The 144179-nt window shown below is 35.3% G+C and overlaps 1 protein-coding gene across 1 annotated transcript; it reads left to right on the top strand.

Moving 5' to 3' along the window:
* Nucleotides 1-23321: 23321 nt before the first annotated feature.
* LOC149795405 (uncharacterized) lies at nucleotides 23322-120615 on the top strand. Its single transcript, XM_089965183.1, has 16 exons — nucleotides 23322-23588; nucleotides 31936-32021; nucleotides 35233-35349; nucleotides 39508-39741; nucleotides 41264-41378; nucleotides 44958-45068; nucleotides 55859-57247; nucleotides 58234-58937; nucleotides 70497-70677; nucleotides 76176-76362; nucleotides 88969-89132; nucleotides 90595-91543; nucleotides 97130-97320; nucleotides 99400-99525; nucleotides 109119-109189; nucleotides 116017-120615. Exons 1-16 carry the CDS (start codon nucleotides 23474-23476, stop codon nucleotides 116704-116706), a joined length of 5430 nt encoding a protein of 1809 aa, XP_089821309.1. The 5' UTR covers nucleotides 23322-23473; the 3' UTR covers nucleotides 116707-120615.
* Nucleotides 120616-144179: the final 23564 nt, after the last annotated feature.

Genomic DNA, 144179 nt, shown 5'->3' with positions numbered 1-144179 from the left:
TAGTATAATAGGCCTACACATGTATAGTACACTGCTGACGTCAACTTACTTCAGCAGCCGCATGGCATTAGTATTGCATTGCATCAGAAAATGATGCAATCAACTGTGGATGATGTGAGCATGATGGTATTATGCAATGTTACATCATTATTCCGGATGTTGCTGCAGTCCTACTGGAGAAATTTACACAGTGAAACATAGAAAATGAGGTATATGAATATCTTCAAAACGAGAGCCAATACAAATTTTTCACGGTTATATTCGTGTTCGGCACACCAAAATACTACAGATTAGGGCCTTTTCAAGTCAGTAATGATTTCACTGTTGACCAGTGTAATCGACAAATAATTTCCCTTAAGAAGAGAATTCAAGGTGTAAGTGGATTAGGAAGGACAAACTTCTTACCTAGGGGGAAACCCATCTTCAAACTAGCGGTGCTAACTTATACATTATTAGTCCATCAACAATTGTATCACTTAAGCTTTAACACCACATTATAACTGGATAAACTATCAGTATTCGAACTTATTTTCGGCTGCCTTATAGTGTGGACTGAAGACTTTTAACTTTTACAAAATCTATTTACAACGACTTCACAAACACAGAAATTAAGTTGTGTAATAAAAGTACATGTAGATTTAAGACAGTTCAGGGACTTATATATACCAAGTTGTTTCCATAGAACGTTAAAAAGAATCAAGTTTCATTTAAACATGAAGTCATTCGTCATTCTTTAAGTCTAATAAAGTAAGCTATTCGATTTTAAAGCTCTCGCTGTACGAATTTGAATCTATTGGAGGCCCTAGGGTCGATGAAAAGAAAGTTGAGAATAGCAATGCAACGTTTGATCACAGCAGAGCAAAGCTCTCGTTACAGGAATTGCGATGAACAAGTAATTTCACGTAACTTGCAATCTGCGGCAATCTCCACTGTAGTCCTTTGCCACCAATAACATTTTATACTAGCTAATAATTCAAACTTGCTAAATGGTTATAAAAAGGAGAAATCGAGGAAAGCAAACAGGTGGGCTTAGTTAAATAAATAAATTTTTGGCAAGTCTCATAAAGTCGAACTTATGCAATCAGAGTATTTGGATCTACAATCGAAGTGACTTACTATAATACTACAGTCGAAGCGACTTACCATTATACTACAGTCGAAGCGACTGAAGATTATACTACAGTCGAAGTGACTCACCATTATACTACAGTCGAAGTGACTCACAATTATACTACAGTGGAAGTGACTTACCATTATACTGCAGTGGAAGCGACTTACCATTATACTACAGTGGAAGCGACTGAAGATTATACTACAGTCGAAGTGACTCACAATTATACTACAGTGGAAGTGACTTACCATTATATTACAGTGGAAGCGACTGAAGATTATACTACAGTCGAAGTGACTCACAATTATACTACAGTGGAAGTGACTCACCATTATACTACAGTCGATGTGACTCACAATTATACTACAGTCGAAGTGACTCACAAGTATACTACAATGGAAGTGACTAACCATTATACTACAGTGGAAGCGACTTACCATTATACTACATAAGCAGTTGAAATTCAACCATGAACAGGAAGAACTATCGATTGGTGGCTTATGAACATATTAATTGTTTTAGCTCATGAAGTTATTTAATATATTAATTTCTGTTTCGTTTTCAAGTATTTTAGTAAAACAAACAAAACGAGAAAAGACTGCTTAGTAAATATAATGTACCATGATTTTAATGACTGATTCACTAACACATTCAACCTAAAGAGTACTTGAATGGATCACTGATTTCCTGCTAAAACAATTCAATCATATAATTAGGATCTCCTTTCATAAATTATTAATATGTAATTATGCATAAATTTATTTAAAGTTCGATATTGATATTCTTGATCAAGTGTCCCTGCGACACACACACACACACACACACACACCAGCTGTCTCGTAATGCAAAAGACGCTTCTTGAAAATGCATTTTTACTTTCATAATGGCCGAAGCAGTGAAAGACTAACAAACGTATCTCACCAAAATAATAAAAATTCACACAAACAATTTCAGTTTTATGATTAATCTTAAAAAATCAAAAACAAAGTTTAATCAAATTCAGCATCCTCTGCCTTTTCAGTGAAAATAATATCATGTGTCGCAAAGGCAGTCATACTAAAATATAGTCATGAATGTATCACATGAAAGGAACGCTTGATGAAATATTACGTCACTATGTGGATAAAAACTAAAGTATTAATTCATTAATACAAGGATTGAAAGTAAAGTACATAATTTATTTCTCTGGTTGAATATGTTTAATTGATTTGATATTCAGTCACATACGTTCAATAAACGGATTCTAGGAAATATACTACTTTGTTGCGCAATAATTTGTGCTGTTTGGTTAAGAGTTTTTCCTCAAATTCTACAGATTAATTCGACATATGCATATCGGAGTTGTTTTTTCAGCTTTACAGAAAACTTAAATTAGTGGTTTCGTCTCTTTTTATTATCTCGCTCTGCAGAATATTTATATTTTGCCTTATAAAACTTTTTCTTTAATCCTTGCCTAGAACAAACATTGCCCGGATCATAACATTTTTCTACATGCTTAAATCAGAGTATATTTATAATTTAAAGAAGATAAAGACTATAGTATGAAAGTTTTCCATTCGTTTATCATACTAGGACAGAGAGTAGTAAGCTGGAGGATGAGTCTAACCGGAGCACGTTTAGTTACTTTGGATTTTTTGTCTTGAATCATAAATAATATTCTAATAGATGAATTAGTTTGCTTGGGGACACTATTGATCTTACAGCAGCAGCAGCAACAACAACAACAACAACAACAACTACTACTACTACTATGTAGTTCATAATATAGATTCACGTTTTCAGTTGAGACTATTATAGCGAACAATATTTATAGAGATATTTGATTGCATTATGCTGTCAATATACTTATATATCATATTGTCTTCCATAATACATTTTCTTGGTTTATATTATCTCTTGACTTCATTTATTTTCCATTTGATATATTCCGTATTTTTTATTGAATATTAAAAGATTGCTTAAAATTGTTATGTTCTACGTGCAGCTATAAGAATAAACTCATACTGAAGTTTTCTTTAGAGCTAACGACTCTGATGATCACAAAACCCAAACTGCGCACCTTTCCATGTCGCTCTACATTATTATACTATCTTTTTCTTTATCGTATAATGTTGTCTTAGATCATGTACAATTCATCTGAAACAACAATACATACACATGCAGTTTAATACTTAAATCATAATGTATGCATATCTTTATTAGCACGGTGTAATAACACGTGTTTGGGAAGCTATTTTCCTCTCTTTTCTATAACCTCTCATCTAGAGCAGGGTTGGGTGGGGTGGTGATATATGCCGTTAACCTACCCTTTTTTCCCTGTCCATCACACAATCTTGTTAATGGAACTAGCTCCGCGTATTTTGACATAATGAAATGAAACTTGGCAATGACCATCACCTGAAGATGCATATATCGACAAATAATTTTCCTCCTCATTTTTCGAGAGTAATTGATTTTATTTTTCAATTTGCAGCTCAATTCAGTGTATGGCAAAATCCTGGTAAAGCAATTAATAAAAAAGTATTCAGTGGGCCGCCATGAAACTTGGTAAATGTTATAGTCATCATCATCAATTTGCACATCAAGAAATCCTTTTGTACCGTAATAAATAAATAAATAAATAAATAAATAAATAAATAAATAAATAACTCCAAATAACTTTAACATAGGATTATCGAAGCGTCGAAAGCTAAATAAGATAATTTTGTTTTTGACTAAATTGTCAGGTCTTTTCATTAACATTACTCAAACGTGTTTACTTTTTTATGCAAGCCGTTTTAAAGAAAATACACGTGTTGAAACATTTCCAATCTGAGAAAATAATCGTTTTATCAGTACCATAAAACTATTTTGCCGCCTATCGTATGCTGGTAGAGTTCAGCTCTTTCTTAGCATGACATAAAGTCGCTGGATTTTAACTGGACCAGACTTAGATCAGCAATTGGAACAAATTTTCAAACTTAACAATCAATTTTTCTTTACTGATTTTCAAATATAATGGAAGTGAAAATTTCTGAGGATAAACAAAGTTATTTTTTTCTAGTAATTTTACATTTTTAAATTACAGACTTATTTCACTACTATGTTTCCTAAAACATTTGTGTTGGTATCTTTCTGACTGCAACCTAATTAGTTATCTTCAATCTGGTTTCACTCAAAAGATTCGGCTTCTTTGCAAATTTGATATCAGTAAAGCCTTCGACAAAGTCTGGCAAAACTGTTTAATTTATGAACAAAGAACTACAGAAATTGGTGATGGACATCTGAAATGGTTTAAAAATTATATCGCCAACAGAACGCAAAAAGTTGTTATTGAAGTTTGTACTTTAGACCAACAACATGTCAAGGCTATCGTGTCCCAGGGATCTATACGTAGACCGCTGTTATTTTTAATAGCATTAATGCTATTATCAGTGTTATTCAGTCCACTATAAGAATCTCTACTGATGATAGAGCGTTGTCAATATTTGTTGAGGACATAACTTTGACTATTTGCATTTTAAGAAAGACCAGTTAAAATCAATTTGCAGGCTGATCAATAATTAGTTGACTTCAATTCAGACAAAATCAGATCACTGTCCATATGAAGGAAATCTCAAATGGAATATCGCCCACAACTTTTAAGGACTGAAAACGGTTATGCCACTTATAATAAGAACCTGTGCCCTAACTCTGAAAGAAAACATTACAATGGCATACACATATACAGTAACTGCGGGTCACCCAATAGTAGTGAATGGGGATAGGATAGCGACAATGGAAATCCCAGTCAAAAAGGTCGAGGGATCGATTAGCGACAAGACGTTTCAGATCACCCTGGGAACGTTTAGCGACAAGGGTAATTGAACATGGAATATTGGGACTGTATATTGTATAGGGATATTAGGAATGGAGGTGGCGTCACGGTACTGGAGATTGGTAACAATGTTGCAAGGGGCTGATCTCAATCGGATCAAACAGCAGGAAAAAACCTAGAACACTTGGCGGGATGGGACTGGAGGGACATATACATATATAACACATACAACATACATAGATTGATGAACATCTTTCTATAACACCTAAACTATAAAATCGACTAAAATATTTTTTAAGGCAAGGAAGCAAATCTTTTCGAGGCATATGAGTGGCCCTGAAAGGGACCTTTGGGTTTCTTCTATCTTCTAGTTCCTTCTTTTTCTCCACCAGTATATTATTTTTGCATCACATTTTGTCTCTTCTCATTCTTTTCCTCCTCACGTTCCTCCTATATCTTCTTCTTCTCATTCTTCTCTCCTTTTTAATTTTTTCGTTCCAGGCTCTCATTCTTATTTTACCTTCTTCGTCCTCCTTCTCCTCCTTTTCTTGTTTCATCAGCTCCATTAGTCTGTCCTATACATACACACACTGTCACATCAGTAAAGGAGTGAGTGTTCATACTCACACTACTCCACACTCATGCAAATTGGCAACTTGAATAGTCTCTTATCTAGAGATTTCGCTAGGCCCAAGAAAGGCTGTTTTTCCAAAATCTCCATAAACACCTGGCTAATGGTTACATCTCCAAGGCCTGGCACCATAAGCACATCTCCGGATCCAGTACTGCTCCCAATTTAAGGTTGTGGCTGATAACGCAGAGGGGGTTGACTTGCAAAACTCTTCCAGTCTTCACTTTCAGGGATAGTAATGACTTTCCTGTCTTCTCTTATTCCACACGCGTGGATGCTGTGGCCTCTTTATTTACTCTTCCCAGTTTTCAGTCTGGCGAACCACTAGTCTTTCTACTAGTGGCAGAGGCTGTGGCTGTGGTGCTGCTACTGGCTGTGGAGGCGTCCTCACCTCAGGCTTGACCTCATACGGAGGTCTTAGCATGAGGTGAGGCAGGATCCCCCTCTTCTTTTCCCCATCTTCTTTTTCTTTTTTCCTCTTCCTCTTCCTCTATCATGCCTTGTTCGGCCATGGCCTCCTTAGCCATCTCATCCAATAAACGTCTGGCATACTCCAGGTGCATATGGAGTTCAAGCAATTTAGCAATTCTGTTATTCAAGTTCTCTCGTTGAAGATGGGTAGCCAGACTGACGAACACTACCTTTTATATTTGTGAAGCACGAACGTGAAGGAAAATATCCTCACTGACACCAAAATTCATAAGACCCATATTATCAAAAAAATATGAAACGCGAGGATCTAAAAGAAACACGTACTCATTTTTTACTTACAATCACTAACTACAAACAAAAACACACAGACTGCTTGACAAGACTCGGAAACCAAGTGCTTATAAACACACTCCTATTTTTTTTTATACATAAACCAAAGAAACGAAGTACTTATATACACACTTCTACTTTTTAACGTGCAGACAAACACAAATACACATATTGTTGGCAATTAAACTAGTAAGTATTTTTTAAAGCCTGAAAAGGGCTGTTTTTGTGGACGGGGATTATGGCCATCTTTTATCGTCTAAGATTGCGTCTTCGTATGGTGGCAGGCTTTCCCACAGGAAAGGGTCTGCATCTTCGGAAAGAGGAGAACTTTTTCGTGTATGCACGACAGTCAACAAAACCTCTCTCTGGTTCCTGCTGCTGTTGTTGCTCTCTCTGGTCTCTTTGCTTCTGGAGTCTCCACTTCTCCGTCCAGTCTTCTTTCTCTTTCTTGATTTCCTCTGTGAAACACTCTTCTATCAGGTGTGTGTGTGATTTGTATTTTAGCGTAGCTTTAACAATTATTCAGTGATATCGCACCGATGTCTGCAGTGTGGCAGTTTATAGTGATGTGTAGCACTTGGGGCATCAATCCGCAGACATGTAGCATGATGTCCCACCCAGGCACATTATTCTGACACCAGGCCGACCAGTCCTAACACTAACCTCTTAAAGCTGAGCGCCAAGCGAGGCAGCTGCTAGTACCATTTTTGTAAGTCTTTGGTATGACTCGACCGAGGATCGAACCCTAGACCTCCCGCATCCGAGGCGGACTCTCTAACCACTAGGCCACCGGAGCGGCCTTCTGTCTGGTCTTCGGTCACTTTCAATATTCTGATTTTCTCTATTTCTTCAGGCTTGGATATCAGGTTTTGCCTGACACGATGTAAATTCACGTAGGCCTAAGCTTCGTTCAGCTTCAGCTTGGCTAGTCTTGAACACATCTTCATAGGAGGACATGTCAACAATGGATGGTCAGACTACTTACTTATTTATATCGCCGAACAAGGGCATGTAGGTCGGTTTTATTTCTGCACAGCAGGATGTTTAATTACTCCTTGGGGAAGGAATAAGTATCTCATCCCCAGGCATTTATGTGTTCACAGAACACTGTTGAATTCAGCCGTCAGGTCGTACGACTATTTAAGTCCCTAACGACCTGAATGAAGGGCTATCCATGAGTGGGAATGAACCCAATACGCACTCATGTTAAGTAATGAATTTCAGTCTGCGCATAGGTGTCAACCAAAGCAGTATGTGACGCCAGTAGCGATTGGTCGCCGCTATGACGTCACATCGGGACACCCATGCTAGAGGGGTGAAAATGGTTTCACATCTCCGTCAATGTACGAATGTCCGGGAGAGGCAAGGAACGAAAGGAACCCGGCGAAAAAGGCACGAACGCACAAGAGCCTTCAAACGCCAGTCCGTACTTGATGAAATAGAGTCCAGTTATTTTAATGGACAATAAAAAATGACAATAATGTGTAAGCCACCTGTGCGATTGTTCAAATCAACTAAGACAGCAATTTTGAAAATGATTCATTATGAAGTTGGAATTTAGTGTACAGAGTGTACATTCGATATACTAATTAAATACGAATCGGTAAAGTCAAAATGACTTATGAATAGTTTGTATCACGCATAATAAAAGTTAGAGAATAAATATTTTATCGCTGTAACCAAACGAATCAAATTAGGATACTGAAAATAGAGATATTATCAAAAGTAGTTTCCAGCCACAATGGAAACAGCATAATTCATTTTAGCAGGTAGCTCGACCTTTTCCATATCGAGATTCCGGGGGTCATCAGGAGGTAAGACTGTACCTGATTTACAGCGCTGATATCGTCAGTCCACATGAATCAGCCAGTAACACTCTTTAGCCCGAGGGTCTACCCGTCCATTGGATTGCTAACATCTCAGCTGGTAATTTGTTTGTAAAATGAAGTGTAAAGTCTCCTTTTAACAACAGCAGTACCCTTCTCTATTATTCAATACCAAGAGACTCGTTGATATGCAGGTATTACCGAACTTCTGTCTTCTTCCACAATTATGTGGGTCCCTGTGTCCGCACGTGCAGCATGGTTCCCATGCACCAACATAACACTCCGCCAAGATACCAGCCAGGGCTCTGGTGTTACTCCTTCAATGTCGCCAAAGTGAATGATTTTGGCAAAGGCAGCTTTCCAGCGAAGTAATTCTGCACTACACTTAGTCGTCCCGGGCAAACATATCGGTCCTTGTTTGGCTGGTGGCTCATCATTTAATCAATATTCGTGGTTTAATTCATAGCCGCCACGCGGACGCTAAGATGTAGTTCTCCATGATGTTAGCTGGTCGACGTCCTCTTGCTGAATGGAATGGAATGATGGTCAAACTGGAGACTGCCTCGAGTTATATGGTTCATGCGCGGACGCGATGGAAAACATCAAACATCCCTAAGAGATTTTGTTGGGTCGGAACGTTATGATTGTTGATTTTAGGGGAGGGACAGAGAGAACTCATAGAGCATGTATAATGATAAACAATTGAAAACAAACGACAGATACAATTTTTTCAAAACGTAACCTTTTATTCAAACAACAAACAACCAACAATTGACCATAAAACATTTTTTTTCTTCAAACAAACAAACAGGCAAGTTTTCGAATAACAAACTATTTTTTGACAAGGTTGACAACGTAGTGAATTCAAACTTTACTTCCACTGATGGAAGTCATCGGGCTATTGATGTACACTACGTTTCCTAGCTAAGGACAAGAGATAGCCATAATGGTCACAAAACCATTGATGTACTTTGTCATCGTTTCTAGAAGAGTTACGATCAAAACAAGTCACTAAATGTTCTAAAGAATATCTAAGACTGCGTTGATGTAGAAAATAAACACAATATTGTCCACACACCATGGAATATGTGCCTTGTAATTTAACATTATTGAATCGTGTCGTCTGGACATTTCTTATAAAGTCGATGATGTCGTCTTCAAAAGGTGGTAATCTATACAAATCAAAATACTCTAAACAACCCTCTTTAGGGAAGCAGACGGCTACCCATTTTTTCCTGTGAGATAACTGTTGTCCGAGTTGATGACAAAAGCTTGATGGTCTTGAGGTTTGCGATGAGGCAGTTCATCTTTAGCACACACCACTGGATTCCAAGAAGAAATATTCGAACTGTTATTCAAAAGGTAATAAAGTTCCCAGGTATCCATTTTTGAGTTTTTGTTTTGTCTTGTTTATTTTTCACAGGTAATGGTAAGTCATCAATTCAACCCGAGTTTTTGCTTAAAAATCTCTGACAAGTAACCGTTTCTTCGATTCGTCTCCACCCTCTGAGGCAAGATAGCATCGATGTGATGGATCACTTGAGGAGAGAAATGATCACCAATGATTTATCGCTTGGGTATCTGTCCCTGGAACAGATGATTTTCGATCTTGGATCGGAGTCTAGTGACAATGGTGAAGGTTTTAACTTTCACGAGTCGTATGTGTCAGGTTTCCATACCACGCAAACATCCAGATGTGTGTTTTTGGCTTCTTTTCCGTACGACAGTGTCGAAATAGTGAAGATGTACAAATTCGCGGTGAACGTGATAGGTGTTTCTACATTCCTCGTCACTGACCGTGCTAGAATTCACTTTGAAAGGAATGAAGCGCAGTAGCGGTACGGTGGTATGTCCCACCGTATTGTACTCCACCACATCGGAGTACACAAAGATCAAATTGAGTCCTTCCTTCAGTTATGCAGGGGATCTAAAAGCCCTGTAAAATCCATATTATTGTTGATCTTCGTGCTCATTTTTTGTGCTACCAACTGTGGATGTCTACCGTAAATTTCAAAAGAACTACCATTAAATCCGATGGACAACATTTCGGTGTCCTGACATTTCATCCATAGGCGACGATCCACTTTATTGTACTCTATCTCAACACATTTTTTGGCTCTGTCCAGGGCTTTGCTAAACACCGCCTCGAACCTGTCAGCAATGCCTATTAATGGATGGCTTGCTGGCTTTGTGTCACCTGAAAACCCGATTTTATTAATCTCTACTCTTGCAATTACACGTTTAGGATCTCGACCTGGAAAGTATTTTGAGTTTCAGTTATGTTTTTGATTTGTGTAGGGTAAGTCATTTCTATTAAAGCCACTTCCCAATGGGCTTTGTGATCTAATTGGATGGCCTGATGTAATTTGGCCGTGTAACAGCACAAATTATTGCTGGGAAACACCTCCATGGAACTGTCAGTGGATAACGTTAAGTAAAATTGGTTAATGATGTTAATAATTCCAGAGATCTGCTGCTGTCCGAGGGGTCACTCAAAGTCAGAGGAGTGTCTAAAAGAGGATTGTTGTTGGAGCGGATATTGTTGGAGTGGTGACTGATGTTGGTCATAAGACTCACTTCGTTCCCGCTTGAGGAATATTTCAGGAGAGGATTGGGAAGAAAGTAACAAATACAGCTGCTCAATACAATGGTCCACAATTGTTTGTCTCCTTGTTGCAAACTCTTATTGGCAATTACAGCACCTATGACACAATATACCACAAAGATTTGGCAGAAAAAAGCAGATTTGCGTTTTAGGCACACGTTCTTCACTCCACAGCCACAAGGGTTGCTTTCGTAGATCTTGCAGAGAAAAAGTGATTGAAGGAGTGGTCACGGGTGTAGTGGCAGCTGAGGCTGTGTTGAAGAGCATGATGTTCACTTTTTTATAGTTGGTGACTTGCGAAAAGTCGATCCAAGAATCAAAACTGGGTTTTCGTTCGAGAATATTTTCGACGTCGTATTCTTCGTCTTCTTTTTTGGTCACACGTTGTAACTCGGGCACGTAGAACGTTCCTTTTAACACTTCTTCATTCATATTGTCCAATTTATTGACGGCAGGATGACGGCCACGCACTCGTCCTGTGACACGAAACAAATCGGTGGTCCAGTTGTGTAAATAACCTTAGTCGAAAGTGCGTTTGCTTTTGCCAATGCGCACCCAAGCTCCTGCTGACAAAACTCCATCTTTCTTAGGGACAGTCACCGTCGGGGACGTACAAAACAAGCGCTCAAAGACAGCCACTTCGTTGTTGGGAGTCACCTCTTGGGAGATACACCCGATGGTGAGATTGATCGTACGTTTTGACCAGCTGCGGTAATTCGTCGATATACTTGAGAGTGTGTTGATGCGTAAAATCTTTCTACGTGCGTTCTTTCATTCTTTGAGATTCTCGGTATTGAAAAAATAAATGTTACGTTTCTGTAATTCCTTTTGGAAAGCATGGTTCAGAAATTTGATGCCGTTGTCGGTTTGCCATCGAAGAGGATGACGACCATTTTGTTTTAACACACAAGTTTTAAGGATCGCACTAACTCACTGCTCGATTTGAAAGCCAATGGCACGACCCAGAGAAATGTGGAAAAGATGTCGATGACACAAAACAAATATTTGTAGCCACGATCGTCTAAATCGGCTTGCCATTGATGGTCGATGCCCTCCACGCGGGTGCGACTTCTGGAAAATGTTGGTCGAATGGGTTTGTGTAATGTGTACGTGGCTTGTTCTTGTAACCATCGTTGCACTTGAGGTAAAAAGAGACTTTTCAGACGGGTTTTGTCAGCACGATACAATTTCTGAACGCCTCCGTATTCCGCAGGACAGGATGGACCTTAGTAAATGCTGGATTGTAATGCTTTGCGTGGTCGGTGGGCGCTAGGTGTCGAGGAGAAGGAGGATGTCTGAACAGGGGTAATCGGTTCTTGTTTCACTTCTGTCTTCACCTTCCGTTTCCCTTCTGTGGTAGATCCATCCAATTATGGATGTACGTGGTTTTGTTAACTTCGAACTTTCTCTGGTTGTGTTGTTAACTTGCGTAATTCTTCCGGTGAAATTTGAAACTTTTCTTCTTTTTCTTTTTCTGTCTTGGTCACTGGAGGTAGTGTGATGGTAGACTTTTCATCAGGGTCTTAAATTCTTTCCGTGTCGGCTGAGCTGTTTCGTCTACTGAGTTCTGGTGAAAGAGTTTCAGTCGTTGCAATAGCTGATCGTACCTTTACGATTCTTCCGTTTTGGACAAATCTCGGTCAAGTGATATTGGGTGGCAAATGCGGGATCCGTTGTTCTTGCCAACGATGGTATTCTATCCATCGTTCGTAAGGCACTAAAGCAAGTTTTTGTTCTTCCTTTAGGTTCCAAAGGTCACGTCTGAGATCTTTTGACTCTAGAGGTCCCTTTTATCTTCTTGGTTCTTGTTTCATGAACCCGTTGGTAAAACACCTCCCAACAAACAGTCCTCCCAACTTGGCTCCCGCTATTCCTTTGACAAGAGGTCATACAAAATTCCTCCGCGTTGCACCGTCATATATTTCTTTTGTCGGAGGAAGATTTTGTCTTGGACTATTTGGCGAAGAACATGTCTATGTTTGGCTAAGCATTTTTCCGGCGTTTAGAGAAAGGTATTGTTCCTTTCAAGACTTTCAGACAACATTTGCTCACGGTATCGATGACATCTTTGACGGCTGTTTGAATGAGTTGTTTTCGCATGGGTTAAAGAGCTCTGGACAGGACAGACAACATGTCGCAATGTGTGGCTAAACGAAGAGGAATTCCTTTCCTTTTCTTTCCTTTTCTTAGCCAGACAGTGGTGTGCACTTCTTTTAGGGGACATCATTTTGGTTCAGGAACACAAAAATTATACCGAAGTCGATCGCTTGACATGCGTCCTTTTATCTTATTTGTCTGAGAAGTTTTGAAACAAAATCATCCCTTTTGTTTGCTCTTCTGTTTCTTTGGATCACTGCGTCTTTTCATGGGTAGACGTTGATGCTCGGCTAAGTGTTTTTTTTTTTTTTTGATGACTTGACTGTCTTTTTCTTTTTCCTTTCGGTTTTTTGGAGAGAAGAACAACGATGATGGTAACGGTGTGCGCTCGTTTTAGGGACATCTTTGGGCGTTCAGGAGCACAAAAACACTGATCCCCATCCTTGATCGCAGGTCTTCTTTTTACACTATAATGTGTCGCCACTGATGATCTTTACGTAGTATCAACTTGATGAGAGACATAACACGTTTTGGAGGGGTCCGCAATGGACTAAATCGGGACACTTTTTGCCTTTACAAATCCAGTAAATGAGGAAGAACGGGTGTCAAATTAGATTTGGCTGTTATCACTAGCAACGGAGAAGTGGAAGTACCTAAGGCTACTGGAGACGCGGTCACTGTAGCTGTAGGTCGTGGCCTCTTGCGTGAAGAAGTTGTTTTCTGGGGTTTGTTCTTCGGGCTTTTGTTTTCTTTTTCTGTAGGCTTTTCTTTTTCAGTCTTTACACCACTGCTCTTTTTCGTTTGGAACCGTTTAGCTTTTTGGGGAGTGGATTTGTCTTGGGGATAACTTTGCGGGCATTTTGATCCCATTTTAAGAGGGAGCGAATGATGGCACCTCTTAAAAAATCACTACCTCCAGGTTTCAAAATGATTTGCTTTTTGGTTTGAATGTTGATGCGAGGTTCGGCCAGTTTGCGTCAAGGGTACTTTGTTTCTATCGAAAAAGCATTTGGTTTGATGTGGAATGTGAATGATGCCTTGCAGTAATTCACGTGCTGTCACCGTAAATCATTGTAAGACTTCTTTGAGACTGGCTTCTAAGACACGATCACGTATTTGTGGAATTTTTTTCGCGACTGATGCCGTACAAGGCACGAATCAATTTGACGGAAATATGAGACTGAATAAACGTAATGTTGACGCTGTATGAGACAGACCCAAAGTGTCCGAGTCTTTTTATGATAGATTTTTGTTGTTAAGTCGATGAGGGGAACGTGTACACGTCTTGGTACCATTTGTGAAACAAAAGGGTACAAAATCGCAAATAATTGGAGGTGGTGGGTTTAAAACCCACGAGTAAATAGGCGTGTGGGGTTTAAGTGGCATCATCGTACGCATGATTCAGCCAAGGCGTTTCTAACTGCTTGGCTAAGACTTGCACTTGCTATTTATCTCTAGGGCTTTTAAACAAGACCACGTAATGAGCATTGAGACTGATGGTGTGATGGTCTTTACTTTGTTGAAACAAATTTTGAATGATGTAAATGACACTGGCATTACCATGATTCCCTTTGCGCGTAAACCGCAGCTTAATTTCTTGTTCGTCTTCTCCTAACACAGTCGAAAATGACCAGATGGGTTCGACTGGGGTCAGACACGATCCCGCCGTCATAGCAAGGAATGCCTTCCACAAACACAATAGAATCGCCTTGACTTTCTCGCAAGAGACTTACGCCGATCGCCACTCTTTGTAATACCACACGATTCGATGAGGTGGACGATCGATCAAATGATTTTTATGTTCGATCAAACATTTGACAAATTCGGTTTTGCTTGAACCTCTGGGTGCGGTAATTAATTTGTTAAAGGGATGGCGAAGATACAAGGCCTCCCAACTGGCACGATCTAAATGTTTGTCGATGACTTTGAAAGTAGAGGAAAAGAGAGCGGAGACAGTAGAGGTAGGTATAATGCAGGGAAAATCACTTTTGACATGAAGACAGACAAGACAAGAGTTTTTATACTATTTCAAGACACGTTTTTTCAACACATTTTTAAAATGGAACAACACGAAAGAAAAAAATACATAATAGCCAAATGGTTAAATATAGCGGAAAATTACACATCACAACGATCAAAGTGGAATATAAACAAGTCACTGTACAACATATGTTTGGTAACAAAAATGTTCTATGGACAGTGTGTAATGTTCTTACAGTCTCTACATTGAATACAGTCACAAAGGTGTCCTTCTGGAACGGTCCTTCCGGAATGTCCATGACACGAATCAATTTGACGGGAAGATGAGACTGAAGGGAAGTCATGTTTATGCTGTGTGAGACAGGTCAATATTGTCCGAGGATTTTATAGAATTTTTTGTTAAGTCGACGACGGAGACGTTTACACGACAGGCCCTCCGTCTTGGCACCAGTGGTGAAACAGATGGGTACGAAATCGCAAATAATCGGGGGAGGGAGTTGGTTTTAAATCGACGAGTAAATAAGCGTGTGGGGAATGAGTGGCATCGTCGAACGCATGAGCCAGCCAAGGCGTTCCTAACTGTTTGGCTAAGGCTTGCACTTGCTATTTATCTCTAGGGCTTTTAAACAAGACAACGTAATGAACATTGAGAATGATGGTGCGATGGGCTTTACTTTGTTGAAACAAATTTTGAGTAATGTAAAGGACACTGGCATTACGATGATGTCCTTTGAGCGTAAACCACATTTTAATTTCTTATTCGTCTTTTCCTAACATGTCGTCGAAAATGACCAGATGGGTTTGACTAGGGTCAGACACGACCCAGTCGACTTCGCTAGGAATGCCTCCCACAAAAACAGTGGAATCGACATGACATTCTCGCAGGAGACTGTACGCCGATTGCCACTCTTTATAACACCACACGATCCGTTTAGGTGGACGATCGATCAAATGATGTTTATGTTCGATCAAATGTTTGACAAATTCGGTTTTGCCTGAACCACTAGGGATTGCGAAGATACAAGGCCTTCCAACTGGCACGATCTAAGTGTTCGTCGATGACTTTGAAAGTAGAAGAGGGAGCAGAGACAGCAGAGGTAACAATAGTGTAGGGAATGTCACTTTTGACACGAAAACAGACAAGACAGGAGTTTTTATACTTTTTCAGGACACATGTATTGCAAGTTAAAATGGAACAACAGAAAGACAAAACTACGTAAAAGCCACAAGGTTAAGTACAGCAATAAGAAGCGCACCAAAACGATCAAAGCAGAATATAAACAAGTAACTGTACAACATGTGTTTGGTAACCAATGTGTCCTAGGGACAGTCTGTAATGTTCTTACAGTCTCTACATTTGGTACAGTCACACAGGGGTCCACCCGGAATGACCTTTTGGGAATGTCCATGACAGTCCTGTCCTGAAGGGAGTGGGTTTCCTCGGTATCGCGTTCTTCTGGCACTGTCACTAACACAGGTTTAATATGTACTACTTTCAAAGGATGTTTGAATTTAGGATCACAGCTCTTGGGTATAATGGGCCACTTCTTCGGTGCAAGCCTCGAAACCCCAACTTGTTTACATCTGCCCAGAGAGGGTGTAAGTCACAATCTACACACACATCGTCGTACACATTTTCAGTACATAAAAGTTGACGAATCTTTTTTCCTGTAGAGGATGAGACGTATCGACATGAAAGCGCAAGGCCTTTAACAGAATGAGTCTCTCGTGGACATTTAAAGGGACAACTTTCATGTTTTATTTGGTGGTAAGTACTATTCAAAAAGAGCCCACAAGGAATCGGCTGGTAAATGAAATCCCAGAAAGGAAGTCACTAAGACACACACCACACGACGACCCCAATTCAATGGACACAGCTCATGCAATAGGTGTTGGTAATCCTCCACCGTCTGAATACTCACTGATTTCCTTCCACGAGATTTGTTGTATCACCACTGATAAAGGCAGTGGCATGGTAGCCCGTTTTTGTACCTCTTTTTGTCGGAGGCAATAGGTGTACTTTCTGCACAGAGACGATCTTACTAAAGTGCCGAATCTAAATGGTTTAGTTACTAACTTGAACATCACACTCCGTTCAAAAGTTTCCTCTTGAACTAAGTTTACATTGTCGCTAACCTATCCCCATTCACTACTCACTACTTAGAGGTAAATTGTGTTAAAAGTACCCATAAGATTTTTTTTTTTTTACATTTTATATCTTTGGTAATTCAGTCATTGCTTTTTCAGAAACTGGTATTGTCTAGTATATCAAAATTCTTTTTCCTATTTTAATAACTGCTAAAAGATAGAGTTCTTTAGACTAATTCAAGCTCATATTTCAGCACAAGGAAGTCAAGTTGCCCGAGTGGTTAATCATGCACAATTCCCACAAGTACAAATATGCAAATAAATTTCAGCCACAGTACACGAAAGTAGCAAAGAGATATATAAAGATTCTCTCCATTGTACGTGTCGCAAATGTAAGAACTTCACCTTGCACCAATCATTCTCTCAGAAATTCATAATATATATATAGAACGCCCCCATAATCATTACTTACATCTTCACACTCTAATGCATATTTAATTTGTACTATTTATTGGCTTTTTCACCAACTATAAGTTATGCATATATGTGTCATGTAAATCAAGTTAGTGGTCTACCTGAACAGTATATTTATTTATTGAAATTATTATTCACTGGAATTACAAAGTCCTCAACAATATTCTTGGACTAAACACCAATTTTGGAAATATAGCGAATTCAGTCAAAGACATTTTGGACTATATTACTGTGGTACATGAAAAGTCTATTTACACATCGCCACATTCTAGGCCATTGACACATTAGAGACTATAGGCACATCAACACATTTAATATTGAAATTTATTTAGGACACCATTGGAATTAAATTGGGGAACTTCGTACATTTGGACATGTGATAGAATGTTTAGGACTATTCGGGATTTAATTCAAAATACTGTAAGTTCTTTTTTTACATTTATACTTTGTATTCTGGGGAAATAAATTATTTGTTGAATTTTACAAAACTTGTTGGTTTGGGCTCTTTTCTGTTCCTTAGTTTATTTATGCTTGTTCTAGTCAGATAGACAACCTTCACAAGTGACACTGTTGGTGAAAAATAAATAATCAAGTTTTAAATTTAGCATAAAGTTTCATATACTTTGAAACGCAAACATAATGTATGCAGTTGCTTTCTTTCGATGCTTCGGTTGTTTCTGCACGATGCTGTTGGGAAATGCAATAGCGACATACTTTCTGTGAAAAACATGCCCCATATTTTTCATTTCCATGTAAAGTGTCGCCTATTTTAAACAGCAAACATACATTATGTTTGTTATTATTACTGTGAGTCTTTGCAGCGATATTGGAACACAGCAACAAGCATTACTAAGCTGCTGCAATATAAAGAATATTATGAGTGACTTTTTTATTCATAGAACTGATTGCTACCAAGATTGGAACTTTGTCAAAAATAATCTCACAAGTTCTTAATTCGACGAAGAGGGCATTTTGTGATGCCCAATAACACACATTATTGCAATCCAAAACCATCGTCTACATCCAACATCCATTCTTACAACCTATGACATACCCATACACACAAAACAAATAGGAAGGGGAGTAAAGACTGACCTGAGAGTATGTTTCCAATGGAACATAAACCCTAATGAATGTATAACACAAACTAGCTGTTGGTGTGCATCAGTTCTAATCCTGTGTGGAATATCTGATTACCTTTACTGTCAAGTGATATTAAAAAACTAATTAGATTAAGGCTTACACTACATCTCCCTTTCTGAGAAAGTAAAAATTAAAACGAAATCTGATGACCGCATTTCTAAACAAGCTACATGAGCTTCATCTTTACAAGCTTAGTCTCTCAGGTGGTTTTGACAATCTTCCCGAACGTGTGAAATATCCATTTGGACTGTTTCGCACTGCTTTTCTTTCATCTGAGTTAGACAAAGTATCAGTGTTTGAAACACTCTGGAGGCTCCGATACTGTTGTAGGCATGGAAATTAAATTCTCCTATTACGCCGTATCTCTCCCTCATTAGTTACTACCATGTGTGACCGAGGTGTAGATGCCTCAAATTTAATACTTCCTGAAGAAAAATGATCTTTAATCCTTACTTTATTCCCTATGTGAAGTCTTTTCATATTTCGGGCGCGATGTCGACGATTATAATTTCTCTTTTGAGTTTGCTTTTGATAGTTTTCCGATTTCTTCAGTTTCATTAAATCTGACCATTTCGGCTCTAAGTCGTTATTTGCCATTGGCAAAGTAGTTTGTAATTTTCTTTCCGTCAATGATTCGACATGGCTGTATCCATCTGGTAATGGTGTTCCGCGATATGTCAAAATAGCTAGGTAATGATCGTTTTTTAAAGCATTCTTTTAATTGGTTGAACAGCTCTTTCGGCGAGACCATAGCTATGTGGATATTTTGGACTACTTGTAATATGCCTGAATCCATAATTTGTCGCAAATTCTTTGAGTATTGCGGATGTGTATTGCGGACCATTATCTGAAACTAATACTTCTGGTATACCATGTCGCGCAAAGACTGATTTGAGATTGTTGCTTTTGAACCAGTGCCTTGCAATTTTGTTATTTCGATACATCGTGAGAAATAATCAATCACCAAGAAATATGTTTGACCATTGAGTTCAAATAAGTCTGAAGAGACTCTTTGCCATGGTCGACATGGAAATTCAGTTGGTATCATTGGTTTAGCTTGATCTCTTGAGTTTTCGATGCAATTTTGGCAAGACTTTACCAAGTGTTCGTTTGTGACGTTTTGGCGCGTTATCGGCATTTAACTATGCCTTGGTGACCATCGTGGATTCTATCTAGAATTTCTTTTTGAAGTGATTCTGGTACATCCAGGCGTGTATCTTTCAATACTAGACCATTCTAAATTGTAAATTCAACTCTATCTGCCCAGTACGATTGATTTTCCGTCAATAGCATATATTTCAGGCCACCCATTTTCACAGAATCATACAAGTTGTTTGCAAATCGAATCATTTCGATATTCAGCCTCTATTTGTTCAAGTCGAGTATTTGATGCTGGCAAATTACTAACTACGAAATCGACATAGGCGTCAGTTTCAGACTGGAATTCTCTGTTTATCTCAGAGTGATAAGTTAAAGGTGCTCTGGATAGAGCATCAACAGTTAATAGATTTTTGCCTGCAACATGAACTTTACAAAAGTTGAATCTCATAAAACGCAATCTAAAGCATTGAATCATATGGGGTAAATCTCTCAAGATTTGTGTGCTTGTTAGTGGTACTAACGGCTTATGGTCAGTTTCAAGTTTGAATTGTGACCCATTTAAATAGCTACTGAAGCGTTCACAAGCCCAGGTAATTGCAAGGGCACTTTTTCTATTTGAGCATAGTGTTGCTAGTGAAGATATCATTTCTTGCTTGATATCTCTAAAATCTTGTTCTTGATCTGGACCCCAAGTCCACGAGTTTTACTTTTCAAAAGCTCCCGTAATGGTTTTGATTTTGCTGCAGAAATTGGACTAAATTTGCCAAGCTGATTTGCCATAACGAGAAATCGTCATATCTCTGTTACACATTTCGGAGTTTCCATTTCAGTTATAGGTTTGACATTTTCCGGATCAGGTCGGCAACCATTTTCCTCAACAACATGCCCAAGAAAACTAATGGATGGTCTCGAAAATTCACACTTTTCAGCGTTCAAAGTGACGCCGGCCTTTTGAATTGATTTCATGACCATTTCTAGTCTTTCGTCATGTTGTTTCTGAGCCCCCCCCCCCCCCAAAAAAAGAAAACAACAAAAGAACATCGTCCATGTGACAAAGTGTTCTCCCATGTCTCTCCAGATTTTCTGATATCCTTTTCTGAAAAAATTCAGGCGCGGAACTGATTCCGAATGGAAGGCGATTAAAATATAGCCTACCAAAAGGAGTAGTGAAAGTTGTAAGGTGGCGTGAATATTCTGACAGGTTTATCTGCCAAAAGCCTAAGTTTGCATCAAGTTTGGTGAAAAACTTTGCACCTGTTAGTTTTGCAAGGGATTCTTCAATTTATGGTAGTGGGTGGTTCTCTCTTTTAACTGATTTATTTAGTTTAGTTAGATCCACGCAAATTATTACCCAACCTTTTGGTTTCGGAACAACAACCATTGCTGCGCACCACTCAGTGGGCTCATTTCCTTTCGAAATAACACCCCTTTTTTCCATTCAATCCAACTCTTCTTGAACTTTGTTCAGTAAAGGGAAAGTAATCTTTCGTGTGGTAGATAAGGCATAAGATTAGCGTTTTTGTTTAGAGTTATGTTATAGAACCATTTTGTTTTCCCTAGACCTTTAAACAAATTTGGGATTTTCTCGCAATAATCCGTATCTAAATTTATGGATTTATCGTGAATTTTGCTTGCATTTTGTAAGTTTTTATCTGAGGTATTTACTGAGGATATATTTACCTGTTCAATAATCTTGAGAGAGCCTGAATCGCGGGCCTGCAAAAGAGAGCCTGATTTAGTCCCTTTACAACAAATGTATTGTTTACTGAACGCATTGATCGATTCCAGTCAACAGGTAAATTTCACAGCACTTTAAATTTAGAGTTTCCCGGTCCATACAGTTTTCGATCGGACTTGGATAGGTTTTGATCTCCAATTTTTCGTAAATCCCTTATCGGCGTTCTTAATCTCACACGCGTTATCCACGGCTGACCCTTCTTTGAGCTAACTGTCCCTAGTAATCCAGGCTCCGCTCTCTATTATATTATACGAACGGCTGATTCCGACAGACAACATTTTGTAGTTTCCACTTTTCTTAGACTTGTAATATTCTGGTTCTCTTGCCGGACATTGGTCTCGAGAATGATTAAATTTCTTTCCACATCTCATGCATCCTCTCCTGTTGACACTATTCTGTTGAACTTTTGAGATTTTATGTTTCTGTTTCCCATATTTCAGTGAAGACGATTTTACTACATTCATTTAAGTCATTCATTCTCCAGTTGCTCGTATATTTGATTGTTGCTTTTCACATCCTCATTTTGTCGAGCTTGACAAACGGCAGACTTTAGAGTTAGATTTGCATCTAACTGCAATTTTTGTTCTGACAGTTTTGAATCTCGCAGTCCACCTCTAAGACGATCTCTGATCATTTCATCATGTAGTGCCCCGAAATTACAATTATCTGGTAACACATAGATAGCTGTAACAAAACTGTCCACTGTTTCTCTCTCTTCTTGTTTTCTTTGATAAAATTTTGCCTTTTCAAAAGTTACATTCCTCTTTGGAATGAAATATCGCACGAATCTGTCTGTCACGGGCTTCCACTTCTTTTGATCTTCCTCTCTCAGGATGAACGAAGACAAAATGTCATCAGCCTCACTTCCCATGGAACAAATCAAGGTATTTACTTGAATTTCTTCCTCTTTTTCATTAAGTCCAGACGCTTGACTAAAGTATTCAAAGCGCCCAAACCACTTTTCCCAAGTTTCAGGTCTCGAAAAGTCAAATTTGTCCTGATTTGTAAATTGAGATGAAGCCATTTTCAGCTCTGATAATTTTAATCCTGTGCTTTTACCGCTGCCACCATGTAATGCTATTTGTTATTGAAGAATAACTACAGAAGGCGTTCTACACTATTTATTAAATACAAGACATGTATAACATAAACTAGCAGTTGGTGTGTATCAGTTCTAATCCACTGTGGAATATCTGACTACCTTTACTGTGAAGTGGTATTACAAAGCTAATTAGATTAAGGCTTACGATTGAGTGTACTTCTATACTAAATTGGAGAAGGTGTTACAGTTACATATTTTGATTTTGTAAAACAGAAAAAAATCCCAAAGTACATTGTTGATGTATGCAACAATATATATATATATATATATATATATATATATATATATATATATATATATATATATATATATATATATATATATATTCTCATTAGATTGAACAAGTTTCAATATTACTATTTATATTTTCCACATTTTAAATATTTACATATGCAATTTGTTGTGTCTTGCTCTCAATCCAATGATGCAAGCGAGTTACCTTACATCACTCGGGAGTGTAAAGTTAAATGTGATTGCAATTTTATATTCCTTTTGGCATTTGGAATGGACATTTCAACTTTCCAAATTGATTTGGGTAACTTTAGATTTCCATGACTAACTATGTTCTTGACGAAGCTATTTTGCTGGAAAAGTTGGGACAAACATTGACGTAGTTTTCTATGAACAGATTTGTTCTTTGAAGACACTATTGACCATTGAGAGTTGCATGGATGAATGAAGAAATGAATGGATTTATTAATACTAGCTTAGAAATCATTTCTGGACAGAAGAACCAATTAGCTAAGTTTATAAAGATTCTTTACTTTCAAAAAAGAAGTTCAACACTCTCAATAACTTGTAACTTATTTCAGTATCAACCCTTCGCAGAACAACCGGGTACCCCTCACAAACCATCCGGGTATCCCGGGTTCCGGGTTTACGGTTAAAACAAGGCGTTTTGTTGATACAGTTGCTAGGGTTTAATCAATGTCATTTGGACGCTTAGATGAGCTTAACAACGGTCAGTAAAAGAACGAAGAAGTGAGTAAAAGTAACAAAAAAAAAAAAAAAGAAGAGTCATGGCATTGTCATCACTCGAAAGGAGATACCGGCGTGTTTTGGAGGGTTGCATTGATAACTTGCCGGATAAAGAGTGCCGGTCAGTTAGAGTCTTTATCAGCTCCACATTCACAGGTACAGTACTCAAGTTCAAAACCAACTGTTATTGACTGTTCTACCTGTCAACTAAATTACGAAAGTTGTGTCCCTTGTGATGTCTGCTACTGAAATGCATATTGTAGATTTAAATTAATCTTTTTCATGAAGCTGCTACACGTTAATGTGATAATTCCCAAACATAGTTTAAACTTCAGCAGTGTTTTGTAAGAAAGTGTTTCAAAAATGACCGAAACATTTTTTTCTTTCTTCAGTGTATAAACTATGTATTAAGTGAGCGGTTTTGTATACATTTATTTAATAGTTCTACATTTCTTCACGCACTTTTATAATAATGTGAGGTGCATATTGCAGTAAACATAGTTCAGATAGCTGCCATTATACATCAGTTGAACTTTGATTTAATAGGTGAAGAATACTGAGTGCAAAAATGAGGTAATAGATTATCTAATACATTGTTTTGACTGGGCTATAAAACAATTTCCCAAATCTCCTTTGAGTGGAGAAACGTCAAGTCAGCATTTCTTCGGAGGTGATCATCAAATAATCTATGGATAAATGTAAATCAAATAAATAGGCAGAGAGAGGTTTGCATAGATAAATCAGTAGTTTTAGTTTTCGAGTTTACTTGAGCTCTGAGACTGGCTCAGTAATAGGACACAATAGCCTTGCAGATTGTGTAAAACATTTGTGACACAAAGTGCTCATTATTTGAAGCCTAAAAAGAAGAATTTTTGCAGAAAACATCACGCTGAATAATGATTATAACCCGGGACACTACGTGGAAATCAGAAATTATTACATACATTGCTATAAGCTAATAAAAAGTACAAAATGGAGACAGTTTTTCCACAAGAATTTTACTCTTGGGCATTAACTTGTTGAAAACTATATAAAATGCAGCATTATTGCATAAATATATAGCAAACATTAAGAAATGGCTATAAAGCCTGTTTTAGGAAAGAAGTTTTTTTATGTATATTTGATTAATTTTTGTATCTGATTTAATTGTTTGTAAGTTATAAAATCTTTCAATTTTTTTTTATTTGATTATATGTCAAAATAATGAAGTTCTGTTTATTAGGAACTTGACTGTTCATTTTAATAAATACATAAGGCTGACCTAGTTCCCAACCTTAATGAAAAATTAGTAACAGCCACGTGAACAAGTTCTTTTTTAATTTTTTTTTATTGTGAGAATAAAAAGTGTAAGATTGAGACTGTATTGAATACGAGACCCTAGGCTTGTAAATACAATGTAGTTTTAGTGAAGTAAACAACTTTTTTTCTCAGAGAAAATGATCGGTTTTTACCATGGTCAATCTGGGGCTACATGATTTTTTATATGTAAACATGATCACGGTATCCTCTATTTCACAATTCATCCATTTCCGAAATTGTGCATTAGTTAGTTTTAATAAGTGATGCTTAGAGCGAATGTACTCAGTTTGGGCTTAAAACATTTGATGTCAAGTCGTTTCCTTCTGTTGAAGCCAGTTTTCGAGATATATGTTAATTTTTCTGCAGATTATTTGGATTCAAAAGGATTAATTCTTTTTTCCTGGAATATGTGCTCATACAGAATTCTTGGACAAAGACATTTCTTAAAATTTTATTTGGATTTCCAAAACCAGAGGATTATTTAGTGTGTGTTACAAGGAACTGTAGACAACCACACTATACAGAATACAGCGTATGTCATCTCCTTCCATCTTGGATTCTTCGTCGGGAGTAAAACTTGAAATCATTAGAACATTTAAATATTAGGACTTCTAAAATTTTATTCATGGATTATTCTTGGATTATTTTTGGATTTGATTCTTAAAACCATAAGTTCATATTTTTTCATTTTTACAGTAATTTTCGAGGGAAATAAATAAATTATTATATTTTTCAAAGCTTGTTATTTTCCCTCTTTCTTGTGTAACTGTTTATTTGAGCCTAAACATGTAACAAATTATGTTTTTCGTAACTCAGTTGGGGCCCTGATTGGCTGAGTGGTCTAAAGCACTTACCATTACGGATCACTGCCATCTCACCTCTGTCTGCTTGGGTTCAAGTCTCGGAATTGGCCAATGTGGATATCTGAGAAAGTTTGTCAGTAGCTTCTTGTGGGTTGGTGGTTCTTTCCCGGGTTTTCCCGGGTTCTTCCTCCACCATGTATACTGACCGTCATATATAGCCTATTTCTTCCTTGTGTTTTTAGAGCCTTGTATGTCTTGGTTTGGAACAGTTAGGATTTAATTAATTTTTACAAAGAAACTTGAAGCAAAACATATAGTATTAGCTTATTCAATATATGAGTCAATAAATTTAATGTTAAGTAGGCTAAGATGCTTTAACTATAGTACAAGTTACATAGGTATGCGCATTTACTCATTTTAAATTAAATATAAAATCTTCTTTTAAAATTTTGCACTAATTTTCTTTAACCAACATCTATTAAATCATGATTATTGAATGCTCTGAACCTTAACTGTCACCAAGAAACTTCCAGACAAAAATTATTTATCAATATGGACTTTAAGAATGGTGTCCATGTGCTAAACTTTGGTCAGATTAAGAGCAAATCAAGTGAAAACGTCACAGTTAAGGGTAGTAAAAGTTTGTTTAAAAATATGTGTAGCTTCCATTGTGAAATTATGGCGCTCAACATCCGATCTGGATTGTACTGGATCACATCTTTAGGTTCATTTTGTCCAATATTGTAAATGTACTTTAACGTTGATTTTGCCGTTTGCACCTCTCGGGTCATCTAAATAATGATCTTCCAAAGGAATATAGATGTATACAAATCCAAACGAAGTGAATACATGCCACTTAAAGGTATGTGGAATCAAATTAAAATAATGGCACCCATTTCTGAAATAGGTGGTGTTGAATGCCTACATGATCCATGTGACTTGTACTGTAAGTGCTTCCATTAAATTAACAATTTTTGTGTATGATAGAAGTGAAATAAACAAAACAGTGAAGAAATATTTTCAATATTAGCAGTTACATTTTCCTCCCAAAAGTTTTCAATAACGGTTGATTTTTAAGTCCAGCAGTTATTTTTTAAGAAATAGTTCCGTTATCTTCCATATTTTTTTGTTTGCAATAGTTTTATGGTTTTGCTGTTTGGGAAATTGCGGCTTAAGAAAAATGGTTTCATCAGAATCCAGTTGTGCTAGACCTAATATTTAAATTCATATGTCATAGAGGTGATAGCTAATTTTAATGCAACATTGGCTTCAAAGAAGAATCGCCAACTCTTATGTCACTTGTTTAGGTTCGAAATATCAGTAACACAAAAAAGAGTGAAAACAACAAGTTTTAAAAAATACAATAATTTATTTCCCTGTAAAAATTCTGTAAAAATGAAAAAAATATGAACTTACAGTTTTATAGAATCAAATCCAAAAAGGATCCAAAAATAATCTGAGAATACAATTTTAGTAGTCATAATAACAAAATGTTCAGCTGATTTCACGTTCGAATCTCGATGAAGAATCCAAGATGGAAGACGATGACGTATGCTATAATCTGTAGTGTTGAAGTCTACATTTCCATGTAGAAATACAAATAATTACACTCTGGTGTTGGAAATCAAATTAAATTTGTAAACAATGTCTTTCCAAAATTTCTGTGTGAGCACTCCTCAAAATATTTCCAGAGAAAAAAGAATTAATCCTTTTGAAATCCAACTGATCTGAAGAAAATTATAACTCAAAATCTGGCTACAACAAAATAACTTGACATCATTTTAAAAAGCCCAAAACTGAGAAATCTCTCTCCGAGTCTACACATCTCTATTAAAACTAACAGATGCACAGTAATGGAAAAACTGGAATTGCAAAACTCAGGGTCACGTGACCGTGTTTACATATAAAAAAATCATGTCTACAGAATATGGCCTTGATTAGACCAATGATTTTACTCCGAGAATAAAAAATATAAAATTGTTTACATCTTAAATCATGACCTCGACAACAAGCAATCATTTTAAAATAAAAATAGAACTTATTTAAATGGTTGCTACTAATTTTGAATCAAGGTCAGGATCTAGGTCAACACCTGGTGTTTACGAAAGAATTATTCAGATCAACTGATTTTCTGGAAAAAGATCATCTTCAGTGAATAAATTTACATTAAAATAGCATATACATGTAATATAATAAAAAATTAAAAACTGACAAACAATTAAAATAAATATGAATTAAATCAGATATACGTGACACTAACCATAATATGCTTTCTGTCATTAATAATAATAATAATAATAATAATCAGGACTTTGTATAGCACCTAATCTTTAAAAGCTCTAAGCGCTTTACAACATTAGACAACACCTGTAAGATAAGAAACATAATAATATTATTACAAAAACAAACAACGTGAAATCAGAAAAACATTAAAAAATAAAAAACATGCTGAGAATATTTCAGGGAGGAAACATTATTAGGTCTTTAAGTTTGTTCTTGCAGTTGAAATAAGTGAGTTTTGAGAGCCCTCTTGAATGTGATCCCTGTGTCTTTGTGTCTAAGTTCAGTGGGCAATTTATTCCACGTTGCTGGGCCCTGGTATAAAAAAGAACGCCATCCATATGACTTTGTTTTCATAGTGGGAATAATGAGTATATGATTGTCAGAAGAGGAGCGTAAGTTTCTTGCTGGTGTGTACACATGGGTGAGGTCAGATAGGTATGTTGGACTGGAATCCGACAGTGAAATGTAGCACAGAGAACAAATTTTGTGTTTGATTCTGGATTGAATGGATAGCCAGTGTAGGGTACAGAGCAGCGGGGAGGTGTGCTCTGATCATGGTACTCAAAGTATGATCCGAGCAGCTGTGTTTTGAACTTTTTGAAGTTTCTGGAGTAGATATTGAGATGAACCAGACAGAATTGAGTTACAATAGTCCAGTCTTGAAAGTACTAATGAACACACAAGTGTTTTAGTGGCATCAACTGAAAGATATTTGCAAATTGAGCTGATGTGTCTCAGCTCAAGATATGCAGCCTTGCATATGTTCATGACATGTTGGTACAATGTGAGAGCAACACCTAGGTTTCGTACTGATTGTGTGAATTTAATGTTGGCGTTGCTGATATTTATTGTTTGAGGTAAAGGATGTGAATGAGAAAGTCTTTGTGTTGTGATCAGAATGGCCTCAGTTTTATCATCATTTATCTGCAGCTTGTTACAAGTCATCCATGATTTCGCATCAGAAATGCACCTCTCTACACCTTGGATGGTAGCATCAACTTCAGTTGGGTGGCTAGATTTGTATATTTGGGTGTCATCAGCGTACAATTGGTGAGATACTGGATGATGATCTATGACACTTGAGAGCGAGTGAGTGTACAGAATGAAGAGAACAGGTCCAAGAACAGACCCCTGTGGAACACCACAACATAGATTGACTGGGCTGGAGTGTATTCCATTTGCAGATACAATTTGTGTCCTGTTGACCAAGTAGGTCTTGAACCACAGTAAGGCTGTATTGTGAATGCCAAATACATGTTGGAGATGGTAAAGTAATATATCATGGTCTATTGTGTCAAATGCTGCAGACAAATCAAGGAGGGTGATGCCTGTAATATTTCCGCTATCCAACGCAGAAAGAATGTCATTAACTACTTTTAGAAGAGTAGTTTCAGTACTGTGGCAAGGGCGATATGCAGATTGTACATTGCTGAAAAGACTGTTTGAACGTAGATGAGATACAAGCTGGGATAGAACAACCTTTTCTAAGACTTTTGATATGAATGGGAGATTAGAAACTGGGCGGTAGTTCTTTAAATCGTTATGGTCTAGTGTTGGTTTCTTCAGCAGAGTCTTTACAGTGGCAGATTTAAAAAATGATGGGAATTACCCCGATGAGAGAGAGGTATTAATAACATCAGTTAGTGAAGGCAATACTGGATCTAAGCACTCAAGCAGCAGTGATGTTGGAATTGGATCAAGTTCACATGACTTTGGTGCACTGTTCATCACGATTGTACGTACGAAATCCATAGAGACAGATTCAAATGCTGCTAATGGTTGCCGCTCAAATTCTGTATCCCAACTGTATGGTGAAGACGAGACAATTGAAATTGTGGTATCAAGCTTATTTTTAATGGTTTGTACTTTGTCACGGAAGAAATTTGCAAACATGTCCGGAAGGTCGACTGGAGAGAAGGTATTTGGAAGTGGTGTTGATTTGTTCCTTGACATTAGCTTGTTAGTAATCTCGAAGAGCTCTTTGGAGCTGGAACTTTCCATGATCTTAGTAGTGTAGTGGGCTGATTTCACTGCATGGAGTATATTTGTGACATTCTTCTTAGCAACTTCATAGATTTGCTTATGAATAGTGAGTCTGGTGGAAAGCCAGAGCCTCTCAGCTTTACGGCAGTCTCTTTTAGCAGTTCAAAGCTGGTCCCTAACACTGCTATACCATGGAGAACACTTTTGAATTGATACTCTGCACTTGGTAGCTGGGGCATGTTTGTCAAGTAATGAATGCAGACAGTTATCGAGTTGTTCTGCGGTAGGAGGTAAGCAAGTTGTTAGGTTAGCTTGGATGTCATGCATTAGTTTGGTTCTATTTATCATACGAAGGTTTCTCTTAGTAGCAGATAAAGGTGGAGGGTTAAGGACTGATACGTCAAGATGGCATATAATGCAGAGGTGATCTGATGCAAGGTCATGGGATACCAGGGAGGACCGTAGAATGTTATCATCAGGTCTATGAAGAATCCAGTCTAAAAGGTGACCATGTTTATGGGTGGGTTGGTTAACTAACTGTTTGAGGTTGAAAACATTAATGGAATCTACGAGTTTTGATGTATTTGAGTTTCTGGGACAGTCAAAGTGAAAGTTGAAATCCCCAAGAATAATCAGGTTGCCACCTATCGAATTTCCATAGTCCAGGAGATTCGGAAACTGCTCCAAATAGCCAATAAATAACAATGTTTTCACACACAAAGAACCAAATTAAAACATTTTAGATTAATGTTCAGTTTTGTTGTTGCATTTGTCCTATACTCTTCAAACACCTTTTATATTTATGCCTTTGCTGCCAGAAAAAAATCTTCACCAAATCACTTACCATACTGTGTACTATTCTGACCAACCTCTTGCATCCACTTTGATTGAGTTACCTAAATTACCATTACTTAAGAAGAATTCTGTATCTGGTAAGAGTGGATGAACATCAGGTATTTTAGCAAATTTATCTGCTGGTCAGTATCATCTCTCTCCTCAGAATTTTATTGGACTACAGGGTTCTCAATAGACATGTACCCTCATGTTTTGATACTTTGAATTTCAATTTGACCCATTTTGGAAGCATGAAAGTTCCAACCTGCATTATTTTTGCCCATAAGTTGATCTGGATCAGATAATAAGCCTTAGTTGCCCTTGACAGATCTCCTGGTAATTTTCTACTGAATATGCACTGTCCCTAACAAATTTACTCTATAAGCCAGTTATTAACATTTGCTAGACTAATATTTACACTGTATCTACCAATTATTATAGCCCTTATGTAAAATCAATATGAATTGGGCAGAAATAATAGACTACTGATACCACACTTAGGTGTGCATAATTTAATTAAGGTTTCCAGTAAATTGTTTTAAGATAATCTTTGACTTTTAGGATAGTTATATCAAGAAGGAATCAGTTTGGCAAAACTGTGGAAAATATGGCACCTTGTGAATCCAGTTGTCCTAAGTAAGTGGACAAACTTAAATTGTGTTTTATTGGTGATTAATTTGCTTCACTCTATGAAATGTTTACAAAATTTGGGTGTTTTAATTCATGTTTTATTATGTTAGAATTTACCAGACATTATGCTCAGTGGTTTATTTGATGGTTTGGAATTATTTCAGACTGATTAATGAGATGAAATAATTTGGTTTTATACTGATATATTTGTGAACTGTTATATCATAATGGCTCAGTGAAGTATATTGTCTTTTCTGTCTCAGTCTCAAAATGACCTGCCAGTCAGTTATAATTAGAAAGAGAAATAATTACAAATCAGTAATGACTGTGTCTGTCTCACTGTATGTTTGTTATAAACTACTGTACTAGTGTTTTTCTTTATTCAGCACGAGACAAGAATACTTAAATATCACTTTGATTCATGAATAATGAGTTCATGACTAAAAAACAAATGTATCTTGAGATTTCAGTTTAACTCGAGATTTTCATTTTGACTCTGGAGATGTTGATGTCAGTGGTCAAATGATTCTTAAGTTTAAATCTGTTGAGAACCCTGGCCAGCTGTGTTGGATCAAAATTCAAGTTCTCTAATAAAAATGCACAAAGTCAGTTTCTAAAACTAAAATTCATATAAAGTTATGTAGGTAACTATACATTTTTTTTTATTACAGACACTACTGTAGAAAGAAATTTCCTGATGAAGAACTCCATTCCTCGACTTAGGACCTTTTGTCAGGAGGCAGGGTTGGATTTTGAGGTAGTTAAGAGATTTATTGTACTATAATTCATGTTATATAAAGCCCCAGATATCTTTGTATGCATGACATTCATTCTCCTGAAATTTGGGGCATCTGATAGAAAAATTATGGATCCAGATGAAAAAATGGGAGTCCATTAGTTGGTATAAGATCATTACATTAAAGAAAGATCAATAATACCTTAGAGTAAATCCTCTTTACTAAACTTATTACCACCTTTTCATTTAACTATATTGAGTACAGTATTTTGCTGTGTACAGTATATATTTTTTATGAGAGCCATACTTGCCACATAACTCAGAATAAGGATGTGTACAGTATACCTCCTTAATGACAACCTTGCTTGCCACACTCAGCATCAGGATATGTATAGTATACCTCCTTAATGACAACCTTGCTTGCCACGTAACTCAGCATCAAGATGTGTATAATATACCTCCTTAATGACAACCTTGCTTGCTGCATAAATCAGCATCAGGATATGTATAGTATACCTCCTTAATGACAACCTTGCTTGCCACATAACTCAGCATCAAGCTGTGTATAATATACCTCCTTAATGACAGCCTTTCTTGCCGCATAACTCAGCATCAGGATATGTATAGTATACCTCCTTAATGAGAACCTTGCTTGCCACATAACTCAGCATCAGGATATGTATAGTATACCTCCTTAATGACAACCTTGCTTGCCACATAACTCAGCATCAGGATATGTATAGTATACCTCCTTAATGAGAACCTTGCTTGCTGCATAACTCAGCATCAGGATATGTATAGTATTCCTCCTTAATGACAACCTTGCTTGCCACATAACTCAGCATCAGGATATGTATAGTATACCTCCTTAATGAGAACCTTGCTTGCCACATAACTCAGCATCAGGATATGTATAGTATACCTCCTTAATGAGAACCTTGCTTGCCACATAACTCAGCATCAGGATGTGTATAGTATACCTCCTTAATGACAACCTTGCTTGCCACATAACTCAGCATCAGGATGTGTATAGTATACCTCCTTAATGACAACCTTGCTTGCCACATAACTCAGCGTAAGGATGTGTATAGTGTACCTCCATAATTTCAGCCATGATGGCCACATAACGCAGCATAAGGTTGTTTGCATTATACCTCCTTAATGCCAGCCTTGCTTGCAACATAATTCAACATGAGGTTGTTCGCAGTATACCTCCTTAATGTCAGTCTTGCTTGCCACATAACTCATTATAAGGATGTGTACAGTATATCTCCTTAATGTCAGCTTTTCTTGCCACATAATTCATCATAAGGTTGTATACAGTATATCGCCTATATGGCAGCCTTGCTTGCCACATAATTCATCATAAGGTTGTATACAGCATATCACCTTAATGGCAGCCATGGTTGCCCCATAATTCAGTATAAGGTTGCCTCACATGTCTTGTTTTGCTCTTATGAATCATAGTATAATGGGGATTTAAAAAAAATCAAGGGCTTACTGATTGTTACTGAAGCCTCATAGTATATTAGTATAATTTTAAATTTCCTTCTGTCATTCCATCAGTCATTCCTTTCCAAGATTTGCTTCTTTGGTGCAGGTTGATGTAGATGCATGAATGAAATTTTGACTTGCTGGATAGACTTTAGATTTTATTTTGAGAAAGAAAAATACACTTCAGATAGTAAAAGATCAATATCACAATGCACATTATTTCAAAAGAACACTCCTTATCTGGATGCCAGGGACACGATCTATTCTAGGATATGAGATTGCAGGATCCATGTCTCATACATTGTACAGTAGGCAAAATCATATTTGCCAGTCCTACCTTTATTTCTTTGTGATGAATATCTCCAGTAGAAAAAAGTCTACCCTTTACATGGTGTAAATTGGTGTGTGTATGTGTGTGTGCATGTGTCTGAGGGTGGGGCGCTCCTAAAGGTTCATTTCTAGAATAGACCCTGACATTGTCAGGATTAAAGAAACCATTTTATTATAAATTATTCAAATTTGAATTTGTGTCATTTCTATTGGCTTACATGAGAAGATAATTTCTTATCATTTGTATGATGTAATGTTCCTTTTTGGGGTCTCACAAACTAATCTCCCTTGAGACCACAAAACACATATTATGAGTCCCCAAAACTATGTTGAAATGTAGCAGGTATGACAATCCCACCTGCCTAACACTCCAGTTTAAGAAACAATAAAAGTAAATTTTTGCTCAGTGTTTTTTTAATGTTGTTTTTTTATTCAGTAGAAGAAACACCCTATTATTTGCATATACTAAATACATGAATCCTGAACAATTCAGTCATAGCAATGTAAACCAGTGATAAGAATGCTTAGTCCTTGCTGTATTTTGAGTTCTCCACACTCGTGATACTAATATAAAGGTTGTATTACAATATAATATGAATATACTCCATTTATCTACAACATACTCAATCTGTCTAAAGAGGACAAGGCTGTATCAACCCTTGAAACAAGACTGCCAGATATCCGTGAGCAGACTTAAGCTTACTTGAGATAACATGGGAACCACTAATAGTATGGAAAATAAACGGATATACCTTTAGAATGCAACTTAAAAAACAGAATCAGTTAGAGATTGCCATTGCTACAGTCAGATAGAAAGACATACAGATCTATTAAACAAAAATTCAGACCTAACTTGTTAAGAATCATAAATGTACTGGTGAGACAAGGCAGACCTCTGAGTAATAGAACCAGTCTGTTTGCTTTAGCAACCATTCTTGTTATCAATTGTTTGCTGTCATTTTGGTTGGTAAACCCATATCATATTTTTGTCATTGCACACATATAAAAGACTTCATGATGTCATCAATGAAGTCATATCATTTAAGGTAAAGAAATAATGTCCAAGGCATTCCAAATGTACTTCAAAGTCATATCACCACACTTTCTTTGTAGTTCTACAGAATGAAAGTAGTACTGGTATATTCCATCTTATGCTAAATAGAGTTCTATGATGGGGCTTACTTTATATCAAATGTTTGAAACTTTTGTTAAATCTTTTGCTGACCACAAAATATAGGACAGAAACTAATTCATTTGAAATGAGTCTTAGTGTAAGATCCTCTGTACGTATATATGATTGTTTTCTGAATTGTAGCATCTTGTTAGGTTTATAATTTTCCACATAACCACTAATCTATGTAATGCACAGTTCAATGCTATGTAAAACCAAGAGCGGGCATACTTTTAGGCGGTGGACCTGAGGTGGGGTGTGCGTGATGAAGCACAGGATGATCATTCTACCGTGGAAACCGTTCTGAAGGAAGTTATCAAATGCCAGAAAATCTCAGTTGGCCCAAACTTTGTTGTGAGTATTAAACATCACTGGAAAATAATACAATTTTTTTAAAATGGTATCTTTTGTTTTGCCTATAAATCATATGCAAGACTAAGGTATCATTTCTTAAGATGTGAGATGTCATAAAAATCATAATACATTAATATAAAGTATTTTTCTGAAACTGTCAGTGGATATTCTATATTATACTATACTCAAGACAATTATGACATTTTTTCATCATTTAGATTTAGTGGTATGCGTTGAGAAAGGTAGTTACAATGATGAATATTTAAATATCACCAAGGGTGTTCCACAGGATTGTATACTTGTTCCAACTATATTTCACATATTTATTAATTACATCTTTTATTTATAACAAGAAAACTGCACTCTGTTCTCATGAGGATGATAATACTTTGACTTACATGAGAATCTTGAAATTCTTTGTTCAGCTTTTGAAATTAAAAGTATATATTTAATGAAATGGTTTTTAGTAACCAGATGATGGATAATGCAGATAAATTCCAGAGCTTAACAATAGGAATCTGCTAGAAAGCCTCCAGTAAGCAAAAAAAAGTACTGTAAAGGATTGGTCATTATCTAACACTAGAGGGTAGAAAAGCTATATACATGCATTTATCATGTCACATTTAAATGTCTGTCCCTTGGTTTGGCATTCCTGCTTCTTATAATGATTGGAATACCTTAGTTATATTCTAGTTTTCACCCTGTGGGACTGTGATAGGGATATCTTACCACAGAAAAAAGATATTTATTTAAATTTTTAACTCTAGAAGGCAAAGAGGGCCTCAAAATAATTTTTATCCATTATTTAAATGGCATCTTATTCTAGTTAGTTATGTATTTGTTTTAATCACCATCTAAGACAAAGGGTACTATTTGCCATATATGGACATCTGTTCACTGTTCACCATATGGCACAGATTCTGATGCCATAAAATAAGTGTTATGTCTGTAAAACATGGAAGAATTTCTGGAAAAAGTTAATGCTTATTAACATTCAGATTACTAGACCCTGGAAGCATAACTATACAAAAAAATTCAGTATCATGCAGAGATCATTAGAATGAAATAAATAATAAATTATCAAATTATTTTCAACATGCCTGGAAAATAGCATTGCTGTCATAAGTATTGTATCACAAACTCCAAAAAATTGTATGCCAATCTCATCACTTCCTAACTTTGTGAGGAAAGCACATTTGTTGACCCACTAGTAATTCACGACGCATATTGTAAAATGATAGAAAGAGTGTCATTTTTTCTAATTTTATAAACCAGTTTTTTTGTCAGACTCTTATGACCTACTGGCAGCAACTGGACAATTAGCAAGCAGTATTTATTACATCTATGTGCTGCCCAATGTCAACACAGAGCATATGTTTCTGTTGGTTGTTGATTATAGCAGATGTAAGGGAATTGTGCCTATTTTCACTGCATATTTGCATCTGTGTAAACAACCATTTGTGTACAGAACCTTTGCTAAATAAAGATGGATGGTCGTATTAACAGGTATAGATTGGTAAATGATTTTAATGTAAATGGTATTTTGCTTTAAATTCATGCAGACACAGTTCAAGTGTTTTAACTGATTTTCAAGAACTTGAGATTTCCATCCTCTGTTAAGTGGATAACTAGTTTCCTTTCATGTCATTTGTTATGTATTCATTAGATTTTGGGTGTAAATAACATTTTCTGATATCAAATTAACGATGATTTAATAACAATAACTCTTGTAGGAAAGAAAAGAGTATTGTCAAATGCAATTTATGTGAGTAACAACATGCTGTTAAGGTCGTATTATATAGCCAAGATGTAACATGTACACTACTGCCCCAGTCTATGGAAGATAAAGTGTAATGTGGTTTGAGATCACATTTCTTCTACAAAATAAACCATGTGAATGGTAATAAGTTGCCAATATGAATGTAAAAAATAGATAAAAAAATGACTCAGCTTAAATTACCTGTATTAGATTCCAAAAACATAAAATGTGAAGAAAAAAATCCTTCTATTATCCATAAGAAAGGACATGAAAATTGTAATTAATGAAATTAATGAACCCAATAAAATTCAAATTAAGGATGCAAAACAGTTTATTCTAGATAAATCATTCAATTTGATGATTATTCAAGTGGAATCCTGTAGTGTGTTTCATAGTTTTTAGTGACAAGACAAATATACATCCTGTTACATCTCCTACAAAATGGCATTCTGCTACATCTCCAACAAATTAATAATAATAAATGAGAAGATTATAGGCCAGTAATCTCATTGTGCCTTGCATTATATCTTTTTCTGAACCAAAGAAAATGTAATTTTATTTACATTATCTATGATGAACTATCTCAGTTCATATGGAAATAAAATATTGAACCTAATGTGGTAATTTCAAAATTAAGTAATATGGCAACATATAATTACTATGAAATGTTGGGGTGAAAACATCGACTGAGATGTAACATGAATTTTGTGACATCAGATTCTGGTACTGTATATAACTACCATGTTTAGATTAAGTATCTCCTGATGTTCCATTTCATAGCATTACTGTTTCTTATTGTGTACCTTTCCTCATTATAGAAACTTGTTTATTCATGTGTAATTGTGTAGACTTGTTATCGGAAGGAGTTAAATGTCTAATTTTCCTTGTGTGAGTTAATATGAACATAAAAGGAAGTATTATTAAAATGTCAGGTTTCTAGGCAGCATTATTTTTTAGTTGACCATATTTTTAGATATAACTTTTTTGATGGCATTTTTCTGCATTTTCTGACACTGTTGTATGTACAGTCATGAAACTTGATGGATTCATCTCGGAGGTAACTGCTCATAACAGGTAAAAGAAGTCACTATGGTGTATTTTTCACACTCAAGTGATTTCACTAAGTTGTTGTATTTATCTAAGTTTCTGTAACTTGATCAGACTTTTTATTTTGAGTAATATTTCTTACATATGGGCAAAAACTGATAAAAAGTTGAGCACAATGTCTCACTTTTCTTGTTCTAGTGACTTTGTAGGGTTGATGGATTATGACATGAAAAAGCAGGCGTTTCACAGCATTCTGCAGAATTCTTGTTCAGATATACCATGACTGGAAAATAATCAAGAAATTTAATATTTTATTGTTACAGTATCAGATGTATGGACTCAATTGCTAGAAAGGCATAAATTATGTTCTTCTGAAATTGAGAACCTCAGGTTTGGTTTTGAGAGTCTGCCAGCCCATACTTTGTGTCCCAATGCCTTCCTAAGTGTGTATTGATCATAGCTGTACACAGTTTAGTGAAATTCCACTCTTGTAAACTGAATATTTTATAATCCCTAAAAATAATCATAACCTTCTGATGGCTAAAAAGAGAGATATGCTCATGTTTACTTGTTAAATTTATTTAAATTTATGATTTTGGGTCTAAAGTTATTGTGCCATTTTAACAAAAGTTGAATCTGAATTTTAAAACAAATTGCTATGTTTTCTTTATGGTTTCATAAAAAGTAAATAAACCAGTATGTCTGTTTTTTCAAATGACTTATTTCTGCTGCAGACTTCTTTTTTCATTTTGTTAGATAGTTGATGCCACATTAACCAAAATGCATACATATTTACACCTTGAACCATCTTGAATTTCAGTCATTTTGTTAGATAGTTGTTAACACATTAACCAAAACGCATACATATGTACACCTTGAACCATTCTGAATTTCAGTCATTTTGTTAGATAGTTGCTGCCACATGAACCAAAATGCATACATACTTACACCTTGAACCATCCTGAATTTCAGTAATTTTGTTAGATAGTTGATAACACATTAACCAAAACGCATACATATTTACACCTTGAACCATTCTGAATTTCAGTAATTTTGTTAGATAGTTGATAACACATTAACCAAAATGCATACATATGTACACCTTGAACCATTCTGAATTTCAGTCATTTTGTTAGATAGTTGATAACACATTAACCAAAATGCATACATATTTACACCTTGAATCATTCTGAATTTCAGTCATTTTGTTAGATAGTTGATAACACATTAACCAAAATGCATACATATGTACACCTTGAACCATTCTGAATTTCAGTCATTTTGTTAGATAGTTGATGCCACATTAAGCAAAATGCAAACATATGTACACCTTGAACCATCCTGAATTTCAGTCATTTCTTGGTGACAAGTATGGTTACAGACCTGTTGTCTCCAAGATTGAGGCCAAGGAATTCAAAATTCTTAGGAATGCAGCTGTTAGCCTTGGCCTTGATGTGTCACTGTTGGATACGTGGTATTGCCGTGACAACAATGCTAACCCTCCAGAATATGCTCTCTTGCCAATCTCGACTGTTATTTCACATAATATGGATACTGACCCCAGTCAGAAGATTGCCAAACAGAATGTAAGTATAAAAGGTATCATAAAATAATAGTAGTACGTTAAAGAATTGAGAAATATGTAATGCATTTAATGCTTGCAGTGTTTAATAATGACTTATGATCGACTTTTGCTTACAACCATTACATCCATTTTTCAAATTTTTTATGGTTTTGATCTAGTATAATCAAGTTTGTTGTTCAAGAAATTTTATTGTTTATGAGCATTGTTTGTTTTTTGTTTTATTTTCTTATGTAGTGGCACTTTAAACCCATTATTATATATATATATATATATATATATATATATATATATATATATATATATATATATATATATATATATATATATATAGTTATAGTTATTAAGTTACTTAGTTACTTGAATGTTGAATGTTTTACAGGCAGTGTAGTGGGTAGTGATTGAGTTGATTCTTTGTTTGACAGGCAATATGGTGGGTTGTGAGTGAACTGAATATTTTACAACCAGCATGGTGAGTTGTGAGTGAGTTGATTATTTGTTTTACAAACAGAGTGTTGCATTGTTTATTTTTGAGGCAGAGTGAAAGGTTGTTTGTTCTTGAGGCAGAATGGTGGATTGTTTACTTTTGAGGCAGAGTGTTGGATTATTTGTTGTACAGGCATATTGTTGGATTGTTTGTTTTACAGGCAGAGTGGTGGCTTGTTTGTTGTACAGGCAGTGTTAGATTGTTTGTTTTGCAGGCAGTGTGTTGGCTTGTTTGTTGTACAGGCAGTGTTAGATTGTTTGTTTTGCAGGCAGTGTGTTGGCTTGTTTGTTGTACAAGCATAATGTTCGATTGTTTGATTTAGAGGCAGATTGTTGGATTGTTTGATTTAGAGGCAGAGTGTTGGATTGTTTGATTTTGAGGTAGAGTGTTGGATTGTTTGTTTACAGTCAGAGCATTGGAATGTTTGTTTTACAGGCAGAGTGATTTACAGGCAGAGCTGGTTTGTTTGCTTTGCAAGAAGAGTGCTGAATTGTTTGTTTTAAAGGCAGTGTGCTGGAGGTTTTTTTTACAGGCGGAGTGTTGGATTGCGATTGAGTTGATGGTTTGTTGTACAGGCAGTGTTGGATTGTTTGTTGTACAGGCAGTGTTGGATTGTTTGTTTTGCAGGTAGAGTGTTGAATTGTTTGATTTACAGGCAGAGTGTTGGATTGTTTGTTTTGCAGGCATAGTGTTGGATTGTTTGTTTTTCAGGCAGAGGTTTGGATTGTTTGTTGTAAATGGACAGTGTTGGATTGTTTGTTTTACAGACAGATTGTTGGATTTTGTTTTACATACAGAGTGTTGTATTGTTTGTTTTACATGCAAAATGTTGAATTGTTTGTTTTACAGGCAGAGTGTTTGATTGTTTGTTGTACAGGTAGTGTTGGTTGTTGCTTGTAGAGGCAGAATGTTGAATTGTTTGTTTTACAGGCAGAATGTTGGATTGTTCATTTTACAGGCAGAATTTTTTATATTTTTTTACAGGCAGGGTGTTGGATTGTTTTTTTAACAGAAGAGTGTTGTACTGTTTTTTTTACAGGCAGAGTGGTGGATTGTGAATGACAAATTAACAGAGATCCTTCATTGTTCTGCAGACAAAGCCTTCCAGGAGAGAAAACTTAATGAGGAGGAAAGACACAAGTACTACCAATCAGGTCTGTGTACATCAGTTTAATTACTACAACTCAGGGTAATGTACAGTAATTCTGTGAGGAGACCAGGTGTAAAATAATACAAAGTAGGTTAATGTACAGTAAATTCTGTGGATAGACCTGAGGTATAAGTACTACAGATCAGGCTGATGTACAGTAAATTATGTGAGGAGACCAGGCATAAGTACTACAAATTAGTTAAATGTACAGTAGTTCTGTGAGGAGACCAGGCATAAATGCTACAGATCAGATTAATGTACATTAGTTCCAGGAGGAGACCAGGCATTAGTGCTACAAATCAGGTTAATGTACAGTAGTTCTGTGAGGAGACCAGGCATAAATGCTACAGATCAGATTAATGTACATTAGTTCCAGGAGGAGACCAGGCATTAGTGCTACAAATCAGGTTAATGTACAGTAGTTCTGTGAGGAGACCAGGCATAAATGCTACAGATCAGATTAATGTACATTAGTTCCAGGAGGAGACCAGTCATTAGTGCTACAAATCAGGTTAATGTACAGTAGTTCTGTGAGGAGACCAGGCATAAGTGCTACAGGTCAGGTTAATGTAAAGTAATTCTAGGAGGAGACCAGGTGTAAGTACTACAGATCAGGTTAATGTAGAGTATATTCTGTGATTTGACCAGGTATGAATACTACAAATCAGATTAACGTACAGTAAATTCTGTGAGCCCAAGTATTATTACTGCAAATCAGGTTAATGTATAATAAAATCTGTGATTGGAAATTTACTTATTCAGATTATTAAACCAAGTTCTCTTCAAAACATAACATTCTTGGAAATATAGATGAGAAATTATAGTGAATATTTAAATAAGCATAATTCTTGGATTGTATTATTGTGATCCAGCAAAAGTCTGTTGGTACATCACCACAACAACATGGGCCACTACAGGCACATCAACACTTTCATTGTTGAATTTAATTTTGATTTCCCCATAAGTTTATTCAAAGTTTATTGGTGTCATTAGGACTTGTGCCTATCGTTATAGAATTATTTGTAATTGAATTCACAATGCCATAAGTTCCTTTTTTATTTTTTCACTTTGTATTCTAGGGAAATAAATTATCTGTTGAATTTTAGAAAGATTGTTGCTTCTCACTTTTTCTGTTACTTATTTTAAGACCATAGAGTCATAATAATAACAAACAATTTTGATTTATCAAATGTAAGTATTGTGTCAGACAGTGTAATCTTAGGAGACCAGGTATAAGTAATTACTATATATCAGGTCAGTGTATTAACACTAATATGAGAGAAGACCAGACTACACACCCTTTCTAAAGTAATAGAAAAGCATGTAGCAAATTCTGTATATTATTATTCAAATCAGAATATGTTTATACATAAAGAACAGTCAGGATATAAACATTCACACTTCTGTAAAACAACTCTAACTAAAATTACTGAGTGAAATGAACAAAGGAAACGTAACTGGAATCGTTAACTAGGATTTTAAAAGGCATCTGAACCTGTTAATCATTTCACCATACTGTTAAATTGAAGTTTCATGACAACACTATCCAGTAGTTAGCTTTATATCAGCAACACAGAACAAAGCAAGTGTGCATAGAAAGTATAATATCACAACCAAAAAGTAAAAACTGGTGTTCTCCAAGGATTAGTTCTCAGACCTTTGTTATCTCTTTTGTTTATAAATGATCCAGCCTTACAATTTTGGCCCTTTTGATGATGATTCTATACTTCATCCATCTTGATCCTCCATACATGTTGCACAATCAAACTTATGCAGTGACTTGAACAAAATGAACATTGGTGTCACCAGTATGATATGCATATAAAATGGAAACAAAACAACATGCTGATAACTTCACAATGACAGGTGCAATTAGGCCAAACACATTGAAATTTTACCTGGATTATCAGAATAGCATTTTAGTTTACAGGTTGTTATGTATATTTGATTTATATTATTTGCTTGACCTTTGTCGTTGATTGAGGGTAAGAGTTTTGGGCCTACCTGACAATTGTCATGGCTGAGGGTTGTGTCTACCTGACTTTAATAATTTTTTTAAAAAAGATGTTTCTCTAAATTTAAGTTCATGGCCTGTTCTTGTTTACAAATTAAGGAATTTTTTTTCCATTTGAAATTACCCTCATTCTTGGCATTCCATTGTGTCTTACGTCAACTGCAATTAGTATATACAGGATATGGCAAACAAAGTTACTCATTCTTATTTTAAGTTCAGTCTGTGGAATCATTTACTTTTGTGTTCAGATATAATTTGAGATAATTCATTTGTTTAAATTATTCATTGGAAATACAAAGTGCTCATTGACATTTTGGACTAAAACTAATTTGGGATTATTGTGAATTCATTCAAAGACATTCTGGATTATATCATTGTTATACATCAAGACTATTAGTAAATCAGCACATTCAGGATTATTGGAATTCATTTGTGTGTGTGTGTGATTTAGATTTTTTAAAAATTCAGTCATATCGCTAAGATGTCTGCAGTGTGACAGTTTATAGTGATGTCTAGCACTGGGGCATCATGCCGCAGACAATTAGAGTGATGTCCCACCCAGTCACATTATCCTGACACCAGCCAACCAGTCCTAACACTAACCTTTTAATGCTGAGCACCAAGCAAGGCAGCTGTTAGTATCATTAGTGTTTGATATGACTCAGTCAGGGTTTAAACCTGCGACCTCCTGCATCTGAGGTGGACGCTCTAACCACTAGGCAACCGGAGCGGTCCAGAATTCATTTGGAGCATTCTATATTTTTGGACTTGTGATAGAACTTTTAGGATTATTTGTGATTTAATTCACAGTACTTTAAGTTCCTCTTAAATTTACACTTTGTAATTGTTAATTTTGCTGAGTTGGTTTCACTTCGATCTGTTACTTAGTTTAAGACCATAGAGTCATAAGAAAGCCTTTTCAAGGAATGACTCCACAATATCTTCAATAATTATTTGCAACAAGCTCATATGAATATGGATTAAGATCTGTTTTTGAAGGGAACTTTTATCTTCCCATGCCAAATTCAGGAAACATAAACAAAGTGTCTGCAATATTCAGGTCCTTTCATGTGGACCAGTATTCCTCAAAACATCAAAAAGAATGATAATCTGTTATTAACAAACAAGTGTTTTAGTTAAGTGTTTAACATATTACTGCCGAGTGGTCTAAAGCGTTCTCCGTTACGGATCACTGCCATCTCACCGCTGTCTGCGTGGGTTCGAGTCTTGGATTCGGCTAATGTGGGTATGTGAGAAAGCTTGCCAGTAGCTTCTCGTGGGTCGGTGGTTCTTTCCCGGGTTTTCCCGGGTTCTTCCTCCACCATTAATACTGGCCGCCATGTATAGCCAATCGCGTGCTGAAAAATGACGTTAAACCCAACAACAACAACAACAACAACAACAACATATTACTGTCATACTCCATTGACACTTTTTATTATGTTGTAAATATTGTATATAATGTTTTGCACATTTTCCTCAAGGGAAAGCAGTATTGTCCTAATTGAATTACCCTTTATAAATAAAGTATTATTATTATTATTATTATTATTATTATTATTATTTCAGTGACAGAAGCAGAGGTGAGACTTGGTATTTTAAATGCAAAGAAGGTAGATAACAAGGTTTTGGTATACCTGCGCTATCTTCAGAACATCGACCTCAAGTCAAAGATTGCAGGTAAACATACACATTATTCATGTTTTAATGTAACTATTACTAGTGGAGCAGCAGGAGCATTTGGATTGGCTCTGTCCCAATCTTATTTATGTCTGCACTTTATTACAGTACAAAATTTTAGAAAAATACTGAACCATAGTAGACCCTTATATAATCCTAACAGAGCAAAGTTTAGACATACGTTAGAATGTATGAGACATGCAGCTAAAATTGCAAAGTGGATTGATCTTTTTGAGTGATAAGTAGAACAGTACATTTTAAATGTATGTGAAATATTTTAAAATGTCTGGACATGACTTTTGGATAGCAGTTCTTTTTTATGGTGGCAATCACATGCCATAACTCATTAACCCCTGTAGGTTTTTGTCATTTTTGCCTGATATGCGAGTAGGAAAAACATTTTGGGGGCTATTTCTGAATACATCCTAATATGTTGATTTCCAAGAGATTTCCAGTTAACCTAATGCCTAGTTGTGTTAGAAACATTGTTTTCCATTGGCTATTTTGCTCATGCCTGAGCAGAAGGGTAAAAGTTGGAGTTCTTGTTTCTTTTTATTTCTTTTCACTTAATGGACCCATCAGTTTTGTATCCAGACCTTTCTTTATTCCAAATGCTCATCTTATCCTACTTTTTATAAAGGTTTGCCTGTCTGTGTGCAGTTCAGACTGGTCTGTTTTAGATCTGAAGCCAAAAAGTCTAAAACACAAAATCAGATTCCGACCACAGCAAATATTTGGTGAAAAAAAATTTGGGTCCAAAAATTATGTTTTTCCCTCTAAGTTTTGTAGTCCAACTAGAACATTCAGATTGTTTGGTATCATTGTAGAGCTACATCTGTCTTCCTTTTTATAATGCCATCCATTTTAGTGTATCTTAAATGATTTTGACACTACAGAGCTCGGAAGTAGGCTACTGCCTCCTGATGCATAAATGAAGTGCCAGGGGTTAATGAGTTAAACATCAAATGTATTGATCTTGAAAATCAGCCTGTCTTTCTGTATGTCCTGTCCATCTGTATGTTACTTAATTCTGGTTTGCTTCACAGCCTTTTAAGGAATTTATTAAAAACAATTTTTGTATGAAAAGGACTTAGGTTATACATGTATTCAATTTTTGTCTTGTCCTCTCCAAGTTTAACTGTCATGGTCCCTTTTTGAACAAAATGTTTGCCTTTGCATAATTAAAATTTGTTTCTCCATTAAAGAACATTCCATAGATTAAAACCAGATTTAATATGAGACTTAATATGAAAAGAATTCATTTTATGTTAGATGTTCTTCCCTTTCCTGTTGAATTTGATTAAGTTATGGCCCCTTGTGTAACGTGAACATTTTATTAAACATGCATGATGAATTTTGTTTCCACTCAGAAGTTTACGAAGAAATGAATTGAATGAAAATAATTTTTATATGGGTCTTAATGTTAGAAAGTCTGTCTCAGTTGTGAATTGTTTTAGTGGGAGGTAATAATTTAAAATAGAACAACCTGTTTTTGACATTGAAGTTTGCCCTGCATCTTGAACCTGAGTTTATTCAAATTTACATAGTTGGCTGGGACAGTCATGCATTATAGACACATTTTTAGTTTTTAGTTTATTGGTTAACGACTAGAAGAGTTTATGTGATGGCCTGTTCAATGTCCTTCTTACCCGTCATCTGTCTGTTATCACAAATTTCTTATCACTACTTGGAGGATTGCAATAATCCTTTACACACACATTTACCCCTTGATCTAGTTGATCATAAATGAAATGGTGCAGCTCATACATTCAGTATGGCCACCACTGTAGCCATCTTGAAAATCTTGTTATTGCTACTTCTGATGACTGGATTGTCATATCAACATATGACTTCTAGATGGTTCTGTATGAAAGTGGTGCTGATCTGATATCCAGTATGATCACCATGGCAACCATATTAAAGGTCTTGGTGTAGCTACACCTGAATGGAAAGTCATATTGAGATGGGTTTTCACCAGACACCTTAACAATCTTGTATTGCTATTTCTCTTGAATGGATGGTCATATCAAATTGAGATCTTCACAAAAACACTTTTTATGATGTACAGTTGTTCAGTATGGCCTCCACCACAGCCATCTTTAAAATCTTATCTCTACTCCTCTTGAACAGACAGAAAGTTATATTAGTGTGGCATTTTCACCAGAAAAAACCTTATGATATTTAGTTGATCCCAATTAAAAATGGTGCTGATCTAACATCCAATATGGCCACCTTGACAGCCATTTTGAAAATCTTGTTATTGCTGCTATTCCTGAACAAAACATCACCAGTTATTATGTACTTTTGAGAGAGTGACGTATGTAAGGTAAAGTTGTTTGCATTTGAAAAATGCACATTAGATATAATGTTGGCATATCTCGATGCTATTTTGATGTAATGTGGCTGACATTTCTTTGGAAATTGTACTTATAGAAATTGTACATGATCTAAGCACACTGCTAACTAAAATGACTGCTCCCTTATGCTAAAAAGATCAGCTTGAATTAGTCTAAAGTACACTATCTTTAGCACCTATTAAAATAGGGAAAATTAATTTTGCACAACTAGACAATACCAGTTTCTGAAAGTGCGATGCATGAATTATGTATAAAATGTAAAAAACATTTTTGGCTCTTTTTTACAATTTACCTCTGAAGTACAGGAAGTGAAAATGGCCAAGTGGAGCTAGAAGGTTTTGAAAGGTGCACATCAGAAGCAAGACTAAGCTGTATACTCTATAACCCATATTACACCCATCAATCATACACCAAAATAGAGGGAATTAAAGCTTCTTTGAACAATACCTAAGATATACATGGTCTTTTTTAAATAGCCAGTACAACCAGTGAGGAAATTCAGGGAAAATCTTTTTCTTTAAAATTCTAACCCTATGCAAAATATGAAACTGTAGAGTGCCACCATTTTGACATAGAGTTTTCACCTAAAGACTTCTAATGGTGACATGTTGGTCCCATATAAAAATAATGCTGATCTATACTCCATTGAAAATCTTGTTTTCATTACTCTTAGATGAATGGTTAGATCATCATAAGATTTTCACCAAAAACTTCTTGTGGTATCTAGTTTGTCCTGAATCAAAATGGTGCCTATTTGATCTCCAGTATGACTGCCAAGGTGGCCATTATTGTAGCTATGGATTTGGTAGGATACATGAGGTATTAGATGTAGAACAAACAAACTAGTTTCTGGCTGCATGCTTAATTGCTACCTTTCACTTAATCCATCCCTTTGATAACCAATGCTGCCCTCTTATAAGTTATCAAGCTAGCAGACTTCACAGAAAACATTCTGAATTGAAATAATGCTGATATAATGGGAGTAGAGACAGAGTCTGACTGTCATGGTCAGGAATGTGACCAGTTTTATCTGTTTTGCAGTTAAGCACACATACAATTATAGTCTGACTATACCAACCCGTTTGTTTGTACCCCCTACCGATTTCAATAAACGAAACTTTTAATGTGATAAAAAGTGCGAGGAACTTAGTCAGTTCATTCACTGATTTATTATTTCTAACCTGACTGTGATTAGAGTGGCCCTAACACGTCATCATCTGTGGGTTTCATGCTTAACAGAAGTTTTCAGTATAATGGACAGACATGCTCGAGATCCATTTCCAGTTTGTAGACAAGTCTATTTTCAGCAAAGGGGTGTGTGCACGACTACAGATGTACATATGTATATTGTCTGCTTCTGATATTTACAATGTCGAATCAAGCAAAGGGAAAGAATGACAACAACAAATTTGCCTTTCACGTGGATTTAACAAGTGGTTTAATTTCTTTGTTCATATGTGCAAAGGGATATAATTCCAAGCTCTCAGTGTTATGGAATTTGTGGAATCATCTGGCAGTTACCAAATAGGATTAACTACGTCATTATTTTGTCTGATGGAAATAAACTAGCCCATAGTGTAAACAGTATGGCGCTGTATTAGTATGGAAAGTCCGTTAAGAATGAAAGATGCAGGGGATGTCAGTATTAGTTCCATTCTGGTCACAGTCAGGTTAAAAAGTATAAATAAATTATTCAGTTCACTTTGTTCTGTGTACTTTTTATCACAATAAATGCTTTTGTTATTGAAATCAATACAAGGGTACAAACAAACGGGGATGTATAGTCAGACTATAGACAAAAGGTTAGGACCAACTATAGTAGTAGTAAGTGACATGTGTATCTAGACCAGTGCACTTCTCCTCCCCGTATGTTGACATTTGTCCATGAATGTCACCCTGACTAACTTCTCTGAGATTGGTTGAAGTCCATTCTCAATACAGCCACCAGTCACTGAGAGTTGGATGAGTCCCCAGATGTAATGGAGGGGAGACAATGTCATTCTGTGGTTGGGAATTGAACCTGATTCGTCTTTCTTGCGGTCAAGTGCACATACCACTGGGCAAAAAGGTTAGAATGAGCTAAAATGGTTAGTAAGTGGCCTTGTCTTTCTAGACTGTTACACTGATCAGACCACCAAAATAGCTGCCACAGTGGACGTCTTGAAAATCTTATCACAACTTCTGAATGTGTAATCATCTTAATATGGGTTTTTGTCTAAGGTACATCTAATGATGTACAGTTTGTTCTGAATAAAAATGGTGCCGATTAGAACTCCAATATGGCCATCATGGTGGCCATGATGAAAAATATTTTCATAGCTATTTCTCCTGAATGGATGGTCATGTGACAGAACCAGGATATCAAACCAGTAGATTTACAAATCTTGTTCAGTACATTGGCATCTAAACTATTCCAATTTTTAATCAACATACATTTTACATTTACCACGGGGATTGAAAGATAACAGTTGATTTTTGACATAATGTGTTTTCTTTTCATATTATAATAAAATAGCAGGTTTTGAACATTAATGAGATTCACCTCCACAAACGGCTGAATTTTTTTAAAGATTTGATGGAACAATTTGCTTACAATACAACTGCTCATACCAAAGACTTATGAAAATGGTACTAACAGCTGCCTCACTTGGCACTAAGCATTAAGAGGTGAGTGTTAGGACTGGTCGGCCTGGTGTCAGGATAATATGTGTAAACCACTGATTCTTATTATTTGTGTACATTTAGTTTTTGGTGTTACAGATTCAGTACAGTGATGTCCAGGGCCCATATACATGTTGTTCTGTGGTACGTGTAGTGAGTGAGCAGCATGTGAGTTGCTTGCATTGTTTGTGCCTAACATGCAATCACTGATTTCATTAACAAGTTCTCTGTTCCATTGTTCACTCCTCCAACATCTCTCAGGACCAGAAGAAGAAGAAGAAGATGAAGAAGTCCTTTAAGTTGTACACATAAAATATATACAAAATTAAAAGTAAATGAATCTATCACACATGGACAATTCATAAAATGATAAGGCACGGAATTATTATAAAACTATCACAATGTATTACTAAAAACATAATTGCACCATGTAGTATTCTTATGTACAATAGTTATTTTCTTCAGTATCATTTACAAGATATTGAGTAACATATTGCACCAGAAATTTTGAAGTTGACTCGTGGAGAGACATTGGAGGAGTCACCTTAAACTTTTCTGGGTGGGACATGATGCTACATGTCTGCAGCATGACGCCCCAGTGCTAAACATCACTATAGGCTGCCACACTGCATTGTTAAAGCTACATTAAAAATCAACAAAACACAAATCATACTTATAATACCTCCTAAAACATTCAGCATTTGGCCTTAATCTCTTCCGATTACAGCAGTTAGGTAATCATTTAACAGTTTGTTGTGTACACATGTTGACCTTATTAATCAGTTAACAGTTTATTAGTGTACACATGTTGACCTTATTAATCAGTTAACAGTTTGTTACAGTGTACACATGTTGACCTTATTAATCAGTTAACAGTTTGTTACAGTGTACACATGTTGACCTTATTAATCAGTTAACAGTTTATTAGTGTACACATGTTGACCTTATTAATCAGTTAACAGTTTGTTACAGTGTACACATGTTGACCTTATTAATCAGTTAACAGTTTATTACAGTGTACACATGTTGACCTTATTAATCAGTTAACAGTTTGTTACAGTGTACACATGTTGACCTTATTAATCAGTTAACAGTTTGTTACAGTGTACACATGTTGACCTTATTAATCAGTTAACAGTTTGTTACAGTGTACACATGTTGACCGTATTAAGATGATTAAACTCAGCAACACATCACTGCACTGGTATAACATTCTGGTCCCAGCGGACTGGTTCCTACTGGTCTCTGTAGTTTGGGAATAGAATGTGTAAATTCCATTTGTTAAACATTTTAAAAAGACAAATCTTTATGTTTCAAAAGCAGTAGATTTAAGATATAAAATGATATATGTGGTAGATGGCCTTTAAACAGTATTTTGGTCCATCTGTTGATATAATTACATGTGTGATCTTGACATGAAGTTTTCATTAAGACTTCTTATGATATGTAGTTGTTTTCAGTTGAAAACATGACTGCACTGGTGGCCTAGTGGTTAGAGCATCCGCCTCAGATGCGGGAGGTTGTGGGTTTGATTCCAGCTGAGTCATAACAAAGACTTTAAAAAATGGTAGTTACAGCTGCCTCGCTTGGTGTTCAGCATTAGGAAGTTAGCATTAGGACTGGTCGGCCTGGTGTCAGGATAATGGGACTGGGTGGGACATCATGCTACATATCATGTGGCATGATGCTCCAGTGCTAGACATCACTATAAACTGGCACATTGCAGACATCATAGTGATATGACTGAAAAATTGTTAAAGCTATATTAAAAATCCAAATCACATCACATCACATCACATAAATTGAAAATGGTGCCAGTCAAACTGGCAACATAGCCACTCTATTGGCCATTTTAAAGATCTTAAAGTTGTTATCACTACTTTCCTTAGATATATTGACAAGGAATTTTTAAAAAAAATTACTTCATATGATATTTAGTTTGTCCTAAATGAAAATGAAGCTGATTAGATTTACAATATAGATATCATGCCTTCTTGAAAATCTTATTATTACTACTTCTGTTGAATGCATGGTTGTAGTGACATGGGGATTTTGCTATTTTACGACTTATATATATGATGTATAGTTGTTCTCAATTGAAATTGGTGCAGCTCAGACTGCCAACATGGCTACCATGGTGGCCATCTTGAAAATCTTGTTTTTTTTATAGCATCAAAGTGTTTTCTCAAAAAGAATTCCTGTGTGATTATCTAGTTAGTCAGAAATTGCAGTCTTGAAATTTTGTTATCACTACTGTCAGATTTACATTGGTAATTTCACTAAAATATTCACTTTATGTAATAATTTCTAAATGAAATGATGTCAGTATGACCTCCCAAATGACTTTAACAACAGCAGCTGAATAAATCTAATTAAGACAAACAATAAAATGTTTCTGGTGCCATCCCTGTTTTTATTGCCAATGCCAGTACTTCCTTCCATAAAAATAATCAAATAAATATAATGTTTAAAAAAAATAAAAAAGTTTAAAACATAAACCTGCCTACTCTAGTTTTAAAACCAATGCAACTGGAAACACATACTTTTTTGAGCCTTTTTGTTGTTGTTGAGTTTAATTATAGTGGCGTGCGCACAATTGTGCATGTGCCACTTTTTTCTGACTGCACCGCAGCCTGCTAGTTGTTCCTGGGGAAGGGAATGGTGCCACCTCCCCCAGGCTTTTATGGGTTCAAGGAACCCTGATAGTTTGGTCTCAATCTGTGGGTCCATAAAGGTCCCTTACAGTTGAATGGTTGGCTGTCATTAGTGGGAAGGAGAGCTCGGGAACGGTTCTGGTTGCTTCACATCGCTGGTTTCTTGTTTCATTTGCCTGGTGTTTTTTTTTTAATTTGTTTTTATTTTTTTATTTTTATTTTTTTCTTGCAAATATTTGAATAGAAACCTTGTTTTTGAATATGCCTTTCTTTGCCTAGTGAATTTGGTAGCATTTCATAACAAACAAGCAAGATGAAATGTAAACTTTGCAAATGAAGTTTTCTGGGAAAAAATTCAAACCTGCTAAATTACCACAGATTCAAAATCTGACTCACAAGATTTATCATAATGTCACAATACATATCACTATTTCTTTATACATAGTCATTCAGCTAGCACTCTTTGAAAATATAATGTAATATGGCTAGTTGTTGAAGAGCATTGAATAAAGCTAATGCTAGAGTCAGCAAAGCCACTGCGTATCAGTCAACCAGAGTTTAGAAAAATAGAACTGTCTCCAGGCATTCACTCCATCTGTGAGGAGTTATTGTAGTCATTCCTGCTTGCTTTTACCACCCCCAACCCCTGATCATCTTACCTCAGAAAGTTAACTCCAGATAATTTCCTCTTTTGGTCATTTTAAGTCATCACACAGGTATGGAATTTCCAGTACACTTAAAATATAACTTTCTTTTTCTTTATTTTCTGAAACATCAGTAATACAGATGTCAGCCTCTTATTGCCAAGATATACATGAGTTTGTGTACATGATTTTGGAACAGAACTGTTTCATTTGTTACAAAAGTCGAGAAGTTTGCAATTACAAAAGTGGTTTGCTACTTTCAGTTTGTGTGGGGATCATTTTTTTTTTATATACTGAACATGACTATTTGTTCGTATTCTGCTTTAAACCAAATGGTTAATTGTTCCTAAATTTGGTTGAGACAGGGAATAAGTTCCATGCACCTAGCCATGATAGAGGATACACTGTGCTGCTTATAGAAGTCCCAAAGCCACTTCACAGCTATGGCAATGTGAATCTTAATATAAGATGTGTGGTTTTGATATAAAACAGTTATTTAAAAAAATATGGTTATGAATTTTTTATGGCATAGTAGAAACTCCCAATGTCCAGTTTGGGTATTTTATAGTTGCTCAAAAAGCCATTCCAGCATATATAACAAATTCTAGAGGCCTGTGGAATCAGCATATCCAAATTTAATTAAATTAAATTGATCACATAATGTGGTGAAGTTTTTATTGTGAACTTATTTGATAGTCAACAAGTTGATAGTCAGTATTCTAATACTTATTGTAAGGTAAAATGGCTTGGATTTCAAAATACAGGTTTATCTACCATATTCCAAGACAGCGTTGGATGTTTGAGGGGGTTGGGTCCTCAAAAAAGTACATTTTGAGTTCAAGTTGAGGGGTGGTTAGTGTGTTATTTAAGAAAGCGACACTGCCAAGTTGAGAAAAGGTGTCTTTTAAAAGTTACTGACCTTTCATTGAATGTAGTCAGATAAGATTTGAAAAAAGAAAATGGTAGCAAAGCTTTCAAATCCATCTTCTTGCTTTGTTTACTTTGATATTCATTTAGACCCCTCAAATCTGATAAAAAAAGAGAAAAATCCTGTTTTCATTGAAGAATTTAATATACTGGTCGACCAAAAATCGTAGGTAGACTTGACTCACTTAGCATTGTCCAATATCATCAGACACATCCACACATGTGCCCTGACACACATAAACACAACCACACTGCAGGTATTAAATTTAAAAAAAGCAAACAAACCAAATTTCTCACATTAAAATCCATTGAATAGTGGAATATTTTCTTAATAAGATGCAGTCATTGCTACTCTCAGTAGTCTTGGGTGGGTTGGAGTTGAAGCATTCATCTTGGAGATAATTTGAGACTGGTGTTGTTGAAACCTATTCCAGAAGATTTTATTGAATTTTTCCAAACATAGAAAATGATCTTTCTATATTTGCATTGCTGTGAGGGTATGGCAAACATGTTGCTTTGTGCTGCTATGTTGTACACTACAGAATGACTAATGTTAGGTGGTCATAGTGTGTGCAAAATGAAAATGACCCCCCCCCTTTTCTGTGTGTCACAAAGTCTAACTCCATCATAGCAGTTCTGAAGTTTACTTTTGCTGAGTTTTACTCATCTTGCTAATGGCTTTTCTGTGCCAAAATCATAGCTGCATTTAAAAGATTTGCCTTAAAAAGGATTCCACTTAAACACTATTCTAATTTTTAAAATAATCATGTTTTGCATTTTATATTTGGAGTAAAATTTGACTTCAAATAAATGTTGTCACTGATAACAACTTGCCAATAATCTTTAGTATTAATGGATTAAATATGCTCTTTTATAGCACTGATGTGTAATAATGGATTAAATATGCTCTTTTACAGCACTGATGTGTAATAATGGATTAAATATGCTCTTTTACAGCACTGATGTGTAATAATGGATTAAATATGCTCTTTTACAGCACTGATGTGTAATAATGGATTAAATATGCTCTTTTACAGCACTGATGTGTAATAATGGATTAAATATGCTCTTTTACAGCACTGATGTGTAATAATGGATTAAATATGCTCTTTTACAGCACTGATGTGTAATAACTTCTATTCCTAAACAGTCATATCTAACACACCTTACTCAAGCTAATTGGGTTATTCCTCTTAGTCTACTTTACCTAAGCAAATTTGTCTAATAGGCTGTCTTACATCATTGTCCAAAGACTTCACATGGCATTTTCATAGCTATTCTCAGCCGAATCTAATAAATTAGTTGCACACCTGTAGTGATACAAAAATATTTGTTCACTTACTGCTGACATTTTATTATAATTCATGACAAAGGAAGAGTCCATTTTGTACCCACAAATTTTCATTATGTGGAGGAACACCCCCCATCAAACAGCATAAGTCTGGCTTCAGTTTATTTGATTGTTGCTATATACATATGATAGAAATAATAATATTTATATCAGAGTCATGCACCTGCATCATATTTCTCTTTCTCATCAACCTTAGATCGCTACATTGATCAGAAGAATGGGAAAGTTGACTTTGAAGCAGAGGACTTGAGGGAAAAGTTACGGTCACATGTTGGAACTCTTGTACCAGAAGACCAGCAGAAGACCTTCAGAGTAGACTTTCTGCCAGAGGGTATACAGCCTGAGAAGGAGGACCATGGAAAATATCTGTGTGAACTTGACCAGCACTTTGAGTCTACGCTGAAGAAGATGATTAAAACTGAGCTGCAAGATTCAGCGATCAGGCTGGATGTGAGGGAGGTGTACACAGAGGTTCTGCATCACCTGCACTTCTGTGAGAAGAAGAATAGAACATTTTGTGGACGGGAAGAGGTCCTGGGGAAAGTGAGGGCCTTATTGTTTAGGGTACATTCAAAAGAGGAGGCAATAAAGGTAAATAAGAAAGATGATGATGATGATCAGCAGATGGAGGATACAGAGTCAGAAGAAAGTGAAGGTGAGGGTCAAGGAAGAGGGGGTGTAGGAAGAGGAATTATTCAACAAGAAGCATTAGAAGCAATTAAGGAGCAATTTGGAATTTCATTTCACCATGGAGACCTAGATGACATGGAATCAGATCCCAGCTTTGACATGAAGAAGCGATTAATCCAGATTAAAAAATTTGACAATTATAGCAAACCCATTGTGCTGTATGGAGAATCTGGAATTGGTAAAACAGCTTTGATGGCCAAGATTATGGAGTTGGCCAAACAGTGGCTTCCAGATTCATTCAGAATTATCAGATTTTTGGGAACCTCACCAAAGTCAACAGCCATTCATCAAGTGTTGTTCAGCATATGCTCCCAGATCTGGCAGATTTATGGAATACCCAAGCCTGCAGAAGTTGAGTTAGAGGTGGATTTTCAGTATCTGGTGAGTTACTTTGCAGCTTTGCTCTGGAAAGTTGGTGCATCTGAAAAACATCTTTTCATTCTCTTGGACTCAGTAGATCAGCTGAATCCCTCTGACCATTCCTACATGTTGGGTTGGGTCCCTATGCAACTTCCTGTCAGTGTTCACTTAATCATCTCAACTCTTCCTGATGTGAATGGCTGCCTCACAAACATGAGGAACAAGTTGGCAGATGAAGAGCAGTATGTGCAGATTAATAGATTGGAGGAAAATGTAGCAGATGACATTATCTCACTTCTGTGTCAGGAAAGTGGCAGGCAGCTGATGCGAAATCAGCGAAATTTTTTGCTGGAGAAGTACCAGAAATGTGGGCAGCCTCTTTACCTTAAGCTTCTGGTGAGTCAGGCCTTGCAATGGAAGTCATACACAAAGATCTCTGATGACATGTTGGGGGCCACTGTACAGGCAGCCATTCACAATATATTTGATAACCTGGAGAGAAAACATGGGTCCATAGTTATACAGAAAGCACTAGGTAAAAGCAACATTTAAACTTTTGTTTTTTTGTTTTTAGTCAAGAGTGACTTACATTTTTTAAAATATCTTTTTCTTCCTGATTATAGAAGAGGCAACATTTTCTAACAGATTTACTTAGAAATGCATTGAAATATTTGGATGCTTTTAATTCGTTGAAGGAATCATGGACCCACAATTGCACAGAAGACACTAGGCGATGACAACATCAAATTATACCTAATGCTTTTGAAAAAAATCTTGCTCCTACATTTATTTGTTGACACTAATAATAAATATGCAAGCTATAGTGGAAGCTTTTTCATCCAAGTGAGTCATTAGGTGTCAAAGGAAATTGATATTGCTCTTTTATTGGAAATTGTAAAAGCAGTTAACCAATCAAAGCAGTGTTTAGTTAGATATCTTAATTTAGCATTTTTTGATTCTTGTTATTGCCTTTGCTTGTATTAACATGCATTTTACCTGACTGCACTAGATAAAAGGGAAAATTATCTCCCCTTAATTTGTTCAAGAGAGAATTATCTCCCATGCTTTGGCAGATTGCAAAACTGTGCCATCACCAGCAAGTTGTTGGTGTTGTTGTTGTTATTGTTGTAGGGTTTGATGCCATTTTTCAGCACACATGACAGCCAGTATTAATGGTGGAGAAAGAAAACGGGAAAACCCCAGAAAGAACCACTGACCCTCAAGAAGCTACTGGCAAGCTTTCTCACATACCCCCCTTGGTCAAATCTGAAACTCAGTTCCACGCAGACAGAGGTGAGATGGCAGCGATCCGTGATGGAGAGCCCTTTAGACCACTCGGCCACTCTGGGCCCCCCATAACCACCAAGAATAGCAGCATTATAACCTACCTTATAGTATCATATTTTGCTCCATGAAACCCTCATTTGCAAATGTTTTTGTTGAAATTTACTTTAAATGTTGCATGACAATAAGTTAATGGAATATAATTGAAAATTTAATTTGTTATTCTCTGTTGAACAGGTTACCTGTGTGCATCAAGGGATGGTCTGAGTGAGACTGAGATGGTGGATATCTTGTCTCTAGATGATGATGTTCTCCAGGACACCTTCATCTACCATCTGCCACCTGACCCCAAGGTCATCATGTACCCACCCTTTCTATGGAAACGTATTCAGTATGACCTGGAGGATTATTTGGCTGAGAAGGAGTCTGGAGGCAAGAGAATTATCACATGGTATCATCGACAGTTTTATGAAGCGTCAGCTAAACGATTTATAACAAATGACAATCGTAAAAATTTACACATAGCTTTAGCACAGTACTTTCAAGGTACATGGCATGGTAAAGAGAAAAAGTTGTTGCTGACCAAGGGAAAAAAAGGAAGCTATCCAGATGCTATTCGACCAGTCGCAGCTCAGCCAATCAAGTTTGCAAATAATGTGTACAACAAAAGGAAACTCATAGAGCTACCGTACCATTTGATTCAGAGTGAGCAGTTTGATTCCTTGCTTTCTGACTGCCTTGAAAACTGTGACTGGCTGTATGCAAAGTGTCATGCTGTTTTCTTCACAGCTCTGATAGAGGATGTGAAGTTAGCCCTGGAAAAAATGACCAGTCTTGGTTTATCAGACTTGGAAGTGTACCATCATACAGCTATAATGAAGAAACTCCTTACACTCGGCAGTGAGAGCATTCGGAAGGATGCTGCGAATGTTGTGACACAGGTAAATTAGCTTTGATTTTTAATTCAGCTTACTTCATTTAACATGAACATGCAAAGGTGGGTAAGTGCCAATTTTAGCTGCAAAATTATCAATAATCTGGACTGTTTATAACAGTGCATGTATTTGTTATAGTTATACCATAATCACTGTGTCCACTGCAGCATATATACATACAGTACAATGAAACACTGTAAAATGAAAACGTTAATTTAGTCACAAGTTACCAAAACCTCAAAGTTTGCTGTTAGTGCAGTTAAAATCATGTATATCTTTTGACTTATGAGGCTTCTTGTAACCATTTAATACATGTGTAAATTTTATACTTATACTTGTTGGCTCTCATCCCCAGTGAACAGAAAAATTAAGGCTAACCATGTTCTTAGCTCACGTACTATAATGTCCATTTCTATACTCTGTATGGACCTTCAAAACCTATTTCACCCACTATAATATCCATTTCCATATGCTGTATGGGGTTGAAAACCTCACTATAACATCCATTTCTGTATGCTGTATGGTCCTTGAAAACTCACTATAATGTCCATCTGCATATGATTTATGGGCCTTGAAAACCTATTTCACTCACTATAATGTCCATTTCCATATGTTTTATGGACCATGAAAACCTTACGATGATGTTCATTTCCATAAATTTTATTGGCCTTGAAAAGCTCACTGTGATGTCCATTTCCATATGTTTTATGGACCTTGAAAACCTCACTATAATGTCCATCTGCATATGATTTATGAGCCTTGAAAACCTATTTCACTCACTATAATGTCCATTTCCATATGTTTTATGGACCTTGAAAACCTCACTATGATGTCCATTTCCATATGTTTTATGAGCCTTGAAAACCTACTTCACTCACTATAATGTCCATTTCCATATGTTTTATGACCTTGAAAACCTCTCTATGATGTCCATTTTCATATGTTTTATGAGCCTTGAAAACCTACTTCACTCACTATAATGTCCATTTCCATGTTTTATGGACCTTGAAAACCTCACTGTTATGTCCATTTCCATATGTTTTGTGGACCTTTTAAACCTCACTATGATGTCCATTTCCATATGTTTTCTTGGCATTGAGAACCTCGCTATGATGTCCATTTCCATATGTTTTCTTGGCCTTGAGAACCTCGCTATGATGTTCATTTCCATATGTTTTCTTGGCCATGAGAACCTCACTATGATGTCCATTTCCATATGTTTTCTTGGCCATGAGAACCTTGCTATGATGTCCATTTCCATATGTTTTCTTGGCCTTGAGAACCTCACTATAATGTCCATTTCCATATGTTTTCTTGGCCTTGAGAACCTCACTATAATGTCCATTTCCATATGTTTTCTTGGCCTTGAGAACCTCACTATGATGTCCATTTCCATATGTTTTCTTGGCCTTGAAAACCTACTTTGCCCACTATCTTGGCATCCGTCCGTCTACGAGAGACGATGGCATAGCTCCATAGTATGCTTTTGCTTATCCTTCTTTTTAGCTCTCTTTTCAGCTTGCTTTATTCTTCTCTTTTCCTCTGCGTTTTGAACTCCCTGCCTGACAGCTAGACGCCAGCTGGAACGGTTGTTTGCACAGCTCTCCCAGTCATTGACATTGATGTTTGCTGTCTTCATATCCTTTTTGCAAACATCTTTGTAGCGCAGATGTGGTCGTCCAGTTGGTCGTGCACCTTCTGCTAACTCCCCATATAACAGGTCCTTGGGAATGCGACCTGGGTCCATTCTCTTGACATGGCCGAGCCAGCGAAGGTGCCTCTCGCTGAGTATGGAGAACATGCTGTTCATGTTGGCGCGTTCTAGAACCTCTGTGTTGGGTACTTTGTCCTGCCACTGGATGTGCAGAATGCGCCGCAGACATCTCAGGTGGAAGCTGTTGAGTTTCCTCTCGTGTCTTGCATAGGTGGTCCATGTTTCGCTGCTGTAGAGAAGTGAGCTGAGCACGCACGCTTGGTAGACACGCAGTTTGGTCTTCTCTGTGAGGTTGGGGTTGTTCCAGACCCTCTGGTTAAGTCTGGCCATCACTGCTGCTGCCTTGGCAATCCTGCCGCCCACCTCAGAATCAATGGAGAGTGAGCTGGAGATGTTAGACCCGAGGTATGTGAAGTTCTCGACAACTTCCAAATTGTACCCATCGATGGAGACAGAGGGAGGGGAGTCTGTGTCCTGTGCCATGACATTTGTTTTCTTCAAACTGATGGTCAGTCCAAATTCCTTACATGCATGGGAGAGGCAGCATACCAGCTGTTGAAGTCCATCTTCCGTGTGTGATGTCAAGGCTGCATCGTCGGCAAAGAGCAATTCACGGATGAGTACCTCTGTGACTTTAGTCTTAGCACGGAGACGGGCGATGTTGAACAGCTTGCCGTCAGCCCTGGTATGGATGTACACTCCCTCACTGCAGTCCTTGAATGCGTACTGGAGAAGCATGGAGAAGAAGATGGCAAAGAGCGTCGGTGCAAGGACACAGCCTTGTTTGACTCCGCTAACGACTGGGAATGCTTCAGATGTTGCGCCATTGAAGCACACTGTGCTGTGCATCTTCTCGTGGAACGACATAATGACAGCAAGCAGACGTGGGGGGCAGCCGATCTTCTGCAGGAGTCAGAAGAGTCCACTCCGACTAACCATGTCAAACGCCTTCATCAGGTCTATGAAGGCAATGTAGAGGGGCATCCGCTGCTCGCGACACTTCTCCTGCAGCTGACGTAGTGAGAAGATCATGTCTACAGTTGACCTGCCGGCTCGAAATCCACACTGGGATTCTGGGTAGACGCAGGAGGCTAGGATCTGCAAGCGTGCCAAGGCAACACGGGCGAAGGCCTTTCCGACAATGCTGAGGAGGGAGATGCCCCGATAGTTGTTGCAGTCACTACTATAATGTCCAACCTACTTCACTTGCTGTACTGACTTTATGGGCCTGGAAACCTACTTCACTCACCGTGATGTCCATTTCCATATGCTGTATGGACTTTGAAAACCTACTTCACTCACTATAATGTCCATTTTCATGTTTTGTGGGCCTTGAAAAACTACTTCACTCATTACAGTGTCCATTTTCATATGTGTTATGAGCCTTGCAAACCTGTTTCACTGACTTTGATGTCCAGTTCCATATGCTTTATGGACCTTGACAAAAAGAATTGAGTGTGAAATAAATGTACTGTCTGCGGTCGTCAACATTGTTTATCAATTCATGGCATGATGTTTCTGCAGATTGTGTTGCAGACTGACCTTTTGTTAAGGCAGGATATAGTGAACAAACAGATGTCATTGTAAGTTATAGTGATGCTGATGACAACGTTCCCCAAGCTGTGGTACATGACACATCCTTTAGTCTGGTACCAAGGCTATTTTGGATTTGTTCGATTATGTCACACCTTTAATACCAGCAACTGAAATGTAAAGTTATACCATGGGGATATTGTCGGTGAAATTAGTGTTCACCAAGAATCAGCTGAGTTCTTGAACAAAGAAGATTTCACATAGAAGTAATTTTTATGATTCACTAGCTGGTGCATGTACATGTATGTTTCAGTAAATTGTAAAACTTGCTGGTTTAACGTTTTTCATGATTACATGTATTTATACAAATATGTTATTACTGTACAATTACATATGTGTTTTGACAGTAATTATACCAGTATAAATTGTGTACTGCTTGCATATCCAATATAAAATACACATGTGGGTTACATTGTGTGTAGGTGTACATACACAAAGTTAAAGATTGTCTGAATATATGACATAGCTGCTTCATTTCTGCAGTATTATTGATTGCTGGCCTTATGTTAGAGAAAGCAGCCCTCCTCTCCCCATCCAAATGTACCCAACCTCAGATGTGTACATGGTTGTGCATGGATATACATATGTCTTTATATGTGTACCCATTCATGTGTATACACACATGAATGAGTGTGTATAAATTCTTGTTATGTTATAATGCACATAAGAAGCATTTTCCAAATTGTTTGCACCTGAATGTTTTTGATATCTTTATTCAGTAAGTTAATTTAACATTATTAAAAGTGGTGTAATTTGTTTAAAGGCTTAGTTCTATTCTCACTTGCTTGAAAGAGGACAAACTTAATAGTACATGTATCATGCTAATTTGAAATTCAGTGCAATTTAAGCATGTTTTATTGGAAGTGCTCTAGTTTGGCAATATAAACTGCATGCTATAAAGAGAAATTGATTTGGTGTTTATCTGATTATTCATAGTGGATTTCCTTAATTTCCAATTCGCTTAATACAAAGTTAAGAAATCAGTTATATAAATATAAAGGTTATAGTGTGTATGTTTGTCTCTGTGTGTGTGTGTGTGTGATTTGAATTTTTAACATAGCTTTAACAATTTTTCAGTCATATCACTGTGATGTTTGCAGTGTAGCAGTTTACAGTGATGTTAGCACTGGGGCATCATGCCACACACATGAGGCATGATGTCCCACCCAGTCACAGCTTCCTGACACCAGGCCGACCAGTCCTAACACTAACCTCATAATGCTGAGTGCCAAGTGAGGCAGCTATTAGTACCATTTTTATAAGTCTTTGGTATGACTCGGCCAGGGTTTGAACCAGCGACCTCCTGCATCCAAGGTGGACGCTCTAACCACTAGGCCACAAGAGCGGTGAAGATCATATAGGCAGTAACTAATTTGGCTATTAGTTAAAGCTCTTTTTGACGGCTAAGGCTTATGAATTCATTATAGTCATGGGTCAGTCAGTACATGTATTTACAAAACTTGTAAATGCAGGCAAAGTTTTGTTTTATTTGTTAATAATAGCCACATTAGGTTTCTATTCATTCCATCAGACAGATGGCCACCACTTTAAATAAACTTTAAATAGGTGTCACTGGTAATCAACCATGCTTAAGGAAAATATACACATCAAATGAACAATGTTGCAAAGTCAGATTCAAGTTACATAGATACTATCACTGAATATTATGCATAATGTGCAAAAATGCATAATTTAAATGTATCTTCTTCGATATTGAGCTTGATAGGGGCTTGTTTAGGTATCATGTCTATAATCCATGGCACTAGAAAGCTACATCATCATGTCTATAATCCATGGCACTAGAAAGCTACATCATCATGTCTATAATCCATGGCACTAGAAAGCTACATCATAAGAGTAAATTACTGGTTCATTAATGGTTGCTCTCCTTTGTTAAAAGTGGTCCTGGATAAAATTTAATTACATATTTAAGGAAGAAGAACCACCTTTATCTGTAAAAGTTTCTCTGCGTCTGATTATTGGTAGGTGCCAGAGTTGGCCCGTATCTTACCATGTTCCTTGCACTTATCAAGAACAGCTTTCTAAGTCGTTGACCAAATTCCAGTATAATATTATGGAAATAATTTTGCATAAAACACACATGGTCATGCTGAATTTAATAATTTTTCATACTGTTAATATCAACAAATGTTAATACCATTAAAGTAATCAATAGAGTCAAACCCGGTTATCTCGATTACATCGGGCCAGGGGTGTCAAAATATTGCTGACATAACTGGGTCAGCAGATATCATGGATTAGTTGACAAATCTACTGTAGAAGAATGATTATGCACTTGAAGTACCAAAACTGAGGAGTTTTGTCTCTAAATACAAATTGCATTTCTAACGGGCCATAAAAATAATAATTCAGTCATGAAAACTTGCAGAAAAAAGAGGATTGGAGGTATTTTAAATGACATTAAGTAACAAGCCACACATGTTCACAACTCTGAAGTTACTGTAACAATGTCAGTGTTTAAAGTTGCTTTCATTGCCTTGTGACTAGCCTCATCCCTTTGGTATTCTCAGCAAGACAATAGTTTTCTCACCTGACCAAAATCTAGGCCAGTTTAAGTACATGTACATGTAGGACTATACTTGTTTTAAAAATATTTTCTTTTGTTACTGATCAGTATTTAAGCAGTCAATAATAAAGTTAAAGTACTATTACTTTAACCAGTAATAAAATGACTAGATTATTTCACTAATCGATGATAAAAAGACTGCTATTGCACTAACCGATAATAAAAGGAGTGTACTATTATACTAATCAATAATAAAATGATTGTACTGTTACACTAATCATTAATAAAATGACTAATATTAAAGCAATCAATAATAAAATGACTGTACTATTCCACTAATCAGGAATAAAATGAATGTACTATTACACTAATCAGTAATAAAATGAATGTACTATTACACTAATCAATAATAAAATGACTGTACTATTACACTAATCAATAATAAAATGACTACTATTACACTAATCAGTAATAAAATGACTACTATTACGCTAATCAGTAATAAAATGACTGTACTATTACACTAATCAATAATAAAATGACTAATATTACACTAATCAATAATAAAATGACTGTACTATTACACTAATCAGTAATAAAATGAGTGTACTATTACACTAATCAATAATAAAATGACTACTATTACACTAATCAGTAATAAAATGAGTGTACTATTACACTAATCAATAATAAAATGACTAATATTAAAGCAATCAATAATAAAATGACTGTACTATTACACTAATCAGTAATAAAATGACTACTGTTACACTAATCAGTAAAAAAATGATTGTACTATTACACTAATCAATAATAAAATGACTGTACTATTACACTAATCAGTAATAAAATGACTACTGTTACACTAATCAGTAATAAAATGAATGTACTATTACACTAATCAATAATAAAATGACTGTACTATTACACTAATCAATAATAAAATGACTACTATTACACTAATCAGTAATAAAATGACTACTATTACGCTAATCAGTAATAAAATGACTGTACTATTACACTAATCAATAATAAAATGACTAATATTACACTAATCAATAATAAAATGACTGTACTATTACACTAATCAGTAATAAAATGAGTGTACTATTACACTAATCAATAATAAAATGACTACTATTACACTAATCAGTAATAAAATGAGTGTACTATTACACTAATCAATAATAAAATGACTGTACTATTACACTAATCAGTAATAAAATGAGTGTACTATTACACTAATCAATAATAAAATGACTGTACTATTACACTAATCAATAATAAAATGACTAATATTAAAGCAATCAATAATAAAATGACTGTACTATTACACTAATCAGTAATAAAATGACTACTGTTACACTAATCAGTAAAAAAATGACTATTATTACACTGATCAGTAATAAAATGAGTATATTACACTAATCAGTAATAAAATGACTACTGTTACACTAACCAGTAAAAAAATGACTATTATTACACTGATCAGTAATAAAATGAGTATATTACACTGATCAGTAATAAAATGAGTATATTACACTGATCAGTAATAAAATGACTATTATTACACTAATCAATAATAAAATGACTACTGTTACACTAATCAGTAAAAAAATGACTATTATTACACTGATCAGTAATAAAATGAGTATATTACACTAATCAGTAATAAAATGACTACTGTTACACTAACCAGTAAAAAAATTACTATTATTACACTGATCAGTAATAAAATGAGTATATTACACTGATCAGTAATAAAATGAGTATATTACACTGATCAGTAATAAAATGACTGTTATTAAACTAATCAATAATAAAAGAACTACTATTAAGCTAATCAGTAATAAAATGACTTTGCTATTAAAGCAGTCAATAATAAAATGAATGTACTGTTACACTAATCAACAATAAAATGACTGCTATTAAAGCGGTCAATAATAAAATGAATGTACTGTTACTAATCGGTAATAAAATGACTGTGCTATTAAAGCGGTCAATAATAAAATGAATGTACTGTTACTAATCAGTAATAAAATGACTTGTTAAACTAATCAGTAATAAAATAACTAATATTACACTAATCAATAATAAAATAACTGTACTATTACACTAATGAATAATAAAATGACTGTGCTTTTAAAGCAGTCAATAATAAAATAAATATTATTACACTAATCAGTAATAAAATAACTACTATTACACAAATCAGTAATAAAATAACTGTACAATTACACTAATCAGTAATAAAATAACTGTACTATTACACTAATGAATAATACAATGACTACTATTAAAGCAGTCATTAATAAAATAACAGTACTATTGCACTAATCAGTAATAAAATAACTACTATTACACTAATCAGTAATAAAATAACTGTACTATTACACTGATGAATAATAAAATAACTTATTACACTAATCAGTAATAAAATAACTTTACTATTACAATAATCAGTAATAAAATAACTACTATTACACTAATCAGTAATAAAATAACTGTACTATTCCACTAATCAATAATAAAATGACTGTGCTATTATAATGCTAATTATACACATCTGATGATTTAGATTGTTGAAGCTGGGGATTGTCATAATAAATTTAAGACACTATATCTACCAAAAGTTTAAAATGCATATTGATAACTATTGGCAGAAAATTTAGATTTTCATTGTTGTTGAGGTATATAGGTAGGTAGGTTTCATACTGACTGTATGAAATTGATTTTGGTATTGCTGATATTTATTGTTTAAGGTGAAGGATGCAAATTGAAAAGTCTTTGCATGGTGATCAGGATGGCTTCAGTTGTATCTTCATTCAGCTGCAACCTGTTACATATCATCTATGACTTCACATTAGAAATGCACCTCTCATTGCCTTGAATGGTGGCTTCAACCGCAGTTGGTATATGTGTCATCAGCAGACAATTGGTGGGACACCAGATGTCAGTCTATGATACTTGAGAGGGGCTGAGTGTATAGAATGACAAGAATGGGGCTGAGAAAAGAGTCAGTTGAAATTGTATTGTCAGGCTTATCTCTATTGGATTGAACTTTGTAATGGAAGAAATTTTGTATACAGTTCCAGAAGGTGGACTTGAGTGAAGGTCATTGGAAGTGGTGTACATTTAATCCTTAACATTAGCTTGTTCATAATCACAAAGAGCTCTATGCGGCTGGAACTTTCAGTGATCTTTGTACAGTACTGTAGTAGGCTGAATTATTGCCATAAATTAGGCAGTAATGGTCATGTGATTCATTTGTTCTGTGTTACAACTGGTACAGATCTGCTGTAGTATATATTTCGATTTAGTCAGGTAAATTTTGGATTGCTGAGCAAAGAGACCTTTGAACGATGACGGGAATAAATTGTTCCACTCCCTATGAGATGTTATTTGTTCACTTCTCTGCCTGGTTAATACATGCCAGAAGAATTAAAGCATTATTATTTCTCATTAATTTGACTAGAATTGTTCCCAATAATCAATTTCAGAGTAGCAAAGCTTGCAAATTTATTGCATCCCTGTAAAGTTTATCCTACTCTTATCATCATAATCATCATATGGCAGCAACACACTTAACAGATGTGTGTTTCTCTTGAGGGGTGTCTCTTGTCCTTCCTGTCACTCACTGTAATCACCAATATATGCAAATTATTATTGATAAATAAATTTGTTCCAATTTTTTCACACTTTAGTTCCTGTATAGAATGTTTACAGTAATTCTGCCTGTAATCATGTGACTGAACTGGTTTAAGAAGTGCAGGACAATTTGGTTTCAAGTTTCATGCATGATAAAACAATTAACATCCCAATGATTCTGTCTGCAGGGTCAGTTGGCTTCAGTGTTTGAATTGTGTAAAGATGGATTATACCATGTGTGAGCTTACAGACATAATTATAAAAATATTAAAGACATTAATTGATTATGATTGGCTTATTAAAGAGCTCAGTCTGCATAGAACAGTTCACATGACTTGACTCCCTCCACAAGCTATGTTCTGCTTCAGTGCTAAGTTATTTTACTGATTAGAGTCTATACCACATTTTTTCAAAAGTAATTTGGACAGGATTAAAGATGTTTATTAATTATGGTTGGATTACTCAAGAGCTCATGTGGCATAAAACAGGGTCAGCATGTCTTTGATGTTTAAAGTTTGTCAAGATGTCTAAGAAGGCATTATCTTCCAGTGCTGAAACAGCAAATTCTAAGTATCAGAAATATGAACAAAATTCGTTGATGGGTGGAAATGGGAATTTCACTGGCTGGAATCAAGTTCAAAAGGGACACGACTAGACATTATGCTCTTTCTGTTAAGCCGATTTTAAAATCTCTTTTGGTGTCAAGAATAACACCACATGTCATGCAGAAACTCCATCTCATCAAAGCATATTAACCATGAGAACAAATATGCCATCACTGAAATCAGTGTTAAATCTTTGAGGAATGTGCATCAAATGTGGATAAAGTTACCCATGCTGAGACACTATTTGCCAGCTTTATAGCTGAACAAAATTTCCCCTTTCTGGTAGCAGATAAGTTTTCAGATCTAGATAAATAATGTTCCCTTGACTCAAATTGCGCAAAAGTTTGCATGCAGATGGACAGCAACTTACTACATAGTGGCTGTTTTATTTTTCATAAGAATCATATCTATAATAATAATAATAATAATAATAATAATAATGCTAATGATGAATTTATTTTAAAAAATCACAGTCATGATTGACTACAATTTTTAAGCGAAATATGCATTCGATGATACTATGAATCTTCGCATCGCAGGAACTATGGTAATATAAGCAGTACTGACTAATGTACATGTCACTAACTGTCATTGTAATGAAGTTTTTGACTTCATCTGTACTATTAGCAACTGATGTTTATTTTCCAGATTTGATTGTCCTTATTAAATAATGGCAATAGTGATAATAATGATGACAACAAGGGTGTCTGTGAAATAGGCTTAAAGTTACAAAGGATGTGATGGCATAATGCATGTTGAGAAATTTACTGAAATTAAAACAGCATTTAAACCAGACATTACCAATCTTGAGCAGTGCTGGCTTTCAGTCAGCAATCTGGATCTACCCACAGGCAGGAAACAATGTAAATTTTCTGTCAGTCAGCAATCTAGATCCACCCACAGGAAGGAAACCATGTAAATTTTTTGATGGACTCAGCATACTTGTACAAACTTTGCCACATTTCAATGCAGACACTGAAAGGACATTTTCCATCTTTTTGGGAGAATTCAGGTTGACTCCAGATGAAGCCTGGGTCCAGTAAAAGTACATCCTTTCCTAAGTGTTGCAATCAACAATGATGAGGACTGCCACCAATTTAATCTAGACAGTGACTTCCTAAGAAATGCTAAAACTAAAAATACTTGTGGTACATATAAGGAGAGTATGAAAGGCAACAAGTTACCGTGAATGGACTGATTTGATCATATGGTGTGCATATTTTAATATTTATCAGTTTTAAATTTGTTTTAATTTTTTGTCCATTGCATGCTAACAATCAGGTCAATGAAAATCTTCCCTCTTTGAGATCAAAACTCCTAACCAAATATTGGAAATCTCCTGATCTGTCCTGACTTGTCTTTTCTGTCACAGCAACAATCAAATAAATTGACGCTAGAATTATATTTTTTGATGGGTTTATTCTGCATAAAGAAAAGCAAGTAAATATGTTGGTAAACAATGGTCTCTTCCGTTCCAGGTTTTGTCCCAGTTGGGTCCAGGTAACCAAAGCAATAGTCACCTTGAACGACTGGTCCAGAGTGCAATATCATTCTGTACCCGGGCTCATGGACCTCTGCTTACCCCACAGGAAGTATGCCTCCCTCAGCTACATGGCAACCTGATCCTTACAATACAGGCAGATGTCTCTTTCGCTGGAGGTAAGAGTTATATTCTTGATTATAGTTTTTGTTGATTTCTGTGCCCTTTACATGTTCTGGAGGAAGCTGTATACTTTCATCTATATCGGTACTTAGGTTGTGCCCTTTGAAAATTCAATAGACAAGCTATATACTTAATTCAGTACATAGATTATGCCCCTTGCATGTTCTATAGGTGAGATGTATTGTTTAATTATGTCAGTACATAGGTTTGTGCACTTTGCATATTCTTAATAATGTCTGTACATAGAATTGTGTTCCTTGCATACCCTATATGTGAGCAGTATAGTTTAAATGTCAGTACATAGGATTGTGTTCCTTGCATACCCTATATGTGAGCGGTATAGTTTAAATGTCAGTACATAGGATTGTGTTCCTTGCATACCCTATATGTGAGTGGTATAGTTTAAATGTCAGTGCATAGGATTGTGTTCCTTGCATACCCTATATGTGAGTGGTATAGTTTAAATGTCAGTGCATAGGATTGTGTTCCTTGCATACCCTATATGTGAGTGGTATAGTTTAAATGTCAGTGCATAGGATTGTGTTCCTTGCATACCCTATATGTGAGTGGTATAGTTTAAATGTCAGTACATGGGATTGTGTTCCTTGCATACCCTATATGTGAGCGGTATAATTTAACTATGTTATACGTAGAATTGTGTTCCTTGCATACCCAGTATGTGTGTGGTATAGTTTAGCTGTGTCATTATATAGGGTTGTGCTCTTTGCTTATTATGTAGGTCAGCTGTATAGTTTCATGAATGTCACTGTATGATATATCATCAAGTCTCATGTTTTGATGCAGGGATGTTTCGTGTTTTAGATTCTAGTCTATTTGCTTATAGGTTTTAGGCAACCTAGATATCAACTTACACTGCTGAGAGATAGTTTTAGACTGATTTGTCTCCCTTTTAGATAGTACATTTATTCATGATTTTTTGCTGTGTCACACATGTGATGTTTATAGTTTCTAATTGTTTTGTTTTTGCTTTTAACTTTTAGTTCTGTAGTTTCAGTTGCTTTTGATTCTTATACTCTATTCTCATGTGTTTCCCTGTATTGAAATACGCTAACAGTTAGTTTTGATTCTTATACTCTGTTCTCATGTGTTTCCCTGTATTGAATACGCTAACAGTTACTTTTGATTCTTATACTCTATTCTCATGTGTTTCCCTGTATTGAAATACGCTAACAGTTAGTTTTGATTCTTATACTCTGTTCTCATGTGTTTCCCTGTATTGAATATGCTAACAGTTACTTTTGATTCTTATACTCTATTCTCATGTGTTTCCCTGTATTGAATATGCTAACAGTTGCTTTTGATTCTTATACTCTATTCTCATGTGTTTCCCTGTATTGAAATACGCTAACAGTTAGTTTTGATTCTTATACTCTATTCTCATGTGTTTCCCTGTATTGAAATATGCTAACAGTTACTTTTGATTCTTATACTCTATTCTCATGTGTTTCCCTGTATTGAAATACGCTAACAGTTAGTTTTGATTCTTATACTCTGTTCTCGTGTGTTTCCCTGTATTGAATATGCTAACAATTACTTTTGATTCTTATACACTGTTCTCATGTGTTTCCCTGTATTGAATATGCTAACAGTTACTTTTGATTCTTATACTCTGTTCTCATGTGTTTCCCTGTATTGAATATGCTAACAATTACTTTTGATTCTTATACTCTGTTCTCGTGTGTTTCCCTGTATTGAAATACGCTAACAGTTAGTTTTGATTCTTATACTCTGTTCTCGTGTGTTTCCCTGTATTGAATATGCTAACAATTACTTTTGATTCTTATACACTGTTCTCATGTGTTTCCCTGTATTGAATATGCTAACAGTTACTTTTGATTCTTATACTCTGTTCTCATGTGTTTCCCTGTATTGAATATGCTAACAATTACTTTTGATTCTTATACTCTGTTCTCGTGTGTTTCCCTGTATTGAAATACGCTAACAGTTAGTTTTGATTCTTATACTCTGTTCTCATGTGTTTCCCTGTATTGAAATACGCTAACAGTTAGTTTTGATTCTTATACTCTGTTCTCATGTGTTTCCCTGTATTGAATACGCTAACAGTTACTTTTGATTCTTATACTCTATTCTCATGTGTTTCCCTGTATTGAATATGCTAACAGTTGCTTTTGATTCTTATACTCTATTCTCATGTGTTTCCCTGTATTGAATACGCTAACAGTTACTTTTGATTCTTATACTCTATTCTCATGTGTTTCCCTGTATTGAATATGCTAACAATTACTTTTGATTCTTATACTCTATTCTCATGTGTTTCCCTGTATTGAATATGCTAACAGTTAGTTTTGATTCTTATACTCTATTCTCATGTGTTTCCCTGTATTGAATATGCTAACAGTTAGTTTTGATTCTTATACTCTATTCTCATGTGTTTCCCTGTATTGAATATGCTAACAGTTAGTTTTGATTCTTATACTCTATTCTCATGTGTTTCCCTGTATTGAATACGCTAACAGTTACTTTTGATTCTTATACTCTATTCTCATGTGTTTCCCTGTATTGAAATACGCTAACAGTTAGTTTTGATTCTTATACTCTGTTCTCATGTGTTTCCCTGTATTGAATACGCTAACAGTTACTTTTGATTCTTATACTCTATTCTCATGTGTTTCCCTGTATTGAAATACGCTAACAATTACTTTTGATTCTTATACTCTGTTCTCATGTGTTTCCCTGTATTGAAATACGCTAACAATTACTTTTGATTCTTATACTCTATTCTCGTGTGTTTCTCTGTATTGAATATGCTAACAATTACTTTTGATTCTTATACTCTATTCTCATGTGTTTCCCTGTATTGAATATGCTAACAGTTACTTTTTATTCTTATACACTGTTCTCATGTGTTTCTCTGTATTGAATATGCTAACAGTTACTTTTGATTCCTATACTCTTTCTCATGTGTTTCCCTGTATTGAAATACGCTAACAGTTAGTTTTGATTCTTATACTCTGTTCTCGTGTGTTTCTCTGTATTGAATATGCTAACAGTTACTTTTTATTCTTATACTCTATTCTCATGTGTTTCCCTGTATTGAATATGCTAACAGTTACTTTTTATTCTTATACTCTATTCTCATGTGTTTCCCTGTATTGAATATGCTAACAGTTAGTTTTGATTCTTATACTCTATTCTCATGTGTTTCCCTGTATTGAATATGCTAACAGTTAGTTTTGATTCTTATACTCTATTCTCATGTGTTTCCCTGTATTGAATATGCTAACAGTTACTTTTGATTCCTATACTCTTTCTCATGTGTTTCCCTGTATTGAAATACGCTAACAGTTAGTTTTGATTCTTATACTCTGTTCTCGTGTGTTTCTCTGTATTGAATATGCTAACAGTTACTTTTTATTCTTATACTCTATTCTCATGTGTTTCCCTGTATTGAATATGCTAACAGTTACTTTTTATTCTTATACTCTATTCTCATGTGTTTCCCTGTATTGAATATGCTAACAGTTAGTTTTGATTCTTATACTCTATTCTCATGTGTTTCCCTGTATTGAATATGCTAACAGTTAGTTTTGATTCTTATACTCTGTTCTCATGTGTTTCCCTGTATTGAAATACGCTAACAATTACTTTTGATTCTTATACTCTATTCTCATGTGTTTCCCTGTATTGAATATGCTAACAGTTAGTTTTGATTCTTATACTCTATTCTCATGTGTTTCCCTGTATTGAATATGCTAACAGTTAGTTTTGATTCTTATACTCTATTCTCATGTGTTTCCCTGTATTGAATATGCTAACAGTAACTTTTGATTCCTATACTCTATTCTCATGTGTTTCCCTGTATTGAATATGCTAACAGTTGCTTTTGATTCTTATACTCTGTTCTCATGTGTTTCCCTGTATTGAAATATGCTAACAGTTGCTTCAAACAGATCTGTTTTGTAATATGTATGTTTCAATGCACTGAATTCATCATATATGTGTATATTCTCTACATTTTGATTAGTCTTGTCTAACCCCTTGTTCTTGTCTATTTAAAATTTGTATGCCTTGTAGTCATCATGTATGTAATATATTATTGTTTTTAATCAATAAAATGGCTCCAGTGAGCTAACGTTTCTTATTATTTAAATGCAGTTTTAGCTGAGTGAAATTTGTCTGTGTCTATGTCAGAAACTTATGGTTCTCTCAAGATAGCCATTCTTTCAATGACTTCATGACCACAACATATGTTTACATTTGTAAACAATGATCCATGTGGACAGAAATATTTTTTGGAAAATTCTGACATTATTAGTTTTTATATTGAAACAAAGATATATACCAAGAAGATAACTTGATTTGACAAATTCTCTTTTTTCTGATCTGATTAAATCTCAACAAAAAAAATAAATTTGGGTGAACCAGCTTTCTGCCATAACAGGCATTCTGTAAGGTTCAGAGCATGTAATAAAAGCAGACAATGGCATCAGTAACACCAAGCTGACATCACTTATGCTTAATAGTGGATCTTTGATTATTGGAATTTGTGTATATTTACAAGAAAAACATACATTTACCTTTTTTCATAGTTAATTACCAGTAGGCATCCTCTTATTTCTTTTTCCAAACTGACTGTACATGAGCAATTTTACTTGAACAATATGTTTCATTTTATTTTCTAAATTAATTAATTTGTATATATATTTGTTTATTTTGACCTATTTACATTTCTTTGTTTATAGATAGTGCAAAGAATGATGAGAAATCTAAAATAAAACCTTTCTGCTATGACTTCCATTTTTTTCACTTGTATATTTGCACTTCAGGTGAAATGAGTTATGATATATTTTGCCAGCAAGTTTTATTTGTCTCAAACATTCAAGAGATAAATATTCTTTATGCCCATGTTGAAAATTAAATTTTAAAAATTAGTTCCAACCTTAATCATTATTTTTGGCCTTAATTTTAATTTTTATGTATTATCGTTGAATTTCCCAGTTTGGTTCTTTTAGTCTTTGACAAGAAACTCTCCCAAAATCAAACTTAAGATAACATTCAGAATATCTTTAGGGATAATAAATTTCATTTCTTTCTGTGATTTTCCATGTATACAATTATGAATAATGATATTGCTGTTTTATAAATTGTTCTCATGGATCTTATGTATAATGGTGTATATGATAGAAGTAGATGTAACACACAAACATTCCAATAAGGGATCACCTGGTTGTGTGGATAACAGTGTAATTGGTAGATTAGATTTATCTAGAGTGCATCCGAACACATAATGTAACACGCAAACTTTTCAGCACGGGGGTTATATGGTTGTATGGATAATAGTGTAATTGGTAGATGTAGATTCATGGGGCATATGTCAGAATACATGATGTAATAAGGAATCACCTGGTTGTATTGTAATTGTATTAATCACTATGAGTATTAAAAACCATGACATTGCATGTTTGTCAAGCTTATCGATACCTAATGAAGTAAAATAAATATTTATTTGTAGCTGAAAGGTGTGATTCGGGGCACATGTGCCTTCACACTGTACACAATCACCTGTATGTTGTACAGCTGAAGAACAATGAGACAAAGGACCAGTTGCTTGTATTTGATCTGAATGATAATGGATCATGTGTCATTAAGACTGACTTGGACAAGGCCCTTGCAGATATACGTCTCTGTGGAGAAGAACGGTAAAGAAAATATTCTTTTTCTATTTACTTGTATGTAATGAATATATAGACCCAGATCTTTTGTCACATCATTTGCTGTTAGCTGTTACTTTTGCTTCAAAATACAATTTTAGGCATGACCCAGATCTGTTTGGTGATAATGGGCTGACAAATATGAATGCTTTTATAGCTAGGTGCTTATTATACCCACTACAGTAAAAATGGAGGATAATCCAGTAATGCAATCATTATATTATATTTTATTATTTTAGCTTTTTGTTTAAATAGGGAAGTTTGTACTAGTTTGTTCAATTCTGCAATAAAAGTAAAATGTCTTGGGTAGTTCAACACAGCCAAACAAAATTAGGTCACTGATCCACATTTTGTTTGATAGTACTTTGGCGATGTTTCATGCATAGGTCAGGTTGTCAGGCATTATTAGTCATAGGGTCATGGAACTTGGCATATAGCTGCATCTTGATGAGTACTAGACAATCTACCCCAAAACCAGGCAAGTATAACATATATTACATGCTTCAGTGAACTGAACATATAGTTAGGTCAGTTATTCTCAGGCATTATAAGTCACAGTTGCATGCAACTTTATGCATTGGGGCCCCGAGTGGCAGAGTGGTCTAAAGCGATCTTCGTTACGGATCACTGCCATCTCACCTCTGTCTGTGGCGGTTCGAGTCTAAGATTCAGCCAATGTGGGTATGTGAGAAAGCTTGCCAGTAGCTTCTCGTGGGTCGGTGGTTCTTTCCGGGCTTTTCTCTGGTTCTTCCTCCACCATTAATACTGGCCTCCATGTATAGCCTATCATGTGCTGCAAAATGGCGTTAAACCCCACAACAACAACAACTTTATGCATTGATTCATATTGATGAAAACACTCAACTTACAAAATTTGGTCACACTGGCATAGAATTTGTGCTGTAGTAACTTAAGTTTTGCCTTTAGGTCAGTTTCTTAGGCATAATTGGCCACAGAGGTATGTAGCTTAGGGTGGTGTGACTCCTCTGTAACACGGTAGTTGGGGTCAGTAGAAGCCTACCGTGTTGTAGACCAAACCATGTTATAACCAAACAAGTCAGATAGCTGAAGAAAATGATGCATTTACCTAACATCTGGTGGGCAGGTAATAAAAGTGGTCACAAAAATTAGTGCTGTTGATTAAACGAAGACAAAATAGTCTGGAAAACACTTGTATGTTGACAACTTACATATGTGTAGTACAATCCGCAATCAATTAAGTTCTTTACTTGTATATAATAAATTGATGAATTCAAGCATTGATCACATGATATAAAGTTGTATGACTCACATCCCATTTGAAAGCACAAATAACATATTTATTTTAAAAAATTGTAAACCTTATTTTGATCTATATCTGATTGTAACTTAACAGTTCACTACATTTGCAGCATGTAGCACATGGCTATAGTTGTTTACATGCAACACGTACATGTACTTAAATTGGCCTAGGTTTTGGTCAGCTGGGGACAGTATCATCTTACCATGGTTACCCAGGGAATGAGGATATTGATAGGGAAATGAAATTTGGAAAAGAATATAAAGTTTAACAAACATCTTTGCAAGATACCCAGTTAACTTTACTATTGTTTCTTATTATCTGTGGTTTAATAAGATTGGAAATTAATTTGCATTTTATGTCGCCATTGGCAGTGACCTTAAGCATAATTTGTTTTACTGCAAAAATGAAACTTTGATGACACAATAAACCTGTTCCAATCACTTTGGAAAATGCAACAATCTATCAGATTTCATTGTTTTAATTTTTATGTCGGTGCTGCATCTTCTTCTGATTGTAGTTGACTTTCATTGATGAAGTGTGCATATGTTATTGAAATTACTGCTAAAGGGCAGCTTTGGAGGACCAAACAGGTGTCTGTTTCTTATCGTGGTGGCAACATCAAGTAATTGTAGAACATTGAGATGGGTTATTTTTTCTTCATTTGCTTAGTATTTATACGTAATGATTGCTGCTTCAAAGGTGATAAGTTTTCTTTGAAGTTTCAGCAAAACTATTTTTTTCTGGTTACATTTTAAAAACAAGGAATCTGTTGTTGTTTGATTGGTTGTAGCAGTTACTTTTCTTGCTTTCAAAAGTTGGTCAGTTGTAGCTAGGCCCAGTAGCATAAGTAGGCCAACAAATAGATCTTCGTGGGGTTTTTTCTTCTTTTTTTTTGTATTTTTTTTACATTTCTGGTGGCAGAGTGATAATTCCTTCCATGCATTTGTCAGAAATGTTTTGAAAGAAGGCCTACAGGTGATGAATACGTTAGTGGTCTGTTTTGTTCTGACAGGGATTACTGTAGAATATATAAGTGTTCTGAAGAATTTAATTCTATGAGTTAAAGGAAGAGGAATTTGACTTATCATTCACAAATCTGGCATGATCCTGGAATAAATTTTTTACACGTTATTTTTCATACTTTTAAGATGAAAATACTTTTTATTAGTATGAGAAAAATACATGTATATGAAATTGCAAGAGTCATGCCATGATTGTCTTATGTTAGAATTCATACATGATCTCTTCCCCAAAAATGATAATAAACTTTTTACACGTTATTTGTAATAGTTTTAAAAAGAATTTTTTTCTTCCATGCTTGAGAAAAGTACATGTATATGAAATTTTGGGAGCCCTGTGCCACAACCATGTTATATCTGAATTCATGTTATAATGAAGCTTGCTATGGTGGGGTTACATTGTTTGTGTACCTGTCTTGGAGAGTACTAAGTTACCTTAGCAAAATTAGAGCGCTGACTTTCATGTCATGCCTCAGTTAATCTGATAAAGGTTTGCATTTCCATGCACATTTTACTATAGAGTTGTACAGTTTTGGGGTGTGTGGATAGGGTGACAGGGCTTTCATTGTTTTATGAACATATTTCTAAATTTTCATCAGCACAGAGTAACAACAACATTTTTTTACAAATCAGCCTACTTTCAAAGCTTTGTTTAAAAAAAAACTCACCAAATTTTAACATAGCCTTCAGTGAATAAGAAATTAGATTTAATGTATTCCACAACAAATTACCATACAAATATTACAGAAAATAATCTTTTATAACAAAAATGATAGCATAATGTGAAAATAAAATACATCATTTTCTTCCCATCCCTTTAATAATCCTTATTCAATCAGGGTGTATTAAAGGGCTTTTAATCAAGGGAAGTAATCAGGAGCTTATCAAAATGATTTGTCTTTTCCAAGAGCATTTTGTGTCAGTTAGTCATGTTTTCCACCATGAAGTATCATTCAGTATTTTTGTTAAACCATACCATAACTCTCTTCACGGAGTCATATTTAACATGATCGTTTGGATAGTGGGACCTAGATAATGTAGTGTCAGAACTATTTGCAGTGTATCGGAAATAAACTGAGTTTCCAGACAAAGAATGGCCACTCATTTAATGTAGAATGGTGATAACAAAAACTTAAGAAGAAACAAAAATCACAAAAGCCTTCTGTGTAAAAATCTTTAACTTACTACTGTGCACATTTCCAGTGCATTTTAAAGATGCAAGCATGCCACTTACGTTAACTTTCTTTGTGTCAGTAGACACTGAATTCTATGTACATTTTTTTTGCAATATTAGAGTTTTTTCCATGTTTATTTTATGCCTAACCACATATAATCGAATGATCTGTTTATATGCTTAGCCACGTTGATGTAGAAGAGGAGTATAGTGTTACCCTTGTCTGTCCATGTGTACGTCCATCACACCTTGGTTAAATTTTGCTTATAGGTCAGTTTCTTAGGCATTGTAAGTCCAAGAGACATCCATCTTTTTGTATGCAGATGTTTTTTGATGAGTGCTATGCAGATCACTGTGACCTTATTTTCATGGTGCAGCAGCTTTGGTTAAGTTTTGTGTTTATGTTAGTTTCTCTGGTATTGTTTGCTCCGGAGACATGCAGGTTGGTATGTACATGTATCTTGATAAGTACAAAATTATCCTTCTAAGATTAGGTTACTTTGATCTAATATGCACTTCAATAACTTCAAATAATTTTTGCATTTTTATCAGTTTCTCAGGCATCATTTGCCACAAAGTCATAAAGCCTAGTATGTAGATGCATCATGCTGAGTACAAACTATCTTCCAAAAAGTAGGTTACTGACCTATATTTCATGATTAATAGATGCCAGTTAGATGTTTGCATTTGAGTCCATTTTACAGGTGTTATTGGTCACAGAGGCATGCACTTTGTGAGTACCATGCCTCCTTACATCAAACATTAGATTATTGTGATTTTTTTTTTACACCATAATAATTCTGGTTAAAAAAGTTTTTTATTTATGTCAGTTTCTCAGAGCTGTTTACTGCTGCAGTTTCATTGTAGTTCCTATGGAACATGTCACAAAATTACAAACTGCCTTTCAAGGTATTACATCTTTTAGCAGAGCCTTTTTCTGTGAAGATGCTGCATGCCAGAGTTAATTTATTAGGCTTTTCAACTCTATCAGTGAAGTACTTGAGAATGATGCACTGCATTCTAGCCTTGTTTGAGCTACAATACCAAAAAAGAACTGAGGGACCAGACTATTATCATGAGTGTATGAGAATCCTTTCAGTCTGATCCATGAGATCAGTCTCATTGAAAAACAGTTATAATGGTTATAATAGAAATGAAAGTAAGCTCAAAGATGTGTTTCGCTGCATAGGTCATTTCATACAGACTGCTAATGGTATAGAAAAAGGTCAGTGTTAATCTAGTTAGCTATTCATTCATGCTAGAAATAGTCACATGTAGATTTCCTGAGTTTCTTCAAAACTGGCAATATTGGATTAGATGCCTATTTTGGCATGACAGACTATGGATATGTGGTTAAAACTATGGATTGTGAAATTATTGTTACACGTATGTCACAGAAAGCAGCTCTGATTTCTCATGCCCTAGTAACTACAGGGTTTACAAAAGGGATGGTGGGGATTTTGTGTTCATTGACAGTATTTATTAGTTGAAATTTTACAAAATGATTGCAGCATGAAACTATATTTATTAATAGTAATAATAATATAATATCTCTATATAAAGAGAGTGACTCAGTGAGTTATATAGAAGTAATCTATTTTGAAGCTCTCAATTATTTACAATAATATAAGAAAAAGGTATGTATACAAATGCATCATTTATACCTTAACAGTGAACATACACAGAGAAACACATGCAGAGCACATTTTCACCTGTATCTACATGCTTGAACTAATAATATAACAATATGAAAAATAAGCATATAAGCGTTTATATAAGGTTTTGTTGAAAATTGACTGCAGGACCAAATTAGAGCCTCAAATAATCTTAAATATTTTAATTTCTTTTATTTGGATTTTGAAAATATTTTAATTTTGATCTTATAAGATATGCTTGTGGTTCATATTCAGTCAAGTATGTATGGTTTTTACAACCTGTGTACATGAATGTTTACATATTGACCATCTTATGAGAGGTCAGAGAGGAAAAGTGGAAATGAGTTTTTATGTCAGCTATGCCTCAATTTCCCTTGAAGCCAGTGCAAATGGGAGTTTAACTGGCAGCATCAAAAGACCACACCATTTTCTTGAGGTAAAAAGAGCTATGCAAACCTGTTGAAAGCACCTAAGATAGTACAGGATAAGAATCTTTAACAAATGTATTTTAATGATACAGTATAAAGGTATAAAGAATTATGTTCTTGGGTACTCATATGCATAAAAAAATGTTTTTTTGCAAAAAACACATGTGCATGGAGGTTATTGATTGAAAAGGTTTGTTGTGGTCATGCTGCAGAATCAAACAAGGGATGCATGATGCTGGGTTTGTGAGGTTGGATGTAGAGCTAGGCCCCTGTGCACATGATGTGGTGGAAATGCTTTAGCAATGTGCAGTGAGAGAGAAAAAAAGGCATGCAGAAATGCAGTTTTAGCTAGTTTTGACAGAACCAAGAGGGTTGCAATTAAATGAGGAAAAGTCTGTAATAATTAGCATTGGATAAAGACTGCAATAATTAATAATCAATAAAAACGTTGGCAGGTCTGAATATCAACCCACTGCAGCAGTGAGTTCCAGTGGATACTGGTCAGATAAATATACATCATAGCCAGTTCTAGCTCCCTAGAGGAGCCAAACTACATGGCCAGTTCTAGCTCCCTGGAGGAGCCAAACTACATGGCCAGTTCTAGGTCCCTGGAGGAGCCAAACTACATGGCCAGTTCGAGCTCCCTGGAGGAGCCAAACTACATGGCCAGTTCGAGCTCCCTGGAGGAGCCAAACTACATTGCCAGTTCTAGTACCTCAGAGCAGCCAAAACTAACAGCTAGTTCCAGCACCACAGAGCAGGCCAGATCCAGCTCTGCACATTATGTTGATAACAATGGATGGATACTTTTATTAATTTTTAGGAAAGATTCATCCCACTCAGATCACCTTGAGATCTGTCCAAATGTGAGTCAGTCATTTGTTACATGCTTGCATCAAGTGCACCATGTTTGCACTTCCACATACTAAATGCATCTGCCCACCACCAGCTTGGCTTTCATACCCCAGTTTATGAGCTATTGACTGAGGCATTCACCAGCTTTGGAACCCTGGGTGGCATTTAGGTCATGGATCAAGTCCATGTCAGATTTCTGAGTGTCATGACTCTATTTCAGATCATGTTTGTGGCTGGCAGTGTTGACACAGTTTGCTGAGGCCTCACCAGGCTTGGGCCACACACAAGACATTGGAGGTCTTTTTGGCCTCACACAACATGCAAATTCACTGGAGCACATTTCCCACTGGTCAGCCACATATTGTGTTGGCCCACAGTCTGTTTTAGCATACAGCACAAACAATATGCTTGCATTTTGAAAGGACTGAGTGACATTTGTTAGCATGCACATGTATGCCCAAAAACATAGACAGTATTGACATCACAGCAACAAAAAGCCCAAAATAAATCACCATTGGGCCTAGCTGTCTTATCATATCTGGACACTGCTTATAGCACGTTTGGTCTGGGGAAAGGCATAGTTGCTGCCAAACTTCTTTATGTACTAGATGAAGTAGAAGGGATGTTACATGATAGTAACCAGTGTAGACAACAAGAAATGCTATGAAATCCTGTGGCAAATCAGCAATGCTGGCATTTTCTAGCAGGTCAAGATTCTGGCAGTTTGTCAAATGGTCCACTGATGCAGGTTGCATGATGTTCCAGATGCTATTTTTTTTTAGTAAATCTTGTTACTGGCAGTGTGTTAAGATGTCAGGCAATCAAGATTAGATACTGCATGTCTATATTGTCCATTTCAGCTGTTATATGGCAGTCACATCAATTTTTACAGGATGATATCACCTAGGGAGTTCAAAAAGAGCTCTTCACTTTTAATACATCAAACCAATTACTCTGCAATGAGCTAGTGTCATACGTGGCCTAGTGCAGCTCACTACCATCTTACATGCAGTGCTTTGGACATCTCCTGTGTGGACTCAAATACCAGCAATTAGGCTAGTTCTGGCTATGTGCTTGATAGCTTTATCCTAGAGTAGAATCCTTGCCATTTCTAGGCATGTGCACAACCCCTGCCCATCCACTTGCATTTTATACTGACTGACAAGGATGGCAATCTTATTGAGCTCTTCAACAAGACACCAACCAGTAGTCCAGGGGTGTCCAAAGTCCAGCCCGCAAGCCAATCACGGCCCACAGTAAGATTTCATACGGCCCGCAGCTTCGGTCATATAATGTATTATTTATGGCCTGCTAGCACACGAACCCTTCTCCGCTTGTTTCTGCCATGGTGACTGAAAAGAAAAAGAGGAAAGTTGACAATGAGGGCCACCACTTTCAGGAGAGATGGGAATTACAGTACTTTTCACTGAAAATCGAGGCAAATTGTGTTTGTCTCATTTTTAACGAGACGGTTGCATTGTTTAAGGATTTCAACGTAAAGAGACACTACCAGACTAAACATGCTAACACATACGACAAGCTAACAGGGAGTGACCATGTTGAAAAAGTGAAGCAACTCCAAGCTGCTCTGGCATCACAACGGTGATTTCTGAAAGATCTTTTTAAAGACAAAAGCAAAATTCACTTGTTTTAAACTTTAATGATAACAGAAAACTTTGCATTAGTTATAACTCCTGTTTAAAATGACCATGAGGCAAACATATTTATCTAACTCATGGAAATTTAAGGTAAATTTACCTTAAATTTACAGTTCAGTGTTATCTGACTCTCCAGATATGAATGAAAGGCAGAATTGTGTTTTTAGAGTTGTTCATGTCTGCCTGAGTCTCTTATATTTAGTTACATTGCCATTTGAAAACTAAAGATAATTGTGACGATGAAAATTGTTTTATTTATTTATTGTTTATTTGTTTTTTATTTATTTATTGTTCTATAACCGTGTATATTTGCATGTAACTTTTGTGGTTTAAAAAAACATCAGAAGGAATTATTGGCCCCTGGGCATCTTCACTTTATCAAATCTGGCCCTCTTTGCAAAAAGTTTGGACACCCCTGCAATAGACTTTACCAGTATTCACTTTAAGCATATTAGTGGGTAAAAGAACTGCATTTATCTTTTTAGCATGCAGTCATTATGCTGACTGTGCTAGAACAAAAGCACAACTATTGCCCCCAGTGTATTATACAATACGAGTTTTGGCATCCATTGATGGGTGTTGTGTACACTATGGTAACAGGCTGGTTGACATCATCCATACCCTAATCATGGCAGCACCCACAACCATTACAGCACTAGCCATAGCCACCACTGTGGCAGCCAAGGCTGTCACATTGCAAGCCATTAATACCATCTCAATAACAGCCATAGACCATGTAGAAGCATTTTGTGAGCACCTCAGATGATTGGCACTGATGACAATTAACACTATGCCACACAAAATGCATAATGCATAAATGAGTGGCCCAGCACAAAATTGCTACCCTGATTAGTCCAGTGACAGCAAACATGGCCATGGGTACAGACATTTGCCCCTTGCCATATTAGAAGATTATTGCTATATTGCAAATACAACATGTCCTTGCAATGGAATCTTTCCAAGACATACGTTACCCTACCATTAATATGGGGGCCCCTTTGCTCCATGAATACAGCCTCCATGACCTTCAAAACTACTATCACAAAGCATGGAATCCCAATCAACAGCATTGTATAGATCTGCAGGCACAGGACACCTTGCATTATTCTCTGAAGCCTTTATTGAAGTGGTACAAAGACAGATCAGTACACAAAACTATGGGCAAGGAGACATTTGTCAACAACAGTGAGATTGTAATGTTTGACAGTGCCCACTATTTCATCAACAACAAAGAAGCTGATCCCTGTCTGTGTAACTTTAGTCTCACGATGTCCATCCTTGGCTTTGCTCACTGTAGCAGTAACTATGCCTACAGCACTGGCTTAACAAGGATGTTCACAAAGGTGACAGCAGATTATACAAATAAAGTCCAGTTTATCATGGCAAAAGCCTTCAGCAGTGCAGGAGCTTACCATGGCAGTGCACTGACTGGCAACAACCACAACTTCAATGCCAACTTTGTGTTGCAGAAGGCTCATGTGAACATGCAGGGTAACTTTTCCTGTGCCATACCACTGACCCACTTATTCTTTTGGGATATGTGTATGGCATGCGTTGATGCCAAATTCACCATCACTCTAACCTGTAAAAATACTGACAATGACACTATCTTACATGATACTGGTGAGGCTACTGGCAATATCACAATATCCTAAGCTTGCCCTTTGGATGACAGCTGTGACATCATCACTGGTGGTGGAATTCAACCAACTCAATTTCAGGCAGGAGGCATGAGAACTTTGGCCCCCAGGTTGCAACCACAGACACCAAGCAAGCAAACCCTGATCAATGGCATGTTCTCATTGCAAATCAGCAATCCAGTGGGGCATCACCATGTCCTAGCTCTTTTTCATTGCCTGCCAGGACATGACTCAGATAAACAGCCAAGATCACATCAGACTGGTCTTTGACAAGCTGAGTGTCATTGAAGTGAACCTGTGCCACCAGAAACAAGTTGAGGTAACCTTAGACAGCATCAACAACATGGCTTGCCCTTGGTGCCAAATCCTGACATGACCTCCGGCCTCTCGCCTCCAGATGAGCCAGTAGTACTGACTGATCTCTGCCCAAGTTACTACTTCAACCTGGAACACTTTGACTTGGTAAAGCAATATGTTGTGGACATGTACTTCAAGGCCTGCATCACATTGGGCATGGTTTTTTGTTGTCATCTTTTTGGATAAAGTGCTGCTGCTTGAAGATGCTGGCAGGTAAAGGAAGGTCATTGATACTCCCATAGAAAACACCATTTAAACAAACTGTGCTTTGTGGAACATGGGCAAAACTACAAACACACTACCATAAAGAAACATTTAGTGTCCCTTTCCCACTTGAAAAGGTTGCCTCTGCCATAAAGGTTAGTCATGTAGTCTCCCTTTGGCATGGTGCTTGTAACCTTTCTGGTGTTGGTAACCTTTCTGGGTATCATATTAAAATCCACCCAGCCCAAGCATCTCTAAGCTGTCTGCATTGTAAAATGTGTCATTGGCCTTGAAGCCATTCACAGTGATGCCAGCATTCTGCCCCTGCTTGCCCTTTCAGCTCTGGTAGCTGCCATTAAGCCACAATTGGCAGAACTAGTGGTCTTGCCCTCAAGAGAATTATCAATTCTGCTAAACTGAATAGTAGTCTAAAAAATGGGCAGGGTCTACACCTTTTAGGAAAGGAAAAATGGCTCTATCTTTGGATTGCTGTCAATGCCCCAGCCTTTGAAGCACTTCTTTGACATCTGCTTTGCTTAGTGAGATGGTACACATACCAGAGTGCAGTGGATATGAAGCTGGGATTGTCATCATCAAGAGAACCTCACAATGCACTGGGTATAAGCATTACAGGTGATACAATCCCACCCTCTCTATTTTGACTTGTATGACTTTGCACCACCTGGTGAACCAAGTTTGTATCTGTGCAGAGCTAGGGAGCCTATCTCCAGTTGCTATCTCTGATTTACTTCATTCTTCAGTTTGCAGCCACCTATTCATTGCGGTGTTAAAAACAACAGAGTTTGACTGACCCTAGATACATTGCTTAATGCAATGCTAGCACTGTTATCTGCACAAGCACAGTGGCACCCATAGACCTCTGTATCATATTATGAAATGTCAGTAAACTCTTCATCATGACAAAACCATTCCAGTCGACATCTTTGGGTTCTTTACTGTTTCAGGTACAGACATCTCACATGCTAAGAACATGTCATTGTCCATATTTTCCTTTTTTGTCCAGCCCTGTAAAACACAGTCATTCTGACAGGTGACAGTGTTGACACTTGACTGGGTGGCCCATAATCCACCATCATACTGAAACATGTGCCATTGACAGGTTCCTCTGAGCCACCCTGTAGACTTGAACCTTGGTCAGGTGGTCCAGAACTCTCCATAAACACAGGATGACCTAAGTAAATATATGTGCCTTTGGGTTGCAGGAGTATGGTGTGATGACCAGCTGTTTGATAATTGGCCAGGTGGTCCACAATCCCCCTTTTCATATTACTCAAACAGGTTTTTGGAAGGGTCATTCATGCTAAATCCCTTTAATAAAACTCACTGACTGCTGGTTGCAGGAAAATATCAAAAGGTGAACCTAACATGCATACTCTGGACATTAGGGAGGCTTTTGATTTAGTTGATCATGATGTCCTATTATCCAAGCTAAATGTTATAAATTTGATACTAATGTTTTAAACTGGTTCTGATCCTATCTCTATGACAGGATGCAAAATATTGCTAGTTTGAATGTTCAATCCAGCACGTTTTTGTTGCTTAATTTAAGACCATAGAGTCTTAACATTATAAACTGTGATATGCCTGGATATTTGAGAGAACTATTTGATGATAATCAGTGGGTACAGACTTTATGATAAACTTCAAATGGCCACTTGAAATTTACTAACTCCACTACTAAATAATTATGGTGCAGTTTTAAATACTCTAGTACAAAGATATGAAATTCTTTGCACACATCAGTTAGATTAGTCATATTTGTTTTAAGTTTTAAAGAAAAATGTCTCAAATATTTACAGCTTGATTTTTATTTTGTATTTCTGTATGTCATTATATGCTTTCGAAGCATGTAGTCTCTTTGCCTGCTAAGCTGTATTATTTGTTTCAAAATGGCTGACATGTTTATAGTAATGTAAAGTTACATCATATGATTATTTCTTCATTAAATGTGGTGACTTTACTTATTTTCCTACACATTTTGTTAGTGAGATACATATTACATGTAGACTTTCAGAAAGTTGCTCAAGGGCAACAAGATACAACTCAAGGGCAACAAGATACAACTCAAGGGAGACAAGAAGCATCTGTATTTTAATTGAGCTAACCTCAATAGATAAATCAATATTAATATTGTTATTATTTTTATTTATTATTATTATTATTATTATTATTATTATTAATTCCTTTGTGTAAAGACAACCATACCAGCACTGGTATTATTATGAGTTCTTTATTATTTTGTGGATCTTTTTCTTCCAAGAAATCAAAACAAAACTAGAAGTTTAAATTATGTTTTGTCAGGTTTCTGAAGCTTGTTGTATATAAAAAGATGGATATGTACTCACCTGAATATTCAGAAGAACTGCTACACCTGTCTAGTCTCTCACCTGTACAGTTCCCCACACCTGTCTCATACCTGGCAGTCTCCAATTCAGGAAAATTCATAGCAGCAGCCTCAGATACAGGTAATACAAGTTTTACATGTCTACTAGTCCAGTCTCTTGCCACCATAAAAATTCATTGCAGCATTCTCAGAAAAAGATAACAGAAGTGGTATGTGCCACACACATTGAAAGGTAAACTTTTATGGTTGTCCAGTTTCGCACCATCACCTACATCTGGGAATTTAATAGCATCAACCTGAGAAATAGGTAAACTGGGGTGTTACACAGGCCATGCATGGGAAATTAAACTCATTCAAAAGGGCAGTTTCACCTGTACAGTCCTTCCTCTCTTATCATCAAAATGACAATTTTCTACTGAAAAATTGTTTCAGCTTGCAATTAAAACACAGATTATTTATATTGACAAATCAGCATTGAAGCAGTGGAAATTCCACATATACAAAATATATTCCCCCCCTCCCCTTGCTTAATATATTTCAAGTACAAAGCACACTCTAGCAATCAAACTTAAATTAGTGATACTGTTGTACATATTTGTTAAGTTGAGAGAGAGAGAGATTGTTATGCAAAGAATTTCAGCCATCTATTCTGTTTTTTTAAATACAGGAATTACTTTAAATATATTTTTGCATTATAGCTATTGTAACATAAAGTTTTCATTTTAATCCATCCCATTAAAATAGATTTAGGTTAATAAACAATTAAAGATCTACCAAGTAATTAGCTATACATTAAAATTTATCCTCCCATCAGGCTTCATATTTGAGATCTTATATGTCAAAATCTATCCCTCGTTTCATCTTTTTACCTATCTATATATGTTAACCATATATGTATATGTATATATATATATATATATATATATATATATATATATATATATGTATGTAAACATACACACACACACACAGATTTGTCCTTTACAATACAGTACTTGAGTATAATACTTTTTTGTTAAGCATGTGTGGCCCATGGAACCCATAACATTAAGTAATACTGATGCTATGTGTAATGTACCTCAGTATAAGTACACTTATATGTATGACTCTCTTGAGGAGCATTATAATGAGGAATGTCTCTGTTCTGTATATAGTAGAAAAGAATGTGTGCTATGACCATTTTTTTTGAGTTATACATTATGCATGTTGATGTGATTGTATTGGAAGACAATTAAAATGTCATGCCTAGAATTTCAACTCCTGCATCTGCCTTGATGTTGTCATAATGATCATATGATCACCAACTCTGTGTGTGTGTGTATGTGTGTGTGTGATCATCATCATCATCATTTGGGCATGAGTGCCCCAAATATATTGCAGAGGGTATATGATGGCTGTGCACCTTAATTTTGACAGATGGTACTCATGTGGACATAAGCATACAAATTGAAATGTATCTTGATGTTGATGATGGTGTTGGTGTTGGTTGTGCTGATATTAACTACTACTAATGTTATAATCTTCTTCAATTTATTTTCAGAGAATATCAACTAATGTTATAATCTTCTTCCATTTATTTTCAGAGAATATCCTTCAAGTTTTCAAAGTAAACAAAGATGTTTCCAACCTTCTGACTCTGTTACACAGTGTGGAAATCAAGGCCCCAGCTTTTCACTTGGTTATTTCCCCAGATGACAGATTTGTAGTAACAGCATTTGCTTCATCACTCTTTGCAATTGACCTGAAAAAAGGGGCAGAACTCTTCAAATTGCAAGATCTAGACTCTAAATATATGTTCAGTGGAATGTCATTAAATTTGGAACTTTTGACTCATATTACCAGAAGCAATATTCTTATAAGCAGTTACAGGAAGACTCTTGCTGTGTTAGATTTGAATACCAAGGACAAGAAGCATGCATTAGCCATAGGTGACCCATACAAGATTTACTTCTTGAGAGTCCATTCAAGTGAGAAATTCATGTTGGTGGGAAGTAGTGAGAATGTTATAGTAAATGGTAACATTACTAAATTTGCTCAGCTCTTTAGCATGGATTCTGGGGCATGTGTCTCCAAATCTTCTGTAAATGGACCCTATGCTGACATCCAAATATTTGGCTCTGAATACATCAATGTTGTTGTTACCCCACTCCGAGACAAAAACATTTACATCCTGACTGCAGGAAGGGTGCAGAGTCTACTAAAGGATGCTTTGATGATTCACTGTTTACATGGTCACAACATGGACTTGGTCCAAACTCTTATCTCCCCTGATGAGAAGCTCCTAATTTCAGCAGCTGAAGACAACATGATCAAGGTCTGGAACCTTGGCCAACTTATGGCAGATTTTATCACATTTGTCCAGGAACCGCCAAAAAAGGATATCCAACAAGAGACAATTTTTCCACAGCTGATACGGCCTCCCTCTGAGGAGGAACATGATCGTAGACTGTGTCAGCGTATTCTAGAGTATTCTGCAAGCAAAATGTCTGATAAAGAAGCAATGTCCCAGTCTACTGCTCTTGTCATGGATAGGTAACCAACTTTGAAGAAATTTACCTGCTACATCATTATACTCTTAAAATAACATATACTGGTCAACTTTAAACAGTATATATAATAATTTTTTTGAAGCGTTTACACATTTACCCCCCAAAAAATAACTAAGTTGGGCACTCTTTAGATTATATTGTAATATGATTTCTGTGACTTAAATGTAATAAGTGCCCACTGCTGCTAAGTGGGGTGGAATATAGAAATGGTCACCCATCCATTATTGTTTCTGTCCTCATGCTTCATTCCATCTGCATGCCTTGTTAATGCTACAGTATCCACATTTATTTCAGATTTAAACCAAATTTGCTATGATGCTTCATTGAAATAGCAACAGCTTGGATGAGTTCAATAATGAGCACATCAAGCAGATATTTCTTAGAGTTAGGGTCGTTAATGATCACATCATAGGTATTTGCAGTGCACAACCATGTGTACATTTGAGCTTCCACATTTATTAATTTATTTCAACCAAATTTGATTTGAAGGTTTATCTAAACAAGACATGGGTGCATTCTGCACATATTTCTTAGAGTAATGGCCCTTGATCCACTTGTCATAGGCATTGGTAATGCATAACCATGTAAACATTCTAGGTTCAACATTTCTTACAAGATTTTAATCAGATTTGTTGTGAAGGATCATCTTAAGGTTTCAAATGAGTTTGATGATGAGCATATGCTGTAAATACTTCTCAGAATTATGGCCCTTGATTGTCTTAGCATAGGCATTGCTCATGTGCAACCTTTTTAGACTCTAGCTTTCACATGATTGTCTTAGCATAGGCATTGCTCATGTGCAACCTTTTTAGACTCTAGCTTTCACATGATTGTCTTAGCATAGGCATTGCTGATGTGCAACCTTTTAGACTCTAGCTTTCACATGATTGCCTTAGCATAGGCATTGCTGATATGCAACCTTTTTAGACTCTAGCTTTCACATGATTGTCTTAGCATAGGCATTGCTGATGTGCAACCTTTTAGACTCTAGCTTTCACATGATTGTCTTAGCATAGGCATTGTTGATGTGCAACCTTTTTAGACTCTAGCTTTCACATGATTGTCTTAGCATAGGCATTGCTGATATGCAACCTTTTTAGACTCTAGCTTTCACATGATTGTCTTAGCATAGGCATTGCTGATGTGCAACCTTTTAGACTCTAGCTTTCACATGATTGTCTTAGCATAGGCATTGCTGATGAGCAACCTTTTTAGACTCTAGCTTTCACATGATTGTCTTAGCATGGGCATTGCTGATATGCAACCTTTTTAGACTCTAGCTTTCACATGATTGTCTTAGCATAGGCATTGCTGATGAGCAACCTTTTTAGACTCTAGCTTTCACTTGATTGTCTTAGCCAGGGCATTGCTGATATGCAACTTTTTTAGATTCTAGCTTTTACTTGATTATCTTAGCATAGGCATTGCTGATGAGCAATCTTTTTAGACTCTAGTTTTAACATGATTGTCTTAGCATAGGCATTGCTGATATGCAACCTTTTAGACTCTAGCTTTCACTTGATTGTCTTAGCATAGGCATTGCTGATATGCAACCTTTTTAGACTCTAGCTTTCACATGATTGTCTTAGCATAGGCATTGCTGATGTGCAACCTTTTAGACTCTAGCTTTCACTTGATTGTCTTAGCATAGGCATTGCTGATGTGCAACCTTTTAGACTCTAGCTTTCACTTGATTGTCTTAGCATAGGCATTGCTGATATGCAACCTTTTTAGACTCTAGCTTTCACATGATTGTCTTAGCCAGGGCATTGCTGATATGCAACCTTTTAAGACTCTAGCTTTCACATGATTGTCTTAGCCAGGGCATTGCTGATATGCAACCTTTTAGATTCTAGCTTTCACATGATTGTCTTAGCATAGGCATTGCTGATATGCAACCTTTTAGACTCTAGCTTTCACATGATTGTCTTAGCATAGGCATTGCTGATGAGCAACCTTTTTAGACTCTAGCTTTCACTTGATTGTCTTAGCCAGGGCATTGCTGATATGCAACCTTTTTAGATTCTAGCTTTTACTTGATTGTCTTAGCATAGGCATTGCTGATGAGCAATCTTTTTAGACTCTAGTTTTAACGTGATTGTCTTAGCATAGGCATTGCTGATATGCAACCTTTTAGACTCTAGCTTTCACATGATTGTCTTAGCATAGGCATTGCTGATATGCAACCTTTTAGACTCTAGCTTTCACATGATTGTCTTAGCATAGACATTGCTGATATGCAACCTTTTTAGATTCTAGCTTTTACTTGATTGTCTTAGCATAGGCATTGCTGATGAGCAACCTTTTTAGACTTTAGCTTTCACATGATTGTCTTAGCATAGGTATTGCTGATATGCAACCTTTTTAGATTCTAGCTTTTACTTGATTGTCTTAGCATAGGCATTGCTGATGAGCAACCTTTTTAGACTCTAGCTTTCACTTGATTGTCTTAGCATAGGCATTGCTGATGAGCAACCTTTTAAGACTCTAGCTTTTACATGATTGTCTTAGCATAGGCACTGCTGATATGCAACCTTTTTTAGACTCTAGCTTTCACTTGATTGTCTTAGCACAGGCATTGCTGATGAGCAACCTTTTAAGACTCTAGCTTTTACATGATTGTCTTAGCATAGGCATTGCTGATATGCAACCTTTTTAGACTCTAGCTTTCACATGATTGTCTTAGCATTGGCATTGCTGATGAGCAACCTTTTAAGACTCTAGCTTTTACATGATTGTCTTAGCATAGGCATTGCTGATATGCAAGTTTTTAAGACTCTATCTTTTACTTGATTGTCTTAGCATAGGCATTACTGTTGAGCAACCTTTTAAGACTCTAGCTTTCACATGATTGTCTTAGCCAGGGCTTTGCTGATGTGCAACCTTTTAAGACTCTAGCTTTCACATGATTGTCTTAGCATAGGCATTGCTGATATGCAACCTTTCAGACTCTAGCTTTCACATGATTGTCTTAGCATAGGCATTGCTGATGCATAACATTTTAAAACTCTAGCTTTTACATTTATTATTGGATTTCAATGATATGTTCAGTGATGATCTATCTCAAAATGTACTTGCCCAGAATTTTAATGATTAGTACATTTTATGCTTATTTCTTAGAGTTATTACCATTAAACAGTTTAGTATAGGCATTGCACAATGATTAACCTCAGCAATGGCCATATTATCAGTCCGATCTGCTCAATTTTTTATTAAGGAACAACTAGACATAATATTCATTTGTTTAATAAGATTTAAGTCAAATTTTCTACGAAACTTTATTTCAACAAGACAGGTTTATTGAGCAGCCCATTCAACACATGGCCCTTCAGCGACTCAGCATGGGCAGACAGTACTCAATCTTCTTCCACACTTTGAACCAGATTTGCACTGAAGATTCATGTCAACAAGAGCATGTACTTTTAATTTATCATAAGCAACTGGATTAGTTTGTTTTTGATTGACTAGACGTAAATAGCAGGGTTAGTTTGGCCTTCAACTGATTTGATATAGACAGTAGAGTTAGTTTTACCTTTAGACAACTTGACATAGGCAATTATGGGTTAGTTTGGCCTTTGATTGAGTTGATTTAGCAGGGTTAGATTTGGCCTTTTTGATTGACTTTACAAAGACACCGGTGTTAGTTTGGCCTTCAGTTGACTTGATGTAGACAACAAGGTTAGTTTGGCCTTTGACTTGACATAGACAGCAGGATTAGTTTGACCATTTATTGACTTGACAAGGAACAAAAGGATTAGTTTGACTGATGATAGGCAATTATTTCAAGCTTTTCAGCAGTATTCTAATGAAGGACAAAAAATAGTACCCACAAAAACAGGGCAAAACTAAATTTTAGAATATTTGTTTTTCTTGCATTTGGCTTTTGTTCACATGTGACATCAGTCATTGTAGTGGCAGCATCTTGTTTGAGTCATAATCGTTCTTCACACTGTCAGACAAAAGTCTTCCGATGTGAATAAACTAGACTTGGTGATGGAATGTGGTTTAGATATTTAAATGAATTGACTACATGCTTAAGGATTTATGTTTTCCCTTTATCTTTTATTTTAAACTATCTTTTACGGACTTTTCTCACTTTACCATTTATATCATGTTGTTCATCCTGTTTACATATATTTGGATGGGTTATAGCCATTATTGTTCTAGGGTACCATTAAAAGCTGACATATATATCCATAAATTATACAACAAGAAGGTCTCCTAAATATGTTTCATAGTGTCACAACTTTTTGAATTTCTTTCATAGTGTGGCCCATTATTATTACAAGAAACTTAAACTGCTCTGATGTCATGTTGCTTTTAACATTCTGGCAAATGCATGCATATGCCTGCAACATTATAAACATACAAGCAAAGAGTCAATATTTTATCAGGGGATCAATCATAGTGAGTCTGAAAAAAGATTGTTTGACATCAAGTTCACAAGAATTCTATTTTTGTACTAAGAAAATATTCACTCATCTCATTTCATTGCTTTCATTTTTGTTTTTAGCTCTACTGGTCAGATCAGAAGAGCTTATGGAATGACCTGTTGCCTGGCATCCCCTATCCATTAGCACATGTAAACTATTTGGAGGATTGCCATGAAGCTTTACACAGACATTCATCCAAAGTCTAGTTTTTCCTAAATGAAAATTGTGTTGCTTGGACAGCCATTATTATTATCACTCCATCTCTTGAACAGATGGTAATATCAACACAGTTTTAACTGAGAAATCCATTATGGTGTCTAGTTGGGGAATTCAAATGAAAATTGTGTTGCTTGGACAGCCATAATTATTATCACTCCATCTCTTGAACAGATGGTAATATCAACACAGAGTTTTAACTGAGACATCCAATAAGGGTGTCTAGTTGAGGAATTCAAATGAAAATTGTGCTGATCTAACATCAGATATGACTGCATGAATTGAAGGTCATACAAATATGGAGATACACCAAAAGACTTCTTATGATACCTCATTGGTCTTAAATGTAAACTAGTCCCAATTTGACTTCCAAAATGGCTGCCATGGCAGTCATCTTTTAAAGTCTTTTGATTGCTGTTTTCCCTAAATGAAACATAATTTTGACATGGAGTTTTCACTAGAAGACTTCTTATGAAGACATATTGTATCCTAGGCCACCATGACAGCCATCTTTAAAATCTTGTTGCTACTCTTTCAGAATGGAAAGGTATATCAACATGAGGCTTTCACCATACAACTTCTTATGATGTCTAGTTGGTCCTGAATGAAAATGCTGCTGCTCTTGTATTTGTTAAGACCACAATGGTAGTCAACCCTTGCAATCTTGTTATTGCTACCTTTGGATGGTTAGTCATATTGACATGGGTTTTCACCAAAAGACTTTTATGATGGTGAGTTGGTCCTAAATGACAATGGTAACAATCTGACTTTTAATATGACCACCTTGGCAGTCATCTTGAAAATGTTGTTATATCTCTTTCTACTAAACAGAAATTAGTAATTAAATGAAGCACAGTACTGTGTTATTAATCTTTCTACATAATTTATGGCAGTTTGATGTTGATGTTTTTTTCTTCCAGCAATGGTGTGACAACTTACCTTGGGACTGACCATGGTGAGGTGCTGAAGTATACTGTTCAGTCCCACTGCAAGGAACTGCTGACAGACAAGCAGAGTAGACCAGTCAAGCATATGCTGCTGTCCAGAAATGATAAATATATTATTGTCATCACTGACAAGGCAGATATTTTTCTTCTTAACAGCGCAGATGGTAGGTATTCTTATAATAATAACAATAATGAGGACTTTTGTATAGTGCCTAATCTTGAGAAGCCTCAAGTGCTTTACAACATTAGACAACACCTATAACATAAAAAACATATAATGATATGATTACACAAAAAAACAACATTAAATTAGAAAACATAAAAAACATGCTGAAAATATTTAAGGTAGGAAACATTATTAGGTCTTTAAGTTTGTTCTTGCAGTCAAAGTAGCTGAGTTTTAAGAGCACTCTTGAATGGGATCACCGTGTCTTTGTGTCTTAGTTCAGTGGGCAATTCATTCCATGTTGCTGGGCCCTGGTATGCAAAAGAATGTTGTCCATATGACTCAGTTTTCATTGTGGGAATAATGAGCATATGATTGTCAGAAAAAGAGCATAAGTATCTTGCTGGTGTGTACACATGGGTGAGGTGGGGTAGGCATGTCAGACTGAAGTCCATCAGTGAAATGTAGCACAGAGAACAAATTTTATGTTTGATTCTGGATCGAATGGCTAACCAGTATACGGTACAGAGCAGCGGGGAGGTGTGCTCTGATCGTGGTACTCTAAGGATGATCCAAGCAGCTGTTTTGAAGTTTCTGGAGTAGATATTGAGATGAACCAGACAGAATGGAGCTACAATAGTCCAGTTTTGAAAGTACTAATGAACACACAAGTGTTTTAGTGGCATCAACTGAAAGAAAGATGTATACTTAGGTTATTTTTTTCTGACTTTGAGTCATGGGACACTGTCTGCGAGCATGAGGAAACTCAGTGGGATTCCTCTTTCTCTCATTCTCAAATAGTGTAGCTGGAGATGACTTTGAGACATGGGACACTGTCTGCCAGTATGAGAAAACTATGTGTGATTCCTCTTTCTCTTTTTCCTTATCAGTATAGCTCGAGATGACTTTGAGACAAGGGACAATGTCTGCCAATATGAGAAAATTAAGTGGGATTTCTCTTTCTCTCGTTCCTTATCAGCATAGCTAGAGATATTTCCAGGCAAAATGCCCATGTCAGAAAAAAGTATCCTACCTAACACATGACTGTTATCCTTCCTTACAAATGATTGTTTTCCTACCTAACACATGACTGTTATCCTTCCTTACAAATGATTGTTTTCCTACCTAACACATGACTGTTATCCTTCCTTACAATGATTGTTTTCCTACCTAACACATGACTGTTATCCTGCCTAACAAATGATTGTTTTCCTACCTAACACATGACTGTTATCCTTCCTTACAAATGATTGTTTTCCTACCTAACACATGACTGTTATCCTTCCTAACAAATGATTGTTTTCCTATCTAACACATGACTGTTATCCAACCTAACACATGACTGTTATCCATCCTAGCATGATGTCACAATTGCATTTTGATTAGCTTGCTTCTCTGACTTGCTTTTTTGATGTCATCACATATTTGATCTCAACATCTGCCATTTTCAGTCTAATTCAGAATTTAAATTGTCCATATTTACTCTCTAAAGTTCAAAATTTTCAATGAATAAATTGTTCATTTATTATTTTGACTCAACTACATGAATGCTATTTTTTTTAAGCCCACATTTTTTGAGCCAGGAATGAGATAAAGGTAATGGACTGTGTGTATTTGTATTGTAAGGTGAATTCTGGCCACAAACTATGACCCCTCAATTGGGATTATTTTCCACTCCCCCATGAGTACCACTAGTGACATGAAATTGACTTTATTTACCATGGAAACTAGAAGTAATATCCATGACATTCATAGCAACTAAATGTTAATCTACCATTTTGATAATGACCAAATTATTTGATTCAGTTGTGAAAGAAAAAAAGCATATGTATAGGAGTGGATTAAAAACATTCCACTTAAAGAGCCCAAAATTTAAACAGGAATCTGATATTAGTACTGTTTTTAGTCAACAAATTTTGATCTCTTTGGTGAAATGTCTTATTCAGACACCATTATGTAATTTAAGCTTTTCGTGTGGAATTTCATAACATATCTTGTACTTGAGCAGTTATATTTTTGAGTCTATGTAAATAAATGTTAGTGCTTACTTAATATTCTTGTGATCTGTGTCCTACAGGTGCTCAGATCAGAAAGTTGAAGTTTGGTTCTAGAAATGTGGACTGTGCTGCTGAGGCTAACAACATCCTAGTGGTGGGCATGTCAGGGATGGAAGCGAAAGGACGGATCTGGAATATTGAAACTGGTAAGTCAAGAGGGGACAAGTTGTTAGGTTAGTGATTAAGTTCCAATCATGGGGATATGGAATGGAGGAAAAAGGATGGGTCTGGAACATTGTAACTGGTTGGTGCATGAGGATCAGAGCCTGACAAGTTGTTGGTAAAGGTTAAGTTACGATGATCAGCAGATGATTAGGGGAACCTGGGATGGATAAAAAAGGACCTACCTGGAACGTTGAAATTGGTAGATGTGGATTGGACAGTTTTGTTACATTTAGGGTTAAGATGTTAATGATTATGTGAACCTGGGATGGAAGCAAAAGGATCGATCTGGAGCATTGAAACTGATAGGTGAAGAGGGGATAAGATATTGGTACGGGTTAAGTTTGATCATGTGAACCTGGCACAGAAGCTAAAGGGCCAGTCTGGAACAATGAAATTGGTACATGGGGAGACATGTTAGAATAAGGTTTAAGGTTTGATAATCATGGGAGCCTGGCATGGAGATAAAAAGATGTTGCAGGGGTTTGAAAAATCTCTAATAATCCATTCAACCAATCAGGCAAATATTATTAATGATTACTCGTTTAGAATAAACTCTTACTCATCAAGCTGTTAAAATTTTATGAAAGTTGATGATGTTAATGACCAAAATTTGATCTTGTAAAAGGTCATTTTCCAGAACTTATTATAAATTGACACCAGTCTGCTCTTCCTCTTGTGTTTATTATAGTTTGTTCCAATCTGGATCAAAATAATAACTGTATTTTTAGCTCCATGAATTTTTAAGTGAGTGTCTAAAATTACAAAATTTGTTTTAGTACAGTGCAACCCCGCTATAACGCGCCCTGCTATAATGTGAATTCGGGTATAATGTGGTTGTGGCGTGGCTCCCGAAATTTCGTATATTCATTCGCACATGAAAAAATATTTTTTGTTCAAAGTACATGAAATAGTGAATAACACATTTATTATCATTATGGGGAAGATCTCGTGTATGAATTCGAATTTAATATGATCGTGGCGTGGTTCCTGAAATTTTAAATACATGTATGTGTATATTTCTCGTACTGGGAAAAAATATTTTTTTTTTAAGTACAAGAAATAGTGTGTAAAATGTTTATTATCATTTTGGTGAAGAGTTCGCATATGAATTTTAATATAATACAAACATGGCGTAGCTTCTGAAGTTTAACAAAATCACCAGGTTCTTGAAGTGTTATGCCAAAGTAAACATTATTGGACATGTTACCAGTAAATAATGTCCGCTTTATTAGCTGGAAATTGAAATGGTATGAAATTGTACATGCGTTCAGCTTTAAATTTTTTTTAATAAAAGTGACTCATGACCATTGCAGACCTACTGCACTTAGTTCTCGGGTTTTACATGTGTGTGGGGTTTACTTATGAACTCGTTATTAATTTCCTATTTTTTTATAAAAATATTTTACCATTATAGTAACGCAAGTTCACAAACGCAATTCGTTCTCTGCACTTTGCGCCAGAAAAAATATTATCATTTTGGGGAAGAGATCATGTATGAATTTGAGTATAATACTATATATAATATGATCGTGGCAGGGTTCCTGAAATTTTAAATACATGTACATGTATTTTTATCATACCCGGAAAAATACCTTTTAAAAGTAAGAGAAATCGTGTGTAAAACGTTTATTATCACTTTGGGGAAGAGTTTGAGTATGAATTCGAATATAATACGATTGTGGCTTGGCTTCTGAAATTTAATAATTTCACCACATTCTTGAAGTGTTATGCCAAAATAAACATTATCAGAAATGTTACTTGTTACTGATCCATGAGTAAAGCCAGTAAGTCGTCTCTGTGATTGTCTTCAATTAATTCTGTACACCATCATTGCTCAAACAATAGCCAACATGCGTTTCTTTTAAGTGCATACACAAACAAGCAGCAGACAAGGCGGTGGTTGATAAAGATTCTCACAATTTAATAAACATCAAAAAACGAAAGCCGCCAACATGTTTGCTGGGCTTGGCAGTGTATTAGAGGCAATCAGTAGACCAGTAAATAATGTCCGCTTTATTAGCTGGAAATTGAAAGGGTATGAAATTGTACATGCGTTCAGCTTTACATATTTTTTAAAAAGTGACTCGTGACCATTGCAGGCCTACTGCACCTAATTCTCGGGTTTTACATGGGTATGGTGTTTGTTTGTGAACTCGTTATTAATTTCCTATTTTTTATAAAAATATTTTACCGTTATGGAAAAGCAAGTTCACAAATGCAAATCGTTCTGTGCACTTTGCATCATGATTAGTATAGTAGTTTTCACACGTTTCTTTCGATAGTCACAAAATCAGAAGTTAAAAGTTATATGCATGCTGAAAGCATGTGTTGATTTGTAATTATTCTTGTTGTAGTCATTTAAACAAATAGGCATACAAGCTTTAATTATTGGAAATATGCAGTGGATAAATGTACATGGAAACGCATATGAGAAAATTTTAGCAGTATGAAATTTGTACAGACACAGTTCATAGACCATGGAACGTATTGAACTGTACATGTGCTTCGTCTTTCTTAACCTAATTTTGCTGTTCATTTTTTCCATTTAATTCAGACACATAATGATGTGTGACAAAATTATTGAATAGTTTAAATATGTATGCAGTTTTTGCAATGGAATTACATATTTTATGGATTCAATTCAAGCCCCAATGGTACGATATCAGACGGCAAGTAAACGGTGTTGATACTCTGTTCATGCTATATATTAGACGTTGAATTTAGATACAATGATCAGGGGAAAAAATATTGAATATTGTAAATATGTGTAAAATTTTTCATTGGAATTACATGCATTATAGATGAACTGAATGTCACGACGGCACAATAGTAAACGGTGTTGATACCCTATTCATCATATACTGTAGACATGAATACGTGTATATGTGCCAATGAGTTGTTCTCTCAAAAAAGTAAAATACTGTAAAACCCCGCATTAACGCGACCCCGATATTAATGCGATCCAATTTTGTGGACCCCAATTATCGCATTATAGTGGGGCTTCCACTGTACATGAATAATTCCAAACCATTCATTTTGACATAGAATGCAGCACCCCTCATTCAAGATGTGCTGAAAGAGGATGGTCTGTTTACATGTAACATGCCATGTTGGCCCTGGTGTTGTGGAGCAATCTAAATTTTACAGGGTTTAACGTTTTTGGAGAACCATTTTGTTAAATTTAATTTGCATTCATAATTTGCATAAAATGTAAAGAACAAACAAAAAAGAAAGAAAGAAAGTACCCCCAACATGTATATAATGAAATTTGAATATAAGGTACTTCAGTGTGACAGTGCTAGAGCAAGCTCCATTATAACACAAATTCTGATATAATATGGTCATGGCATGGCTCCCAAAATTTCATATACATGTATTTTTCTTGTACATGAAAATATATTTTTTCTTCTTAAAAGTTCAAGAAATAATGTGTTAAAAGCTTATTGTCATTTTGAGGAAGAGATCGTATATGAATTCTAATAAAAAAAATGATCATGTCATGGTTACTAAAATTACATACACCTCTCCCTCAATAACTCGTGCACATCGGGGTCCAAAAACATCAACCGCACTGTAAGTGAAGCGTGAGTTATCGAGGGACCTATTAACAAAAAGCCAAAAACCAATAAAGGGATCAACGTAATGGCAAAGGGGGGGGGGGCAGGTTATAGTGTTGAATACTCAATTTATAATCGAGCTGAGATAAGTGATAAAACAACACAGGTCTCTTTTAATTGATTTGTTAATTCAACAAACACTTCCCCAAGTTTTTGATCAAAACAAAGACAGTATATAAATAGGTTCTCACAGAAGTACTCATGGGTTTCGATGTGACGGTCGATTGACTCTTTTCATGTTTTCATAGAATGGAATATGTTGCAATTATAATGTTTACATTGTAATGGAATTAAAGGATTAGAATGTGACTTTCACATAGCAAGATATTTAATGGGTGTTTATTTCATTTTCTGTTGCCACCTGTTAGCATTTACCAAAAGTTTAAATTGATCGATATTTCACCAGACTGTTTATTTACAGTGTATTGACAACTATTTATCATTAAAAAAACTTACATAATATATGATATCTTATTTAGAACTTGCAAATTTCACAGTAAAGATTCTATCATTACGGGCATTAATCACCATTTTCAATGATAAAACAAGCGATGTATCAAGGTTTATTTTACCAATTCTTATAATTTTTTCATGTTCGGCATAATTTAAAGATATTTAAAATATATTTTCTTTGGAAAAAAATCAGGAGCCACGCAGGACACCACATTATAAGTGGGATTGCGAGTTATCCGAGTGCTAGTAATCGAGGGAGTGGTATACATGTATTTTTCTCATACACAAAAAATATATTTTTTTCTTCTTAAAAGTATGAAAAATAACATGCAAAATGTTTATTCAGGGATCACAAAGGGCTTTGCCAATGTAGTAAATTGTGATTTTTTTTGTGATGACCTTGTTACCTGTTTAAACTTGTCTATAAAATATTGGGTTTTGGAGTGGAGAAATTCAAATACACCATGAAAGGAAGCTTCAGACCTGGATATAAAATGCACTGGAATCTATATATTGTTACATAAATAAATCCTTTGTTCATACTGACAAACCATCTTAACAGTGCATTATTGTGTCATAATCTACTTATGCTGACATCTGGCCTGAGTTAGAGAAATTTGTTTAGTCTTGAAAAACAGGTATCCCAAGACAGCCTGCACATACTAACATAGCCTGGTACTAATAGTTCATATTGTATTTTGTCAGTAGGAAATTAAATACAGGATATCAAAATAAAAGTGAATATTTTGTTGTAATCTATATAGTACACAGATTGAAGATGATAAAATGAATGATGAAAAAAATTAAGTCCATTTGCTAAACCAATTGGAGCATCGCAAAATATTTTGTATTCTGGTTTTTTATCCCCCGCTCCCATCTGTAGACTGCAGGTTTACCGACTCTAAAATAATTAGTGGTCCCATTTTTATAACAACATCATTTTCATATATTAATAGTGTTAGACACCAAGTATTCATACATGTGACAGAACCAGGATCTCAAACCAGTAGATTTGAAAATTTTGATTAGTAGATTGGCTTCCAAAGCAGTAGATTTTTTATCGACATGAATTTTACATTCTTCAAGGGTATTGAAAAAAAAATAAGTGCATTTGTTTTGCCATAATATACATTAGAAGTCCAAGTTTTGAATATAAATTGAATTTAGATTCTGATGTTATGGCAATTAATATGAGTCATTTTATTGTCAATAAATAAAACAGGAAGAGTTGTTTATCTTCTAGTTTACTGCAAAGATTAATAGCATCCAAATTAGCATTTTTTGTTTCCTACACAATATCACTGTCTAGTGACTACTGATGACATTCACTGTAATTATTAAACTTCACACTTAACAGGCTCTCAGTAGCTCTCTGGTTTAAATTTCTCAATGAATCACTTGGTATTTTGCGAAGAATGTTATTGTTATTGTTGTAGGGTTTAACGCCATTTTTCAGCACACAATAGGCTATGCATGGCGGCCAGTATTAATGGTGGAGGAAGAACCTGGGAAAACCCCGGAAAGAACCACCGACCCACGAGAAGCTACTGGCAAGCTTTCTCACATACCCACATTGGCTGAATCCGAGACTCGAACCCACGCAGACAGAGGTGAGATGGCAGTGATCCGTAACGGAGAACGCTTTAGACCACTCGGCTTGCGAAGAATGGATAATGTTCTCTCTGTATCAGCATTAGAATGTTGTAATGACAGGACAACTTTGCTCAACCTGCAAGAACTTCTAGCTTCATTTTCCTGTTGCTGGATTTGTAAGGTTGCTGACTGCTCTCCAATAGTCCTCCAAGTTATGTTCACTCCTTGCGGAGAGTTCCTGACATGGACTTAAGAAGTATTCCCACGTCTCATCCTCAAGGACTTCTATCTGTTCATGGCTCAGATCCAAAACTTTAATGGCAGGTTTTACCACTGTAAATGAAAAAACAAAGTATTGATTTAGACTTTTAGTAAATAATGAAAAATACATGACTTATTTATGCTTGCATGAATAATTTGTCCCACCTTGAAAATTAATTATCTTGTTATAAACTGTTAAATGCTCTATTTTATCTTGGAATTGAACTGAATTTATGTCCATGAAATACAAAAGAGACATACCTTTGAAATACACATTGTAAACTCTGGACTTTAGCTACTCACCTGCACATCTTAAAACTCTGATATCCATGTGCTGTTGGACTTGTAATATTTCTTAGCTGGTTTGTTAGCAATGTGATAAAGCATATATTTCAGCATTTAGCCATGAATTAGAGAGCTGCCCTTAAATATTCTTCTTAACATATTTAAACAATTAAAAATGACAAAAAATTGAAATCCTTTAGTGTGTCCATTGAAATAATTTATTATGCTTTTATACTGGAATACAAAGTGAAATTTAAAAAAAACTCACAGTATTGTGAATTAAAGCCCAAATAGACAGAAAAGTTTAATCACAAATCCAAATGTATGAAGTTCCAACTGAATTCCAGTCTTATTCCAAATAAATTCCAATACTGAATGTGTTGATGTCCCCGTAGCCTTGAATACGCTAATGTGTCAATAGCATAGATTGTGGTGATGTGTTAAGAGTCTTTTGATGTATCACAATAATATAATTCAAAATGATCTTGTCTGAATTCACTATAATCCAAATTAAAGTTTTAGTCCAAGATTATTGTTGAGCACTCTGTAATTCCAGTACATAATAATTTGAATAGATAATTACATCTAAATTAAAAACTGAACACAACAATAAGACTGATTTTGCTACAGATGTTGAGGCAATAGTAAATAATCCCAATCTAACAAGATTATATACCCCTCTGCTTGACCTAGTTTGCAGTTACCATTTTCTGAAAATACTGTCAACTGAATAGGATATTTCCATTCTGGAAATTTTTAAGGTTGGAATCAAGACTATTTTTTTTAATTCCAATTGAAGTAAACATGTTTACTTATAATAATGATTTGAACATTTAATCCACAATGATAGAGAAATATTAGCCATGTATTATATTGTTTACAAAATAAATGTCCCTGGTTAGGTACACCATTAACTTTATTTTGCACAAGGTCAGGTACAAAATACATATGTAATTATAACATAATCATTAAGAAAAGCCAGTAAATAATGAAAATTAAATGTAAATAACAGGTTGGTCTCTCCATCTTATTTCCCTTTGTGCAATGGTTGACCAATTTTCATCAGAGGCCCACAAGACATTATGACCATGACATAATTATTATAACACCTCAAAAGACATCCCACATTTGGCCTTAAACTCCCAAATTCCATCAATATAGGTAATCAGTTAACAGCTTAGGTTGATTTAGGTTCTGGCAATGTGAGTGTCAAGAATTAACATGAACTCCGGTAGTTAGGTATACAGGGAGCAGGTCATTCTAGCAAACAGCAACTGCTTGGTTGCTTATATAATTCAGGATGGATTAATTGAAAAAGAAGATCAGGTATGGATTTCTTGAAGTTATCTCATGAATGAAATAGCTGTCATTTCCACCACTTTGTTGAGCCACTGTATTAGTTAAATTGCAGTAGTTGCTTTAAGGCCAGTGATATTATGATCAGAAAATAGATCACATTTGCGTTAGTAGCATAAAACAAGACATGTTGCAATACATAAATCATAATTGCAAGTACAGTTCCTCCTGTTATCAATATTCTTCTGTCAGGCTGTTGAATCTGAATCTTAGGTGGGAGCTTGGCTTCTTTCATTGTATTTCAGTGTTATTGCAGACTACACTGCTGCATTGGAAGAGTGAGTATCATGATGGCACAAGGCAGTGGAGAGATGCAGTCTCAAGAGATTGAAAATAGCATTGGGAATTAATAATAATAATAATAATAATAATAGTAATAATAATAATAACTATTAGTGATGGGTGTATCATAAAGGGCTCCACTTTTGATAATTTGCTTAGCAAGGCTTTAAACAGAGGAACATGTGTTGGGAAACCATAAATTACGAGAACTGGAATTCAAGGGCCATAACTTCTTCAAATGATGATGCAGGATGTTGGAAATCCAACTCGTTCTAGCTGTTATCAGCATATTTAAGCAGCATGATAAATTAGATCAGAATCAGATGTTCCAAATTGGTGAAGCTATGCTAAGAAATAGAGTTCAGGAGGACCGACGGTCAACATTATAACTCCTGTAAATGACGTTGTCATACTCTGGAATTTTAACCATAGTTTTTTTCAGTATAAAATTGTATGCCAAATTTACATGAATTGAAGAGGAATAAAATCCTTGGTAAACATTGTGCTGCAGAAACTCAAGTCACGAGGACAGCCATTTCAGGAAACATAACTCCTGTACATGATTTTGTTGAAATTGATCTCATTCAAGGTCTTTTCATGATAAAGGCTACATGCCAAAATTGGCTTAACTCAGCCATCCTTTTTGTACTGTACTTCTAAACAGTCTCAGCACTGGAATTTCTATCTCATTAATTTTCAGGCTAAAAAGTTGCAATTGCCTTTCAGTTTATACAACAATATTTCATTATTGGCTTCCTTGTTGGTAATAGCATTAAGTATCTAAATAGCTGAGTGTGAACTGTGTTAGGCCACAGAACAGTAACACTCTGGGTTCAAGCTCAGCAGATGGAAGAGTTTCCCACACATCCATCATTATCCCACCACATATGGGTATAGATGTTAGACTGAATATAAAATTATAAAATCCCCACATGACTCAAATACATCAAATCAAAATTGAGAGGCAGGCATACATACATACATACATACACATACATACATACATTATAACTTCATTTAAAGAAAGAGCTCATTTGGTCAACTGACCAATCTGACATATATATATATATATATATATATATATATATATATATATATATATATATATATATATATATAAAACGCAACATTTTTACAAGATGAGGGCTCTTTAGACAACAAATGCTATTAAAAACTAGACATCTGATCTACTGCTACAGTAAAATATGCACAAGGCTTCAAGGAGGAGTACATTCGGGATTCATACACATAGTACATGTAGTAGCAAACTTGTGTACAGCATTATAGGTGACTACATGATAACGATGTTGTAAAAAGTAGTAGTACTGAATTAAACAAAATCATACAAATGATTGTTTCTGTAGATGCTGACTAAGAAGCTGTTTGAAAGCTAAACATGAGTCCACTGACTTTATATAAGGTGGTATGGAATTACATAGTTTGGCTTCAGAAATAACATAACTCTTCTTTTAAAACTCGGAATTTAGTTTAAGTTTATATAATTTTTTGTTTGAGATGAATTTTAGTTCATACATATGTACATTTGTAACAAATTTAAAGTTACATTTAAGGTAATCAGGAGCCAAACCATGTAAGGACTTATAGACTAGAAAACCTTTTTGAAACACACACACACACACACACACACACACAGAAGATTAAATATTGTGATAACTATATGAATTTGTTTTCCAGCTGTATTAACAGTACATATTATGACATTACAGGTGCTGTCCTAAAGGAGTTCAGTCTCCTGTATTCTCTGTCATGTGTGGCAATCAACAGTACTGGAACAAAGGTATTACTCCTTTCATACTGGGTGATCTTGCATAGTTGCCAGTAATATATGCATTAATTCTGTTCATATATCTATCTATCTATCTATCTATCTATCTATCTATCTATCTATCTATCTATCTATCTATCTATCTATCTATCTGTCTGTCTGTCTGTCTGTCTGTCTGTCTGTATGTCTGTCATTGTATCTATCCATCTACTGGTATCTATCTAGCTAATTACCTACATATCTTACCTATCTACCCACCTGCCTGCCTGCCTACCTACCTGCCTACCTACCTACCTACCTACCTACCTACCTACCTACCTACCTACCTACCCCCTTCCATCCATCTATCTTCAGCTGCTTGTTTAATATGAACTTGTTTTGTTACAGCTCATTTTGTTTGGATAAATGAGGTGCATGGATTCATTTATTAGTTTATAAAATCATGAAAGAAAGTTGTACCAAATCAATTATTTGGATTCAGTGGCATTTGGATTAATGAAGTCCTGCAAAGCAGATTTTTTTGTAGAAATGTCATTAGGAGAATGATAGTGAATAGACATAAATTAGGGCTCTGTGACCTCTATTTGATGTTTCAATGATTTAAATTAAGTTTTGGATTGAGCTCCATTTCTAAGTTACCATTTCTTTCAGACTTGCACAACTTCATATAAAGATATTTCATGAAAAGATTAGGATCAATGTTGTTTGTTCTACTGAATATACCTAAAATACTCCATAGACCCATATGTGCTGGTGTGTTATGCAGTGGCAGATCAGAGACGTGCAATTTACAGTTTGACTGGACTTATAAGCAAATATATACAGTAAAAGAAAAAAAAGACAAGCAGACAGCTTCATTGGTATGATAAGTAAATCTTAACTGTTAGAAGACTATAGCTGAGTACCACAAATGTAGAGGTGAAATGAATCACAGATTATGGTGTAAGAAAACACTTGTTTCTTATCAGGAAATCAAAACAGACCTATTTCATATTAGCCATAAACCAAAACCAAATTCAAGATTTCTTTGGAAATATATTAATGAATTATATGCTAAAAAAGTCCCATATTTCCAAACATAGATGAAAAATGGTAAATAAAACTGTATTCAATACCAAAATGCATAACTGAACATTTAAATAATCACATTTGCAAATATGTTGAAGATCTCAAGTTGAATGACTCCACATAGAACTATGCAAAATTGAAAGATATCAGATTGAATGACTCCACACCAAACATTGCAAAATTGAAAGATCTCAAATTAAATGACTCCACACCAAACTATGCAAAATTGAAAGATCTCAAATTAAATGACTCCACACCAAACTATGCAAAATTGAAAGATCTCAAATTAAATAACTCCACATCAAACTATGCAAAATTGAAAGATAGATTGAATGGCTCCACACTAAACTATGCAAAATTGAAAGATTTCAAATTAAATGACTCCACACCAAACTATGCAAAATTGAAAGATCTCAAATTAAATGACTCCACATCGAACTATGCAAAATTGAAAGATCTCAGATTGAATGACTCCACACCAAACTATGCGAAATTGAAAGATCTCAAATTAAATGACTCCACACCAAACTATGCAAAATTGAAAGATCTCAAATTAAATGACTCCACATCGAAATATGCAAAATTGAAAGATCTCAGATTGAATGACTCCACACCAAACTATGCAGAATTGGAGGAATTTGTTGGCTTCAGACTTCAGAGTAAGCTTGTAATCAAACTTGAAATAACTGAAAAGAAACTAATTAAGATGTATGAACTATCTCATTAACCTTGATGCAATAAAAAGCACAGGTTACATGGTCTAGGCCCAAAATTGTTAAAAAAATAAGTGAAGATTTTAATGATAAGTTTAATAGCACAGATAAATTTAGTCTAAAATGCATGAAATACCTTAAATGCCTTAAACAGAGCAAGAATAAAACCATTTCATAAAAGTAACGATTAAAATTACAGACTCTTTTCAGTCTTGCCAGCCATTTCCAGAGCACACTAGTGAAGATAATTGATAAATGATTCTGCAAGATGTAGATAAGGGCAACATAATAGGAACAGCATTCCAGCCAATGTTAAGGGTTGGGGATATTGAGACTAAAAATAGTGTTTTGTGATGGGGCGTGGGACAGTGCACATGATAAAACAAAAGTGATGTAAAATTCTTAGGTTGTCTGCTCATATGAGCCTATAGAAACTTGACAATAAACTCAGATGTAAAGAAAATAAAATGTGTTTATAAAGCGTTTAGTATACTTTTGAATAAAAATAGGTGGTAACTTAGCATTGTCATAGATCACTAAACAGACATGCACAGTCACACAGACATTAAATAATTAAAAATATAAACTTCTCTGTTTAAAGTCCATTTGACAGTGTAATACACTCTTATCTTGATCCAGATTTTTGCTACTGTCAATATTTCAGTGGAGGGTTTGAAGGCAATTCAAGTGTCATTATTACTGAACTATTTAAGGGGGAGCCTGGAAATTTCTTTCCAAGAAGGATTTTTTTAGATATTTCAAAATAACTTTTTGGAATAAATATAAGAAGTGCATATTGAAAAATGAAAGTTGTTACACTTCATTGCCTTCAATCAGAATGTTTAAACCATTTTTATTCAGAATTATTGCAGAGTTCATGATCATTTGTCAGATTTCTTTGAAGTCAGATTTGACCCCATATATAAAATGCAAAACATGACTATTTCGATAGTCAAAATAGTGTACGAGTGTGATTCATTTTGTGAAGCAAAATGTTAAATGCAGATGTAGTTCAGGGAACGATGAGCAATTTACAAAGTTGTTGTAGTTGTTGTTGTAGGGTTCAACGCCATTTTTCAGCACACGACAGGCTATGCATGGTGGCCAGTATTAATGGTGGAGGAAGAACCCGGTAAAACCCCGGAAAGAACCACCAACCCACAAGAAGCTACTGGCGAGCTTTCTCACATACCCACATTAGCCGAATCCGAGACTCAATTTACAAAGTAAGCAAAGCCCAGCAAAGTTAAATTTTAGAACTCAGCTTGATGAAGTTTGACTTTGTTTTGCACATTTGCAGGGGGGAGAATTTTATTTGTTTCACATTCTGCAAACACGGTATCAACATTAGACTTTCTGATATCCATCGATTGGCAACACTGTTCAACATCATGATAATGCAAAAATACAGAGCTCAGGCCCAAAAGTGTCTGGGCAGTAAAAAATATGGACAGATGTTATCTACCTTTGAGAAAACCAAGGTTTGATAATCAAACTAGGGCGGCCAGTGCATGTTGGACATACCCCCTCATACAAATGTAGATGTGGATATGGAAACACAATTTCTGTAATGAAAATAATTAGCAGGATCTTTCAGGAAATCTGAACAACAGTACCATCAAGTCTCTAAGAGACCAATGTTTTAATTTCGGGGGTGGAGGGGCTAGGGTTTTCTTTCAAGCCAGGATACATATATTGTTTTTCCTCACTTTAAAAGTTTCTTTTTTTAATATTCAGATAAAGAATAATGTTTTCAAGTGATCTGAGGGCAAGGACTTTTTTTCAAAGAATTACATCTTCACACAATAACTTGAAAATTAAATTTTTAGTCCCAAATTAGTATGAGATGAACACCAATAACACCTCTATAACCTTCCAATTTCTTACTGAACTAACAGCTGTAAAGACTGCATTTAATTAGGACAATATTCTTCTGGCCAGTGTATTTCAAAGACAAACTATTTTTGTATTTTTTTTTTAGTTATTGTCTGTATGATTGTGATTATTTGGGTGTGGGCACATGTTTGTGGTGATAATTGATTCATGCTAAGTGTAATTATATTTTTGTTTTTAAGTGTAGTAAATGCTTTAAAAAAACATTTTATTTTATTTTGTTCAGATTTTAATTTAAAGTCATTTTCTTGTAGGCTTATACAAATAGATAATTTATTCTAATTTGTATGACATCACCTTTTCGGTGAAGTGTACTGAGCCTGCTTGGGACCCCATAACATTTTTTAAGTGACAAAAATACCTAAGTATTCATGGAGATTGACAGTTACATCATTTCTCCTTTTTTATTATATGATTAATTACTTACTTATAAGCATGATACAGTGCATGCATATACATTTTATGTTAGTTGTGAGTGAAATAATTTTTTTAACATTAACCTACTGTTATTTTCATTCACTTTTAAATAATATTTTGTACATGTGGAGAATATGGTATACCCCCTGAGGACATCATGGGAGATAACTAACATTTAGCTAAATTAATTGTACCCCTTGTAAATAAATTAATCCTATTATTACTATTATTATTATTATTATTATTATTATTATTATTATTTTAGATAGGTAGACTCAGTCATAGACATGCAATAAAGATTTTACCTTTGATGGAAATCATTTAAAATACCTAACACTCTAAAAGGGGAAGTTAAATTGACTAAATCTAGAGCTCTTATAGTTGCAGTTTTGTAGGCCCCAATAAAATTCTATAGAACTCTCATAGATTTACCCATGTGTCTTCATTCTATGTATAATGTATTTAATTGATATTAACTATTAAACATCTTTAATGGTTGATGGTCTTATTACTCTTACAGTATAACTTCAGTAACATTCAAAGGATCTCATAGTTTGAAACCAAATTTTGTTCAAGGCTTAACACAAGAAAGTTTAGGTCATTATCAATTTAATTTTGACCTTTTTACAGCAACATCTGACTGAGTTATGGCTGTTATTTTACTTGCAACTATACCCTTTCATAATGAATTTATTTTGATTAATTTGATTTTAAGAATTTAATTGGTTCACCATTTTGCAAATATGGCATAACTAAAGTTAATTAGCGATGCTAAATTTAACTTAATCCTTGATGAAAGGTGAATTTGGAAATAAAACTGGGGTCACAGCTTAGTCAAATGTTGATACAGAAATGAATGACTGCTTTGAATTTTGTTTCATTTTAATAACATTTGAAGGACCTCTTGGATTTAAATCAAATGTGGTATGGGTCTCACTGAAAATGAAGAAACTAGGACAAGATTGGTTTTCATCCATTTGCATCAACATTGACTGAGCTTTGGCCCTTCATCCCTTCAGTTTTAATTTTCTTTTCTGCTTGTTAGCACTTAGAGACTTAAAAAATGAAATGAAATTTAAAGTGAGAGACTATGAAGGTCAGTTTCAGTTTTCCCCATCATCTTAATAACATTCAGAGTATCTTTTGGATTGAAACAAAATTTTGTACGAGACTTGTCACCAAGTACATGTAGATCAATATCAAGTTTGATTTTCACCTTTATATGTCAATGTTTGATTGAGCTATGACCCGTAATTGAAGGAAAATTTGCCATTAAATGAAGAATTTCATTTCTGCTTATTAACTTTGAATAACTTCATGGATTAAAATGGAATTTGATATGAAATTTAACATTGCAAAGATCAGTGTCATTCATGTTTCAATTTTTGCATCATTGTTCATGATGAGTTGTGACCCATATCATCCACATTTGATAATGAAAACTATCCATCTCTTCCTATTTTTGTATCTGATGGCTATTCCATTTAAACTTACCTTTTATCCAGGAAAGGCACTGTTTTAAAAATATATGCCAGGGTACTCCGATTACTCAGTTAATAGGAAAATGACACAGAATTTTAAATTGCATAATTTCTTGTGATTCCACCACATTAAAAGTGCCTTCCCTAGGTCAGAACAGTCCTGACTTGCATCCATTCACCAGAAAACGCAGTCATGCATGTATTTGAACCATGACTTCATGAGCGTTTAGCAAGAGAAGTACCTTGTTAGTTATCTCTCAATCTACTTTTAAACCTCACTATGTAGTCAGTGACTGTTAAAATCTGCCTGTACAATTGCACACAAATTTTAAATGAAAACAAAGTAAACAAGATTTTGGAATGAATTATGATTTTTAAGGCATTTAAGACAGAAAAATGCATGTATTTCTGATATCAAGAGTATAATTACATTGCACACTGGTTGGTCATCTCAGCAGCAAGATGCTTCGATGGGATCTGTGTTGTTGGGATGTGTATTGTATGCAGACCAGGAACAAGAGAATGTCAAGTGCTAATGTCTAGAGTATCATAGAAGGTTCATTAGTATTTATGTTTTTAATAAATTGAGTGGCTTCTTGGATTAAATTCAAATTTGATATCAGGTTTAACATTGCAGTGAGCTACATATTGTTTTCTGTTTTTCTTTTTTGCATTATTATTTGACTTAAGTTGTGTCCCATAGTTTACTTTTACAAATTTACCATGGCACCATGAATTTGATATCTGCTTAATAACTTTTGAAGTGTTTCATGGATTACGACCAAATTTCACATCAAGCTTAATATTAAGACCATGCTTAGTTACGTTTTTCATTTGACTGTTTGATGTAAATCTTTGCCTTTATATTGTTATACTGAAGTATTTCATCATTACCATTTTTTAGAAGCATCTTTAGTATATGGATACATTTCCTTTTCTGTTAAAATTAATATGTAATATGATAATATGTTACACTTGGGAGAAGGATGCATATGCCAACAAAGACTTACATCTCAATTTAAAACTGCTGTGTTCTCTATAAATGTGACATTCTATGCAAGATTAGATTTGGTTTGACTAAATGTACAGTCTGCTTATGTCAAGACCAAATTTTAGGTACAAGTTTAGAAAAATAGCTTCTCTTTATTCCATTGGCATCAGGATTGCCTTCAATTTCTTTTTTTGTAAGGTAATATTTTAAATCTAAACTCTGCTTTATGCCAGGCCTATTGTTGTACTGATCTCTTTTTAATGAATTCTGTTGTAGATTGTATCCACCCTCTTTGAATTTCCTATTCTGTTGCCTGTTGACGACTCCAATGTCGAAGGAAATATTACCATGGAAAAGATGGATATCATGATGGCTGGTGCAATCTGTGTTGCTGTAAGTCCTGATGACAGGTTTGCAGCATGTACTTCTTCAGATGGAAGCATCAGAGTGATTGAGATGGATGATGGACAGTACATTCATCGCATGCAACAGAGGTCATCATCTGTGGCCTTGATCTTCTCCGGAGACAGCAAAAGTGTCCTTACAGCAGGGTTCAGATCAATATATATCTGGTCCTTGGAAGATGGTTCTCTACGATGCAAGCTATCAAGACATTCAGATTTCATCCTTGGGATGAAATTTGACAGGAGTGGAAAATATTTGGTTACATCATCCAGAGATAAGAAAATAATTGTTTGGGATTACAAACGGGCAGTTTCCATAGCAACCTTCAATGCTCAGTGCCAGGTCAAGCTCTTAGAGGTTGGGCCAGATGCCAGGACAATTGTGTATGTTCCAGACAACAATGGACATGTGGTAACATTGCGGCCCAACAGATATCTGGAGAAATTGCTGGAGGGACAACACCTGGGTCCTACTGTCAAACCTGAGGTCCATGGTATTTCCCTAGCATTTTCCAGTCAGAACAGAAGTATAGAGAAGACTAAAGCTTGTGAAGTGATGTGAAGGCTTGGTTTTATTTTATGCAATAAATTAACAGACATACAAATTATATCTATCATTTTTACTGTCTAAAAATATTAATTCACTTCATTTGGTCCATGAAAACAAAAGAGAAAAAAAAGTCCCATTAATGAACTTAGTACCTTCACCATTGTGCATCACATGACGTGAGAAAGCAAATTTTCTGTTGATCTTTATATGTTGGGTAATGAATATAAAAAGACCACTTCCTTCTTTTGCATTTGATGCACCTCTCCCTCAATAACTCGCACACATGGGGTCCACAACATAGACCACACTATAATCGAGGGCGCAAGTTAGTGAGGGACCTCCACAAATTAAAAAAATCCACTTAGATCTAGAGAAAACCTTGGGGGGGGTGTTAGGAAACTGGGCTATTTAATGACTGAATCATCATTTTACAATCACATTGATAATAATTGTTAATAATGCACTTTTTCTAATGAAGTTGTTTGTTATTCTGTATGAATAACATTTATTTTCAAAATGTCCAGCATGTGAAAGATCTACATGTAAGACCTCGATGCTTATATTTATGTTTTGGTGCACTAAAACAAAAAGAACATGTGCTGTCTTACATTGTAGGACTAGTGAAAGATAATTTAAACTGGTTTCAACAACCATCATGTGTACACAAAAATATGTGTATTACATAGCAGCTTTTTGTTGTTGTTGATTAGTCTGGTTCCTGGATGGTATTTAATAGTATACAGCCAAGTTGGGAGTCAGTGTAGTAGGGAACTAGACTAACTGTTGATACACCACCAAACAAGATTCCTTTTCTTCAAAAACTAGAGAAATTTATTTCATGAGACAATGGCCTATGTTGAAACTCAATTTTAGTATTGTTCACTTAGTACAATATGATGTCGTGATTTCATTGGAAGTAATAGTAAAACTTCTTATCATCCTTGAGGATATCTCCAAGTGCTAGTTCAGGGTCTCTGAACTCACTTGTCCACAATGGTCCATATCTGTGAAACCAAGCTCTTTATTTTATGAAGTATTCATTTCACATGGCTGCCTTGCTATCTTTGATTACAGTTATGAAAGAGTCGGTTAATTTAAGGTAGTTTATGTTACATACACAACAACATTTATAACAGTGTTTGATTGATCAACTGAATTGAGTTCACCCAACATACGACCGGGGCCGCTAGATTTTAAGTATGTAGGATTTGCATGTCTTTTACCTTTTCTTTTATTTCACCTCCATTATTTGATTCAAAAGACATAATTAACATGATAATACAAAGGAGGCCAACTTTTAATTCAGTTCAACAATACAAATACTTCCACAAATCAGTTATCAAAACATGGTTGGCAGTTAATTATGTTCTCAGGGAAACGCTTGCAGACATAGCTGTTACGGTAGATTGCTTCCTTTTACATTTAAATATACATTGCATTTATGATGATTACATTTAAGAGGAACGAAAAGATGGAATTAAAACACCAATTTCACTTAATAATTTTTTTTAATTGGCATTGAAATATTAATGTAATGCCCACAACTAGACGTAAATGACATTATCATTGATCAAAATTTCCTTGATTTTCTTTAATTACAATGTACTAGGAATGTCGTTAGGAAAAAAATATAACCATTTATATGACTTCTTATTAAAAGTTGATAATTTCATAATGTTCATTAAAATTTCCAGGTCGTATCTACTGTTTTCGACCATAAAACAAGCGATATATCAGTGTTTCAGTTATTAATATTGGTTGTGATTTTCTTCAAGTTCAAGAAATAGGGATCAAATTTTTGGGTATTTTCTGGTTACAAAAATGGGGAGTTATCAGGGCGCAAGTTGGCAAGGGGGTAGTGTATGTCCATTCACCAGAAAATGCAGTCATACATGTATTAGAACCTTGACTTTTTGAATGTTTATTAAGAGAAATGCCATGTTAGTAACCTCTCACTCTGCTTAAAAGCCTCAGCTATGTTATTACTTAAATTTACCGATACAAAAGCACACAAATTTCAAACAAAAGCAAACCAAAGAATGAGATTTTGGAATGAATTTTAGGGTATTTAAGACAAAAAATGCATGTATTTTGGGATCTTCGGCAGAAATACATGTACAGCAAACAAGACAGAAGAGGAATCTGAATGTTTTAGACAAATTTCAAAAGATAAGAGTCATTTACCATATAATTAGATTTACAACAGGACTCTGTTTTCATTGGATTATGCTGTAGATGAATAATCTTAATTATGTGTATTTCTCTGTGTGCATATTCTGGAATTTATGAGTGTATAACGAGTTCTACTTGTGCTTAATTAAGACTTTTATTTCTAAAAAGTCATTTATTGTTTGAGATTATTTGTCGTTTACAATTTTACTGCCTTTTCTAGAACATTCATAACTTGTTGCAGGTTTTCATTTCTCCATGAATAGCCTCATCACCAGGGAAGTCATTAATATTAGCATGTCTGCTGCCTCAGTCAGACTAAAATCTAGCATGTAAATAAAAACTATGTACTACTGGTGGCAATGAATATCATAGTGAATTGTTTAGTCACATGTTGGTTGACAATGGGATATGGATCAAATGAGGACTACCATTTTTATACATTTGTTTCCTAACAGGATGAGACAATACATGAATTTTCTAACATGCGACCTATACTCAAAGTCATGGAAATTTTCATATACATGTATCTTATTCATGATTGATTTAATTACACAAAGGTAACAGAAATGCAAGTTGTAAATATTCAAGTGTATTTCACACTGGCTTTGTCTTCATTGAATCAAAATTCGCATTGTTTATTTTCTCAATGTTTAAATCCTACTCACTTTTAACAACTGACTTTCACTTGCATGCAGGTAGGTCAAAAAGAAATTTGCTTTTTTCAGACTCCCCCCTCCTCTGCCCGATCTCAACATCCACTTTTGTCATATTACCAGGGGCCTGAGGATGTTGAGATAAATGGGTAGGAATATAAGGTGAATAGAAATGTTATTCAGACTATGGAGAGAAGTAGAAATTGTATTGATGATATTGAGAGAAATAGAAATTTTATTCAGGATATTGACAGCAATAGAAATTATATTGAAGATATTGAGAGAAATAGAAATTGTATTCAGAGTTATGGGGAGTAATAGAGATTTTATTCAGGATATTGAGAGCAACAGAAATTGTATTGAGGATATTGAGAGCAATAAAAATTGTATTCGGGGCATGGAGAGCAACAGAAATTGTATTGAGGACATTGAGAGCAATAGAAATCATATTCAGGGTTATGGAGAGTAATAGAAATTTTATTCAGGATATTGAGAGCAATAGAAATTGTATTCATTGTACGGAGAGCAACAGAAATTGTACTGAGGATATTGAGAGCAATAAAAATTGTATTGAGGACATTGAGAGCAATAGAAATTGTATTGAAAACATTGAGAGCAATAGAAATTGTATTCAGGATATTATTACTGGTTATGACAGTAGTCATGTTTTATTATTAAGCATTCTAACTGTAACATTTTTAGACTTGCGGAAATAATGCAAAACTTGAAGGGGATATATAATAGTAAGAATTGTATAATGAAATCTCTGGAACTATGATATTTGTTTAAATTTTGGAATTATAGATAAATGGAACAAATTACTCTTTTTATATCTTACATAATTTTATTTTTAATACTGACAGACAGATTCTATAGTTCTATATGCATATCTATATTTGTACATAAGACACCAATTATATTTATGTTTACAATACACTTATACAGAAAAGCTTATCATATGATGCCAATGATCTTTTGTGTTTCAAATACACTTACACAGTAAATCCTGTCATACAACACCAGTGATCTTTGGTGTTTGAAATACACTTACACAGTAAATCCTGTCATATAACACCAGTGATTTTTGGTGTTTAAAATACACAGCAGAATTTACAGTAACATAATTGTACCAGAATTAACAAAGTATATATATATATATATATATATATATATATATATATATATATATATATATATATATATACAAAGATGCACTATTTGTTTTCATTCATGGAACATACATACATGCATACCTACATAGTATTACATGATTTTTTTTCATATTCAGGGGACATATGCCTTATCACTCACTTTTTCTTTCAGTACTTTGATTTTTTGTGGTCAGTTTGCTTGCAACACTTGCAATATGTTTTTCATTTACTATTTTTATTTGTTATTTCTAATGTTGTTGATTTTATATTTTTACTTTGAAGATGTAATGACTCTATAATGTATAGTTTCTTTAAATAGGTTCTATTCTAATTTGTGCAATTCTGTGAATGTTAAAATTCTCTTAGCAGCTCTTCCACCTTGAGATTTTTTCACTCTCAAAACTTTAGGAATAAGATTCATACTTATTTGTTGTAAAGCTGGAAAATATTTTGATGTAAGGGTTCTGCCACTGGTGTCATTGGATCCTTATGTAATCACGTTGCGCTTCCATCTGTCTGTCCATCAGCAGTTTAGTTTCTGCACAATAACTTCCCTTGGAATTGTTGGATTGTAGTCAGATTTGATGTGCAGCTTTGTATTAATGAGACCTCAAAAGAGTTTGATATCCAGCCTTTCTGTCATCTTTAGAGGAGTTATGGCCCCTGACTGTCAATCCTTTTAGCTTTAATTTCAGTAGCTTAGCTTTCTCAAACGATGTTGAAAATGAACCAGTGTTTGCATATTCTCTGTATTAACAAAGCCTTTAATTCATTTGATACTTAGCATTCCTGATCATATACATGAGTTATGTCCCCTGGCTGCCCTCCCTCCTCACTTTGGTTACTGCACTATAACTTTACAAAAGTATCTTTAGATGTCCTCCAATATTGGTATGTTTTTTTATTTATTTTCAAGACCTTGAGTAAGTTTGGCTTTCAGAATTCCATGACATCATTTCCTTGCATTATACGCCCATTCCCTGCCCTCCTGACTTTGGTTTTTGCAGCAAAGTTTGAGTTTTACTTGTTTGAATGTAATTTTATTCAGTGAACTTTGAGCTACATTGTTTGAACATTTTACCAGCATGATAGTCTGCAGGGAAGGAATTTTACTCCAGATAGATTCCTGACAGTGTTCCCAGTTTGGTCTAACATCTTGAAGGATTAATCTTACGGCCATCATGGTATTTGGGGAATTTGTTTACCATTTGGAGATATTTTAAAACTTTTACATTCACTTGTCTAATAATATGAGCTTTTTAGTTAGACTGTACAAAACTTGGGATTACAGTGTATAAAGCAGTATTTAACATATGATATATACTTCAAGTACAACTGCAGCCAACTTACATCCTGATCTGCCATTGCATTATGCTAAAGACTTAACAAAGTACAGCACTTTCTCACTATAAGACCTGACATTATAACACTGTTCCTGCTACAAGGTAGGTATGGGTGTGGATCTTTGTCTTATTAAGTTGTTTGACAAATTTTATCTATAATGTACTTCATTAAAAGTTGGTCTCACTAATAGAATCTTCTTTTATTAAGTTGTTTGTAAATTTTATGTGTAATATATGTCATTAAAGGTGGCGCTCTGCAGTTTCGCATTTTGCATAGGGTTAGGATTTTAAAGAAATAGAATTTCCCCGGCTTTCCTCACTGGTTATACTGGCTATTTAAAAAGGTCCTTGTATATCTTAGGTATAATGCAAAGAACCTTTAATTCCCCTTATTTTGGTGTATGATTGATGGGTGTACTATGTTATAGAGTATAGTATACAGCTTGGCCTTACTTCAAATGTGCATCTTTCAAAAAAGTGCTAGCTCTACTTGGTCATTTTCACTTCCTGAACTTCAGAGGTAAATTGTATAAAAAAGAGCCGATAACTTTGTTTACATTTTATATATTTGGTAATTCATTCATTGCACTTTCAGAAGCTGGTATTGTCTAGTCTGGCAAAATTCATTTTCCCTATTTTAATAGCTGCTATGTATAGTGTACTTTAGACTAATTCAGACTGATTTTTGAACACAAGGGAGCAGTCATTTTAGTTAGCAGTGTGCTTAAATCATGTAAAATTTCCAAAAGTAATATCATCCACACTACATTAATGTATCATAGAGGGATGCCAAAATTCTCTCCACTGTGCATGTTTTAAATGCAAACTACTTCACCTTACATACGTCACTCTTTCAAAAGTACATATTATCTGGTGAGCGCCACCAAAGAGTGGTCTCACTGATAGGTGATATACTCTATGGGTCCCTCAGACAGCATTATAATGAGGAAGCAGAATATATATATATATATATATATATATATATATATATATATATATATATATATATATATATATATATATATATATATAATCTGCATACCTTCATACAAATACTTTCTTTACTTTTCAATTCAAGATGTCATTATAGTGGGGCTTCTTTTGTTCTGATGTAGTACAAATTTCGGTACTTGCTATAAATAATTCATGCAGACTGGCACTTACTTTATCCTTGTAACTTTCTCGTGAACTAAACTTTTTTACATGTTTGCAGAAGTAAATTATTTTTATACATAACATGTGTTACATTTGATATTTAGTGCATGAAATGTTAAATTGCTGTGGTTTTTGTTTGATGCTTATCCATTCAAAAACTTTTCTCTTTAATGCAACAAGGAAACATCTGGGGAATAACGTATATTTCATTGAACCTTCTGTATAATGGACCCCACAAGAGGACACATAGGTCACATGACTGGTCAATACACAAGTCAAAAGTGATGGTCAGCTCATGTTCTTAGCTACTAACATAGTTTTCTAGTCTTTCCATGAGATCAGGGTTTTCACTCACATTTCTTAGCCTCCTGTAAAAGACAAGCGGACTTGGATTAGTACTGTTTCTTTTATATTAGACCAAGTTTACAGTGATTCATTCCTATAGTAAATTTTAATGCATGGTCAGTTAAATAATGATGGATGATGCACCACCTGCAAAACTATACTCTGTGCACATGGATTTTTGGAAGAAACTATGGCCATCTGTATGTTTGCAGATGCAAAATTGCTCTGCATGATTGGATTATCACATTTTGCTGCTTATCTGTAATTTTGATTGATTTGTAGTTCAGAATTTTCCTTTTGTTTCATATTTGCAACTGGTAGTAAACATCTTTGGGTAGAAAAGATGCATCATATACTGCCTTGTTTATGTTTCCTACAAAGCTTTTGTATTAAGAAATATATACATTTGTATTTGATGGCCACCTCACCAAGTAACTTTGGTTCTGAAGGGCATTTGGTACACAGTAACAATTGACTTGTAGTGCTAAAGTTAACTTCAGCTATATGCTACATTCATGTATAGTTTTAAGATTTTTAAAAATCTAAGAATCAAAAGGTTCCATTTTCAACCCCCTCCCCTCAAATGCTAGATATCTTTTTCAGACTTTAAACTCTTATTACGATAATGAGTTTAGAACACTTGGCACCAGTATACACAACGCTCCAGAATTTAATCATATGTGTGTGTGTGTGATTTGTATTTTTAATGTAGCTTTAAAAAATGGTCTTCATATCAATATGATGTCTGTAGTGTGGCAGTTAATAGTGATGCATAGCATCAGGGCATCATGCCACAGACATTTAGCATGATGTCCCACCGAGTCACATTATCCTGACACCATGCCAACCAGTCCTAGCACTAACTTCTTAATGCTGAGCGCCTAACGAGGTAACTATTAGTACCATTTTTATAAGTCTATGGTATGACTTGGCCGGGGTTCGAATTCGCAACCTCCTGCATCTGAGGCATATGCTCTAACTACCAGAGTGGTCTAATCAGATTGCAGAATTTTTTTTGTATAATCAATGACCATCACTGATCTTGTGAGTACCACTATCCCCATTTCGATCTCACGGTAAAAAGAAAATCCAGTGTTAATATTAGCTCTTTTTAAGGTTTCATTGATATCAATATGTACCTTGTTTAACAAAATACTTATTTTTTATTCCTGACTAAAGTTTTTGTAAGTTTTTGTTCTTGGCACATCTTGGTTGTGTGTATATTCTGTGTAAACAAATTTTTAATTTGGTATATGGCTAAAGAAGTTTATACATATATACCTTAGTTTTAATATTTTTATTACTTTTTTCACATGTGTGATTGGTTATTCTTTTTGCACAACTGTGATATATTTCCTCAGTTTATTCAGAAATATTTCTTTACTTTTTACAAATATATTTGAGGTCCTATTAAAAATCAAGGCACTTGTATGAGTCTTGTATCTTTTTTTGTCTAATTATGTGTGACTTTATAATATGTATATATGTTGATAAGAATTAGGCTTATAAATGTCGTTCTTTTGCACCAGAGAAGTTACACCACGTAATATTATCCTGTCCCCATTCATTCCATATATATATATATATATATATATATATATATATATATATATATATATATATATATATTATCCTGTCCCCATTCATTCCATATATATATATATATATATATATATATATATATATATATATATATATATATATATATATACATACATACATACATATTCGATTATGATGCTGTGCAGAGGACTGCCAAAGGCTTTGGATGGGTCCAGTAGTATTTCGCTCACATCGGAGCCCTTATCCATCACATCCCTTCAGTCTCCTACCAATTTCATTAGGGTTGTTTGACATCCACATCATTTCCTATAAGTAGATAGAACTATGAAAAATATTATCAAAATGCAATCTAATCTGATTACATTGAAGCCATTATAACTTTGAGAAGTGCATTGTAAAACGTTGATTGATCTCAGTAGTTACCATTATCCATAGGATCAGAAATTTTGTAAACTGGGGTTACTTGTGCTTGTTTAAGATGATTTGAAAATTTCCCTATGTCAATACAAGTATTAAAAAGTATTCTAATTTCTAGGCATCAAACTAGTGTGCTTATTTTGCATATTTTAGGGGATGTGTTGTCAGCGCCTGTGGATTTCTTTGCATCCAGGCTTCTGGCAATGCATGTTTCGAATTGAGGAGTTGAATATTTATCAGTTGGTTGATTGTCATGAATGCCATGTATGCTAGTGTAAATAGTAATATTATCTTTCAGTTCATTTGACCCAGTGGTTTTGCAATGTTAATGTAGCATTCGTTGAAAATGTCACTGGCATTTGTCCAGTCAGTAATTATGGCATCACCATCAGAATGAAGTTACATTATGAAGATTTATTTTGGGTTGACAAAAAAGATTTAATCGTATGCGACAAGTCTTTAGATTTTGGGCCACCACTGCACATGTCAAAGAAGTAGTCTGGTGGCTTGTCTTCTGAACTTGACATTTGTTTTCTTTTTGCAACTTGATCTGATGAATTTTTTATTTCCAAATTTGTTATGGCCGATAAGCTTTTTATACAAGGCATTTCTAAGCTAAATGTTCATAGAAAAGGTGATCATTCTGGGTAAATTTATGCCACTTTTGAACACGACTACCAATGACCTGCAATAGTAGATTTTCATATGCCCAATATTTGTCATCAACATCAAATGTCATGGCTTGAAACGTATTTTATTAACATAATGAAGATTTTTCTTGTCAGAATTTTTAAGCTTCTGTACGTGATTTGAAAATGATATTTTTTTTGTTGTTGTGGCTATCATGTAATGCCAGTCACTCGCACCAAATTCGAATTGTGTGTTATGAAAAAGAAATTTGGATGGTTAGTAGCAATAATATCCATTAGAGAGGGGAAGCCGTCTTTAACATAGCAAGTAGAGTTCCCAGTGACATTGGTTAAATTTGTTAAATTATCATGAACTAGATGATTACCTAGGCTAACAGTGCTAGAATGAGTAGTTCGTTAATGCTGCATAACTTTTGGCAACACTTCTGATGTATACAATGTGAAGTAGCACAAGCAAGAGCCAGGCATAGATACCTGGACGAACGAAACTTTTGCATCGAAAAACAATTGTGCACAAAACTCTCGTGACTGTCCGACTACGTCGAGCATTTTATGTTGCCTATACCTTATCTTCGAGTCAAACTTTTATTTCTTTCGAGTCGGACTCGATTAGTAAATCCACGTTTCATCGTATGTGACAATCTCGTTCAGAGTCCCTGGTCACCCTTTTCATATTTGTAAAACAGCCTATAATTTATATCACACTAGAAGAAAAATAGCATAACAATGCGAGCATGGAAATGACAGTAGTATCGGGTATTGATTTGGCCAGCTTAGTGTTCAGTACAATAAAGTACTATCACCTTATTTATGTTCTGTAAGAAAGTGCAAATTATTTTCCGCTCTCATGCACAATGAAGAGGTTATATTTTTTTCAGCAGACCGTGGAGTATTTTTGTTTCTAAACAAACAAAGAAAAAAATACAAATTGTCCAAGGACACGAAGGTATTCAGGAGTAGTGGCTAGACTGAAAGAGCTGGAGTTTGAATTTTAGGAAATATTTCGATGTATTTAAATTGACGCGTGCCCAAAATCTTGCACAACCATATGGTACTATCTAAATTTTACCATGGTTCAACTCTGTGAACTTGTTAACTCCTACTACTTTACCGATGTCATTTTTCGCTGTTCTCAGATGATTGATCAATTACTTCGTTCTTGTTTCAACGTAACGGGAAGACTATAAAATACATGTGACACGTAAAGCTGGTTTCTTCTTGCTTCTCACTTACCTACCGAAGGCTGCATTTTAACAATCCGTTAACAAAACATGAAACTTAAAAAAAACAAAAAAAACAAATATGTATTAAGGATGCTCAAGGTAAATATCAAATAAAGCTAAAATATAATAAATTCCATTTATTTTTCAAGTTTACATTATTTTTTTTTTTGGCGCAACATATACTTTTTACTTGCAAAAATGAGTCGAGAAATGAATAGAGCATGTGAAACCTGAACGTTTCATTGTCAGTTCTCTTACAGTTCTCAATTACAGCAAAAATCGTACTTCGTGCACATGTGTTCTTATAATACACTACCCATCGTGTTTTAGCGCATTGTTCTTGTTTCAGATCGTAAGTTATTTTGTAAAACTTTGCATAACTTCTGTAGGATGATAATCTGTATCAAATGCAACATATTTGCACGTAATATTGAACATGAGAAACCTGAAATATTAAATGGCTCTTTAATATATAATGTAGCTTTGCTGCAGTCTGCATTCTTTTGAAAATATCTTTACAAAACTTGTTCAGTTTGCTTCTTTCTTTTACGTAGTTTAAGACTATGGAGTTGTAACAAGCAATTGGAGGCTCATCAGAGATCAGAATTATGTAAAATATTTCAGAATGATTCAAATTGTTTTTTAAATTTAAATTGATTTTTTTCTGCATTTTCTTTGTCCCTTGTATTAATTTCACATATTTGAGATATCTTTAGGAAATTATTCCAATGTGATTATTTTCATTTAATTTCTATTTAGAGAATAATAACATTCCCCATCACTTCTGAAAGCCAATTATACATTATGTTTTGCATTTCCGTATAAACCGGTTGAAAGGAAACTGACTGGTGTGCACGACACCCATATTTATAACCTTAAGTTGCACTACAGTGTAACACTCCGCCAAAATAGTACATATTGCTAACAAGTATTTAAAACTCAATAAATAATAAATATCGTTAAAATATTTAGATTCAAAACAAACATTGAATGCTAAATTATATTATTACTCTTAATTGCAAATGTATCATACCTATAAACAGTAAACATTGGCCTCCAAAAACAAGTTGGTGGTGCGGGAAAATTAGAATGTGCACTATCCTAATGCGTTATTCTTGCAGGAGACGGTAAGTGCATTATTTTATTGCTGATGATAACTTATTCAACGTAAAAACTAGTTATATCAACGGTTTTTCGGTGTTCACTGATGCTTGTATACACCGCGTAGTTGAAATCAGAGGTGCCTCCAAAACAAAGATGGCGGACAGCGTGAAATACATCGAACGTTGTAGATAATATCAATGATACAGAACATCTGTGTTGTAATACATCGAAATTAACATAGTCTCAGAATACCCATTTGTACATGACACTATTATATGTGTGATTAACAGCATTGAAACAATGTAAACAAATGATATGACACACTGGCGGAGCCTCCAATACATAAATTGTCTCCAAAACAAAGATGGTGGACATAATATAATTGATACAGAACATTCTTTGGCAAAGTGTCTTACTTAACATAGCCTCAAAATACCCTTCTGGACCTGAAACTATATTTGTATTCATGTACAATTCGTAACACTATGCTCATTTTGTTTACTACCCGTGACATTACAAGAAAGAGTATAATTGAATTTGTGCTTTATTCCAAAATAAATTCACAACCGTATATTCATCAATACACAATAACAGTATTCATGCGCACATAGCTCCGCCCAGCGACCATTTAACTTAGTCGTGCGCTCTACATCAGCTTCAAAATAAGAATTGTCATTTTAGTCTACTTCAATTTAAAATTTAGAGTCGTATTGTGAATGAATGCGCATGGATTTTGGTTCTATGTCGATCCAACTCAGTTCTGCTTTTCTGATTATGAGGGACTGGATTATTGGGTCAGTTCATTGCAGTAAGGGGAAAGGATTTAAAGGAGACCAGAAACCAATGGAAATATTGGATAATAATAAAGGTACTATAGCAGTAAACCTTATTCTGAAGTATCATTTGCGACCGAAATGCCAATATTAAAATATTGGCCTATCTTCTAGGAGCTGAATTTCCGTGACCTCGTATGCAAAATTTCCGCACCTATTCGGTTACTTTCGGGATGTGATGTCATAGTAGCGACTCCAGCAGCCCAAGTGGGAGTTGCCAGAGTAAAAGACAATACCGTTTTGCGTTGCTTGCGGGTGTAATAAAACATTAAGAAAAGCCAGTGGACAACATTTTTTTTTTCTTTTCCGAAAGATAAAGGCATACTGAAAGAATGGATACATTATTACAAACGAGTCGATTTCAAAGCAACACCATACAGCCCTATGTACTCGTTACATTTCTCAAAGAACTGTTACGAGAGGGATTCTGAAAAAATGGCAGCTCAAGGATACGCAAATGCTAGGCTTAGACAAAAAGTTGGCTCTGTTCCAGACATAACGTTGAATATTTTAAATCCTGGGAAAAGTGTTAAATGTGTGAGTTACGAAAATAGGCAGAAGGCCGAGTAAGTGACCACAAAATGCAACAATCAATTCACAGATCTTTTATTTACACCAGCAGTGCTAAAAATAAATCGGATAGCCCGACACCCTGGGTCCCTCTGGTTTTAGTTCCGGCCCATCCTGTATTCAAAATGAGGTGCCCGTCAGGCTTGTCGAAATAAAAATTGCCTGAGGAAACTTTGATCGCGCTGGTGAAATTAGTAAATGTATTTTCAAGATGTTGACATGCATGCCTTAACACGGCACAATCTAAATCAAATCACTACTGTCCAAGGTGAAATTTAGATTTGATTTTAATCAAATGGAGGCTTTGCCAGAAATAATATTCTAAACCTGTCGTGTTTCGAGAAAACAAAATTTTCAGTAATCTTATAAAAATTACAAATTTAAAAAAAAATCATTGTATACATGTAGTATGTATAAACGGTAATCTGTAATGATTGGAACTGATATAAAATTATTCCTTGGGCAGTTTAAATAACAGCGATTAAAAGAAAAGAGGTCAAAGTTTCACATTAATTGGCTGACAATAGAAACTGGGGGGGGGGACTATTGACCCAACCCCTTGCCCCAATGTGCGAGCGCCCATGGGACGTACCTTTTCTCCATGTGATACGCCTTATTATTCCCCCAGGACAAGCCCATTTTGCATATTCTGGTCAGCTCTGGCTAAATTGCAAAATAGCTAAAGTTTTGATTTAAGTACGCAAACAATAAAGCCGATGTGACCGTTCCGGTGGCCTAGTGGTTAGAGCGTCCGCCTCGGATGCGGGAGATCGTGGGTTCGATCCCCGGCCGAGTCATACGAAAGACTTTAAAAATGGTACTAACAGCTGCCTCGCTTGGCGTTCAGCAGTAAGAGGTTAGTGTTAGGACTGGTCGGCCTGGTGTCAGGATAATGTGACTGGGTGGGACATCATGCTACATGTCTGCGGCATGATGCCCCAGTGCTAGACATCACTATAAACTGCCACATTGCAGACATCGTAGCGATATGACTGAAAAATTGTTAAAGCTACGTTAAAAATCAAAATCACATCACATCACAATAAAGCCGATGTGACTGATGAACATACTCCATCCTTGCATTGATCTTGTGAAAAGGACTGCCCTTCGGACATACTTCAAAGAAACCCTGTTCGACAGTGTGTGTGTGTGTAAGCACCAGCAATTGATTGCCAAAATAAACGATGCCTATTTTGTTGTTACTTACGATGCCATGGACTTCAGGTTTAAGTCTTAATGCATGTAACACTGTTTGCTGAACAAAATATTTATTCAGAATTAGTTCCTTAGGGCCACATATACTGCATGGTATATTTTGTTTTATTCCTTTTAATTTAATTATGGTAATTAAACTTTACATATACGGTCGAGGAATGTCAGGTGTTAACTGGCCGAGTTTCTTTGGCGGAAATGGAGATGCGATTTTTGTTTGCAGAGAAAATTTCACAGTGATCATTCATTTAAGCTAATTGGTGACAATTGTATTCTTTTAATTTTGTTATACTATAGCACTGTTGTAGTTGTTTAAAAACATCTGAAATTTACTTTAATAATGTTTAATTTTCACGTTCTATTTACTGAAGAAGAAAAAAAAGAAGAAAAAAACTGTTGTGTGATATGAATTATTTCGTCCAGTGCCGGATTTAGACGTGTGTGCGTGTGATTTGAATTTTTAACGTAGCTTTAACAATTTTTCAGTCATATCACTACGATGTCTGCAGTGTGGCAGCTTAGACTGTGGATTGCGTACGTTATATCTATTTATAAACGGTTTGGGGTTGGTTTTTTCTTCTGACAAATGAAAATTGACAGACATAATGTAATTATCGGGACTTCGCTGCGAAAAATTTAGAGATATTACGAGATCGGGATGTAGATGAGGAAATACCCCCAAAATCAGGAGGTTTTTCTCCCGGCTTGAGAGTTGACAGGTATGAACTGTCCGGGCTTGTGGAATTTCAGTCAGGGCTTGAGTTTATTTAAGTCACCAGCCCGGGGCCTGTGCCTAAAAAAAATTCTTTTAACACTGACCAGTACAGTACATAAACTATTATATCAGACTGCAGATTCAAGTTTTGAATGTGCAACCCTAATGTGGTCTCCTTCCGTCTGCCTCGCTCGCCAATGTTTATGTTTGTATTCGAGGACTGGCTAGTATTGCGTCACGGTACCACGTGATCTGTCGTCTCATTAAAACTCGGAAAAACTCGGCAATTTACGGAATCGTGGTATCTTCCATGCAATAAAATCACTACCCGCTTACGATATTTAATTTATAAACATGTCATTCGAATTAAAATCTGTAGAGAATTACATACGTAGAAGGAAAATTTTGATTTCTAGTCTCCTTTAAGCTGAAATGTAGGCTACTCGAAATTCCAGTACAGCTTCTGTGTGTGTCTGGTTTTGCATGATATGTCGGTTGGATTTTAAGAACTAAGAAAGTACAATTTGAGGAAATTCAAGATGCATAAATGTAAGTATAGTTTTGTTACCATTCTTATTCCCGCTAAAGAAAACATGTTTATGTCCTGTCACTTGCATCTCGTTGTTGGAAGGACCTATTTATGACCGGCAGCATAGTGTCTTCTATCGCTAGCCTAACATTTTATCAAAATAGTTACACGGTGAAAATTGAAAAGCAGCTGTTGTGACACTCAATATGAGGGAAGGCAGATACATTAGGAAATTGTTGGCATCTCTGACGAGGAGGCGGTGACTGAGTTGGACGAAACGCACACGCAAGGTGATGATGGTGGAGATGGGAAAAATATGAACGCGTCTTACCTTGAGATACACTATACCTGTTGCGAAGAAATCCTGGACAATCTTCATTCCGAAGAATAGACATGGACGTTGACATTATCATAGTTAAGACTTATTGATAAATGACTAGATATCTCGAATTCCAATTCACTTTGCTGGAGATGTGATATTCTCAATTTTTCGTGTAACTTCCATAAATATTGTGAACCATACTGTCTTGTCACATTGATACAAGTTTATCTCCCATTTGATCTTATCGCAAACTTACGTTCGATCTGTTTTTAATCTTTACGCCAGAGAATTAATAAATCATACTGCTAATGGACAGCTAGGACATTATAGGCAGTTACACATTAATGCCGTCACTCCTTGTGGCATTTCTTATATTCTCTCTCTGGGGTGGGTGGGTACATGTATATTTTGTGTCATTCATAAGACACCTTTTGTGCAGTGTTCATATCATATTATCATGTGTATCTTTAGCTAATATGTAAAACAGGGGTGCACAACCTTTTTCAAAGACCACTCGAGGGCCGCAAACACTAATTTCTTTAATATAATTACTGATCACGGGCTAGATTTCTGTGTTTTAATTTGCCCTGAGGGCCAGACAAAATAAAGGTTCACGGGCCGGATCCGGCGCGCGGGCCGGGGATTGTACACCCATGATGTAACAAAGCTTTATTTTGTACATTTTTTCTTTATGAGGAGAGGTATTATGTGTATCTATATTGTGTGCTTAATTTTATGCCATAATTATAGATTGTAAGAATCATTTATAAGCAAGATATTGCAAGCCTAATTTTTGACCATGAGTTTATATTCTATTTTAATGAAAATTAGTTATAAATAGGTTGTTTATTTGAAGTTGGGTTCTATATAATTAACCTGTTTAGCTTGAGGTAATTTTCCATTGGATGATTAAGTCGGGTGCTTTGTGCTTCGACAGAAGTCAGGTGGGATGTGTTGCTACCAAAGTCAAGCGGGAGGTATTGCGATCCCTAGTCGCAAGAGTCGTGGAGATTTATTTAACGAGGAAGAATTGGACAATTGTAATTCCTATTTTTATTACTCTTATTTTATTTTCAGTTTGTGGAACTTTTTAATGTTGCGTTTAGAGTTTAGTTTTAGAGGAGTGATTTATATAAGTTATTTATTGTAATTACAAACTGTTCCTATGACTATTTGGACTAAGTACTATTTTGAGAGTATTGTGAATTCATTGAAAAACGTTCTGGACAATGCCATTTTTATATATGAAGACTATTGGTACATCAGCACATTCAAGACCTCAAATTAATTCGGAACCCTCTATTCTTTTGGAGTTATGATATAATTTAGTATTATTTTGTATTTAATTCATAATACTGTAAGTTCCTCTTTAATTTAAATTTTATAAATTAGAAAATTAAATTATTGGTTAAGCTTTACAAAACTTGTTGGTTTGGCTTCTTTCTGTTAGTTTTAGACCATGGAAATGTAGCAACATTAATTCGTTATGATGTTTAACACGAAATTAAAGTTGGTATATTCAGTTGCAAGTCGTTGTTTCGCTTGGAATGAGTCTGGTAAATGGCGACGTTTAGTTCAGATAGATCATATCGACAGTAAACTTTCGAAATACTCGAAACAGACTGAAATTAATGTGAATGAATAAAATTAAACTGGCTAGTTAGTTGACGATGTTGAAAAACAAAAGCAAAAAACATCGCGAGTGAAATTGCATCAAACAGTTGTTAATGAACTTTCCCATTACGAAATCAATCTAACATTGTTCTTCCCCCCCCCCCCCCCCCGGCGCATCGGTCGAAGAAATTGTGTGGAATGCTATTTCGAACCCAGCTATGCATGCGCATAAAACTTGGCTCAAATAATGTAGCAAGAAATGTAGGTCATAAAAACACAGTCTGATTTATATGGGTGTCTTCTTCAGTGACAAAGGTGACTCCACACATCAAATTTATGACCATTCTTGCACAAGGTCTAGGAGATTTTTGAGTTACACATATATGTAAAAAATGATATTATTAACTGGAGTATAATAAAGTTATGGTTTACTATTTTTACCAATCATATACCTTCTACTTGTGGTAATTTGAAATATAAATGCACATCAATTCACGACTGTAAATATAAAATTGCATGTGATCACATGAGATTGATTGGTGTGTCTATATGACGTACTATTGCCGATAGTTATTTGTACCCTGCAAATTGAACAAACCCATTAAGTTTCGTGATTCGAGATCCAGCGATAATAAGGTACATACTGCGAACTATAATTATTCGACTGACGCATCTTGTGATCACGAGTCCTCCCTCTCATAAAATACCCCCAAACAAGCAATACAAAAATGTATCCAAGACAAAATATATTACAAAAAATTCCATGCAAAATTCAAATGAAAAAAAAAAATAGCGTTAGGGGGCAAATATCTTGCTCGCTACACTATTGCAGTATCAAGAGAACCATTAGTCTGAGGCAGATTGCATCAAATGTTAACTCTCAAACAATAGTCAGTAGGACCCTAATCTGAACCACAATGCATGAAATGTAAATATGCAAAAAATAAATTGTCAAGGGTCTATCAGTCTGAACTACGGTTCATCAAATGTAAACTCGCAAACAATACATTGTCATGGGGACCATTAGTCGGAACCATAGTGCATCAAATGTAAACTCGCAAAGAATAAATTGTCAGGGGACCACATGTCTGAACAACGGTGCATCAGATGTAAACTCGCAAACAATGAATTGTCAATGGGACTATTAGTCGGAACCACAGTGCATCAAAATGTAAACTGGCAAAGAATACATTGTCAAGGAACCACTAGTCGGAACTACGGTGCATCAAATGAAATTGAAGTTCTCAAGGACGTTTTAAATTCAACTACACATGCTATAAACTGGATGTTTTTATTGAGTCATTGTTGAGAAAACTGGCGCTAAAGTCAAGAGGCCTCGAAGCTTTAATATCAAATAAAGATGAAAAAAATTGTTTTGCCCACAAACCTGTGCACTTTGTTTACTGATTAAAATCAAAGATGATACTGAAATCCAATCAACTGCCACGGAATGTGTTATGCGAATCTTTGAATTTTTAAAGCATGAACGAACATTCTTTTTCCCACGGGGGGGGAAGGTTAATGATTTTGTTTTGTCACATGGTATGCTACGAGACAGTTGTATTAGACTATACATTTATCACACTAAATTCGAAAAAAAAAAAACAATGCTCTCATATATCATCATCGTTGCCTTGCTACAAAAGTAAAGAAATCGTATACGAATAGTTTTGAATTTAATAATATTTAGCGGATATAAGATGCGTAAAATAAATTAACATAAATGGTTAATAAAGATGAGTATTTAAGGTATTTATTTCATGGCATCAAATGTCTGATGATTCGCATAAACATCGTTCACTTGTTGGAACCTATTAAATGGGTACAAAATGAAAATTAAGTGCGATGCATTGACGAATGGCTAACCAATGTACGTACACATTGCATAAGCAAACAAGGAAATAGTTACGCACAAAAGGGTTTATTTTGTAGATTGAACATGAAGTTCAGATCGAAACCTTTTACATGCAGTCATACGAGAAGGTTAATGACGGATTCGAATATATTTCTTTCTCCAAATATACATGGGTTTAGAAACAGAAGTCTAAAAGAAGGACAAATACATGACTACATTGAGAAACGTTTAAAGAGTAGAAGACAATAAAGATACTGTTAATGAATGGAAACAATTTTGCAACCACAAGACTAAGGAACATATTGAGAATGAAAATATCGAATAATTCTCCATTAAAATAAACTGTAATAAAAATGCTTACAAGAACTTCAATTCTTCAGGTGAAGAAAAAGCATTACACCTCTCAGATTTTAACCTATCGTCAGAGGGAGAAACACACTCGAGAAAAGAGATGGAGAGATAAAGAGACCATAAGAATGCAAACAAAAATAGAATATAATAACTATCGAAAAGCTCAAACCAAGCAAATACAAACTTGAATATTTGAAATATAAGAAAATTTTAAAATTCAGTTTCATATAAGTACTGCAACTTAACAACAAAAACGTTTTTTGTTTTAATGCATGCTTAGTAATCAGTTTTTGGAAACACTGCTGAATGAATAAACTTTCAATGATTAACTGTTTAACAATTCAATACCTCTGAAACGGTCAAGAAAGAGCCTCATTGCTTCTGTTGCATAAGATAAGACCCAAGAAAACACAACATGTTTATAGCCTTCTTATTCAAAGCACGTTAGGTTTTTCCGGCATGACTGTCTCTAGCAACAACGTATAGGGTTCGGTGTATTTTTAGCCGGCAAACCTACCGTTAAGTATACTTACATCTATCTGACCCTATCTGTTGTAATCTGTAGTGTTGAAGTGTACAGTTCCTTGTAGAAACAAGAAATGTTACTCTGGTTTTGGAAATCTGAATACATTTTTATAAAAACTGTCTTTGTTCAACAATTTCACATGAGCACGCGTATTTTCCAGGAAAAAAAGAATCAATCCTTTTGAATCCAAGTAATTTGAAATAACTCCAATCCAAGTAATTTGAAATAACTCCAAACAGCACAACATGCAACTTCCAGTTTAAGAAAAAGCCCAGCTTCTACTGTGAATATCTCTCCAAAACAAAGGTTATATCGTATTCCAAAACGCAAAAGGGGGTCACGTGATCATGTTCCAGAACCTCGTAGAAATTATGTACTTGTTAAAGATCACGTACACCTAGTGTGGCCCTGACGAAAACCAATCATTGTACTCTAAGAAATAAAATTTAAACAAATTGTTTACATCTTAAACACGTATTCCCATCATGACCTCGACAACAACCAATCATTTCAAAATAAAAACAGAACTTATTTACGTGGTTGCTACTAATTTTGAATCAAGCTCAGGATCTAGATCAACACCTGGTGTTTACTAAATCAGACAAGGTCAAACTATTTTTTGAAAAAGTATCATCTCCAGTGAATAAATTTACATTACAATAGCATGTAATGAAAAATATTTTCAAAAAATTCAAACTGACAAACAATTAAATTGAAATAAATATATATTAAATCAGATATAATTAAATCAAATATACATAACAACATTAGCACTTCACTAGACTTTAGGATGGAGTTTAAAAGATGTCCAGACTTCGGCATGAATTTAAGTTTGAGCCAGTAACACAGACACAAAGGCATGCAGTCTTTAATTCGTCCAATAATAATGTGCAACAGAGTTAAAGATGCATTACATCGGGAATAACAGCTAGCTCTTTAGCTTGACTGGCTAATTAACATTTTACATGTCCATTTAGTTGGCTTATGTGCAAGAAACACGAGCAAATTAACCATTTTATGCAATCTAGAAAGTTCCAAATTCAAACACAACATTTTAAAATTTAGGGTGAAATGATGCTGAAATCATTGAGAAAATTAATCTGTTCATCATTTTCTGAAACCAATTACTAATTACATTTAAAAACAATAATTAATAATAAGCATGCCCTAAATTTGTTCAGGTCAGCAATTCTCCTTTTTCCATTTCAGATCGTTTTCTTTATTCTAATGAATTGTCTCTACAGCCTTTGTGGGAAGGCCAGCCATACCTCTCCCACTAGCAGACCAAGAAGTAGTTCTTCGCCTTTTTTCTGGCATTACTGGTAGCGGAGACGAACGATGTTTTGCACTACTTATGCTGAAGTTTTCAGGACACACTGTACTAATTATATGAAAAAATGGGAACCAGCCTGGAAATGGGTGAAAAGAGTATACATGGGCTTGGCTGACCAGGATTGGTTCATAATGTAAATTATGTATTAGGAAAAAGAATCTTTTGAGAGCTTATCCTAGTTTTAACTGAAAAAATAGAGAAATTATTTTAATGATGGAATTTCAGTCCTTTTACAGTCGCGAGTTGAAACATACATTACTAAAATTAGCACATGACTCTTTGGTGCGGAATTGAAAGCACATGGTTCAAACACCTGCAGGTTCAGAAAATGATGCAGCTCATATCCTTTCCTTTACACTAGGGGTCTCAAACTTAAACCACCCTGAGGGCCGGATAAGGACAGTTTCGATTGCCCAAGGGCCGCACCACCTTTGTTATCTCTCATGACAACTTGTGACGCCAATCATATTGCGGGCCATAGGATACAGCTTGGCGGGCCGCATGTTTGAGACCCCTGCTCTACACAGAAGCTGACATCCAGGTTTCACCTGTACTGATAAAATTAGGTTTGATCATGAGCACTCAGAAATTTTAAGTTATTGAATTTTTAATATCATCGTGTTTGCATAGGTTTACTACGGAAACTGAATTAGTACCGTGGGTCCTGCAGCTTCCTTCTGTGTCGGACTAGAAATTATTAAATTTATTTCGACTGACCTTTGTATGAAGATGGTAAGCAAAACCCGTCTTCTTTTGATGCATGGCATTAAATCCTTCAGAAGACTTACTAACCCTACCCCTAACCCGTTCAGAAATTTAAAATGGGATTCATACAGGTGTAGTCTAAGAGACCTAAACTTCTAAAAAGATGTTTTTAATCTATTATATATTTTGTGTTGTTCAATATGGCTGCATACATTACTATCATAAAGCAGCACTGCCGTTGATACTCTGATGGACTCATCTGAAACAAAGTCCACTGTTCTGATTAAGTGTTTGACTGTGAACAAAATAAAAGCCAGTCCTGCAAAATTTCGAGCACTGGCTGTAACTTTGTATTCATATTGTAACGTGCTCACCCAAGTTTAATTTCCAGCGCAAGCTCGCTGACATTTAGACAGTTACTTCCTTAAAACCTTGAATTGTTTGCATTGTAATGATGCCGTATATATGAAAGTCGTCTGATTACAGACGAAGTCCGGGTAGAAATTAAGGCTGTTACATTAGCTACTTATATGTGATGAAAGTATAAATCAATCCAAGTATATAGACAAGAAAATCTCTGAATGAGAACAATAAGGGTTTATAGTAGTCATCAAATGTCAATAAACAAATTAATACAACATAATTTACATATTTTCTTATTGTGTTCCCTTTATTTCATAGCATGTCTCAACGATTTGCATTAAGTAATAATATTGATCACAAAGAAATTTCCAATGCGATTTAGAATATTCATGGCAGCAACATAAAAATCACAATAACAAACAAATCCAAATAAATAGAGCTATCATGTGAAACTAGTGAAGATTTTTGTTACAATAAAAATACAGTCATACAAATGTACTAAAAAAGCTTGTTTTATGAGGCCCAATATTCCTGCGTACACTACGCTTTATTTTTGATTTTGATTTTCCTTAGCACCGACATTTTACTTAGTATTTATGCTGCAGTAATGAATATATATTTTCAAATATGATTACTTTAAATTAATTTCTGTCTAGAGAATAATAACATTCCCTATAACGTTTGGAAGCCGAGTTGCAAAATAGAAACACGGTATATAATGCTGGTCGAAGGGAAACTGACTGGTGTGTACGACACCCTTATTTATAACCTTCGGTTGCACTACATTATGTAGCACTCAACCAAAATAGTACATATTGCTAACAGGTATTTAAGACCCAATTTATACGAACTATCGTTAAAATATTGTGATTCAAGACAAATATTGAATGCTAATTATATTATTACACTTTTAGTTACAAGTATTACAACTAAAATTATTGTGTCAGACGTATACAGTACTAATACAGTACTCAGTAATCATTGGCCTCCAAGTGAGCTTGGTGGTGCGGGAAAATTTGAACATACCATTGCGGATGTGTCATATTTGCAGGATGTGGTATATACATTATTTTATTGTAAAGCATAATTTATTCTACGTACAGCCTCGTTATATAAACTACTGATTAATGTCGAAATATGCTTGGACACACTGCATAGTGAAAGCTGGAGGTGCCTCCAGTACATACATTTCCTTCAAGATAAAGATGGCGGACATCGTAAGACAATAGTATGAATCATACAGAAAATTATTGTCAAAACATCGTACTGAACATAGCTTAGAATAACCAGCCGTACAAGAATTTGCAAGAATAACTATTATATGTATTATTTACAGCCTTCAGTCAATGTTAACAAGCAATGTAAAACTAAATGCTTACTTACTATGCTTTCCATACAATCCGAGTTTCCCATAACCTAGTCACCCCATTTGTGATATTGGGACATTTATGCTGAGGTGTAAGGTTAGAATAGAAGTCTAAATAAAAAAAAATTGGGTAGATAGGTCAGATGAAATTGGATTAACAGTACACAAGCGACAAGAGAATGGCACCTATCAATAAATGACAACAAATCTCCCCAAAACAGTAAATAGTTGTAATTCATGTAAAATTTGTAATAATATTAATCAACTCTGTTATAAAATATGATTGTTGATTGATTGATTGTTTGTTTTTTAACGGCGCATCAGCACTGTTAGGCTATTTAGCGCCAAACAAAGTGTTATTTGTATAATCTTTTAAAACTTATAAAAGGTCCTATATCGACCAGCGATATAAAAGAACAAATGGTTGAAATTAAAACGGTAAGATGGTAACGGTGCAAAATAAAGCTTCCCGATCAACGGGAGGTGTAAAAAGGATGAATATGTATTAAAATGGGACGGTATATATATTGCATAAAACTACACAAGGTGATAGCATAAAAGTCAGAGTTTAGAGTAAATATTTACGGCTTTCAGGAACTCTATAATACGAGTGATGTTTATAGTATCAAAAAGTTCTTTCATGTCATGCACAATGTAATAACGATCGCTCGTAGGTTGTTGGTCGAAGCACTCTATCATAAAGTGCTTGACAGTGAATGGTTCATTGCAAGAAACGCACTCTGGTGGGTCTTCACCTTTTAGTATGTGAGTGTGGGTAATATAAGTATGATCAATTCGGATTCTTGCAATGACTACCTCTTCCCTACGAATGGTTCTGTAGGAAGGAGTCCATTCTCCTAGAGTTGGTCTGATTGCGTGAAGTTTGTTATTTACAGCATCATTCCATGATGCCTGCCACTTCTGACGTAAGAACTTTCTGATACAAGGTTTCAAATCAGTATATGGTATTTTAAAATCAGATGGTTCTTGAGTAAGGGCCATTTTAGCAGCGCGATCTGCTTTTTCGTTACCTTTAATACCAATGTGGCTAGGTAACCAACAGTATATTATATTGTGGGAGACACTCAGCTCGGTATTTTTTACGAGTATGTTTTTCAATAATGGGTTCTCCAGTTTTCTATTGTGTAGAGACTGGAGTACTGATAGCGAATCGGAGAAGATGATACTGTTTAAAATATGGTTCTTTTCTATATGCTGCAGAGCAAGGTCTATTGCTCTGATTTCGGCTGTAAAAATTGATGCTCCATTTCGTAAGCGAACTTGCGTTGTGTGATTTCCACAAACAAAGGCTGCAGCAGCCTTTTCCTCATCCTTTGATCCATCAGTGTAAATTCTGGTGTAGTTTTTAAATTCGGTGAGGAGTTCATGGTAAGAGTTGTGGAAGACGGAAGGGTTTGTTTCGGATTTTTTTCCATCGTGTAGCGTAAAACGTACTTTTGGTTGTTTAATTAGCCAGGGTGGTGTTTCGGAGATGGACGTTTTCTGAATTTTAGAAAGATCTATATTTGTAGTGTCAAGGCTGGATGATATTCTAATGCCAAAGGAAGGTATGGCGTTTGGTTTATTTTGGTATAAAGTTTTGTATTTGGGTTGAAAAACAGCCGAAAAAGCAGGATTCAGAGGGTTTGATTTTAATTTGAGAGCATACTGTGCGGAAAGCATTTCTCTACGATGCGATAACGGTGGTCCATTCGCCTCAGCTAGAAGGCTTTCACACGGGATGTTTTAAATGCTCCCAGAGCCAGTCTTATTCCCTGATGATGAACTGGATCAAGCATTTTAAGATACGATTTTCTGGCTGAACCATACACAACGCAACCATAGTCCAGTTTGGAGCGAATAAACGTTCTGTATAAATTTAGGATGACTTTTCTATCAGCACCCCAGTCAGTGTGCGCTACTACTTTAAGTAGGTTAAGTGCTTTTAAGTTCTTTAGGTGTGGAATAAAGGTCAGTTTTCTGTCAAAGATTATACCTAAAAATTTGGTTTCCTCAACAACTGGAATAGGTGTTCCATCCAGCGTGAGGTTCGGTTCATCGTGATGTTTTCGTAACTGACAGAAATGCATGCATACCGTTTTTGATTTCGAGAATTTGAAACCGTTTGCATTGGCCCAATTTTGAATTTTGTTTATATTTTGCTGCAGCTGTCTTTCAATTGTATGCATGTGCTTTGACCGATAACATATTAGAAAATCATCAACGTATAACGAGCAATCCACACCAGGAGTCAAACACTTGGTGATGCTATTAATTTTGATGTTAAAGAGCGTCACAGATAAAATACTGCCCTGGGGCACACCCATCTCTTGTTCGTGCAGATCTGAGAGGGTAGAACCCACTCGTACTTTGAATTTTCTGTCGGAGAGAAAGTTGGATATGAAAGAGGGTAGACGGCCTTTTAGACCTAGATCGTTCAGGTCATTTAGTATCCCGTACTTCCATGTCGTGTCACAGGCCTTTTCTAAATCAAAGAAAACCGCTACTAAATGTTCTTTCTTAATAAATGCATCGCGAATAAATGTTTCCAGTCTAACCAGATGATCATTGGTGCTCCGGCCATATCGAAAGCCACTTTGGAAAGGAGATATTAAATTGTTAGTTTCCAAATACCAGACAAGCCGAGAATTGATCATTTGTTCCATTGTTTTGCACACACAGCTTGTGAGTGCAATTGGTCGATAGCTGTTGGGGTCTTGGCTATCTTTACCGGGTTTGGGGACTGGTATTACAGTTGCTTCTTTCCAGATTTTTGGTACATTACCAGTAATCCATAAATCATTGAAGAGTTTCAAAAGAGATGTTAAAGATGATTCTGGAAGGTGTTTCAAAAACTGGTAATGTATTTCGTCAGGCCCAGCGGATGTATCATGGGCCTTATCTAAAGCCTCCCTAAGCTCCGATAGTGAGAACAATTGATTATAACTTTCCGAGTTGTTGGATGCGAATTTTAAACGTGACTTTTCTTTTTGAGTTTTAAGTTTTCGGAAGGCTTCTGAATAATTAGATGATGAGGAATTTTTTGAGAAACTGTCAGCAAGAATATTTGCAATGTCACGTTTTGAACTAAAGTTGTTATTGTTCAGTGTCAGATGTCGGAGAGGGTTTTGTTTTCTCTTTCCGTTTATTTTGCGTATAGTGTCCCAAACTTTCTTAACAGAGGAACGAGAGTTTAAAGAAGAAACATATTTCTTCCATGATGCTCTTTTACTTTCTTTGATTGTGCGGCGAGCTTTGGCCCGGACAATGCGATATATATTTACGTTTTCGGGCGTCGGGTGATTATTAATTTTTTTTAATGCTTCTCGGCGTTGCCGTATGGCTTCCTTACATTCCTTAGTGAGCCAAGGTTTTAGGGTTCTTTTACAGTTTGTTGAGGACTTGGGGATAGATT

Source organism: Sinohyriopsis cumingii, chromosome 7 (genome assembly GCF_028554795.1).
Source record: "Sinohyriopsis cumingii isolate HCF-2022 chromosome 7, ASM2855479v2, whole genome shotgun sequence".
Classification (NCBI taxonomy): Eukaryota; Metazoa; Mollusca; class Bivalvia; order Unionida; family Unionidae; genus Sinohyriopsis; species Sinohyriopsis cumingii.
The sequence above is the reverse complement of the archived record's forward strand: the minus strand, read 5'-3'. Positions and strand labels throughout refer to the sequence as shown.

Bases quoted from the DNA above. Each gene is read 5' to 3' on its own strand.
- LOC149795405 (XM_089965183.1), top strand. From the start codon at position 23,474: ATGGCATTGTCATCACTCGAAAGGAGATACCGGCGTGTTTTGGAGGGT. The intron at 57,248-58,233 runs GTAAAAGCAACA...TCTGTTGAACAG, and splicing joins AGTTATACAGAAAGCACTAG to GTTACCTGTGTGCATCAAGG. The intron at 109,190-116,016 runs GTATTACTCCTT...ATTCTGTTGTAG, and splicing joins TCAACAGTACTGGAACAAAG to ATTGTATCCACCCTCTTTGA.